We start from the raw sequence: 131,943 nt of genomic DNA, 5'->3' as shown, positions 1-131,943 counted from the left end.
TATACTATTGGAGAGGAGTGAAAAGACTGGGCCCTGCCTCCCATTTTGTTGTTAGGGAGGGAGAGGCAGGGTGAATGGGTTCAAATACCGGTCGTGTACAGAGCTGCAGGGGACAGGCAGGGAGACAGAGGTAGCAGGGGTCAGCCCTTGCGGGTGGACCAGAGAGATGTAGGAGGAGTGGGGTGGGTTTGGAATGGAGAGGTAACAGAGGTCAGTTCATGTGGGACTGGACCAGAAGGACATTGGGGAGTGGGAGAAGATCAGAAGTAAAGGGGCTGAGGTCAGTTCATGCAGCGTGGGACGGAGCAATGTAGGGAGGTGGTGGGGAAGAGGCAGGAGAGAAAGCAGAGGGCAGTTCATGTGGGGCTGGACCAGAGAAATGTCGGTTGCGTGTAGGGATTGCGCTGGAGAGAGGGCAAAGATTCATTCATCTGCAGCTGCGGCAGAGGGCAGTAGTGCAATGGGGGGAGACAGGGCACAGGAGAGAGCAGAGAGCAGTTCATGCGGGGTTGGACTGGAGAGCTGCAGGAGGGTGGGGGTGGAATTTTGAACTAGAGAGGTCAGAGATTGCTTCATGTGAGGTTGAACTAAAAAGTTCAATCAGAGTTGGAGAAAAAGGGGAGGAAGAGGGAGCAGGGGTTCCTTCATGTGGGGCTGGACCAGAGGGATGCCAGAGGAGTTGAGGGGAATGGAAAAGTAGAGGGAGCAGAGATTAGTTCATGCGAAGATGGAGCAAACAGGTGCAAAGGCTTAGAGACATAGGGAGCAAGAGAGGTCATCTCACAATGGACTGGGTACTGGGAAGGAGATTGAGCCCAGAGTTAGTTCATGTGGGACTGGACCAGAGAGGTAGAGGGGGATGGGGGGGATAAGGGGATGGGGATGGAGAGAGAGCAGAGGTCAGTTGATATGGGGTTGGACTAGAGAGATCTGGCGGGATGGTGGAGAGGGCTAGGGAATGCAGGCCAGTTCCCTGAGGATGGACCAGAGAGCCGGAGGGGAGGAAGGGTAGGGGGACGGAAAGGGAGAATAGTCAGTTTGTGTTTGGTCTTGTGGGCCTCCTTAATAACTTAGGGTTGTGCTAAATTTCCTTGAAAAACCTGTCCAGCAGATTCGTCTTTTCTTTGCTTCCAAGTGTTAGAACTACTGTGAACAGCAGAATTTGTTGGTAGACATGCTCAAGCCTGATATAACGAAATGATTTAAGAAAGGAGGTGGTTCAGTTTCTGTCTCTGTAAGACATGGAACAGCTGCTGGGACTGAGATTTTTTTAAGTTCTATGATGACCGGGAAGAGAAGAAAGAACACATTTTTTACCACTTTTCTTGTTTAACCACCTCTTTAGGAAGCCTAGGAGTTAGACTGTGAGGTTAGACCCAGGTGTCTCAGGGACCACGTGGCTCCCTACCATCCACTGGGGGAAATTTCCTTAAAGTTCAATCTGGCTTTTGAGAATGCTGACCTTTCAAATGCAACCTCAAGTGCCAGGATGTCTGACTGTCATTGGGCCAACCTCAAAACTTGATCTTAGAGCAGCTCTTCCCTCGAGGGACTCCTGCTGTCAAGGATAACTGTATTCCAGGGCTGCTCAACTTTATTTTATGTTTTTGTCACACCTTTGAATACTAGAATTTTGACAATATGCTAGAAGGAAGTAATACACTCAAAACAACAGTTTAACGAGAATTGCAACTTAGTCACTACTCTAGGCCAGTAGGCAGCCCACCATACACTTAGTCACCCTTCAGTTGGACTGGACCGGCTTGCTGTCCAGATGGTGTCAAGTTCCTGCACAGTGCAGAAGCTACCCCTTTTTGAGCTAGCTCCTCCATCACCATTAGTGAGAAGTATCTTACAGCAGGTTGCTCCTTTCTCCACTCCGTGTCTCATGACCTGCTTAGTTCATCGTCCTACATGCTGGAAGCCGCTGGAATGGCCACATCTTCAGTTGTAGCAAAAATAGTGCATCTGCATCAGCTGCAGCTGTGAAGCTGAGACAGACATCATCCTTGTGTGCCATGCTCGGACATATCGGACCCATTTGCTGACCCAAATCTCTGTCAGTAGCCCCCCAAATTCTCATGTGGGTTTGTGGACCCATTTCAAAAAACATCGCCATCAGCACTTGCTGTATCTGGAGCTAAAGTTACCCTCATTTCTAGCTTTTCCCTGCAGCCTCCCAGTCATCTGGTCTTCCAAGCCTCTCCTTAACCACCACCGTTTGCCTTTATCTTTCTGATGCAGTGGTTTAGAGGATTGATGTCATTTTCATTTTCTTTTTTGTCTTTGCCTTATATGTCACCCAGACTTTCCCTACAGTATTCACACTCATCCACCCCTTTCTTTTTCATTTCTGAAGCCACCACCTCAACTCAAATTCAGATTGCTGAAATGTCCTCCTAGCTGATTTCCCTGTCCTGTCTTTTCCCAAGACAATCTGCAGTACTGTCTTTGTCATGCCATTATTTTGCTCAGGGAAGAGACCTAGCCTTTCGATTCAGCCACCCCTGGTTCAAATCCCAGCTCTTCAACCCAGCAGCTGTGGTTTTGGGGGAAAGGATTCAACCCGCTCAAGCCTCAGTTTGCTCATCTAGAAAACAAAGGTGCAGAGAGGTCAAAGACAGCGAACAAAGGCTAGCGTAGAGCCTGATGCCTCTTTGCCACAGATGATGGCTGATCATTAATTAGCCTGTTTTTCTTTTTCCCCCTGACTTGGACACCGTGTCCTTAATACATGTCTATGTGTGTTTCCCTTCATATAAAGTTAGTTGCTATATATATATGTACTCATGTCTCTGTCATTGTCCCTACTGAAATATCGTCCCCCCATCTTATCCCAAATCTGTGTTCTTCTCCTTGTGAAACTCCTCCTCAGAGCTCCCTCCTTCCAGAAAACTTGTTTTCAAATAGAGGACTGCGTCCCAGCTGGAATTCTGGAAGACAGCAGTCTTGCAGATATGTCCCTTGCCACTAGGTGGGGTGCCAGGACAGAGAGGTTCTGAGGCAGTGCCACTAAATTACCTTGAATTCAGCAGTGGTTTAAGCTGGATCTTCCTAGTGCCCCAAGAGGGCTGTGGTCTCATTTAGCCTTGGAGGGCTGTGGTCTCATCTAGCCTTGGGGTGTGATGGAGATAATGCCACAGTGGGGAGAATCCTGGTGGGGCTGTGGACCCCTTGGAAAAAGTCACCAGGTGTGGGCACTGATGGAATGACAGGTCATTTGAATGGATACCCTATTAAGTCTAGTTATAAGTGAACAAAATGATACATTTGCATTTTTGAGTGTGAGCGATCAAGATTGCTTACCTGCTACATGGGCTCATTGAGACTCCCTAACTACTTTGAACACTTCTCAACAGAAGAGAGCAGGGTGCCTTTGATGTCATTATAGCCGGGCTTTGTGCCTGGTACGATGCTCCATCCATCCATCATCAGGTTTATTAACTTACTAAGTTTGTTGATCCTATAGCAAGGATTTATTAACTCATTAAAAATGTCTAGCATTCTGTGGCTCTTTTTCTTCCTGACCATTATCCCTTGTTATGAGTTGAATTGTGACCCCTAAAATTCATATGTTGGTGTCTTAACTGCTAGGACGTCAGAAGGTGAACTTATTTGGGGGTAGGGTCTTTGTGGAGGTAATCAAGTTAGAGTGAGTTTACAACAGTAGGCCTTAATCCAATACAACCAGTATTTCCTTATATCAAATAAATATATAAATAAATACTGGAAATATATACATATATGAATACTGGGAATATACATATATAAATAAACACTAGGAATATATAAATATTTCCAGTATTATAGTGCAAAATATATATATATTTACAGTATTTATTTCCTTATAAAAGGAGAAATTTGGACAGAGACACAGACACGTGTAGAGGGAAGATGATGTGAAGGGACACAGGGCAAAGACAGTCATCTTCATGCCAAGGAGAGAGGCCTGGAACACATCCTTTCTTCACAGCCCTCAGAAGGAACTCACCCTGCTGACATCTTGATCTTTGACTGCCAGCCTCCAGAACTGCAAGACCATGCAGTTGTGTTGTTTAACTCCTCAGTCCATGGGTACTTTGTTACAGAAGCCACAGGAAGCTCATACATCCTCTCTTTTACTGAAGAACTTTCTCTGTTCCCCTAAGTGTCTCAACCAGAAGTACACAGAGTAATGTTGATGAAACAAAAGCTGAACTTGGAATCTATGCTGCAGAACTCATGACTTCATGGACACTGGATGTGGCCTCTCCTGAGAGATCCATGAGCCCCTGGGTGTGTGCAGCATTGCTACCAGAAAGCTTTCTTCTCAACTTGGAGACTGAACTTGAACATGCACGTGAGTCCATCTCCTTGCGAGATGTTGGATGTGGGAAAATATTTGTGCAATCCCTCATACAAATAGATCCAGAAGGTAAACCAATGATTAAAACTGAGTCAGCAAACCATGGGAACGATGAATAAGCAGAGGCAGGGTGACAGAGCCTCCGGATGTCGTTGGTGGTGGGATTTTCATGTCTAACCTACTATATGTAGTCAAAGAGACATGTTTTCAGGGTGAACGGGGCTATCTGAAAGACAGATGCCAACCTCGTAAGAGGCATCGTGGGGTAGCAGTAAAATGTCTCTAAAGCTGAATTTCTGGGGTTCCACCACTGGCTCCGCTCCTACTAGTGACTAGTGCAAAATGAGTGACCTCTAGCAAGTTACCCAAAGCCCCAGTACCTCGTTTGTTTCATCTGTCAAGAGTGAGGGTGGTATTAATATAATCTACTTCAAGGGCAGTTGTGAGGATTAAATAAGCTACATGACAGTCATTCAATACATATTTGTTGAATGAATACACTAAGAATTTGTCTGCAATTTTCAACTCTGGGGTTAAGGAGTTACATCATTAATCCAAGTGCTGCAATTGAGGGATATACCCTTAGAACAGGAGTTTCTAACCTGGGGCACTTGGATTTCAGGTGTCCATGAATCGCCTGGAGGAGAATTCCTGAAATTTCCTTAAATTCCCTGAAATAATGCACATGTGGCAATTTTCATCAGATTTGTTCAAAGAGTTCACGAGCCAAGATTCACACCCACTGCTGTAGATTTGGACATCATTCTGGGGGGCATGGAGAAAAATATGCAAACCCATAGCATTGTGCCATAGCTCTGTGTGTGTGTGTGTGTGTGTGTGTGTGTGTGTGTGTGTGTGTGTGTGTGTTTGGTGGTGGGGGCTGGTTTAGAGATCCTCTGTCCATACAGACATTGGCTGAGTTCAGCCTGCTTCCTGGCCCTTCGGGATTTTTTTCAGTGAGGCAGCTCTAGCATTATTTTTATGCCATGCCTGAGGGCATGAGGCTGCTGCTTCCTTGCTGCTCTGGGGCCTGGGGATCTCTATGATGCTTTCTCTGTCACTATCTAGACATCCCCTGCAATCAATCGCTCCTTGGAGCCTCTGGGATCTAGCAACTTTACCAGCTGTCTGGATTTCCTGCTCTCTCTCCTCCCTCTCCTCCAACTTTTCTTTAGCTTGAAGATCAATCTTCTGGAAGGAAAAATGCCAACAAAAGAGGATTTATTTTCTTCCAAGAAATTGCTCTCACACTTCCTTACACTGACTAAAAGGCATTTTACTTATCTGTCTTCAGCATTTTCTTAAAGCCTCAATTCATTTTCAGCTTTAGCTTTCCCCAGATTAATTATTCGTTAGGATCCACACCATTTCGTATGTGCTTTTTATCCATCACTAGATCTGTCCCCTCCTTCTATCTTTTGCATTTATTCATTTATTCATTTATCCACTCACTCAGCAAATACTTAGCACCTATTCCGATCCAGGCCTTGCAGAGAAAAAAATAAAGTCCCTGGCCTCGTGGAATTTACATTTTAGTGAAGAAGACAGGAAACAAGCTCAAACAAATAAAGGGAGGTAAGGAGGCGGAAATGGATGGAGGGGGTGCTATTTTGGGGAGGGTGGTCAGGGAAGGCCTTGCCATGAAGCCCTGTAAGGATCTGGGAAAGAGTGCCCAGGCAGATGGAACAGCAAGTGCAAAGGCCCTGAAACAGCAACAGGCTTGGCACAAGTGAGGAACAGTGAAGAAGCATGTGTGGTGGCAGCAGGAGGCAGGCAGTGAGTCAGGCCTCACAAACCCCATAAGGTAAGGGTATGTTCTATGGGGGATGAGGAGTCATCACGGGGTTCTGAGCAGGAAAGAAACCCGAATAGCATTGCCACTGCACTCTCTTTCTCTCCAGTTTGGCCTACACGCTTTTGTTTTTTTCTTAATCTTTCTTGCTTAGAATTTTAACTGCCTATAATGCCCATCCGGACAATTGCTCAAGGCACCAGAGCTTCCTGCTATGGGTTCAGGCTCCCTAAAAGGCCCATATGGCTAGTGTGATGGTTAATTTTATGTGTCAACTGGACTGGGCCACGGAGTGCCCAGACATTTGGTCAGACGTCATTCCCGGTGTGTCTGTGAGGGTGTTTCTGGATGAGATTAGCATTTGAGTTAGGAGACTGGGTAAAGATTGCCCCCCATTATGTGGGTGGGCCTCATCCAGGTAGTTAAAGGCCTGAATAGAAAAAAAAGGCCAACTCTCCCCCAAGTAAGAGAGAATCCCTCCTGCTTGAAGGCCTTCAAACTGGGACATTGGCTTTTTCCTGCCTTTGGACTCAAACTGCAGCATCGGCTTCTCTTGAGTCTTGAACCTGCTGGGCTTTGGACTGGAACTACGTCATCAGCTCTCCTGGGTCTCAGGCCTTCGAACTCTGACTGGAACTACATTATCAGCTCTCCTGGATCTCCAGCTTGCCAACTCACCCTGCAGATCTGGAAACTTGCCAGCCTCCATAACAGTGTTAGTCAGTTCCTTATAACCAACCTGTATATATTTATATATAATATAGACATAGATTTATATTTATAATCTAAATATATATGTTTAAATATGTATATTTATATGTATTATGTTACTCCTTACAAATGTATCTATCTTTCCTATTGGCTGCTGCTCTGGAGAACCCTGACTAACACAGGCAGCAGAGGGCGATCTCTCACCAAACACTGGCTGTTTCCCACGTTCGTCCTGTTGGATAGTTGTTTTCTCTGAAGGGGTGAAAAATCTTCCTCATTCCTTTTTTTTCCAGACAAAAGAAGGTAATTTCAGAGAAAGAGAGAAGCATAAAGAGTTGTTGGCATATGTGATAGGAGAAGTTCAGTTCAGATCAGGCCTGAGACGACCTAGGCAATGCATTCTACATGAGGCAGACACCAAAGTTCTTCTGCTAGTGACTTCACCCAACACAGCATACTCTTCCTGGAAATCAAAGACCACGTTATAACCAGCAGTACAAGCTAAAGGGCAAAATTTTAGAAGTGGAACTTCTCTAACAGAAAAAAACAACAACAACAGTGGAACAGTTGGAAAGAAGGAGGAAAACTGACAGTGACAGAATGGCTATGTTTCCATTACGTATAATCTTGCATTCACGCACACATAAGAATACAAATGCAAAACAACACAAAACAAAAAGCAGAATGATACAATGGACTTTGGGGACTTGGGGGGATGAGTGGGAGGGGGTCAAGGGATAAAAGACAACAAATATGGTGCAGCGTATACTGCTTGGGTGATGGGTGCACCAGGTTCTCACAAATCTCCACTAAAGAACTTACTCATGTAACCAAATACCACCTGCACCCCAATAACTTATGGAAAAATAAAATTTAAAAAAAAAGAAATCTGTGTTTGCCCACGTATAATGAAGATATTTTCCTGTGTTTTCTTCTGTAAGTTTTATAGTTTTGTTTTCCATGTTTCGTGTCTATTTCATCTTAATTTTTTGGTGGGTGGCAAAATTTTCCTTCTGAACCCATATGGAGACTCATTTGTTCCAGCGTCACTTATTGAATAGTTTACCTTTTCCCAACTGATTTATAAATATATAAAAATTCTGCCATAAAAAAATCCATATATGAAAAAAAAAGAACACAAATGCAGAGAACAAGGTCAGGAAAGATGCATACCAAATTTTTAACAGTGATTTTCTCTGGAGAGGGGAAGGAGGTTGGACGTGGCTACAGTGAAGTGGATTTTTAAATTCTATTCTGGGTTTGAATTTGTCAGAACAAAATTGTATTCATATATAACATTTATACTTAAAACTGTTCTTAGATACAGCTTCACACATGCTAGGACACGCTAGGACGGCTATAATAAAAAAATAAGGAAAATAACAAGTGTTGGCAAGTATGTGGAATAACTGGAACCTGGATTTATTGCTGATGGGAATGTAAAATGGTGCGGCCACCTTGGGAAACAGTGTGGCAGTTCCTCAGACGGTTAAGCATAGAATTATGATATGACCTAGCAATCACACTTCAAGATATAGATGCAAAAGAATTGAAAACAGGGACTTGAAAAGATATTTATACACCAATGTGCATAGCAACATTATTCATTATAGCCAAAAGTAGAAACCCAAGTGCATCCCAACAGATGAGTGGATAAACAAGATATGGTCTAGCCATACAATGGAATATTATTGAGCCATGAAAAGGGATGAAACTCTCATACATGCTATAACGTGGATGTACTATTAAAAACTACGCTTCCTGATAAAAACCAGACACAGAGGACAAATATTATATGATTCCACTTATATGAGGTACCTAGAATAGGCCAATTTTAGAGACAGAAAGTAGAATAGAGGTCACTGGAGGCTCAGGTGAAGGGGAAAGAGGAGTTACTGTTGAATGGGCATGGAGTTTTTGTTGATAGTGACAATTTTGGGGTATAGATAGTGGTAAAAGTTACACAACATTGTAAATATATTTAATGCCACTGAATTAGCAACAAATTGTTACATTGAAAAAGATTGTGTTGTATATATTTTACTACAATAAAAAGCTGACAAAATACTTAAGAGAAAGGGGTGTTATACTATTATATCCAGTTGCACCCTTTCATAGAGGAGAGAACAGTGGATTCCAGGATCTAGAGAGGGGAAGCCTCAGTTTTATGGGTAGCGGGCTTGCATGAAGCAGCAAATGCTACAGAAGTTTCTCGCAGCTGGAATATAATGAGACATGAGAATCAGCTGTCATCAGGCTCACAGTAAACTCTGTGAGTGAATGGACTGGTTTTATCTTTGCTCATCATTGCAACCTTAGTTTCTAGCACGGTATCTGGTGCCTGTAGGCACTCGATAAACATTTATTGAATGAATGAATGTACGCATGAATATCTGTGACTTCCTAGTAATCTATTAAACAAAACTATCTGTCCCATCAGTTTGGGCTGCATTGTCAATCATTTGATGCATAATTAGAAGAACAAGCCCATAATGCAAATATTTGGTTGTCATTAGCATAGAGATAGTGTATTAGTTGGGCCAGGTTAATTGCTTCATCAAACAATTTCTGTATTTCAGTGAGCTGACTCAATAAAGGATTATTTTTCACTCATGTTCAAAGTCAGTGGGGGTGGGTTGGGGTGGAGGCTGGGCTCTGTTTTATTCAGGGTATTAGACATCCAGCTTCCTCTTGTCCAGTAGTTCCAGGGGCCCCTAGGCACTCAGAGATCTCCACTGGCATTTTTTTTTTTTTTGGCACCGGGCTGGCAGATGAATGAAAAGAGAGAACATGGAAGATCACGTGTGAGGTTTGAGTGGCCAGACCTGCAAGTGTTAAACATCTCTTCTTCCCACATCCCATTGGTCAGAAGCTAGTGGCATATAATCAAAAGGGATTCCAGGAAATGTGGTCTAACTGCAGGTAAAGCAGGAAAAGGAAACCGTGTTTGGTGAACATGCAGCATGGTCCATGTTGCAGGTAATGTTGGAAGCCATAGATGAGGGGGAGGGCTCCTAGGTAAACTGTGGTGAGCCTGTTAAGAGAATGTAACCCAGCCCCGAAATCCTAGGAGCTTCCGTGTTTAAGAAGTGGGAAGAGGAGGAGAGGCAAAGAAGGGGGATGGAAAATAAGGAAAGCAACTGCAGGAAACCCAAGAGGATGGAAGGGCACAGAAGCAAAGGGAGAGGAAGTGGTCACCTGGGTCAAGCTAGTGAAGGCTGGAGTTTGCCCTCTGGATTTAGCAACATAAGCTCATTGACTTTAGCAAGAGCAGTTTGTGTGGTGTGGTGGGAGTAGAAATAAGATTGCAGTGGCTTAGGATTGAAAAGTGGCTGAGGAAACAGAGGGCCACATGCAAAGACTTTTTGAGAAATGTGACCGTAAAAGGGTGGAAAGAGAGTTAGCATGGTAGCTAGTGGCCACGTGGGGGTGGCAGTGGGAGAATTTTCTTTTTTTAATGGGAAAGACTTGAGAATGTTTGATTGTTTAAATGAAAGAAAATACAGTAAGTAAGAGTGTGGTATACTACCAGGAACGAATAAATGGACTATTGGAACAGAAGAAATAGTCTTGAAACAGGCTTATGTGCATATGGCAATCTGGTTTATGGTAGGGGTGGTATTAATGATAGACCGTTTCTGAGACAGACAGGCATGCACCTATGTATGTGGTAATCTGTGTATATTGTATACTTTCCTTTTTCCAGAAAGGATTTAAAACAGCTTAAAAAGATGAATTCTATGCAATAGAGTAAGACAAGCGTTTAAAGAGGGAGAAAATGACGTGGGGACAATGAGGGGAAACATGCATTTAGGTTTTACAACTTTAAGTATCTCTTTGATGCTGACTGCTTTAAACGTTCGTGCTAAGCTGATGTTAAGTATTTTGATCAATTAGTGCTGTGATCTATTAGATTGATAATTCTTTATGTAACTTGCTCTGCAATGTCCCATTTAAGGCAGAGATTCATATTTATTCTGGACGTTGTTCTGAAAAATCATGCAGTTTCTACTCTTTGCTCCGTGTACTGTGCGACAGCCTTTGACCACAAGCAATAAAACCTGACATGAACGTTAGACGGCACTGACTGTTCTGGTAGCAGAAATAGCTTCTAAATCAGACAGCAAGCTTGGTTTCATTTTTATATAATCATATCTGTTCCTGACCCCAGATGGCACCCCATGAGCCATCTTCTGCTGTATTTACTCTGAACTCTTTCTCCTAAGCTGTTGGAAACCCCTAAGCCTTTGCTTATCCTTATGTCTACAATGTCCCTTTATTCCCTGTCTCCTCTCAGCAGACTCTTTACAAGATCTAGCTTATCTGTCTGTCACACGCTCGAGGGGATGCTTTCAGGATTCCTCCATGCTGGATTTGTACTCTTCTCTGTGCTTCCCCAGCCCTTGTTCTCTTCATCATGGCACGGAAGCCTCGCAGCAGAGAGATGGGATTTTCTTTTTCTTTTTGTAAATAAAGATGGGAGTCTTGCTCTGTCACCCAGCCTGGAGTGCAGTGGCGTGACCTTAGCTCACTGCAGCCTCAAACTCCTGGGCTCAAGCAATCCTCCCACCTCAGCCTCCTGAGTAGCTCAAACTACCGTCACATGTCACCACGCCTGGCTAAAGAAGGTGGGATTTCTATTTAAAAATACAACTGCCATATCAACAAGAATGATGGTTCCATGGGAGTGTACATTTGTTAAATTTTTCACTAAGTTGGACACTTAATATCTGGGTAATTTATTGTATGTATGTTATACCCCAATAAAGCACCATTAACCTAAAATTGTTTTAACAAAAGAAGAAAGAAGAAAAATCTCCTTAACTATCTGCAGTTGCTTTTGCTTTTCAGGCGAGTAACATGGTTGTCCCTGGGTAGATAGCTCTTTGTTTAGGAAGATACCTGGCTGCCTCTGGGTTGAAATGAGGGAGTCACAGAGAGAGCTGAATTGCTCCTCCACATAAAGGCAACAGAATCTGTGATTTCCTGATGTAGCTACTTTAATAGTAAAGGAAGAATGTTCCCTTAGTGCTGGTGTTCATGAACCCCATGCACCTGGAACTCTGGTGTGTGACACTTATAAAGGCTTGTCATATTCACTCTTTTGTTTGGTCCTTAGGGTTAGGGTAAATGTTGATATGGCTCCAGAGTCCTTCTGTCAAAGGATCCAGCCACGGCAGTCCTCTTAGTCTAGAGCAGGAATGCAAACCACAGGGAAGCTTTGAGTCTGGGGTTGGGAGACCTGTGCCAGGAAGTCCCTGAGTCCACAGGGCAGCAGAGGGATGGGCATGCCTAGGAAAGGGATTCAGACCTTCTGAATTGGGCGAATTGGGGTGCAATTCCCCCTAGGCTGGTGGAGTGGAAAACACAGGCTTAGGGACAGATCAAGCTGCGTTCAAGTCCTGGCATGGCTGCCTACTGGTTTGACCCTGAGCAAGATAGTTAACCCCTTAAAGTCTTGGGCTCTTTCTCTGTGAAATAGTCATAGGCTTTATTTCACAGGAGTGGGAGGAATGAAGGATGTTATACTATTCTGCTCCAGCTACCATGACAAAGCATCACAGACTGGGAGGCTTAAACCATAAAAATGCATCGTCTCCCAGATCTGGAGGCTGGAAGTTGGAGACCAAGGTGTGGGCAGGGTTGGTTCATTCTGAGGCCTCTGTACTTGGCTTGTAGATGGCCCACTTCTCCCTGCGTCCGCACATGGTTCTCCCTCTGCACAAGTCTGTGTCTGAATCTCCTTTTTTTACATGGACACCAGTCATATTGGATCAGGGACCACCCTAACGGCCTCATTCTATCTCAATTACCTATTTAAAGGCCCCATGTCTAAACGGTCACATTCTGAGGTACTAGGGCTTAGGAATTCAATATATGAATTTTGGGGGACACCAGATAGCCCCTAACAGGTGTTGTCCTGCTGTCACCTCCTCAGCTCCTATTCCAATTGTATTTTCTTAATGCTGTCCGCTTCCCTACGAGCCTGAGAGCTCCCTAAAGCCTGGATTTCTCCAGTTCTGAGTTGGATCCTTAGAACAAGTGAGGGAGCTGTGATTCCAGCTACCCCTACCTTTCTGCCATGGGAACCCCAGGAATGCCTTCCCACACTGAAGGCCTGTTTCAGTCTAGTTGCTGGTGCCTGAAAGCAGCTAAGTGCAAATGCATTAGCCCCTGAGGTGCACTTTCAGTCACGTGAACTTAGACTAAGTACATCTGCTCCCTACGGGTCAGCTTTCTCTCTTATAAAATAAAGGTTTTAGCTAGGACTGGCTATATAACTTGTGGGGCCTAGTGCAAAATAAAAATTCAGGGCCCCTTGTTTAAAAATTATTAAGCATTTCAAGTCAGTGGCAGTAGAGCATTAATTCAAGCGTGCAGAGCCCTTCTAAGTGTGGGACGCTGTGTGACTGCTTAGGCTGCACACTCCTGAGACTGGCCTTCGTTCTAATCTTGGACCTTCTCTTGAAACCGAGCAGGTGTATACTGTGTGATAATCTTGGGAAAAGTGCTTTAGAAACAGCCAAGTGCTGGACTTGAAGGTTGCAAGCTTCCCAAAGTCTACTGTCTTCCTCTTCCTGGCATCCGTTGGGCTCATTTGGACTTTTCTAATCAGTTTGCTTACCCAGAGCACTCCCTCTTCATCCCCCTCTCAAGATCTCCTCATTCAGCGCGCAGCATCCTTTCACTTGGCTATGGGGCTGGGTGCCCCAAAGGATCAGAGTCAAAGGGGACCATCCATCCCCTAGGGGTCAGACCCACATCTCTGCCAGCACCTCTGCCCTGGGGCTAGAGCTGTCTTGCTCATCTGGCAGCCTGGGAAATCCCAGCGTTCCCTAGCAACAAGACCCATCTGGAACTGTTGCTAGGGAAACCCTGGGATTTCCATAGCTACCGAGAACACACCAAGCATCTCTGCTCCCACAGCTGAATATATCTGGTGCCAGCAGAAGACGGGGGAAGGGAGGTGATCTGCTGCTGCCAGGGGGGGCAGAGCTGGTTTCTCTGAATCTCATTACCTGCACAAAGAGGGGTAAGCAGGTCACCAGGGACAGGACCACTCCTCCAGGCTGATGAGTGGACAGTCCTTCCTCACACAAAAACCTCCAAGAAATGGCTAGTCAATTTGGAACTGTATAGTCCGTTGGGGTCCCACAGTACCTGCTGCCCTGTGGGACAGAAATCCCCAGACTGTGTTGTATCTATATATCTGTGTGCCCTCCCACTCTCAGTGGCTGGGATCTTTCCAAAGCCAGTGACCAAGGTCTGTATCATGGGCTGCTGTGTCCTCAGTGCCCAGCACAGGGAACCTTCTCCTTGGTTGTCTGGGGAAATCTGTGTGTTCCTTCTCAGAATGTTTTTGTACGCATGAAATAAAATTGATAGGAATACAAAGAAAGCTATTTTATTGAAAGACAGTTATCAAAATATTTTTCTAAGCCACAATTGTGATGCCATAAAATGTATGTGCATCTTCATTAATGTGTTAAATAATAGAATTGAGGAAAGGTCTAATAACTGCTGTAATTTGGAAGTAGTGACAAGTATAAAGCATATTTGAAGAGCTGCTGCCACAGTTAATGTAATATGAAAATATCAGGGATTTCACTCGGTGACTGTTATAAGTACTGCTAATCTTCCTGTGGTTGATTGCCTGCATTCGTTATCCATGATGGTAATTTCAACTAGAGGTTAGTAAAAATTTTAAAAAAAAGTATTCTTTCACGATCTAATTGCATCGACTCCCTAAATTTTATGGAGGTTGTGAACTCTGGGTTTGGATATTGCCCAATGCGTGAATGAATAAATAAATTCATGCTCAGGGTCCTCGATCAAGTGAGTGGCTCAGCAAGAGAAAGGGAGGTCTTGTCACCCTCAGTCACCATGCTCCTTGTCCTCTCTTCCTTTAAGAGCTGAGGAGAATCTCAACAAATGATGTTGGGACAACTTGTTATCCACATGCAAAATAATGAAATTGGACCCTCACTTTACATCATATACTAAAATTAACTCAAATGGATGAAAGACCTAAACACAAGTGCCAAAACTGTAAACTGAAGAAAACAGAGGGGAGAAGCTTCATGACATTGGATGTGGCAATGCTTTCTTGGATACAATGACAAAAATACAGGCAACAAAAGAACAAATAGACAAATGAGACTACTTCTTTTTTTTTTTTGGAAACGGGATCTCACTCTGTTGCGTAGGCTGGAGTGCAGTGGTGCAATCATGGCTTACTGCAGCCTCGAACTCCTAGGCTCAAGTGGTACTCCTGCCTCAGCCTCCTGGGTAGTTGGGACTACTGGCACGCGCCAACACTCCTGGCTAAAACTTTTTAAAAATTCTTTTAAAAATAAAAACAGGGTCTCCCTATGTTGTCCAGGCTGGTCTTGAACTCCTGGGCTGAAGTGATTCCCTTGCTTGGCCTCCCAAAATGCTGGGATTATAGGCATGACCCACCACGCTGGCCTACATCAAAATTAAAAACTTCTGCACATCAAAGGAACAATCAACAATATTAAAAGGCAATCAATGGAATGGGAGAAAATATTTGCAATTCACACATCTGATAAGGGGTTACTATCAAGAATATATAAAGAACTTTTACAACCAAACAACAACAAGAAACAAGCGAGATTTAAAAATGGGCAAAAGGCTTGAATAGATGATACTTCAAAGAAGATATACAAATGACCAATAAGTATATGAAAAGATGTTCAACATCACCAGTTAGGGAAATGCAAATCAAAACTATTGTGAGATACCACCTCACACTCAGTGGGATGGCTAGTATCACAAAAACAGAAAACAAATGTTGGTGAGGATGTGGAGAAATTGGAACCCTTGTGCACCCTTATACACCATATGTGGGAATGTAAAATGGTGGAAGATAGAATGGATGTTCCTTGAAATATTCAACACAGAATTACCATATGATCTAGCAATCTCATTTCTGGGTATGTATCCAAAAGAACTGAAAGCAGATCGAAGAGATATTTGTGTACTCATGTTCACAGCAGCATTATTCATAATATCCAGCTGGTGGATCAAGACAAATTTCCATCAACGGATGAATAGATAAGCCAAATGTGGTCCATCCATACAATGGACTATTATTCAGTCTTAAAAAGGAACGACATTCTGACACATGCTACGCATGGATGACCCTAGAGAGCATTACGCTCAGTGAAGTAAGCCACTCACAAAAGGACAATTAGTGTAGGATTCCACTGATACAAGGTCCCTAGAATGGTCAAATCCATAGTGACAGACAGTAGAATGGTCAGTGCCGGGGGTAGGGGGAGGGAGAATGGGGAGTTAGTGTTTAATGGGGACAGAGGTTTAGTTTGACAAGTCTGTGGATGGATGGTGGTGATGGTTGCACAACACTGTGAATGTGCTTAATGTACCACTGAACTGTACACTTAAAAATCATGAAGATGGTACATTTTATATGATGTGTATTTTACCACAATTAAAAGTAAAAAGAGGTGAGGAAAGGAGCAGCAGCCTTGAAAATGCCTTGTCAGGAAAGAAGCTGCCCATGAATCCTAGCAGTGGCCTAGCAGGGAACCAATAGCCTCCCTGCTTGGTTCTGCAACCTGAGGACGAATGAGCTAGTATTTGGGACAAATGACCCCTACTCCCACACTGCCTTCTGGGCTATTGGAGAAAGATGCCTGCTACAAGACGCTGGACTGCAGGCCCTGGGGGATCTGCCAATAGCTCTCAGCTCTCAGCCCTGCCAGCCTTCTGCTTTCCAGCTCCTCATGTCCTACAGGCTGGCCTGAGACCCATGCAGACATAGTGGCTTCTTAGCCAACCACGTGGGGAAGCAAAGCCAGATAGGGAATTGCCCCACAATCTCGCAATAGAATCATCATAGGGCATGGGAGCTTGGTAAGCTTGAGCCTCTGGACAGGGTGAGCCTCACAGGCCACAGAAGCTCAAGGGCAGAGAGGCAGTATCCACAGGGACCCCAGCACAGCAAAAAGGAGTTTTGCTTGAGGGGGTGAAGGAACCTTGGGCTTCAGATTTTAGCTAAGCAGGGAGAGTGGCAGGAGCCCAGGCTGGACAGGAGGCCAATGTCCCCACCATGCAGGACCCCATGGGCCATGGAAAGGGGTCTGGACTTTATTCCAAGGAAAGTGGGGAGTCCCTAGAGGGTTCTCTTATTTTATTGTTTTTATTTATTTATTTATTTATTTATTTATTTATTTATTTATTTATTTTTTTAGACAGAGTTTTACTCTTGTTGCCCAGGCTGGAGTGCAATAGCGTGATCTTGGCTCACTGCAACCTCTGCCTCCCAGGTTCAGGCGATTCTCCTGCCTCAGCCTCCCAAGTAGCTGGGATTACAGGCATGTGCCATGATGCCCAGCTAATTTTTGTATTTTTAGTAGAGACGGCGTTTCTCCATGTTGGTCAGACTGGTCTCAAACTCCTGACCTCAGGTGATCTGCCCACATCGACCTCCCAAAGTGCTGGGATTACAGGCATGAGCCACCGTGCCCGGCCTATTTTATTGTGTTTTTAAAAAAATTCTGTGTTTTATGTCTTCAAATATGTTTAGCACATTCATTTTATAGTCACTATCTCATCATGCTATAACATAAGGCCCCCGAGCAATCCTTTGGCATCTGAAGGTCTGGTTTCTGATTGGGCCAGTAGTTTTAGGAGCTTCCACAGTAAAACGTCTTTGGTGAACTCATCATCATTGCTGTGCAGGGAACTGCTGGCAGTGGCAGTGGTGAGGAACTGCCCTCAGCTGACTTCCCTGGACCTAGAAATGAACAGTGGGAGCAGAAACGACAAAGGATACTTTGTGTTTCAGGCTAAGTGTAGATGAGCGACTTGTTTGTCAGCCCAGGTGCATCACTCTCTAGAAATTCCAGAGATCTCTGGGCAAAGATTTGATGCCACAGACAGATTTGTGATAATAGCTATAAGCCAATTGAGGGGTATGGACTCAGTGAAACATACCTCTGTGGACAGATTCTACATGTCCTAAATTATTTACCAAGATCTGGATGCAAAAACCCAGAATGTTTTTTCAGTCCAAACCAATCAACTCACAAAAGAAAAACAGGTCCAGAAGTGGGCAGTAGCCTGATCAGAGTTACACAGGAAATTCAGGACTATGACTCAGTTTTTCTACTTTCTATATACATGTTCTTTTCACTACAAGATGTCATTCTACTTCCAGTCATTTGTATCTCCCAATCTGTTCTGCCTCCAGTGTTCTATGGCTCTGTTATTGACATCAACAACTGCTGAATGGCCCAAACCGGAAATCTGGAAGTCATCATGACACATCCCTCTCCATCAGTCCCCACATCCTATCCATTGCCGGGTCCTACCTATTCCTCACGTCGATTCAGTTTTCTCCATCTCCACTGCCTTCATTCCAGTCAACTAACAAACATTTATTAAGGACCTACAATTCTGAGGCACCATTCTAGATATTAGGACACAGCAAGTGAAGAAGATGAAGTTCCTGCCCTCAAGGATTCTACATTCTGGGGGGTGTGTGTGTGTGAGAGAGAGAGAGAGAGAGGAAGAGAGTAAGAATGAGCAGTGATGGACAACTAAAAGGAAAAGGTAATTAAATGCATGACTAAAACCATTGAGTCATACAGTTTAAATGGATGGCGTATATGAGATGTAAATTATATCTCAATATAGCTGTTTAAAAGTGCCTATTACTTACTGGCTGGGTGTGGTAGTTTATGCCTGTAATCCCAGCACTTTGGGAGGCTGAGACAGGAGGACTGCTTGAGGCCAGGAATTTGAGGCCCCATCTGGGCAACACAGCGAGACCCCATCCCTATACAAAAGATAAATAAAATAAAAATGTCTATGATACATTTGTGCTTCTTTTTCTGTTAAACTCCTGTTTATTTATTTTGCCCATTTTTTTCTTTTTTTCTTTTTTTTTTTTTTTTTTTTTTTTGAGTACCAATAAGTCTTTATTTATTCATTGTATTTTCCCAGGGAAAGGAGAAGGGAAGGGAAGAGTCAGCTTGTGTTAAAAAATGATTAGAAAATGGGAAAGGAAGTACCCAGTACAGCAAAATCAACCATCAAATAAACACACCCCAGTGATGGGGTCACCAAAGCCCAAAGGGGCTCAGTCTCCTGCAGTTCAGGAATGAGGGAAAAGGATCAGGAAAAAAACAGACAGGTACAGGCTTTCCTACCCTCCCGCCCCATAAATTCAAGATTTTACACAAAGCTTTGGTTTCTAGCAGTAAACATGGAGTTACATTCGCTCGTCTCCTATTAAACAATCTTGTGGCCACTTTGACATAAAGTTTCTAGCACCTGCATAAAAGTTCCTGAGTGACTTGGATATACATTCATATTCCCTTTCTTGGCCTCCTGACCCCACTTTCTACATGGAAGGCCCCCAATTGCATCTCTTTACTTTAGGATTAGAAATTAAAATTAAGGAGGTTTGATCCATCCAAAATACAGTACTGTGTTTTTGTTTTGTTTTGTTTTGTTTTGTTTTTTTTGAGACAGAGTCTCGCCCCGTAACCAGGCTGGAGTGCGGTGGTGCGATCTCAGCTCACTGCAACCTCTGCCTCCCGGGCCCAAGCGATTCCCCTGCCTCAGCCTCCTGAATAGCTAGGACTAAAGGTATGCACCACCACACCCGGCTAATTTTTTCGTATTCCAGTAGAGACGGGGTTTCACCGTGCTGGCCAGGATGGTTCTGAACTCGTGACCTTGTGATCCGCCCACCTCAGCCTTCCAAAGTGCTGGGATTACAGGCGTGAGCCACCGCGCCTGGGCTACAGCAGTGTCTTAAGTGTTTGGCATGAATACATCAAGAAATGGTCGGCCCAGCGTGGTGGCTCACGCCTGCAATCCCAGCACTCTGGGAAGCCAAGGTGGGCAGATCACCTGAGGTCAGGAGTTCCAGACCAGCCTGGACAACATGGTGAAACCCCGTCTCCACTAAAAATACAAAAATTAGCCGGGTGTGGCGGGTGCCTGAAATCCCAGCTACTCAGGAGGCTGAGGCAGGAGAACCGCCCGAACCCAAGAGGCAGAGGCCGCAGTGAGCCGATCATGCCACTGCACTCCAGCCTGGGCGACACAGCGAGACTCCATCCCAAAAAAAAAAAAAAAAGAAAGAAAGAAATGGTAATGGTCTTGACTTAGGAGGTTGGGAACAAGGGATGGAGGGTTTTCCTAGCTTCAGTATTTTTGCATACATCATTTAAGAGTTGTGGAGACACTCCAAGCATGAAATGTGTATGTGTGTGGGTGTGTAAGTTTTCTTTTTGGGGGTGAACAGAAAAGAGGGCAGGGTAGAAGACAAGTTTTTAGGACAGAAGATCTGGTCTAATAGGTAATAGGGGAAGGGGAATACAAAAGAAAGGATGGTTCAAGATCCCCACTTTAAGAAGAGGGCCCCCCAAACTAATGTTTCAGATCTTTTTGCCTGGTGCAGAACCTTCTGTCAAAGATGCTTTGGCTATTTTTCTCTCAATACAAAAAGAAGTTTGTAAACAAAACCCCCAAAGAACACGGAGAAAGACCAATACATTATATTTACACAAACTAGGCCACCTAGCAATCAACTTAGTGAAGTCCTACAAAGCCCAGACAAATACAGTAACTTGGGGGGCAGCATTTAGGGGAGACAAGAACCCAGGATCAGACACACACCACCCAATGCGTTCTATTGCATTTGTCCCGTTTCAACACAGTGAGGTAGGTTTGCGGTGATCTCACAGCATGTAAACGAAACCCCCTTTTTCTCCTTTAGCTACCATGACACTATTAATCACTACTGTAGCAGGGCAGGACACAGGCTCCAGGCACCACAAAGCCCTCGCTTGTGTGTCTCCCTGGAACCCGAAAATTTTGAAAGGTTAAGGATCTCACCTTACTTCATATATCCATCCCTCGACAGCACAGGATTAAGTACAGGGGTATTGATCTTTAAACTTATCCTTAGCAACTCTAGTTTTACAAACACACACACACCCTGTGGCACGTGGTAGGCCTAACCTAATCTGGTGAAGAACAGATCTGGAGATGTAAAGCACGTCCTGTGCCATAGGATTAGACAACCCTCACCTAATCTTGGCTTGCTCTCTGGCCTTTTCACCGGGCCCAGCCTCTCCTAGCCTCTGTGTACCACCATTTCCTGTTTAGACTAATTCCCAATCTTCCAGTAGAAGGCAATCAAGTCATGGGGCCACCCAGTTAAAACCTAGTCTCCCATAAAACATTTTCAAGGCAGAGGGGGTTTCAAGAGGACACTATGGCAGAAAAGCCAGCTCTTATTGGCAAAAATGAGGTAGTTCAATAGGCTGTGCACTCCAAATAGTTGCTCTCCACGGTGGCAAAAACAACAAAAAGTAATTCCTGCTGCGCAGACCTGGAGCTGCTGCCGGCTATCCCTGAGATTGCTCATGTACCTGAGAACACAGTGCAGGAAATGAGGGCCTTAGATTAAAATATACAAAAATACAAAACCAGAATATTTATATTAAGGAAAAAAAGTTAAAATGCACAAGATACGTCATTCGCACACAGCTAGTGCAGTTGGCATCCTGGAGAAAGTGGGACCCAAGGTGCAGTATCCAAGGGAGCAAATAAATAAAATCACATTGGCCCAGAATGGGGCGGGGGTGAGCATAGAGCAGCAGGTCTGCAGCTGTTCCCCCAAACACCCTTTTTGCCATCATCATTACCCATTGCTTGGGACAGCTGCCAGCACCCTATCCCAAAAGTGGGTATGAGGATACAAGATGTGAAAAAAAACAATGCTTACTCCTGAGAGATCTCCTTCCACAGAATGTAGTGGCTTGGCTCCATGAATCTGGTCTTATACTTAATCATTTCACTCTGGCATGGGAATTATTATATATCCTTCTTTAAAAGGAAAACAACTTCCCTATCCAGGCCACTTTCAAAAGCTGGAAATTCTGGGGATGGAGACTCAAAGTATGCAGGTTGTAGGGTGATTCCCCCCTCCTGGTTGCCCCCAGAACCCTCACTTGCATTTGGACAGAGCATGGTTGGAGTTCCTTTGACTCACCCTTTCCCCCCACCTAGAGGGAAGAAAGGGTGATGGTGTGAACCCAAGCCTGAGATACATGGCAGTGCCAACTAGCCCCAATGCACCCTATTCCCACTTTCTCCACTCTGCCTGCTCCTCGAAACTTCCTGATAGCAAAAGAATAGCCCCCACCCATTGTGGCTCAATTCTGTGCCTCCGGGAGCAGGGTAGGGCTGTGGATTTCTTCTTCTTCCTCTCGAAAGTAGGTTGGCTTTCCCTGTGCACTAGGGCCCTGCTGGGCCTTCAGCGGACATGAGGCTACCATATGGCTGATGCTCTGGCAGAAGTGGCACTTCTTGGGCTGGGGTGGCAGCTTGCATTCCTTGGCATGATGATCTAGACCTCCACAGTTGTAGCACCTGTCTCCTTTTGATCTGCGCTTCTGCATGTTCTTTCCTTTTGGCCGCCTCTCACTCCCAATACAGAATACTCCACCAGGTCCGGTGACACGGATGGATTCCAGACCCTTGGCTGACTTCTTAAAGGTGAACTCCACTGCCTCACCCTCCTTCAAGCTGCGGAACCCTTCCATGTGCAGCTTACTCTGGTGCACAAAGACATCCACTGGGGGGTCGAGCGCGACCCCGGCGCGGGCGGTCATGGACAGGAAGCCGAACCCCATGCGCACGTTGAACCACTTACAGATGCCCGCACCGTGCAGCAGCTGAGGCTCGTCCGCCGCCCGGGCCGCGTCCTCCGGCGCCTCCTCGGGCGCCTCTTCTGCCGCCTTGGCGCAGCCACCTGCAAACTGCTGGTTGGACACGGAGCCCATGGTCGTCGGCTGAGCCCGTGGCCCCGGGCCCCTGGTCGGGCGGCTGCTGGCCCCGGAGAAGTCCGAAGGCAAAGGGTTGGTCCGGAGAAGAAGCTCTGCCCATTTTTTTTCTAGCAGGTTATTTATCATCTTCTTGTTAGTTATATGAGTTTCTTACATATTTTTTGTGTACTAATCCTTAGTTAAATATATTCATTTAAATATTTTTCTAAGTGTGAAATATACAAAAACCCTGCAAATACATACAGTTTAGCAGTGATTATGAAATCAGCACTCATATATTCACTACACAAGTCTAGATATAGAACATTATCAGCAATGCAGAAGCTCACCTATGTAAATTGTGGTCAAGTTTCTCCACGGTAAAGGGAGAATTTTGTAATAATCATCTTATTTTTTCCTTTTGTTGTACTACCTTGCAATACATTTATTAACAATATTGTTTAGTGTCACTTGAGTTTTAAACTTTTTATTCAGGTTTAATTTTCAATAGTTACTGACATAGATTTTGAGCCCATGGTTATATGAGTTTTGACAAATGTGAATACTTATGTATCCATCACCAAAATTAAGATGTAGAACTTTTCCATGACCTCAGAAAGTTCTCCATTTCATTTTATATTTAATCTTTCCTCATCCAAGGCACCCTCTATTCTGTTTGCCATCATTATAAATTAATTTTGCATATAATTAAAATCATATAGTATGTACTCTGTTGTGTCAGGATTCTTTCCCTCAACATAATGTTTTTGAGATTCATTCATTGTGTTGCATGAATCAGTATTTTATTCATTCTTATTGCTGGATTCCATTGTATGGATATATCACAATTTTTTAAACCATCTACCTGTTAACCTGTTAACAGACATTTGGGTTGTTTTCATGTTTGGCTGTTATTACCCTCCTATGAGCATCTTATACAAATATTTCTGTAGACCTATGGCTTCATTTATTTTGAGAAAAATACTTAGAAGTAGAATTTCTGGGAAAGGGCTAGTGTGTGCTTAACCATTTTAAAACTGCCTGTGTTTGGTCAGATTAAGAGGTCTGTATGAAGGAACTTATTATTGGAAAGTACTTTCAGGAACAACATCTGTGAGGAAGTGAAGGAAGTAGGGAGGAAGAAGTGGCAGAGAAAGCACTCACCTGTGACTCAGTCATGATGGAGACTTCATCCTATCCCATGGGCATCCTTGTGGCTGACATGTCCCTTCAGAGTTGTCTTAAATTGAGTCAAAGGGGCCCAGTCTTTATACTCTTGCACTTACAAGTCATTGGATGTAGATTTTTCCTAGGGAGATTACATAATCTTTGATTAGGTTATACCCTCCAATTAAAAAGAAAAGATTGTCATATTTGATAAAAAGAATGATTCAATTATATTTTTCTATAAAACCCTACTTTAAATATGAAGAAACAGATAAATCAGAAATAAAAGAATGCTAAATGATAGAACATGAATTAACTATACTAACATCAGATGAAATAGATTTCAGAGCAAGGAATATTATCAGGGATTAAAAATAGATATTTCATAATGACAAAGGAGCCAATCTACCCAGAAGACATACTAATTCTAAATGTGTATGCACCTAATAATAGAGCTTCAAAATAAATGAAGCAAAAAATTATTTATAGGAGAAATAGACAAATCCACAACTGTATTTAGAAATGTCAATATCTTTCTTTCAATAATCGATAGAACTAGTGCACAAACATCAATAAAAATATGGAAGACTTGAACAGCATTATCTGTGTTCATAACATAATCGACATCTACACAACATTCCATCCAACAACATCAATATACATACTCATGTCACATTTTTTAAAGGTGCACATAGAACATTTACCAAGATAGCCTATGTCCTGGGCCATAAAATAAGTCTAAGTAAATAAAAAGGATTGAAGTAATAAAGGTATGTTCTTGCTCAGTAGCAGAATTAAGTTAGAAGTCAACAACAGAATTATATTTGGGAAATTAAAAAATATTTGGAAATTTAAAATTATACTTCTAAATAATCCACACATCAAAGATAATTTGTCTCAAGGGAAATTTAAAAACTTTTGGAACTGAATTAAAATGAAACTGGATAAAGAAAATGTGGTATATATACACCATGGAATATTATGCAACCATAAAAGGAAGCAGATCATGTCCTTTGCAGGGACATGTATGGAGCTGAAGACCATTATCCTAGCAAACTAACACAGGAACAGAAAACCAAATACTGCATGTTCTCATTTATAAGTGGGAGCTATATGATGAGAACACATGAACACTAGAGAGAAACAACACACCCTGGGGCCTATTGGAGGCTGGAGAGTGGGAGGAGGGAGAGGAGCAGAAAAAACAACTATTGGGTACTAGGCTTAATATCTGGGTGATGAAATAATCTGTACAACAAACCACCATGATGCAACTTTACCTATGTAACAAACCTGCTCATGTACCTCAAACTTAAAATAAAAGTTAAAAAAAGAAAATGCAACACCTCAAAAATTGTGGCATGCAATTAAAGTAGTACTTAGAAGGACATCTAAGTGCTTATATTAGAAAACCTTATGAAACTAGAAAAAGAAGAGCAAATTAAAGTCAATATAGGGTAATAAACAGAAAAACCATGAAGAAAGCAATTATACTAAAAACTTGTTCCTTGAAAAGATAAATAAAATCAGTAAATTTCTAAACAGACAGCTCAGAACAAAATGAGAGAAGACACACATTACCAATATCAGCAATGAGATAGGTAACATAACCACAGATCCTAGAGCCATTAAAAAATAATGAAAATGTTGGCCCGGCACGGTAGCTCATGCCTGTAATCCCAACACCTTGGGAAGCCGAGGCTGGCGGATTGCCTGAGATCAGGAGCTCGGGACCAGTCTGGCCAATTTGGTGAAACCCCGTCTCTACTCAAAATAACAAAAAATTTAGCCGTGCATGGTGGTGTGTGCCTGTAATTCCACTCAGGAGGATGAGGCAGGGGAATTGCTTGAACCAGGGAGGTGGAGGTTGCAGTGAGCCGAGATCGCGCCCATGCACTCCAGCCTGGGCGACGGAGCAAGACTGTCTCAAAAAAAAAAAGAGAGAGAGAATATTATGAATAAGCTTGTGCCAAAAATTTCAACAACTTACCACAAGTAGGCAAATTTGAGACAGAAACAATAATTGGACAGAATTCAACATCCATTTATGATTTAAAAACTCTCAGCAAATTAGTAATAGTCAGAAATTACTGCAAGTTGATAAGGAGCATGTACAAAAAAAAAAAAACCTACAGATAACATCATTACTTACAGATGAAAGACTGAATGCTTTCCCCGTAAAATTAGGCAAGGATGATTGCTCTCAGATCTTTTCACTCTTATTCAACATAGTACTAGAAGCTCTAGACACTGTAAAAAAGCGGAGAATCCACAGATGGCAGAAAAGCACATGGAAAGATGTTCAACATCATTGCCCATTGGGAAATGCAAATCAAAACCTTAATGAAATATCACTATAATCTCTCATAACAGCTACAATAAAAAATAGTCACGGTACCAAATGTTGGCAAGGATGTGGAGAAATTGCATCACTCATATATTGATAGTGAATGTAAAATGGTACAGTCACTCTGAAAAGGAGTTTAACAGTTTCTAATAAAACTAAATATGCAATTAGCATATGAACATAAAATTAGGCTATTGGCCATTTATTACAATAAATAAAAACTTAAGGAGATTTGTCTTCAGTGTTCAACCTTGATGCAACCCTTATCTTGCATGTCTGGCTAATTGTGGACAGTTTTTATTTATCCGTAATTAATGGCCAATAGCCTAATTTTATGTTCATATGCAAATTGCGTATTTAGTTTTATTAGAAACTGTTAAACTCCTTTTCAGAGTGACTGTACCATTTTACATTCACATCCTTGCCAACATCTCAACCCAGGCCCAGAAGCCCTATCAAGGTGAGTGGCCCACTCAAGCTCCGACTCCTACCCTGTCCTGTCCTGGCTCTAACCCCCACCCCAGCCTGCACCCCTTCTCATGAAGCTTCTGTTCCCACCCCTCTTCCATCCTCTCCCCAAAAACCAATTCCCTTCTGTGATCTCCCTGCTGTCCTTCCAGGTTCCCAAGACAACCTGAAAGGGAAAAAGAACCCTGTGAGGGAGTTTCAGGAAAAAAGCTTCTCCCTAAAAGACCACCGCTTCAAGCAAACCTGAGGAAGGAAGTGGGCCAACACTATCTAGCCACTGTAACCAGCTGAATAAGGAACTCAATAAAAATCAGCCACAGCAGGACCAAGTAAGCCAGAAGACCTACCTCCACCATCTCCAGCATTTCCCTGTGCAGCCTGTAATTTCAGGGCAAGGCAAGAGACCTCAAATCTATCTGAGAAGTCCCCAAAGGTCTGACCCGCCCCCCACACCCCCCGCCGGAGAAATAGCCAACAAGGTCTAGAGTACATTTTGCGCCCCACAGGGTGATGAAAATAAAACGAACCTGTTGTAAAATGATGTGTGGGTCTGTATATTCTCAGATGGTGGGGAGGGAGGAAGGAAGGAAGAGGCAGTGGTGTGGGAAGGGAGGGAGGTGGGTATTCTGGGTTTGGGGCCAGAGTATATATATCAAGTATATCTCAATAAAACTATTTTTAGAAATTATATTCTGTGAAAGTTGTCAGAATCAAAATGGAGTCACTAACGTTAAAAAACCACTGACAAATACAGCTGCAAAAGGTTATGAAGGAAGGGTTATCATGTAAGAATGCCTGATAACAAAAGAGTCTGCAAAACCTACAGCCTTGTACAAAGGCCATTACCACCTTGTGCAAAAAATACTTCTGTGAGGGCATCCGCCTAGCAACTGCTTGTCCAACCTCGGCCTGGCATCACCCTTGTTATTGATCTTTGTAGTCAATGATAATTATTTCCTTCTTCTTCTTTTTTTTTTTTTTTGAGACGGATTCTCATTCTGTCACCCAGGTTGAAGTGCAGTGGCATGATCTCAGCTCACTACAACCTCTGCCTCCTGGGCTCAAGCCATCCTCCCGCCTCAGCCTCCAAGTAGCTGGGACCACAGGCCTGCACCACCACATCTGGCTAATATTTTGTACTTTTTGTAGAGATGGGATTTTGCCATGTTGGCCAGGCTGTTCTCGAACTCCTGAGCTCAGGCCATCTGCCCTCCTTGGCCTCCCAAAGTGCTAGGATTACAGGTGTGAACTGTCACGACTGGCCTAAGGATAATTATTTCAAAGGAATTATGTAAGTCTCCTCATTTTTTCCTTTTAAAACCTTTGTCTTCCTTTACCTCTCTGAATACACATCATTTACTATGGCACGTGTAATCCCATAGTGCAATGCTCTATTCCCAAATTTTCTTTTAGAGAGCCTCTCTCCATATAATTAGGTTGACAATTCCCTGAAGAGAAAAATAACTTTTGAAAAAATAAGGATAAAAGATTGGGGGAAGAGCATTTTATCACAGAAATTATATAGACATACTGGAGTATGGTGGTGATAAAAATCAAGATTGGCTTTTATTAATTTTATTGTTTTAAAATTATCTGTAGGGATTCAACTTCCACTTCTGGGAAGATGGAGTACTCTCCTATTTCTCCTGCTATGCACAACTAAATGCCCAGAATGTTATACACAAAACAAGCAGTAAGATGGGTCTGAATGGTAGAGAAAAGAGGGAGACTGGCTAGGGACCTTGGAATCCAAGGAACAACATAGCATAGCGGTGAGTTCCCTGTGTTTTCTTTTCTTTCTTTCTTTCTTTCTTTTTTTTTTTCGAGACGGAGTCTCGCTCTGTCACCCAGGTTGGAGTGCAGTGGCATGATCTTGGCTGACTGCAACCTCCCCCTCCAGGGTTCGAGCAATTCTTCTGCCTCAGCCTCCCGAGTAGCTGGGATTACAGGCGCACGCCACCACGCCCAGCTAATTTTTGTATATTTAGTAGAGACGGGGTTTCACCATGTTGGCCAGGCTGGTCTCAAACTCCTGACCTCGTGATCTGCCCACTTCGGCCTCCCAAAGTGCTGGGGTTCCCTGTGTTTTCTTTATGCCTTATATATCCCAGAAATGGAGCTAAATAAGCCAACAGGTACAGGGAGTTGAGGGGAGAAGCCTCAACGAAAGCCTTCTCTCTCTAACCAAAAAATAAAAACAGGAAAAGGGTAACCTAGCAAAACAGAAAACTTTTAGACACTAGCTGCTCTACTCTCACCAAATATCAACACATACAAAAAATCTATGGCCCCACTCACATCCACACCAGCAAAGGCTAAGAGGGGAGCCTGGATTGCCACCCTCACTAGGCTATATCAAGGGCTCCAAGTACCCCCTCACCAGCACTAGAGTGGTGTCAGAGGTGACTGAGTAGAGAGCTTGAGCTTTTATTCCCAGCATGTAGTAATGAAGCATTTCCCTCCCCACAGCATGTTGTTTATATAGCTCATGTGGGGAACTTGCACTTCCACTCAAAGATAAAAGTCGCCCTTTCCTCTCCTGACTTGGGTGTCATCAGAGGAGGTCTCATAAAAAGTGAGGACTTTCACCACTGTCCAGGAACAACGAGACCATCCCTACAACCTGTGGTGTCAGCAGAGGCCACATGGGGAAGAGTAATGAGAAACACTCACCCCTCCCAAACAAGGAGGTATCAGTAGAGCCCTAGTATGGGGCCAGAACTCCCACCTAAACCCAGCAGTATTGAGTGGGCTCCCACTTGGGTGTCAATGGAGGCCAAGTGAGGAACTTGATCTTCCATTTCCATATGTCAGCAATGAAGTGGTGCCCTATCTCTTTTGCTACAGTGATGTCTGAGAAAGCCAGCTAAAACACAAGGTTTAAATAAGATCCAGAATAATATGACATAACAACCAAAATATCAATAGCTCAATCAAAAACCATTCACATAACAGAAACAGGAAGATCTTGAACTGAATAAAAACTCAGTCAGTACACGTCAACACCAAGATGATGGACATTGAGAATTATCTGACAAAGATTTTAAATCAGCCATTATAAAAATGCTTCAACATGCAATTATAAACACATCTGAAACAATTGGAAAAAATAGAATATCTCAGCAAAGAAGTAGCACATATAAAGAAAAATCAATTGATGTTTTTAGAACTGAAAAAAGCAATAACTGAAATGAAAAACTTAATGGATGGGCTAAAAAGCAGAATGGAGATGACAGAGGAAAGAATCAGTGAACTGAAAGACAGAACAATAGAAATTTCTCAGTCTGAACAACAGGGAAAAATACATCAATATAAAAATGAGCAGAGCCTCAGAGACCTGAGGGACCATAACGAAAGATTGAACATTCATGTCACTAGAATACCAGAAAGAGAAGAGAAAGAGAATAGGGCTGAAGAGGTACTCAAAGAAATAATGGCTTAATGCTTTCCAAGTTTAGCAACACTCATAAACCTATAAATTCGAGAAGCTGAATGAATCCAAGGAGAATAAATCCAAGTCAAGATACGTCATAGTCAAACTTCTGAAAATTAGAGACAAAAAAAAATCTTGAAAGCAGCGAGAGAGAAATGACATCTCAGTTTAGAGGGAAAATAATTCAAATGACAGTGAGGTTTGCAACAGAAACCATGAAGCCCAGAAGAAAGAAGCACAACATCTCTCAAGAGCTGAAAGAAAAGAACAGTCAACACAACCCTACATATAGCAAAAATATCTTTCAGGAATGAAGGGAAAATCAAGATATTCCCAAATTAAGGAAAACTAATAGACTTTGTCACCAGGAGATTTACCCTAGAAGAATGGCTAGAGGAAGTTCCCTAAACAGAAAGGAAATGATAAAAAGGGTAATGGGGAATTGGAACATTGGGAAGGAAGAAAGAACATGGTAAACAAAATGTTGATAAATACAATAGACTTTCTTTCTTCTTTGAGTTTTCTAAGTTATGTTTGACAGTCGAGGCAAAAATTATAGAATGGCCTAATATGTCTTTAAATGTATGTATAAGAAATACTTAAGACAATCACATCATAAATGGAGAAGGGTAAAGGGATATGAAGGAAGGTGAGGTTTCTACACTTTACTTGAACTGGTAAGATGTTGACAACAGTAGAGTGAGATAAGCTAGGTATATATAATAACTAAAGCAACCACTAAAAAGGATATACAGTTGTAAGTTGGCACTCCCATTCTTACAAGAAAATGCTTGACAAACTGAAAACTTTTTCTTACACCCATCAGAGAACTGAGATTGCAGGGCAAACCACTGACTGAAAATGTGGAGCGACTGGTTCACACAAAGAGGAGCAGGTAAGATCTGCTTACCTGTAGCAGAAGCTGCTGGAGCCATAAACTGGTAAGAACATCTAAATGGTGATTTTGATGACTTTCTGAAAGCTGAGTGTGGGGTAATGTAAGTGATAAACTACCTGGGGCTGCAGTCTTAAGGGGCAAACATTACAGGCTTTATTTCCAGGAACCCCACCATATTCTCGCAGTGAAGATCTGAGAAAAGTTGGCCTTGTGGATCTGACACTGGGAGGCAAAGATAAATCATTGTAAAAGAAATGCCCAAGATTTTCCACCTTCACCTCTGAGGTTATATACCCCATTCTGGCTACAAGATAGGCTAACGGCACCTGAGACGCTGAAGCCAAAGCTGAGGAAGAAAGCAAACTCTGCAACAGTTGAGTTGGGCCTGGGCACAGTAAATCTGGAGATGACTCATACCTTCAGTGAACTCGTTCACAAAAACACAAATCAACCTCTTTTAGAATCTCAGGGTTCCTGAATACTGCTGAGGGCCCTGTCAAGAGCGAGGGCAGCTAAAAGAAAGTACATGGAGCAGAGGTGGGGCAGGCATTGATCTGGGTGGGTGTTAATCATGGGTAGATGAGATGATCAAGATGGCGCCCTTCCTCCTATAAGGCCCTCTTAGTCCATCACCCTGGGGCTCATTTTGGGTGACCCTATTCTCATTCAGAGGCTGTCAGCCTGAAGCATTTCCAACCAGAAGCTCCAAATCCCATTTTGATGGTGGAGAGTCTTCATTAAGATTCTTCCATGACCCAACTCCCCAGACTAGTGGTAGTTCACATGCTGGAGGAAAGGCCCTCCAACCAGCATCACTGGTGGCTCCCCATCCATGGAAGAAAATCAAGGTGAACTTGGGTTTAGCTATGACTTCTTAGACACAACACCAAAAGCATGACTCATGAAAGCAAAAATGGATAACTTAGATATTATTAAAATTAATAACTACTCTCTAAAAAACACTGTTAGGAAAATCCTGCCCATACCGGTGGTAGTTCATGTGCTGATGGGGAAAGCCCTTCATTCCTGGAGGCCCTCTGGCCACTATGTAATTAGTTCAGGCTCATCCCACGATACCTGTCTTCTCCACACTTAGAGTACCTCTGATCTCAGGAAGGAGAGAGACCCCCTTCCTTGCTCCATTAAGTACTCCAAGTCCCACTAGTGGGGGTCTACAGCAAGGGTTTTCTCTCAAGGAACAGGATCTGGAGGACACCTTGCAATGAGCAAAAAAGGAGAGAGGCCAATGCCCCAAAACCCCTCTTCCCACCAATGGCTCTCACCCAGATGAGGAGGAGGTAGCACTTTACTCCCATCACATGTGGACAACCTGGCACTGCCTCTAAGTTGATAGAGACCTCCTGGGCCTGGTCAGGGTGTTAGCCCAACAAGCCTTGTCAGAAGTCTCAGGAATCATACTGTCAGGTCACACTTCTCTGAGCTCCAGGGCTCTAGAGATCAGCAGGGGCTGTGGTGAGAGATGGAATGAACAAATCACTGGTCCAGGCAGCCTTCTCCTAAGCCTCCTCCTGTCTAGCCACCAGGTCTAGCTCTTTGAAAACGAAGACCCCTGAGGGTGGGAAGGTCATCTGTGTTGGAGATAAGGGGCAGAAGGAGCTGCCATTTCCCCCTTCCTCTTTGACTTGTATCATCTCCAACCCTTCTGGTACTGACCAATGTCCCTAGCCTCTTTCAGTCCTTTCCCCTCCAGCATTATCGATGCCCTCTTTGACCCATCCTGCTTGCTCTCTAGATGATAGAAACATATGAAGGCTCATTTTTACCATTCCATGTATTTTATGTATATTTGAAAAAAGTTACAGGAAACCTTTAAAAAGTAGTTCTTTAATCCTCCTGGAATTAATTTTTGTGTGTAATTCCAAGGAGGGTTCTAGTTACATTTTGTTTTCTACATGGATATTTAGTTGTTTCACTGTCATTTATTAAAAGTTATAGTTTTATTATTGCCCTATCTCTCCTGCTCTTTTTAAATATATAAATCAAAAGTCCATGTATTAAGTGGGTGTGTTTCAGGAATCTCTATTCAGCTCCATTGTTCTATTTGTTACACCTTGTACCCATACTACAAATTCTTTATCACTAGAGCTTTCTAGTCATTCTTACTATCTGGTGGAGGAACTCCTTTTATCTTCTTTTATCTCAAGAATGTCTTGGCCATGCTTAACCTATTGCATGTTGTGTTAATCTGTTCTCACATTGCTATAAAGAAATATTTGAGACTGGATAATTTATAAAGAAAAGAAGCTTAATTGGCTCACGGTTCTGCAGGCTGTACAGGAAACATGATGCTGGCATCTGCTCAGCTTCTGGGGAGGCCTCATGAAACAATCATGGCAGAAGGTGAAGCGGAAGCAGGTACGTCACATGGCCAGAGCAGGAATAAGAGAGAGGCAGGGGAGATGCCACACACTTTTAAACAACCAGATCTCATGAGAACTCACTCACTATCACGATAACAGCACCAAGGGGGTGGCGCTAAACCATTCATGAGAAATCCAGCCCCATGATCCAATCACTTCCCACCAGGCCCCACCTCCAACAATGGAGATTACAATTCAAAATGAGATTTGGGCGGGGACACATATAGAAACTATATCACATGTCAATTTAAATTTCAGAGTCATCTTGCAATATTTTACACACACATGTATGTAAGCACACACATTCACACATAAAGACTTTAATTTTTAAATTGGGATTGCAATCATCTGTACATTACTTCTGGAAATAATTAACATGTTTACAATATTGAATACTCACATCCATTTATTTTACATTTAAAGCCTTAATTAGTTCATTAATTTAATTTCCATGAAGTTCTTAGGCTTTCTTTGGTTAGATTCATTTTACAAGGTATATTTTGTTTATTCTCATTTTCATACTGTTACTGCAGAAACTTAATTTTTTTGTAAATTGATATTTGTCCTGCAACTTTTATATATATTTTATTAAATGAATAATTTACTCTTATTTTGAATTTTCTTTATACACAATCTAAAAACCATCTGTTAATTAGGCAAATTTTGTTTATTTTTTATCTCTAGCCCTTTTATTTCATCTGCTTAGCATTACTGCACTGGCTAGTACCTCTATTACAGTATTGAATAGAAATGGTGATAGCAAGAATCATTGTCTTTTACAATTTCAAAGTAAAAGTAACTTTCAACTTTTTGATGTTTGCTGTAGTTTTTTGGTAAATACTCTTTAAGTAGTTTGCTAACAGTTTTTCATTGTTAATAAACCTGTAGCTTTAGACTTAGAGAAAAATAGAAAACCTAGTATTGAGTGCCCTATGCTCCACACCGTTTCCTCTATTATTAACATTTTCCATTAGTATGGTACATTTGTTACAACTATTGAACCTATATTAACACATTGCTATTAACCAGAGCACATACTTTATTCAGATTTCCTTTGTTTTTACCTAATGCATTTTTTTTTCTGTTCCAGAGTTTCATGTAGGACCATCGTTTCACATTTACTCGTCATGTCTCCATAGGCTCCTCTTAGCTGTGGCAGGTCTTAGACTTTCCCTACGTTTGATGACTTTGATCTTCACAGTTTCGAGTAGCATTGGTCAGCTATTGTGCATAAAGCCCTTCTACTGGGATTTGTCTTATACTTCTGTCATGATTAGAATGAGAGTATGAACTTCCAGGGGGAAGATCTCAGAGGTAAAATGCCATTCTCTTCACATCATGTAAAAGGAACCTATTAGAAATATGATTTCTCATGGTTGATGTCAGCTTCGGTACACCACTTGTTCTGTAAAGGTACAGCAATCTACAAAGTATGATATTGCCAAAAGAATGGACACACATCAATGGAACAAAATAGAAATAGATCCATAAAAATATAGTTTACTGATTTTTTGACAAAGATGCAAAGATAATCCTATAGAGAAATGATAGTCTTTTCCACAAAGGGCACCTGAACAAATGGATCTCAATATGCAAAGAAATGAACCTAGATAAAACTTTATATCTTTCACAAAAAATAACCTCAAAGTATATTATATACTCAAATTTAAAATGCAATATTATAAAACTTCTTGAAGAAAATAGGGGAAGATCTACATGACCTGGGTTTTGGTGATAAATTTTTTAGATACAACATCAAAAGGGTGGTCTATGAAAGGCAAAATTGATAAGTTAGACTTTCTAAAAATAAAAAAGAAATCTCGAAAGCTCTTTGAAAGACATTGTTAGGAAAAAGAAAAGAGAAGCCACAGACTATGACCAAGTGTTTGCAAAACATATATCTGATAGAAGATCTGTATCCAAAATCTACAAAGGAGGCTTACAACTGAACAATAAGAAAACAAATTGATAAAAACTCAATCAATGGGCAGAAACTCTGAACAGACACATCGCCAAAGAAGATATACAGATGGGAAATAAGCATAAGACAAGACCATCAACATCATTCTTCGTTAGTGAATTGTGAATTAAATAACAATGAGATACACAGCTATTAGAATGTCTAACAATACCACTCGCTGGCAACACTAAGGAGCAACAGACACTCTTACTCATTGCTTCTGGGAATGCAAACTGGTACAGCCATTTTCAAAGATGGTTTGTCAGTTTTTTGTTTGTTTGTTTGTTTTCAACAAAGCTGAACACAGTCTTGCTATTCCTAGGTATGCATCCAACTAGTTTGCAAACTTGCTTCCACACAAAAAACTTGCACACAAGGGTGTATGGCAACTTATTTCATAATTACTAAAAACTGGAAACAACCAGGATGTTCTTCAGTAGGTGAACGGATAAACAAACTGTGGTCCAACAATAATAGAACATTATTCGTGAAAAAAAGAAATGAGCTATCAAGCAACAGAAACACATGAGCTTAGTGTTAAGTGAAAGAAGCACTATAGTGAAAAGCACTGCAGTCTAGTTGATAAGTCTGTTTCCCACAAGGATGGGGGTTAACAATTCTGGTTCTACTGTGCATATATATACATACACATACATATACGTATTTGTATGTATGTATATATCTACCCATGGATCAACTACTTTATTTATTTATTTTTATTTTTTATTTTATTTTTTTGAGATGGAGTCTCGCTCTGTTGCTCAGGCTGGAGTGCAGTCGCACGATCTCGGCTCACTGCAAGCTCCGCCTCCCAGGTTCACGCCATTCTCCTGCCTCAGCATCCCGAGTAGCTGGGACTACAGGCACCCGCCACCACGCCTGGCTAATTTTTTGTATTTTTAATAGAGACGGGGTTTCACCATGTTAGCTAGGATGGTCTCGATCTCCTGACCTCGCGATCCGCCCGCCTCGGCCTCCCAAAGTGCTGGGATTACAGGCGTGAGCCACCGCGCCCAGCTGGACGAACTACTTTTATAGATGAAGAATGGTAGAAGCCAGATCTCTCACTGTTGAAGTGGATACTTACAGAAAAACAAAGGAAGTAGGCTAGAAGCTCCTTGTGGTAAAGGAGTAGTGTTGGAGACATCAGTAAGAACTCCTGTTCAGCTTAATATACATACAGAAGGTTGCACACACACACAACTTACAGATAAGTGTATATGCACAGGTTAATAAACACATACATTTCCTTACTCTGTCAGATGAGACAGCTAGGAGCAACAACTCCCCAGGAACAATGAGCATACCTAGCACCCACATCTAGGATTCTAATACTCTTCTCCAATAAAAAGGAAGCAGAAATCCATGGAAAAGTGAATTCTTCTATGACTGGAACAGGAGATACACAAATGAGCCTGAAGCATTTTGTCATGACAGAAAGTAAGGCAAAGCAAAAAACATGTATAATGATGGAGGTATGTGAAAGGAACACCAGAGCCAACTGAAAGAGCTTCCAATGGACAAAGATGGAACAATTTGAGCAACAAAATAAAGTGGTATTGGATTATAACCCAAAACATATGATAAATAACCATGAGTTCATCCGAGGTAAATCCATGGGTGAATAAATACATAAATAGGGGAGAATAGACAAATCTCCGACTGAGAAAAATTCCAAATCATTTGTGTCAGTGCCACCCCTTCCCTACTCCTTAAATGTGGCATGCTCCTAATGATTTCCTTTTTAAAAGTATAATATGGAAAGGGGGGAAATAATAACCTTACAGAGGGAAAGCCTGACAAACACTATCTTAGCCAGATGATCAAAGTCAACATCAACAGTGATAAATCATGGTGGTAGAATATTGTGTGATGAGAATGGCAATTCATCTTTCTGCTCTTCCTGCCCCAAACCTTTACCCCAGTTTAATTATGAGAAAAAACTCAGACAAATCCCAATTGAGGGTCATTCCACAAATGGCCTGACCAGTACTCATCAAAACTGTTAAAATCATCAAAAATCAGGAAAGCCTGAGAAACTATCACAGCCAAGAGAATTCTAAGGAGACATGATGACTAAAATAATGTGGTATCCTATATGGGATCCTGGAACAATAAAAAGACACTGAGGATGAATATTGGCTTGGAAGTTGTGACAAATGCATCATATTCATGTATGATGTTAATAATACAGGAAACTGGGTGTGATGTATATGGATCCTCGCTGAACCCTCTTTGCAATTGCTGACGGTTTCCCACATGCTGTTCTTGTGATAGTGAGTGAGTTCTCATGAGATCTGATGGTTTAAAAGTGTGACATTTCCCCTCTCTCTTGCTCTCTCCTGCCGCCTTGTTAAGAAGGTGCTTACTTCTCTTTTGCCTTCAACCATGATTATAAGTTTCCTGAGGCTTCCCCAGCTATGTGGAACTGTGAGTCAATTAAACCTCCTTTCTTCATAAATTACCCAGTTTCAGGTAGTTCTTTATAGCAGTGTGAAAACGAAATAATACAGCTACAGATTGGGAGAAAATATTTGTAAATCCTGTGTCTGATAAAGGACTCATATCCTGAATAAAGAAGTTTTAACACTCAACAACATGAAAACAAGCAATCCAATAAAAATATGTTAATGATTTGAAGACACTTCACCAATGAAGATACACAGATCACAAAAAGAGCATATGAAAAGATGCTTACCATAATTATTCGATAAAAATGCAGATATAGACAACAGCAAGATTCCACTACACACCTATTAGAATTGCTAAAATCCAAAAACCTGAAAATACCAAATTCTGGAGGAGGATGTGGAATTCTCATTCATGGCTGGTAGGGAAGAAAAATGTTACAGTCATTCTACAAGTCCATTGGGACAGTTCTTATATAGTTAAACACGGACTTACCATTGGACCCTGCAATCATGCTCCCAGGTTTTACCTACATGAATTGAAAATTTCGCTTCACATATGCAAAATCACATACACAAATGTATATAGTAGCTTATACATAAATCACCAACCAAGATTTCCTTCAAGAGGTGAATGGATAAATGGTGGTTTATCCAGAAACTGAAAGTCAATTCAAAGCTCAAGCCACCCTCAAATGTTCCAGGACATGCAGTTTTGGAGGCCAGGTCTACCAAATAGTCAGGGAAAACAAATCACCATCTCAACTATTCCAAAGAATCCAAATGGATAGGCAATTTTTCAACACATTCTCCCAGGCTCCCTCTTCTGGATTCAAAAAACCAGATGATGACACCTGAATCCCCATGCAACACTTGAGCCAAGTTCACTCATATTGCAGCAAATACCCCAAATAGATAATTGCATATTCAACACTGCAGTGGATTAAATAAGCAAGAAGCCTATATCCAAGGAATACAAATATTATTATTTTCAAATTTTTAATGTTTGTGGATATATAGTAGGTGTATATATTTATGGGGTACATGAGATTTTGATACAGGCATACAATGTGTAATAATCACATCAGGATAAATAGGGTATCCATCACCTTAAGCACTTTTCTTTGTGTTACAAACAATCCAATTATACTCTTAGATATTTTAAAATGTACAATAAATTATTGTTGACTGTAGTCAAACTGTCGTGCTATCAAATACTAGATCTTATTAATTCTATCTAACTATATTTTTGTACCTGTTAACCATCCCCTCTCCTCCCACAACTACCCTCCCTAGGTTCTGATAACCATTGTTCTACTCTCTATCTCCATGAGTTCAATTGTTAATTTTTAGCTCCCACAAATAAATGAGAACATGCAATGTTTGTCTTTCTGTGCCTGGCTTATTTCACTTAACATAATCACCTCCAGTTCCATCCATATTGTTGCAAACGACAGGATCTCATTCTTTTTTATAGTTGAATAGTACTCCACCGTGTATATGTACCACATTTTCTTTATCCATTTTTTTGTTCATAGACACTTAGGTTGCTTCCAAATCTTGGCTATTATGAATAGTGCAGCAATAAACATGGGAATGCAGATATCTCTTTGATATACTGATTTCCTGTCTTTTGAGTATATACCCAGAAGTGGGACCACCAACAGTGTCGAAGTGTTCCATTTTTTCCACATCTTTGCCAGTATTTGTTACTGCCTGTCTTTTGGATAAAAGCCATTTTAACTGGGGTGAGATGAGTATGTCACTGTAGTTTTGACTTGCATTTCTCCGATGATCAATAATGTTGGCCACTTTTTCATATACCTGTTTGACATCTGTATGTCTTCTTTGGAGAAATGTCTATTCAGATCTTTTGCCCACTTTAAAATTGAAATATTAGATTTTTTTCTTATAGAGTTGTTTGAGCTCCTTATATATTCTGGTTACGAATCCCTTCTCAGATGAGTAGTTTGCAAATAGTTTCTCCCATTCTGTGGGTTGACCCTTGACTTTGGTGATTGTTTCCTTTGCTGCGCAGAAGCTTTTTAACTTGATGTGATTCCATTTGTCCATTTTTGCTTTGGTTGCCTGTGCTGGTGGGGTATTACTCAAGAAATCATTGCCCACTCCAATATCCTGGAGAGTTGTCCTACTGTTTTCTTTTAGTAGTTTCAAAGTTTGAGGTCTTAGATTTAAGTCTTTAATCCATTTAGATTTGATTTTTGTATATGGTGAGAGATAAGGGTCTAGTTTCATTCTTCTGCATATGGATATCCAGTTCTCCCAGCACCATTTATAGAAGAGATTATCCTTTCCCCGATGTATATTCTTGACACCTTTGCCAAAAACGAGTTCACTGTAGATGTATGGATTTGTTTCTGGGTTCTCTATTCTCTTCCATTGGTCTATGTGTCTGTCTTTATGGCAGTACCAAGCTGTTTTTGTTACTATTGCTTTGTAGTATAATTCAAAGTCAGGTAATGTGATTCCTCCAGTTTTGTTGTCTTTGCTCAGGATAGCTTTGCGTATTCTGGGTCTTTTGCGGTGCCATGTAAATTTTAGGATTTTTTTTCTATTCTGGAAAAGAATATCATGGGTATTTTGATAGGGATTATGTTGAATCTGTAGATTGCTTTAGGTAGTATGTATATTTTGACAATATTGATTCTTCCAATCCATGAACATGGAATATCTTTCCATATTTTTGTGTCCTCTTCAATTTCTTTCATTAATGTTTGATAATTTTCATTGTAGAGATCTTTCACTTATTTAGGTAAGCTAATTCCTAGGTATTTAATTTTATTTGTAGCGATGGTAAATGGGATTACTTTCTTGATTTGTTTTACAGATTGTTCACCATTGGCATATAGAAATGCTAATTTTTGTATGCTGATTTTGCATCCCGCAACTTAACTGAATGTTTTTCAGTTCTAATAATTTTTTTGGTGAAGTCTTTAGGTTTTTCCAAATACAAGAACATGTCATCTGCAAACAAGGATAATTTGACTTCTTCCTTTCCAGTTTGGATGTCCTTTATTTCTTTCCCTTGTCTGATTGCACTAGCTAGGAATTCCAGTACTATGTTAAATAACAATGATGAAAGTGGGCATCCTTGTCATATTCCAGATCTTAGAGGAAAGGCTTTCAGTTTTTCACCATTCAGTCTGATACTAGCTGTGCATCTGTCATATATGGCTTTTATTGTATTGAGGTATGTTCCTTCTATACTTAGTTTTTTGAGAGATTTTATCATGAAAGATGTTGAATTTTATTGAATGCTTTTTCAGCATTAATTAAAATGATCATATGGCTTTTGTCCATTCTGTTGATATGATGTATCACGTTGATTGATTTGTGTATGTTGAATCATACTGGCATCCCTGGGATAAATCCCACTTGGTCATGGTACCTAAGCTGCAATATAAAATCCCCTTTATTCTTCTCTCTGCTTTTCTCAAGCAGAAAGAGTCTCTCCCTGTAGCCACTACAGCTGGGAAATTGCTGGGTCACACCTGAAGCCAGCACATCTCTGAGTGTCATCCAAGGTCCACAGCAAGTACTGTCTGGGTACCCCTGTTGACTATTCAAGGCCCAAGGGATCTTTAGTCAGCAGGCAATGAATCCTACCAGGACTGGTTCCTTCCTTTCAAGGCAGTGGGTTCCCTTCTAGCCCAAGAGGTGTCTAGAAATGTCATCTGTTAGCTAGGGTCTGGAATGGGATCCTCAGGACTCTGCCTGGTGCCCTATCCTGCTGTGGCTGAACTGGTATCCAAGTTGCAAGGCAAAGTCCTCTTTACTCTTCCCTCTCCTGAGTTTCCTGTAGCTGCAAGCTGCACTACCTGCGGTTGAGGGAGGGGTGGTGCGAGCACCCGCTTGGCCACCCCAGTTAGTATCTCACTAGAGTGCATGCCCCCTAAGTCCACTGGCTCTGAGCTTAGCCCAGCACCAGGACTTGCCCAAGAATTGTAATCCTTGTGGCCTAGACTGCCTTTCATTTAGCACCACGGACCACTTTAGTCCACAGTGGTGAGGCTTGTGGAACTCAGGTTCTGACCACTGGTTAGGGCTGGTCTAAATGCTCCCTCTGTGGGTACCGGCTGAGTTATGCCTGGTGTTGCTTTCTGCTGTAACAGGGCAGTAGTGAGTTCCAACGCAAAGTCCCACAATCACTGCCCTCTCTCTCCCTTAAACACACAGATTCTCTTTCCGTGCCACACAGCAACTACTGGGAGATGGGGCAGGGATGGTGTTAGCAATTCAAGACTGTCTTTCCTACCATCTTCAGTGCCCCTTTCAGTGGTATGAAGTTAGAACCAGGTACTATGATCATTCACCTGATTTTTCATTCTCATTAAAGTGCTTCTTTGTGTGGATAGTTGTTCAATTTGATCTTCCTGCAGGGAGGACAATTGGTGGAGGCTTCTGTTTGGCCTTCTTGTTCTGCCTCCAAGCCAAAAGAATTATTTCACATTAGAAACAATTCAATTGTAATTCTGTACATACAAGATAGAGTAGAAAAAACATTTGGTCATTTCGATGAGTACAGAAAAAGCCTCTGAAAGAAATACTATGTGATTTCAAATTGACAACTTTCAGCAAACTAAGATGAAAAGGAACTTCCCTTTCCTAAAATTGGCAGCAACCATATTTAAATATGAACTTTTAGAAGAAGCATTCACATTCATGTCAGGCACAAGTCGTTGACATATGCTGTCATGGCTACTGTCCATAGCTGCAGTGGGTAGCAAAAATGCAAAAGAGTCAGAGCTATGGATATCAAAATGAAAAAGAGGTATGAAGATTGAAAAGAAACAGATAATATTTGTTGACAATATGATTATCTATCAAGAAAATTCAAAGGAAAAGACACATGGAATATTCAAATAAATAAGAGGCTTCAGAAACCAGGAAATAGTAGATCACTACAGCAAAATCAAGAGGCTTGCCACACAAAAGCAACTTAGAACATATAAAACAGAAAATATAGCATTCAAAAAAGCAATAAAATCCAAAATTAAACAGAAGCCTCACAAAAATATATAAGATCTTCACCGAGGCAACTGTATAAGTTTACTGATAGATTCTGGAAAAAATTTTCCAAATAAATGGAGGAGTGTCATAAATTCATTGATGGAAAACAGAATACTGCAAGGATGTCAATTCTGCTTAAATTATATACAGAGCTAGTGCCTTACCTGTAGCTGCCAAAATAACAATCAAGTTCAGGCTTCTGTGTTCTGTTCCCAAAATCAATTCTGGAGAAGTATAGAATGGAAAAAGAAAAAAAAAGGATTAGCAATAAAATCTAAACCACAAAACAGAGAAATCCCTGGGGAGACTAAGACTGCATTGAACTGCTACTTGTGTTTGGGGCATGGAGTAGTGGCAGAGAAGTTGGGGAGGTCTGTAGCCTGCGCTGACAGCACACTACAGAATGGGTAGAAGGAAAAATTTTAAACTCCCACCCCATATTATTGCCTAATATGAGCCAGCATCTCACAATGTGATGCCAGTAGCCCTGGGGTAATATCAGGACACCAGGAATCTTGGTGTGATTGAGACATGATGGCTCCAGAGTTCTGTTAATACCCACTTGACACCAACTTAGTAGGTGAGGCCTGGCCTTCCAAAAATGTAATTTAAATACAATATAAAGAATGAACTAGAAATGGAATAGCATGAGTGAATCATACATAGTATGAGTAGATATTGTTTAATGAAATAAGTATATGTAATATATGTACATATATATCTGTAAAGATATATAGTGTGAATACATAAAATTATTCATATATAACAAACTTATATACATACATGTTTATGTATCTAAACATAAGCATAGTCTACATATATGACATATAATGTACACATACAATTAGCAGAAATGTAAAATTTATTTCTTACTGTGTGAATGCGGATTAAAATACACACGTCACTAAACAGTACAATGAAATCTCAGAAAAATTCAAAATGCAGGACTCCTCAATTCTCTTGCTGCTGCTCAGCCTCTTCAGTGTAAAAATAAATGCTTTAGGACAAAAGGTTTGACAAGTCGACTTCTGGCTGGGGAGGAGCCCCCGTGGGAAGGTGTATGTCTTCTCCCACAGGCCACTACAATCGCAGGCACTGCAGCTCCCCAGGGAGAACCTGGCCTGGGACCCACAGCCATTCTCTGCAAGGGGTACAGCTGGGCGAATACTCAGAGGTGACAGAAACAGAGCATCCCCCACCCATCACTTCATCAAAGAGCCAGGAGCCAAGAGGAGAACCCTCCTGAGTAAGGATTGAGGGTCCACTCACCCCACATAGAGGGACCACAGAATCCAGTTCAGCCCCTCCTGTCAGCCCTGGAAGACCCTGACAATGTTGTCGCCCTGACCATATCCCTCCCTCCGCTGCCACCTCAGGGGACTGGGAGTCAGTGCTTTGGTCTGAGGGGAGCAGACACCATCCACACAAGATGGGATCCAGGCTCTGCCAGGCATCAAGGTCAGGACCTTGAGGATGACTGAGACTGCCCACCCCCTCGACCTCGACCCCCCACCCCCACCCCCATTTCCACCCCCACTCATAGCAGAATCCGCTATGACACCAGCAGTCAACCCAAGGAAGCCCCAGGCTTGGTGGCCGGATGTGACGCCTAGGGGGTCAGAGAAGCGAGGGTCTCGGTCTGAGGGGCGGCTTGAGATTGGCAGAGGGAAGTGGACCCAGGCTCTGTGAGAAGACAAGGTGAGAGGCTGAGGGAGGACTGAGGACGCCTCCACCCCAGATAGAGGACCCCAAATAATTCAGCGTCACCCCTGCTGCCAGCCCTGGACCACCTAGGGGAGTACTTCTCAGTCTGGGCCACCCCCCCGGCGCCCTGCCAACCCCCGCCGCTTATGCCACAGGGGACTCTGGAGTCAGAGCTTGGTGTGACCAAGGCAGGGGTGGTTAGGAGAGGGCAGGGCCCAGGTTCTGCCAGGTTTCAAGGTGAGGACCCTGAGAAACGACTGAGGGCCTCCCTCACCCCCAAGCCCACCGTCACCACCATGACCTACAGCCTCAGGATCCCCATCCCCATCCCCATCTTCACCCTCATCCTCGCCCCCACCCCTCCTCCATTCCCATTCCCATCCCCACCCCCACCCCGACAGAATCAGGTTTTGCCCCTGCTGTCAACGCAGGGAAGCCCCGGGTGCCCGGATGTGACGCCACTGATTTGCGCCTCAGGGATCAGAGGGAAGCGAGGGCCTGGTTTTGAGGGGTGGCTTAAGATCGGCGGAGGAAAGCAGGCCCAGGCTGTGTGTGAAGGAAAGGTGAGGCGTTGAGGGAGGACTAGGGACACCCCGTTGCAACCCAAGATAGAGGACCCTAAAAAATCCAGCACCACCGCTGCTGCCAATCCAGGACCACCCGGGGGCGGACTTCTCAGGCTAGGCCGCCCCCAACTCTCTGCCACTTAAGCCTCAGGGGACTCTGGAGTCAGAGGTTGGTGTGATCAGGGCAGGGCTGCCTAGGAGAGGGCAGCAGCCAGGCTCTGCCAGCCATCACGTTCAGGACCCTCAGAGAGGGTTGAGGGCTCCACAGAGCGGGGCTCTGTCCTTGCTGTCAGCCCTGGGAATTTCCGGGCATGGTGGCCAGGCATGTGGATCCCGGCATGGGCATCCAGGGCTGACGGAGGGAAGGGGCTTCATATCATGAGCACGGATTGCGGGGAGCAGAGGGAGGGCCCAGGCCCTGCTGGGAGACAAGGGAGGCCTGAGAGAGGCCTGAGGGCACCCAGGACCCCAGGACAGGGGGCCCACCCACCCCCTGTTTGAGACTGAGGTGCCTCCTCATTTGGCCTTGGGAATCTGAGGGATGAAGACTCAGGTCAGCAGGCTGGGGTGGGGCCCAAGCCTGCCGGGAGTCAAGGGCAGGAAGAAGAGGGAGGACTGACGGGAACTTGGAGTCCAGATCAGTGGGGACCTCGACCCTGGGAGGTCCCAGGCACAGTGGCCACATGTGGCCTGGACTCGCTGTGCCTTTGGGGTGTCAGGGAGGAGAGGACTGTGGTCTGGGGAGTGGGGCCTCAGGTCAGCAGAGAGAGGAGTCCCAGAGCTCTGAAGGTTGACTCAGAAGACCTTTCTTCCCAGACTTAGGAAACCTGCCCCTACTGTCAGTCCTGGGAGGCCTGGGCAGGACTGTGGGGAAGGGATGCTGTCCCACCACTTTCTCCCTGAGGGTATCAGGGACATGGTGGCCTTGGCATACAGTTCAGCAGGAGGGAAAGAGCCGGGCCCTGTCGGGACTCAATCTGAACACCTGGAAGACACCCAGACAGCGGAGGCCCCCCTGAAACTTGCACCTTCTGTCAGCTTTGGGAATCCCACGCAGGGGTGACCGTGTGGTGCCCCCTCACCTCTACCTCCCGGGTCTCAGTGAGGTGGGGGCCTTGGTCTGAGGGGCATCCTCCGCTCAGCAGAGGTAGCCACACCTGGTCAGCACCGGATAGAGTCCAGGGTCTTCCAGGAGTGAAGGGGAGGAAGTTTGGTAAGGACTGAAGGTAAGAAGTTACCTCCACATCATAAAGAAGAAGGGAACTTGCAGAGCCGCCCAGCTTCCCCTGTTCTCAGCCCTGGGAGGCCACAGGCAGGGATGGCATGTGGCATGCTCTCATTTCTGCCATGTGGTTGGAGGTGGGAGGTCTCAGGGAGGTGAGGACCTTGGTCCGAGTGACACTGACAGGCCAGTAGAGGGAGCCACACCTGGTCAGCAGAGGGAGGAGTCCCAGCATCTGCAGGACCCACGGTGTGCACCTTTCATGAGGACTGGAGGTACCCCCAGCCCAGAAAGAAGAGACCCCGCAGAGTCTGCTGTCCTTGTTCTTAGCTCTGGGGGGACCTGATCCAGGGTGGCCCTAAGTGGCAATCTCACTTGTGCCATGGGCAGGAAGTTGGAGAACCCTCAGGGAGATGTGGTCTTGGTGTAAAGGGGAGATGTCTGCTCATCTCAGGGGGCTGAGGGTTGAGGAACGGCAGGTCCCGGCAGGAGTAAAGATGAATAACCCACAGGAGAACTTTGGAACTTCCACCCCAGAACAGAAGGGGGCAGCCCCTGGTGTCAGCCCTGGACACCCCATGGAGGGGTGACGGGATGTGAGTCCTCCTCATGTCAGCTTTGGGATCTCAGGGAGGTGAGGACCTAGTTCTCAGTGGGTTACTCAGGCCAACACAGGGACCCCCATCTGATTAACAGACAGAGTGGGCCCAGGATCTGCTAAGACCCCAGGTGAGGAACCTGAGGGAGGATTAAGGGTACCACTGGACCAGAAGGCAGATGGAGGCCCCACAGAAATCTGCCTTGCCCCTGCTGTTTCCGCAGAGAGCATGGCCAGGGCTGTCAGTTGAGGCCTCCTCTCTTATACCAGGATCAGTGGTCTCAGGGAGGGGGAGGCCTTGGTTGGAGGGGCTGCATTTAGGTCAGAGGGAGGGTCCCAGGCTCAGCCAGGAGTCAAGGTGAGGACTAAGTGGACCCCACACGGCGAATGCACATGACCCAGCCCTGCCCTGCCTTTTCTGTCAGGCATGGGAAACTGCAGGGAACAGTGGGTGGATGGAATCCCCTCACTTCCTTTACTGGTGTCTCTTGGAGATAGGGATTTGATTTAAGGTGGTGGCCTCAGGTAAACAGGGAGAGTCCCAGGATCTGCAGGCATCAAGATGTGGACCAAGCAGGTTCCTCATCTCAGGACACATGGACCCAGCTGAATATGGCCATCTCTTACTGTCCTTGCCTGGAAGCCCTGAGCAGGTGTGGCCAGATGTGGGTCCCCTCATGTCCTTCTGTTCCATATCAGGGATATGAGCTCTTGATCTGAGAGTTTCTCAGGCCAGCAAAGGGGCAGGATTCAGGCCCTGCTAGGAGAAACGTGAAGGTCCTGAGTGAGCATAGAAGGGGCCATTTATGCAAAAGAGTGAGGGAACTGACAGAGTCCAGCCCACCCTCCTGACAGCACTTGGGGGACTGAGGCTGTGCTTGCAGCCTGCACCCTGAGGGCCCCTTGATTCCTCTTCCAGGAGCTCCAGGAACTTGGAGGTGAGGCTTTAGTCTGAGTCAGTGTCCTCAAGCCACAGAGCAGAGGAGACCCAGGCAGTGCCAGCAGTCAAGGTGAGGTGTTCACCCTGAATGTATACCAAGAGTCCCACCCACCCATAATGGATGGGACCCCAGAGCTCCCAGCCCCACCTGCCCTACCCTCAGCCTTGGGGCCTTGGCCTCTGCTGGCTGGCTGTAACCTGAGAAGCTGTGTCACTTCTTTCTTCAGATTCTCAGGGGACAGGCTGACCAGGAGGACAGGAGGCCCAGGAGGCCCCAGAGGAGCACTGAAGGAGAAAATCCGTAAGTAGGCCTTTGTTAGAGCCTCCTCCAAAGTCTGGTTCTTAGCTGAGGCCTCTCACACGCTCCCTCTCTCCCCAGGCCTGTGGATCCCCATTACCCAGCTCCTGCCCACACTCCCGCTTGCTGCCTTGACCAGAGTCATCATGCCTCTTGGACAGAGGAGTCAGCACTACATGCCTGAGGAAGGCCTTGAGGCCCAAGGAGAGGTCCCTGGCCCGGTGGGTGGGCAGGGTCCTGTGCCTGAGGAGGAGGAGGCTGCCTCTTCCTCCTCTAGTCTGATCATGGGCACCCTGGAGGAGTTGTGCGCTGCTGAGGCACTGAGTCCTCCCCAGAGTATGCAGGGAGCCTCCTCCTCCCCCACTACCATCGATAACACTCTACGGAACCAATCCGATGAGGGCTCCAGCAGCCAAGAAAAGGAGGAGCCAATCACCTTGCCCATCCCAAGTGTCATGGAGTCCTTCCTCCGAGAGGCACTCTGACAAGGTGTCTGATTTAGTTAGTGTCCTGCTCCACAAGTTTCGAATTAAGGAGTCAGTCACAAAGGCAGAAATGGTGGATAGTGTCATCAAAAATTACGAAGACTACTTCGCTTTCATTTTCAAGGAATCCTCCGAGTACATGCAGCTGATCTTTGGCATCGACGTGAAGGAAGTGGTCCCCACCGGCCATTCCTATGTCCTTGTCACCTCTCTGGGCCTCTCCTATGATGGCATGCTGGTTGATGACCCGAGCAAGCCCAAGACGGGCCTCCTAATAATTGTCCTGTGTGTGATCTTCACGGAGGGCAACTGCGCCCCAGAGGAGGTTATGTGGGAAGCCCTGAATGTGATAGAGGTGTATGCTGGGAGGGAGCACTTCATCTATGGGGAGCCCAGGAAGCTGCTCACCCGGGATTGGGTGCAGGAAAATTACCTGGAGTACTGGCAGGTGCCCGGAAGTGATCCTGCATGCTATGAGGAAGAGAGAGTTTCAGCAGGAGATGCAGCCAGGGCCAGTGGAGGGTGGGGGGTGGACTAGTGCACGTTCCAGGGCTACATCCAGCAGCTTCCCCACCCTGTGTGACATGAGGCCCATTCTTCACTCTAAAGAGAGCAGTTAGCGTTCTCACTAGTGAAAGGCACGGTGGGTGGAAGGGAACTCAGTGTATAATGTCTTTGTGTTCTGTTCTATTTGGATGAGTTTGCTATTTTGTAAAACATATTGGGAAGCCCTTCATCTGGTTTTGCGGTTTGGAACAAGATGCCATGGCATTGGAATAGGTGTTTCCTTGGAAAATGAAATACATTAGCAAAAAAATTGATGGGGTCATGAAACAGAGAAATAAAAGGAAAAGATAGGCTGCTCTGCCCATAGAGTAGCTATTCTTTTATTTACTTTCTTAATAAACTTGCTCTCACTTTACTCTATGGATTCACCTCGAATTCTTTCTTGCATGAGCTCCAAGAACCCTCTTTTGGAGTCTGCATTGGGACCCCATTCCAGTAACATCTTTCTGGTGAACCCTGAAGGGACAATACTGAGGAAACCCCCTGACCCAAAGGAAATAGACGGCAGCACTGACTGGCAGACTTTGGAGTCAGGAAAACTTTTCTTCTGGGCTATTGACAGCTTTTAACAATTCAGTAAAGTATACTTCTGTGAACAAAATTCAGAGCATATTTGTTTCTCTCTACCTAATTTCTCTAGAATTTGGAAACTGCTTGTGAATATTCTTAACTTATAGCAATATAGTTATTTGCATAAGTGCAATAAGAATCTGTTTTCTTTTGCAACAAGACACAATTGGAGAAACTGGTTATTTTACCAAGGCTTTGACTGGAATGGTGTTCTTTTCTTTAAGGGATCAAACTTGACTTATAGAGCCAATAAAAACCCCTTGGGAAAACTAGCCTCATAACTTGTCTACACAGTCCCTGTGCAGGGTTACTGACCTGTGGTAAGTAAAGAATGTCATTATCTGACAGGCCCAGGAGCCCCAAGTTATCTTGGGACCTCAAGAGGAGAGGATTTTACCCAACTCAGAGGTATTTGATGGCACCCACCCCTGGCTGGACTCAGCTTTAAAAAGGTCTTATCTGAGATTCCTTCTATGGAACAGAGCTCCATCAAAGCCATTTATTTTTATTTTTTATTTTTATTTATTTATTTATTTATTTTCGAGACCGAGTTTCGCTCTTGCTGCCCAGGCTGGAGTGCAGGAGGGTGATCTTGGCTCACTGCAACCTCTGCCTCCTGGGTTCAAGCGATTCTCTTGCCTCAGCCTCCTGAGTAGCTGGGATTACAGGCACCCACCACTACGCCCGGCTAATTTTATTTATATATATATATATATATATGTATATATATATATATATACATATATATATACATGTATATATATACATATATATATACATGTATATATATACATATATATGTATATATATATACATGTATACATGTATATATATACATATATACATGTATATATATACATATATACATGTATATATATACATATATATACATGTATATATATGTGTGTGTGTGTGTATATATACATATGTGTATATATATATATTTTTTTTTTCTTTTAGTAGAGATGGGGTTTCAACATGTTGGCCTGGCTGGTCTTGAACTCCTGACCTCAGGTGATCCGCCCACCTCAGCCTCCCAAAGTGCTGGGATTACAGGCGTCAGCCACCATGCCCGGCCCATCAAAGCCAGTTTTAAAAGAGCTTATGTGAGGCTGGGCGTGGTGGCTCATGCCTGCAGTCCCAGCACTTTGGGAGGCCGAGGCAGGAGGACTGCTTGAGCCCAGGAGTTCGAGACCAGACTGGGCAACATTGGGAGACTGCCTCTATTAAAACATAAAATAAAAATAAAAATATAAAGAGCGTATGTGAAAAATAATTATTCTTGCTGCACTTTATACAAATGATCAGGCCAAGTATCATAAAACAAACCAGTCTTACCATGATTTGTCTTTAGTAAAAATGGGAGACTGGAGAGAGAAAAAATATGATATTGCAAAAACTATGGTGCATCTGTTATTAGATTCTAGTTTCATTCGTTGTTTTAAAGTTTTTTTCTGCAATTTAGACTCACTTTTCTTATTCCTGTGAACCAATCAGTGATCCCTGCCTGCTATTTAGAAGAAGCAAGAGGGATGGGTAATGTAAAAATCTGGATCAATATTCTAGTTCTGGGCACATATTGAAATCAGATAGTGACCCCATATCAGCCTGGTTCTAACAGTTGCCCAGTTCAAGGAAAGCCTTCTTACTTAGTTTACCTTGGGATAATTTTACTTATTTTGCTTTACTGTTGTGGAATACACTGGTGTTGTACTCTTGGTGCAGGAGTGCAGGATAAGCTTACTCAATGTTTTCTTAAACTGAACACTTATTAATCTTCCAGATAACACGTTTTGTCAGAACTCAGAGTTGTGTATGACCCTCACCAAACTGACGCTTTCTGACTGAGCTCCTCTCTGCCCTGAATTCAAAAGATTCTCATAATTAGGCAGTAATATCATCACCCCTATTCAGCCTGAAGAAGTTACAGAAGATGGATCTTCATCCCTCTACAACCCTTAGGAATAAAGGTTCTCAGATAAAAGGGAGGAGGGAAATGTCAGAGGTGTTTGAACCAGAGCAACTCCATCTTGAATAGGGTCTGGGTAAAATAGGGCTGAGACCTACTGGGCTACATTCCCAGGAGGTAAGGCATTCTTAGTCACAGGATGAGACAGTATGTCGGCACAAGATACAGGTCATAAAGACCTTGCTGATAAAACGGGTTGCAGTAAAGAAGCCAGCCAAAACCCACCAAAGCCAAGATGGCAATGAGAGTGACCTCTGGTCATCCTCACTGCTCATTATAAGCATTAGCATGCTAAAAGACACTCCCACCGGCACCACGACAGTTTACAGATGCCATGGCAACGTTTGGAAGTTACCCTATATGGCTGAAAAAGGGGAGGAGCCCTCAGTTCCAAGAATTCCCCACCTTTTTCCTGGAAAACTCATGAATAGTCCACCCCTTGTTTAGCATATAATCAAGAAATAACCATAAAAATGGGCAACCAGCCGGGCGCCATGGCTCACGCCTGTAATCCCAGCACTTTGGGAGGCCAAAGGGGGTGGATCACGAGGTCAGGAGATCGACAGCATCCTGGCTACCACAGTGAAACTCTTTCTCTACTAAAAATACAAAAACTTTGCCGGGCATGGTGGCAGGCACCTGCAGTCCAGCTACTTGGGAGAATGGGGCAGGAGAATGGCATGAACCAGGGAGGCGGAGCTTGCAGTGAGCCGAGATCATGCCACTGCACTGCAGCCTGGGCGACAGAGTGAGACTCTGTCTCAAAAAAAAAATAGAAATAAAAATAAAAATAAAAAGGCAACCAGCAGCCCTCAGGGCTATGGAGTAGCCATTCTTTTATTTCTTTACTTTCTTAATAAACTTGCTCTCACTTTACTCTAAAAAATAGAAATAAAAGGAAAAGACAGTTAATTCTCAGCTTTTTATTCGTGTGCTGTTCTATAAAATTAAGCCATATCTGTGTACCTGGATTTTCTTGGCTTATTCAAGGATGTAGGAGAAATTATATCTTAAATGGAAGTCCTGGTCACTGGCTCATTCTTTCTCAAACACTCACTGAGCATCTGCTCTTTGGAAAGCACTGTGTTATTGGAGATACTGGCATAAGTCAGACCCACCCCTACCCGAAGGGTGGTAGAGTCTAGGAGCTATAGTCATAAAATTAAGTTGGTGAGATTTCCTCTAAGACCTAGAGGAAAAGTAAGAGAGGGCAGAATGTGTGGTGCTCCCGGTGAGAGTGGTGGAGTGTAAATGCCCTGAGCCAGGGCCTTTTGGGCTTTGGGAAACTGCAGTTCCTTCGGAGGAAGCTGATTCTAATGAAGCTGGTGGGTCCAGGGTCAGATTCTCAGGGAGAGAAAAGCCTGGAATGGAAAACTGCTCTGAGCAGTTCATTATGGTTGGTGGATGAACATAGACGAGTTTCCACCTGGGGCAGGAATGGAAGGCATCCTGTGCTCTTATCCCAGTGCGGTTGAATACAGCCCAAGAGCTAGGTGATGGATACTCATCATCTGCAAGGGTTTCCTGGGAGGTAAGGGTGAATCTCTCAGGAAGGGAGGCCCAGAAGCCACTGGCAAGGTACTCTTCTGCCTTAGTGGGAGAGCTAGAGCTGACTCTAGTCAAATGGCATTCTAATTAGGTTATCTCAAGTGTAATTTGGCCATTCCTAAGCATGGGCTAGATTTTGCGTGGTGATTATATGAATGAAAATAGTGGTTGAGATGGAAAAGCAGCTGAGAGGGAGGAAAAGAGTTGGTCCTGGACTCACATTCCAGGAACACTGAGCTGCATCCAGCTGAAGAAGACTCCTCCACACACAAATTAAACAATAGATCCTCTAGGAGGGAAATTCTACTGTGTCTTGTCTATGAAGCAACACTTTGGGCTGAGTTGGTATTCTATTCTCTGTACTGTTGTGCTACGTACTCTGAGGTTTCCTAGATAACAATAACAACAGCAACAACAAAATTCCCAGAGGCAACTATGGTAGGATCTGAGTTCCAAATAGTAACACAAATAACTGCCAAACATTAACGATCTAATATATGCCAGGCCCTGAGCCAACTGCTTTACTTACATTGCACACACTCCAAAAGTCCTATAAGACAGACTTTATCAAACCTGCTTCACAGATGAAGAACCTGATGCTCATGCGGCTTGATGATTTCCCCATAATTACATGGCTAATAAGCAACACGGTTGGGATTGCATCCCTGCTAGATTAGGATGGGCCCCAATCCAATATGACTGGTGTCCTTATAAGAAGAGGACATTAGGACACAGACACACACAGAGGAAAGACCATGTGAAGACACAGGAAGAGAATGGCCATCTACAAGTCAAGGAGACAGGCCTCAGGACAACTCAACCCTGCCCACACCTTGAGCCTGAACTTGTAGCCTCCGGGACTGGGAAAATACATTTCTGACGCTTAAGCTCCCCCAGTCTGTGGTACCTTGTTATGATAGCCAAAGCAAACTAATACACATGGTCCGAATTCATCTGAGTGTATGTCATTCCTTCTTGTCCCAACCTGAAGCAGACCTTCGTCTTGCTATTTACTTCTCAGGAATCCACGTCTCTCAGGCAACCAAAAGAAGGACCCTGTGGTCAAGCTACAAAAAGTATGCCTAAAGAAGTGCTATGGACTGAAATGTGCTCCCCTCCAAAAAAAAAAAATGTATATGTTGAAGCTCTAAGTCCCAATGTGATGGTCTGGAGATGGGGCCTTTGGGAGGTAATTAGGGTTAGATGAGCTCCTGAGAGCGTAGGCCCTCATGATTGGATTAATGTCTGTATTCGTTCATTCTTGCGTTGCTATAAAGAAATACCTGAGACTGGGTAATTTATAAAAAAAATAGGTTTAATTGGCTTACGGTTTGCAGGATGTACAGGAAGCGTGGCAGCATCTGCTTCTGGAGAGGCCTTAGGGAGCTTTTACTTATGGCAGTAGGCAAAGAAGGAGCAGGCTCTTCACTTGGTGAAAGCAGGAGCAAGAGAGATGGGGGGGCATTGCCACACACTATTATATGACCGTATGTCGTGAGAAATCACTCACTATCATGAGCACCGTACCAAGGTGATGGTACTAAACTATTAATGAGAAATCTGCCCCCATGATCCAATCACCTCCCACCAGGCCCCACCTCCAGCACTGCGGATTACAATTCAGCGTGAGATTCGGTGGGGACACTGATCCAGACCATATCAGTGTCCTTATAGGAAGAAATGCCAGAGAGCTTGCACATTTTTCTCTTTCTCTCTCTGCCATGTGAGGACTCACAGAGAAGGTGGGCATCCATAAGCCAGAAAGAAGACCCTCACCAGACTCCCACCATACTGGCATTCTGACTTTTGGCTTCCCAGCCTCCAGAACTGGGAGAAAATAAGCATCTGTTGTGTAAGACCCCCAGTCTATAGCATTTTGTTACAGCAGCATGAAATGACTAAGACAAGAAGGAAGGTGACAATGAGAACCAACACAATTTAGGAATCGTCTGTGGTTCCTTGAGAGCCAACTCTGTCCAGGTGCCAGCATTTCTGTGCATTCCCAGCACTTTCCCGAATTATAGCACCCTTCCACAATGGTCTTGCCCCATGTGCCTGCCTGTCCAATTCTGGAATCGAGCTTGCTGCTAAGCTCTTCATGGTTGCATCCTTTAAAGGCTGTGCCCTACTTCCAGTGGGACAGCCAAGAGTCACCTGCCCTTCTCCTAACATAGAACAGTTCTACTTTCTGGAGAAGTCCCCTGACTGTCCCTGTTCCTCACACTGGGGCCCCTCTAATAGCAAAAATACATTTGACTTTGAATAGCGACCTTTAGACATCTGATCATCCTGTTGGATGCCTTCAACACATTCTTAAAATGTTTTCCAAGTCAGCTGGTGAGTAGCGTCTGATTTTGACTTATAATATATCAGTTCCTGGGATACAACCCTGAAGTTAGAAAGTGTTTGAAACCATCCTATATTTACAGTAGGACTTTAATAAGCTGTCTCATTGGAAACTGGCCACAGAGCACATACATAGATGGTCAAAAGCCAAAGCCTCTTGTATTAGCTCAGGCTGCCATAACAAAGTACCATAACAAAGTACCACTGGGTGGCTTAAAAAAATAGGTAGATGTTTCTCACATTTCTGGAGGCTGGGAAGTTTGAGATCAAGGTTCTAGCAGGTTTGATGCCTGGTGAGGGTCTCTTCCTGGCTTGTAGACAGCTACCTTCTCTGTGTGTCTGCACATGGCAGAAGGAGAGAATGCGAGCAAGCTCTCTGATGTCTCTTATAAGAGCGGTAATCCCATCACGAAGGTTCCACCTTTATGACCTCATCTAACTCTAATTACTTCCAAAGGCCTCATCTACAGATACATCACACTGGGTCTTAGGGTTTCAACCTACGAGTTTTGGTGGGGGTGGGGGCACAGTTCAGTTCACAGCATCTCCTTCATAAGTGATAGATGAGGAAGGACTGTCAAAATCACTGTGGGGCAAATATCTACTGAAGCTGAATTCCTAAAACCCTAAAGTTCTCCTAGGAGACGAAAAGTGGTTCCTCGGTAGGCATGCTAGCTCTGATTAGAAATGGAAAAAAAATCAGAAATGAAAAAAAGAACTCTCTTGGCACTACTTCTGGTCTGTGGATCTGCCCCACAGGAAAGACATAGCTTTCCATGTGTCTAATGGCATGTGAACAGACGTTCAGGTAACAGGAGGGTAGCAGAGACCCACAGGTTGAGGTTTTACCCATGAATTAAAAGAATGAGAAATTCTCAGCCTACTAAGGTTTCAGACATTATTGCAAATGACAGTGCAGAAAAGTGTTAGTAAGTGAAGATAGTTAGTATATCTAACTATACTAGTAAGTGAAGAAGTTAGTATATCACACGAGGTGCTGAGGTATACTGGATCCTTAGAAAACTACATGTGGTCCTGTATTTGAAAGCATCTGTCATACAGTACACACTTAAAAAAAGTTGGAGAACGTAAAGAAAATCTGGTTTTCTCCGAAACTCCTCCCAGCAATGAAGAGGGCTGTTGCCATAGCAAATAATAATAGTTCCTTTTTGTTGAGCACCTACTATGCAACAGTTTATGGGAGAGACTATAGTGCTCACCCACATCTCATCTTCCTCTCTTTCCTGGATACATGGGAACAGTACAGTCCACTTGTAGTTAGGAAGGGTCATGTGACAACCCCTTACCACTGAAACATGAGCAGAAGCATTGTTTGTCACATCTAGACATCTGAGAGCCAGTGTGCCATTTCCATGCTTTCTCCCTCCATCTAATAGTAAACATGGCAGCCTCATGTTGAGGTGGTGGAATCCCAAGGTGGAAGCTGCCTGGATACCTGGGTCACGGGAGAGTGGAGAGGCCCTGTCAAACCACATCAGGACTCATGTGCACATTAAATAAACTTGTGTTTTGTCATGTCACTCAAATTCCAGGGTTTGCCAATTGCATCAGCTAGCAGTTACTTCAGTTACTTTAACTGACTAATAATACACAGCTACTATTTTTGCTGTTAGGCTTATTTAGATATTGTAATTTAAAAGATAATAGTGCCTATATTCTTGTTGCAAAAGAAATCTAAAATACAGATAATTCACAATTCTTCTCTGTATAAAGTTCCTCCACAATTCAGCCCGCACCTCAGAGGTCACCACAATCAGCAACCTGCTGTGTACTATTTTATTGTATATTTTTATTCTTTTCTGTTTTAGTTTGTTTTTGAATGCATTTATTTCACAAATATGTTCATTAGGTGCTATAAAAATGTTTGTATCACCTTTTGTGTTTGTATAAATTAAATCAACAATAATTTCGGTCAAAATTAGTAGTCCCAAGAATTTTTCTCCTTTATACAGGGTGCATATCCGGGGACCTTCAAAAAGCTCATGAAAAAAATTGAATTAAAAGATAAAAATAAAAAATATGAACCAATTTCTGAACATAAACTATATCAAGTTCAAGACACTTTTGTAAGTGACGATACCAGATATTTAGTCCATTCCTAAAGAACTGAGAGTCCTGGGAATTTAACCACGTCAGTGCAGTCCTTTTACATTATTAACTGAAGAAAACTGAGTGTCCTTTGACAACTTCTCAAGATTTGGACTGTGGGCTTTTGCGTTAACGCTGAAATGAGTTAAGACTTTGGGGGACTGTTGGGAAGGCAGGATTGGTTTTGAAAGGTGAAGACATGAGATTTGGGAGGGGCCACATGTGGAATGATATTGTTTGGCTCTGTGTCCCCACACAAATCTCATCTTGTAGCTCCCAATATTCCCACATGTTGTGGGAGGGACCCAGTGGGAGATAATTGAATCATGGGGTTGGGTCTTTCCCATACTGTTCTCGTGATAGTGAATAAGTCTCAAGAGATCTGATGGTTTTAAAAACGGCAGTTTCCCTGTACAAGCTCTCTCTCTCTTTGTCTGCCACCATCCATGTAAGACGTGACTTGCTCCTCCTTGCCTTCCACCATGATTGTGAGGCCTACCCAGCCACGTGGAACTGCAAGTCCAATAAACATCTTTCTTTTGTAACATTCCCAGTCTCTGGTATGCTTTATCGGCTGTGTGAAAAGGAATAAATACAGAGGGGTTCCCCTACTTCATTTGAAGGTTTATTAACTAACAATAATCAGTATAGTGTGGAATTGTCCTAAATTTAGAAACACATAAAAAGAAGAGAGTAAAGTCCAGGAATGGATCCACATGTATATGCATATATATATAAGTCAAATATTGATAAAGATACAAATGAAGATTGGAGGAGAGAAATGATAGTGTATTCAACTGGGTCTAGAACAATTGGATATCTATATGCAAAACTCAATTTCAATCCGTAATTGCTTTCTTTCTGTCTATCTATCTAGCTAGCTAGCTACCTACCTACATATCTATCTATATAAAAAGGGAGGGAGAGAAAGAAAGATAAAGGTTTCATAAGGAATTATCTCATGTGATTATGAGGTCTTGTATATCCCAAATCTGTGAGGCAGGCCAGCAGGCTAGAAACTCACACAACATTTTTATGTTAGTCTTGCGGTAGAATTCCTTTTCCAGGAAACCTCGGTCTTTTCTCTTAACACCTTCAACTAACTGGATGAGGCCCATCCACATTATGGAGATTAAACTGCTTCCCTTAAAGTCAACTGATGGTAAATGTCAATCACAACTACAAAATACCTTCACAACAACATCTAGACTACTGTTTGACCACACGGCTGAGCACTATAGCCTAGACAAGTTGACACATAATACTAACCATCGCACATATCTTACACCATACAAAAATGTAACTCAAAATGAACCACAGACTTAAATGTCAAAATTATGGGTTTTTTTTTTTTTTTGTAGGAGAAAACAAAAAAAAATTGTGTTACCTGAGGTTATGTCTTAGTAAGCTCAGGCTGCCCTAACAAAATGCCGTGGACTGAGTAGCTGAAACAAAACAAATTTATTTTTTTTCACAGTTTTGAAGTATGGAAGTCCCAGATCAAGGACTGGCAGGGTTGGTTTCTGGTGACGGCCTTATTCCTGGCTTGTAGATAGCCCTTTCTCAATATATCCGTTCTTGGCCTTTCCTCTGTGCATGTGCAGAGAGAGAGAGAGAGAGAGAGCTAGTGCAGGCACACAAGTAATTTCTTCTGTCTCTTCTAACTGCTTATAACCACACTAATCCTATGGGATCAAGGCCCCACCCTTATGACCTCTTTTAATATTAATTACTTCCTTAGAGGCCTCATCTCCAAATGCAGACACCCCGGGGCTGAGGGCTTCAAAGTATGAATTTGGTGGAGGACATAAGCATTAGCAAAGAATGCACACATAGATTAATAAAACAGAATAGAGCTCAGAAATAGACCTGCACGCATATAGTCAGGTGATTCACAACAAAGGCAATAATGGTGAAAGTACAGTTTTTCCAGCAAAAGGTGCCTGAACAATTAGACATCTACAGGCAAATTATAATAACCTAGACACATCCTTACATATTCCAGAAAAATTAACTCGATACAAATCACAGACCTAATGCAAAATGCAAAAACCATACAACCCTCTATAAGAAAACATAAGAGAAAATTCACATAACTTTGAGTTCAGTGGTGAGTTTTTAAATTCAACACCAAAAGCATGATCAATGAAAGAAAAATTTACCAAGTAGATTTTATTAAAATAAACATCATGTGCTCTTCAAAGGACAATGTTAAGAGAATGAAAACAGAAGCCACAGACTAGCAGAAAACATCTGTGGTACACATATGTGATAAAGAACATGTCTCTACAACATACACGAATTCTTAAAGTTCAACGACAGAAAAAACATGAAAATAGGCAAAGATCTGAACACACTCCTCACAAAAGAAGATATACACATGGCAAATAAGCATAATAAAAGTACTGAGAATCCGTTCTCATTAGATAACTGTGTACTAAAATGAGATACCACTACACACCTATTAGAATGTCCAAAATCCATAAAAAAGCAAAAAAAAAAAAAAAAAAAAAAAAAAAAAGAAAAGAAAACCAAGATCAATTGCCAGGGAAGATGTGGAGCAACAGAAACTCTCATTCATTGCTGGTGGAAATGCAACATGGTACAGCCACTTTGGAAGACAATTTGGCGTTTTCTTAAAAAACTGAACATAGACTTGGCATAAGATTCAGCAGTCATAATCAATTTACCCAATTGACGTGAAAACTTGTGTCTACATAAAAATTTGTATACGATTGTATACAAAAGATTATTTCATAATCACCAAAAATAGAAGCATCCAAAATGTATTTCATTTGGTGAATGGATATATATATACACACGCACTATGGTACAACCAGACAATGATACTACTACTCCTCAATGAAAAGGAATAAGTTCTGAGCCACACAAAGTTATACATGACTCTTCAGTTCATTATGCCAGGTGAAAGAAACCAGTCTAAAAAGGCTACATAGTATACGAGTCTATTTATATGACATTCAGGAAAAGGCAAAATTATAAAGATGAAAAACCTATCAGTGGTAGCCAAGGGGGTTATCTGCCAGGGACAAGGGATTTATCAGGGCAGTCAAACTAGTATGGTAATACTGTAATGGTGGATGCATGCTTGCTTTCATCTGAATATTTGTGTTCCCACAAAATTCATCTGCTGAATTACCAAGGTGATGGTATTAGGCAGAAGGTGGGGTATTTGGAGAATGACTAGATCATGAGAGCAGAGTCCTCATGAATGGGATCAGTGTTTTTATAAAATAGACCCCACAGAGATCCCTTGCCCCTTCTTCCATGTGAGGACATAGGGGAAAGGCAACTGTCTATGAACTAGGGAGCAGGTCTCCATCAGACATGAAATCTGCCAGCACCTTGATCTTGGACTTCCCAACCACCAGAATGTGAGAAATAAAGTTGTGTTGTTTATAAGCCACCCAGTCTACACTATTTTTGTTACGGAAGTCCAAAGGGACTAAGACAACCGCACGAGGCATTTGTCAAAACCCATAGATCTTTACAGCACAAAGAGTGAAGCTTAATGTACGCAAAGTCTAAAAGTAACTTAAGAAGTTGGAGAATCATGGGACAGAATGTAGAATGTTACACACACACACACAAACCTAGCTGTATTATACATGTATGAAACTACCACAGTGAAGCAAGTGGGGGGAAAGTTACCATATTTGGGTACTCCATCAAAGAAATATATTTTTTATAAAGTATAAGTCGGCCAGATAAACATGTAAAATAGTTGAACATTTGATAATCATTTATATAATTTTTCAGATATGAAAACTATTGGGATTCTGTTTAATAAAACGTCCTTATCTTTTAAAAATGCATATTGAATCATTTTGAGATGAAATGGTCTAATGCCTTAGATTCGCTCCACGTTATTCCAGAAGCTGATGTGCAGGTAGGCGAGTGTCTAACTGGAACCAGATTTGCTGTGTATTTAAAGTTGTTCATGCTGGGTATCTAGTATCCTGGGTTCATTACATTAGTTTCTATTATTCTGTATGTGTGAAGGCTTTCCCTAATAAAACTTTTTTATAATAAATATGCCATTAAAAGTGAAATCCTAAATGAAACTGACCACTTTGTAGAAATAAAATAAACCAGTAACCAAACTGATCCAAAAAGAAAAAGAAAACTTTAATTAAACTATAAAAACTGAAACTGTACAATATTCAAAGCTCAAGCCACCTTCAAACATTCCAGGTTAGGCAGTATTGGAGGCCAATTCTACCAAATGATCAGGGAAAACTAACCACCATCTTATCTCATCTCTTCTAGAACATACAAAATATTTACAATTGTTCAATTCATTCTTCCAGACTAGCCCTCCTGGATTCAAAAACCAGATGAGGACCACATCCCACCCTTGATGGAAAAAAAAAGCACACATTAAGTAAGCTCCCTTACATAGCAGCAAATATCCTACGTAAATTACTAGCATATTAAATAAATAAACAGGCTCTGCCCAAGGAAATAACATACGGTTTAACATTAGGAAAAAAAAAACGGTTTCATTGTAATTCCTCACATACAAAATGGAGGAGAAAAAAATTTGATCGTGTCAACGGGTACAGAAAAAGCTTTTTAAAGAAATTTAATATGAGTTCATGGTAAAAAAAAAAAAGTATTTAACCTACATTCAAAGAGAAACTGCATTTCCTAAAATCAACAGCAAACATACTTAAATGCGAAACGTTCGAATAATTATCATTCACGTCAGGAACGAGAAGTAGATGTAGGCTATTATCTCTACGTTTGAAATCAGGATTGAGACACAAAGAGCTATAAGTACCAAAATGAGTAAGTGGTATGAATACTGGAAGAATATGTAATGTTTAGTGATAATACCATTATCGATCTTGAAAATTCAAAGGAAAAGGTATGTGGAATATTCAAGTGCATCGGCCTTCAGAACGAGGTGTGCAACAGATTACTACAGCAAAATCAAAATCTTCACCTCACGAAAGCAATAAATAACTACAACAATTAATAGACAATATGCCATTTGCAATAGCAACAAAATTCATGAATTGCCTGAAAAGAAGTCTAATAAAAATGTATAAGGTCTTTATAGAGACAACTGTCGAAGTATACTGACATATTCAGGTAAAAAAAAGCTTGAAATACATAGAGGAGTATAATATATTCATTCATAGGGAGCACAACACTGTAAAAATGTAAACTCAGCTTAAATTATTTACAATTTAGTGCCTTACCTGTAGCCGCCGCCATTACAACAAATTTGGGCTGCTGTGCTCTGCTTCCCAAATCAAACCTGGAAAATTACAGAATGGAAACAGTAAATAAAAAACCAGTATCAGCAACAAAATCTACGCAACAAAACAGGGAAAGCCCAGGGTGAGACTCAAGACTGTGTTGAGCTGGTACTTGTGTTTGACACTTGCAGTGTTGGTTGGAGGGGGTTAGCAGCAGGGATGTTGGGGAGGTTTGTAGCCGGCCTACACGGTAGATGACAGAATGGGTAGAATAAAAGTTTGAAATTTTCCACTTCACTTCTTTGCACAATCTGAGGCAGCCCCTGAAAACACGATGCCAAGAGCCCTAGGTAATAGCAGGACACCAGGAAAATTGGGTTGGTTAAGGCAGTATGACTCCAGAGTTCTGCTAATAACAACCTGAAACCACCATAGTGGGAGAGGAATTACATTTTTTAAAAAAAACTTCTTTCAACAGAACACAAAGACTGAAATAGGAGGTCACTACAACCGCGGGAGCTGCCGCCCCGCCCCGCAGGGAGCACCTGGCCTGGGACCCGCAGGCATTCTCTACAAGGGGTGCGGCTGTGCAAATGCTCACAGGTGACAGAAACAGAGCATCTCCTGCCCATCACTTCATCCAACAGCCAGAGGTGACGAAGACGACCCTCCTGAGTGAGGACTGAGGGTCCACACCGCCCCCCCACCCCACACACCATAGAGGGACCACAGAATCCAGCTCAGCCCCTCTTGTCAGCCCTGGTAAACGCAGGCAATGATGTCACCCAGACCACACCCCTTCCCCCAATGCCACTTCAGGGGGACTCAGAGTCAGAGACTTGGTCTGAGGGGAGCAGAAGCAATCTGCAGAGGATGGCGGTCCAGGCTCAGCCAGGCATCAACTTCAGGACCCTGAGGGATGACCGAAGGCCCCGCCCACCCCCAACTCCCCCGACCCCACCAGGATCTACAGCCTCAGGATCCCCGTCCCAATCCTTACCCCTTGTCCCATCACCATCTTCATGCTTACCTCCACCCCCATCCGATCCCCATCCAGGCAGAATCCAGTTCCACCCCTGCCCGGAACCCAGGGTAGTACCGTTGCCAGGATGTGACGCCACTGACTTGCGCATTGGAGGTCAGAAGACCGCGAGATTCTCGCCCTGAGCAACGAGCAACGGCCTGACGTCGGCGGAGGGAAGCCGGCCCAGGCTCGGTGAGGAGGCAAGGTAAGACGCTGAGGGAGGACTGAGGCGGGCCTCACCTCAGACAGAGGGCCTCAAATAATCCAGTGCTGCCTCTGCTGCCGGGCATGGGCCACCCCGAAGGGGAAGACTTCCAGGCTGGGTCGCCACTACCTCACCCCGCCGACCCCCCGCCGCTTTAACCGCAGGGAACTCTGGGGACAGAGCTTAATGTGGCCAGGGCAGGGCTGGTTAGAAGAGGTCAGGGCCCACGCTGTGGCAGGAATCAAGGTCAGGACCCCGAGAGGGAACTGAGGGCAGCCTAACCACCACCCTCACCACCATTCCCGTCCCCCAACACCAACCCCACCCCCATCCCCCATTCCCCATTCCCATCCCCACCCCCACCCCTATCCTGGCAGAATCCGGGCTTTGCCCCTGGTATCAAGTCACGGAAGCTCCGGGAATGGCGGCCAGGCACGTGAGTCCTGAGGTTCACATCTACGGCTAAGGGAGGGAAGGGGTTCGGTATCGCGAGTATGGCCGTTGGGAGGCAGCGAAAGGGCCCAGGCCCTCCTGGAAGACAATGGAGTCCTGAGGGGACCCAGCATGCCAGGACAGGGGGCCCACTGTATCCCTGTCTCAAACTGAGGCACCTTTTCATTCGGCTACGGGAATCCTAGGGATGCAGACCCACTTCAGCAGGGGGTTGGGGCCCAGCCCTGCGAGGAGTCATGGGGAGGAAGAAGAGGGAGGACTGAGGGGACCTTGGAGTCCAGATCAGTGGCAACCTTGGGCTGGGGGATGCTGGGCACAGTGGCCAAATGTGCTCTGTGCTCATTGCGCCTTCAGGGTGACAAGAGAGTTGAGGGCTGTGGTCTGAAGAGTGGGACTTCAGGTCAGCAGAGGGAGGAATCCCAGGATCTGCAGGGCCCAAGGTGTACCCCCAAGGGGCCCCTATCTGGTGGACAGATGCAGTGGTCCTAGGATCTGCCAAGCATCCAGGTGAAGAGCCTGAGGGAGGATTGAGGGTACCCCTGGGACAGAATGCGGACTGGGGGCCCCATAAAAATCTGCCCTGCCCCTGCGGTTACCTCAGAGAGCCTGGGCAGGGCTGTCAGCTGAGGTCCCTCCATTATCCTGGGATAATTGATGTCAGGGAAGGGGAAGCCTTGGTCTGAGGGGGCTGCACTCAGGGCAGTAGAGGGAGGCTCTCAGACCCTACTAGGAGTGGAGGTGAGGACCAAGCAGTCTCCTCACCCAGGGTACATGGACTTCAATAAATTTGGACATTTCTCGTTGTCCTTTCCGGGAGGACCTGGGAATGTATGGCCAGATGTGGGTCCCCTCATGTTTTTCTGTACCATATCAGGTATGTGAGTTCTTGACATGAGAGATTCTCAGGCCAGCAGAAGGGAGGGATTAGGCCCTATAAGGAGAAAGGTGAGGGCCCTGAGTGAGCACAGAGGGGATCCTCCACCCCAGTAGAGTGGGGACCTCACAGAGTCTGGCCAACCCTCCTGACAGTTCTGGGAATCCGTGGCTGCGTTTGCTGTCTGCACGTTGGGGGCCCGTGGATTCCTCTCCCAGGAATCAGGAGCTCCAGGAACAAGGCAGTGAGGACTTGGTCTGAGGCAGTGTCCTCAGGTCACAGAGTAGAGGGGGCTCAGATAGTGCCAACGGTAAAGGTTTGCCTTGGATTCAAACCAAGGGCCCCACCTGCCCCAGAACACATGGACTCCAGAGCGCCTGGCCTCACCCTCAATACTTTCAGTCCTGCAGCCTCAGCATGCACTGGCCAGCTGTACCCTGAGGTGCCCTCTCACTTCCTCCTTCAGGTTCTGAGGGGACAGGCTGACGTGGAGGACCAGAGGCCCCCGGAGGAGCACTGAAGGAGAAGATCTGTAAGTAAGCCTTTCTTAGAGCCTCCAAGGTTCAGTTCAGTACTCAGCTGAGGTCTCTCACATGCTCCCTCTCTCCCCAGGCCTGTGGGTCTCCATTGCCCAGCTCCTGCCCACACTCCCACCTGCTGCCCTGACGAGAGTCATCATGCCTCTTGAGCAGAGGAGTCAGCACTGCAAGCCTGAAGAAGGCCTTGAGGCCCGAGGAGAGGCCCGAGGAGAGGCCGTGGGCCTGGTGGGTGCGCAGGCTCCTGCTACTGAGGAGCAGGAGGCTGCCTCCTCCTCTTCTACTCTAGTTGAAGTCACCCTGGGGGAGGTGCCTGCTGCCGAGTCACCAGATCCTCCCCAGAGTCCTCAGGGAGCCTCCAGCCTCCCCACTACCATGAACTACCCTCTCTCGAGCCAATCCTATGAGGGCTCCAGCAACCAAGAAGAGGAGGGGCCAAGCACCTTCCCTGACCTGGAGTCCGAGTTCCAAGCAGCACTCAGTAGGAAGGTGGCTGAGTTGGTTCATTTTCTGCTCCTCAAGTATCGAGCCAGGGAGCCGGTCACAAAGGCAGAAATGCTGGGGACTGTCGTCGGAAATTGGCAGTACTTCTTTCCTGTGATCTTCAGCAAGGCTTCCAATTCCTTGGAGCTGGTCTTTGGCATCGAGCTGATGGAAGTGGACGCCATCGGCCACTTGTACATCTTTGCCACCTGCCTGGGCCTCTCCTACGATGGCCTGCTGGGTGACAATCAGATCATGCCCAAGACAGGCTTCCTGATAATCGTCCTGGCCATAATCGCAAGAGAGGGCGACTGTGCCCCTGAGGAGAAAATCTGGGAGGAGCTGAGTGTGTTAGAGGTGTTTGAGGGGAGGGAAGAGAGTATCTTGGGGGATCCCAAGAAGCTGCTCACCCAACATTTCGTGCAGGAAAACTACCTGGAGTACCGGCAGGTCCCCGGCAGTGATCCTACATGCTATGAGTTCCTGTGGGGTCCAAGGGCGCTCGTTGAAACCAGCTATGTGAAAGTCCTGCACCATATGCTAAAGATCAGTGGAGCACCTCGCATTTCCTACCCACCCCTGCATGAGTGGGTTTTGAGAGAGGGGGAAGAGTGAGTCTGAGCACGAGTTGCAGCCGGGGCCAGTGGGAGCGGGTCTGGGCCAGTGCACCTTCCGGGGCCCCATCCGTTAGTTTCCACTGCCTCCTGTGACGTGAGGCCCATTCTTCACTCTTTGAAGCGAGCAGTTAGCATTCTTAGTAGTGGGTTTCTATTCTGTTGGATGACTTTGTGATTGTTCTTTGTTTCCTGTTGGAGTTGTTCAAATGTTCCTTTTAACGGATGGTTGAATGAGCGTCAGCACCCAGGTTTATGAATGACAGTAGTCACACATAGTGCTGTTTATATAGTTTAGGAGTAAGAGTCTTGTTTTTTATTCAGATTGGGAAATCCATTCCATTTTGTGAATTGTGACATAATAATAGCAGTGGAAAAAGTATTTGCTTAAAATTGTGAGCAAATTAGCAATAGCATACATGAGGTAACTCAAGAAATCAAAAGATAGCTGATTCTTGCCTTGTACCTCAATCTATTCTGTAAAATTAAACAAATATGCAAACCAGGATTTCCTTGACTTCTTTGAGAATGCAAGCGAAATTAAATCTGAATAAATAATTCTTCCTCTTCACTGGCTCGTTTCTTTTCCGTTCACTCAGCATCTGCTCTGTGGGAGGCCCTGGGTTAGTAGTGGGGATGCTAAGGTAAGCCAGACTCACGCCTACCCATAGGGCTGTAGAGCCTAGGACCTGCAGTCATATAATTAAGGTGGTGAGAAGTCCTGTAAGATGTAGAGGAAATGTAAGAGAGGGGTGAGGGTGTGGCGCTCCGGGTGAGAGTAGTGGAGTGTCAGTGCCCTGAGCTGGGGCATTTTGGGCTTTGGGAAACTTCAGTTCCTTCTGAAGGAGCTGACTCTAATGAAGCTGGGTGGGCCCAGAGCCAGATTCTCAGAGTGTGGGAGAAAAGCCTGGAATGGAAAGCAACTCTGAGCAGTTTCTTTCGAATGGGGGATGAACAGAGAGGAATCTCTACCTCAGGCAGGAATGGAAGGTGTCATCTGCTTTTGTCCCACTGCTATTGAACGCAGTCCAAGATCTAGGTGATGGACATCCATCATCTGCAAGGGTTTCCTGAGCGATAAGGCTGAATTTCCCAGGAAGGGTGGCCCAGAAGCCCCTGGCCAGGTGCTTTTCTGCCGGGCAGGGAGAGGCAGAGGTGACTCCATTAAAAAGGCATTCTAACGAGGTTATCTCAAGTGCAATTTGGCCAACTGTAAGCACGGGCTAGATTTTGGATGGTAACAAAATGGATGAAAATGGTGGTTTGGGTGGGAAAGCAGCTGGGAGAGAGAGAAGCAGTTGGTCTTTTGACGCAGATTGTAGGAGCTCTGAGCTGCACCTGGCTGGGCAAAACTCCTGCACACCCAAATTTTGAAGTGCATTCTCTGAGAGGAAATACTTAACTGAATTTTATGGAAGAAGCTTCTGTTTGGGGCTAATTATTCCATGTCCTATTGAGCTGTGTATTCTCTGGTAAGTCCTGGAGAACAACGACAGCAACAACAAAATCCCGGAGTGTTAGGGCCTCGGGTTAAAAAATATTGGAAATAACAGCCATCCGCCCTTTGTTAAACTTCTAATTTATACCGGGCCCGGAGTCAGGTGCTTCACCTGCGTTGCATACACTCCGACTGTCCTACTAGACAGTCCTTATCACATCTGCTTACAGATGAAGAATCCAAGGCTCACAGGGTGTGTGAATTGGGATATAAAAACAGGGTATTTCCTGGGTATTTCCCAGGATCACGTGGCTAGTGAGGAACAGGGCAGAACCTGACCCCTGTTCTGAATTCCTTTAGAGCCCATGCTGTTCCCACTTTTCCCAGCCCGAGGCTGACCTCCTGACAGGTGCTTCATTTTCTTCTCAGCACTACGCCACGTCTCTCAGGTGACAAAAAGAAGGACCTCGAGGCCAGCGTAATAAAGCAGGCCTGGAGAACGCGACAATGAGAATCAAACACCATTTGGGGCTGGTGTGCGCTGGGTTCCCTGAGAGCTGACACTGGCAAGATGTGTTCATTTCTGTCCAGCCCCAGCACTTTCAGAATTACAGCACATTTCCCCGGGTCACTTCCATGTGTCCTGTCTGACTCCGGAACCTATAGGGCCTGCTGATCAGCTCCTCACTGGTCCCCACAGAACAGCCCAGAATCCCCTGCTCACCTCCTGACAGGGAGCATTCCTTCTCACAGTAGAAGTCCTCTGGCTGTCCCGTCTCTCACCCAGGAAGCCATATGATATCAACAATCCTTTTGATATAAAAATTCACATGGGGACAGTGATGTTTAGACACCTGGTTACCACTCCGGTTGTCTTCAACACACTCTCTAATTGTTTTCTGAAAGGGCTGAGTGCTCTGTTTCGCCATATTATCTAACGGTTCTTGTGTGATGTCACCCTGAAGTTAGAGGGATTTGGAACCACCTTGATACCTGAAATCAGACTTTCACAGGGCGTCCTTTTGGAATTCGCCTCTGAATACATGCACAGATAAATGGTCAAAGAGCAAACCATCCCTCATGAGTACTAGATGAGAAAAACCTTGGGAAATCCCAGTGGAACAAACATCTACTTACTGAGGCTGAATTCCTAAATTTCTGGAGTCCTCCAGAAGTCTAAAAACGATTCCTTGAAAACATGTCAACTCTAATGAAAGAGGAATAATTAAGCAGCCTTCTGTTTCTTGTCTGTTTACCTGCTCCACGGGAAAATACTGGCCTTTATTGTGCCTACAGGCACTCGAGAGGTGTTCAGGCTTGTGGAGGGTAGCAGAAATTCACAGGTTAACATTTTGACCGGGAATCGAATGGAGGAAAAGTGCTCAGCCTACTAAGGATTAAAGGGTATTGCAAAGGGAAGCCTTCTCGCCGAGACTTTCAAGATTCTTGGGCAGTTAGTTGTGATCGTATATTTGAAAACATCAGTTACATATTTGACACTGGAAAAAGTTGGAGAATGTCACGGCAAATTTGGCCTTCTCAGAAACTCCTCCTAGAAATGAGAAGGGTAGTGTAATACCAAAGAATCACCGTTGTTTTTGTTGAGCACCTACTATGTAACAGTTTATGGGGGAGGGTATAGTACTCACACACATTTTGTCTCTGTCTCCTTCCTGGACACATGGGAACAGTAAAGTCCTTGCAGTTAGGATGGGTCATGTGACATTTCCTTTATACCAATATAGGAGCAGAAGCATTGTTTGTCACATCCAGGCATGTGGGAGCCAGTGTGCCATTTCCACGCTTTCTCTCCGCTTTCACTAGCAAACATGGCAGCTTCATCTTGAGCTGGTGGAATCACAAGGTGGAAGCAGCTTGGATTCCTGGGTCCCGTGAGAGTGGAGAGCCCCTGGCAAACTGCATCAGAACTTATTTGCACATAAAATAAACTTGTGTTGTGGCAAGCCATTCATGGTTGTTCTGTTGCAATGGCTAGCAGTTACTTAAACTGACATGGCTAGTATTTCTGTTTGTCAGGTTTAATTTTTTTTATTTAAAATGTAGTATTGTACATATTCTTATTGCAAAAATTATAGAAATGTAGATAATTCACAATTTTCCTCTTTACAAATCTCCTCCACATTTAACAACGGCCACCACCCCCACCGCCCCCTCAGAGGTCACCACAATTAACGGTGTTGTATATTATTTTACTGCTGACTCTAGGCTTCTCACTGACAGATAAACTATAACAATATATTGTTTTTATTTAATATATAAGAACAATGATATACATATCGATATTCTTTTATCACTTTATAAAATGGATGTAGGATCTTTCCACAACGGTAGATAGATAGATAGATAGATAGATAGATAGATGATAGATAGATAGATAGATCTTTCTCACTTTTGAAACCACTTTCTATAATTCTAAAGTAGACATGCACCACAATTAATTAAACTCTTTCTTCCTAATGGACATATAAGTTGTTTCCCATTTGCTGTATGGTAACTACAATAAAATCAACATCTCTGAATATGAATTTTTAGGCAAACATGGTTTTCTTATAAGAAGGATATATTAACATGGACATTGGGTTAAAGTGAAAGGGTGAAAATAGTTTAACATTTAAAATATTTCTAAAATGTTATTACAAAAATGCTATACCAATTCAAATTCTCATAAAAATCACAATTGATTTAAAATTCTGAAATGTGGACAGGACATTTCTTCTCTGCTTTGAGAAGGATTTGGTCAGACTGAAGAGGAGCCAGGTAAAGAGAGCAGACAGGAGACCCTCAGCCCGTGAGGGACGATCCAGGGAGGATCCTGGGGAGAGCCGTTGCTAGCGTCCATGAGAGAGACCACATGCGAAACCAAGTCCACAGAGCCCCAGGCAGGCTGGCACTCCGAGCTCTAAATCCAGACTTCAGGCCGGTGGGGTCAGGGGCCTGAGGGAGAGAAGGGGGAAGGGAGGAGGGAGGACAGGACAATGAATAGGAATAGAGTTGGGAAATCCCGGCAACATCATCACCAGCTGGAGGGGGCCCTGTGATCTGAGTGTTGGCTGAATGCACCAGGGCTGTGCTGGTCAATCTTCCCGCCCTCAGAATCCCCTTCCCTCTCTCAGGAAGAGCTTGGCTGACTCCCTGCGTCATTCTGGGCCAGCTACCTCTCTTGAACACTCCAGTGGTCCTTTGTACCTTCACCAGCGTCCCAGATGTGGGAACTGTCTTCATGCCTGCTGGGGGCTGGTGTTTTATCCCCCGGGGACCTTCTATAGAGGCTGGGCTATGTGAGTGGGTTGCTGACTGATGACCAACTGCCGAGACAGGCCAGGAATGCCCATGAGCAGTTGAAAGGGGCAGTGGGGCTGCATGGAGGAGAAATGGGAGGAAGAGTGCCCTGGGACTAGTCAGCTCAGACTCTGCAGATGAAGGATTGGCTGTGGACGTGCCTTGAAAATGTTCCAGTTGGCGACTGTGTCTCAGATAGCCTTCTGTGGCTTCTGAACCCTTGGCACAGAACGGGACAGGTGTCCTAGGGCAGTGACCGCTGGCGTATGTTGCCAGCTGACAGTGTCTGGGGTAGGGGGCTGGACCAAGGTGTGTACGTGAGCAGGTTGTATGGCAAGGCAGTGCAGGTGGCAGCTTTCCTTGTTAAACTGATGGGGACGTGTGGGGTCCAATACAGGAAGCATCCTGTTGGGAGCATCCTCACCTCCATGACAGTGTTTGGGCCTGGGGAGAAGGCGTCTGCAGTGACCCTCTCCGTGGTAGTTTCCACAGGGTTTCTGAACTCAAGTGAGCACAGGTAAAGGAACTGTGGGTTTCTTCATGTAGGCAGGAGGCCCAGGAAGGGCAGACTCCATAATTTGAATCAAAGAATTCCCATGCCTGGTGATTTCATTCATTTCATGCACTTATTGATTCCTACAGAAAACTTTTATTCAATATATGCTGAGGAAACACCAAGTCAACAAAACAATAGAAAGTGGCAAGGCCCTTAATTCAGTCTGTAGGGAGTCGGGGGAGATGGTGAGGAGGTGTGAATCGCCCATCTGAGCCAGGGAAGCCAGGAAGGCAGAGCCAGACTTGGGGAGTGGCAGTGTGCAAGAAAAGGAGCGACAGCCTGTGTCCAGGCCAGAAAGCTCTCCTTCTATGACACTATCGATCTGGTTTTCTTCCTGGATGCTGCCTGTGTGTGAAAGCAACTGCTGCTCTCTGTGCCTACCTGCCTCTGTTAGTAGGGAAAATGGTCATGGTCAGCGGATGCTCACTTCTGCTCACCTTGGATCACTTCTACTGAAGGGATGGTTTGACAGCAAGAAGACAGGAAGAAACTTTTGGGGAGGATGAATATATTTTTCACCTTCACTGTGGTTGTGGTTTCATGGGACTAAACATTTCTCAAAACTCTTTGATTTGTTTCTCAGTACTTAGGAGAAAAAGTAAGCAGAAAACCAGGAAGGATATAGATGACCTGAAAAGCACCATTAACTACTCTGACTAAATAAAACAATAAGAAAAGCACCGCATTCAACAATAGCAGAATAAACAATCCTCTCAAGTGTGCATGAAATATCTCCCAAGATAGATGGTATTCTGGGCCATCAAACAAAGCTTACAAATTGAAAAGAATAGAAATAATAGATAGCCTCTTCTTAGGCCATAATATAATTAAACTCAAAACCAAACACCAAGATATCTGAAAAATGCCCAAATATTGGAAATTTTAAAATATGCTCCTATATAACCTATGGGTCAAAGAGGGAGTCTCAGGAGAATTTTAAAAATACATTAAGTTGAATGAAAGTAAAAATGTACATACAAAAAGTGGGATTCTGCTAAAGTGTGTCCTTAAGGGAAATATATAGCATATTTTAAATGTTTATATTGGAAAATGAAATCTAAAATCAATAACCAAAAGTTTCACCCTAGGAAACCAAAGAACGAAGAGCAAGTTGAATTAGAGAAATTGTAGAGGATGCCCCCCTCCCTTCCCACACTCCTACCTCTTTCCCCTTACTCCCTACCCCTACCATTTGAGACACACAGACACACACATCATTTTGCAACATGTTCACTTTATTTTCATCACCATGGGGCACACCCTTTGGGGTGTAAAATGTACTTTACACCCTGTTGGCTATTTATCTGGGGTTAGACCTCTGGAGACTTTTCAGATAGACTTGAAGTCTCTGGCCTTGCCCGGGAATTACTGGCTGCCTGAAGAGAGACTGTAGAAGGTGGTGGTCTCCTTGCCCTTGTGGTCCCGCTATGGCTCATTTTGATTGAGTTCCTCGTTCGGCTGGTCAGAGTGGCTGGATAGTGTTGGCCCACTCCATTCCTCAGGTTTTTTTGAAGCGGTGGTCTTTTAGGGAGAGGCTTTTGTTCCTGGAACTTCCTTGATGGGTCCCTTTTCCCTTCCGGGTTGTCTTGGGAACCTGGAAGGAAACAGGGAGATCACAGGAGGGCACTGGTTTGGGGAAGAGGATGGAGGAGGGGTGAGAACAGGGGCTTCATAGAGAAATGGTGCAGGCTGGGGTGGGGGTTGTGCCAGGGGAGGACAGGGTAGGAGTCAGAGCTTGGGTGGGCCGTTCACTTTGATAGGGCTTCTGGGCCAGGGTTGAGAGGATGCCTTCCACTTCCTCGCCTCTTTGGTGTTGGTGGGTGGTTGTTGGACAATGGGCTGGAGGCTCGTGGTTTCCTGGACATCTTCACCAGACCAGTGTCTCTCAACAGTCTACTCCAGTCCACCTGGTCTCCCCGAGCGTCCCCCAGGACAGTGAAGGCAGGCCAGCAGGCTAGAAACTCACACGACATTATTATGTTAGTCTTGTGGGAGAATTCCTTTTCCAAGAAACCTTGGTCTTTTCTCTTAACACCTTCAACTAATTGGATGAGGCCTATCCACATTATGGAAGTTAAACTGCTTTACTTAAAGTCAACTGATTGTAAATGTTGATCACATCTACAAAATACCTTCACAGCAACATCTAGACTACTGTTTGACCACACAGCTGAGCAGTATAGCCTAGACAAGTTGACACATAATACTAGCCACTGCAAATATCTTGCACCGTACAGAAATGTAACTCAAAATGAACTACAGACTTTAAATGTCAAAATTACTTTTTTTTTTTTCTAGGAGGAAACAAAAAAAAAAATTGTGTCACCTGAAGTTATGTCTTAAGTCAGCTCAGGCTGCCGTAACAAAATGCCATTGACTGAGTAGCTAAAACAACAGAAATTTATTTTATTTTTTTCACAGTTTTGAAGTCTGGAAGTCCTAGATCAAGGACTGGCGGGGTTGGCTTCTGGTGATGGCCTTATTCGTGGCTTGTAGATGGCCCTTTATTAATCTGTCCATTCTTGGCCTTTCCTCTGTGCATGTGCAGAGAGAGAGAGAAAGAAAGAGAGAGAGAGAGAGAGAGAGAGAGAGAAAGGTCATGTAGGCACAAAAGTACTTTCTTCTGTCTCTTCTCCCTTCTTATAACCAAACTAATTCTATGGGACCAAGGTCCCACCCTTATGGCCTCTTTTAACATTAATCACTTCCCTAGAAGCCTCATCTCCAAATACAGACACCCTGGGGCTGAGGGCTTCAAAATATGAATTTGGTGGAGGACATAAGCATTAGCAAAGAATAGACACACAGATTAATAAAACAGAATAGAGCTCAGAAATAGACCTGCACGCATATAGTCAGGTGATTCACAACAAAGGCAATAATGGTGAAAGTACAGGTTTGCCAACAAAAGGTGCCTGAACAATTAGACACCTATACACAAATTATAATAACCTGGACATATCCTTACATATTCCATGAAAACTAACTCAAGATACATCATAGGTCTAATGAAAAATGCAAAAACAATACAACCTCTATAAGAAAACATAAGAGAAAATCCACATAACTTTGAGTTTGGTGATGAGTTTTTAAATTCAACACCAAAAGCATGATCAAGGAAAGAAAAATTTGCCAAGTTGATTTTATTAAAATAAAAATCTTATGCTCTTCAAAGGACAATGTTAAGAGAATGAAAACAGAAGCCACAGGCTAGCAGAAAACATCTGCGGTACACATATGTGATAAAGAACTTGTCTCTACAATATATGCGAATTCCTAAAGCTCAATGATAGAAAAAATGAAAATAGTCAAAGATCTGAACACACACTACACAAAAGAAGACATACACATGGCAAATAAGCATAATAAAAGTACTGAGCACCTTTGGCATTGGATAATTGTGTACTAAAATGGGATACCACTACACACCTATCAGAATGTCCAAAATCCATAGAAAACCAAAACAAAGAATACAAGACCAAGAACAACTGCCAGTGAAGATGTGGAGCAACAGAAACTCTCCTTCATTGCTGGTAGAAATGCAAAATGGCACAGCCACTTTGGAAGGCAGTTTGGCGTTTTCTTAAAAAAATGAAAATAGACTTAGCACAAGATTCAGCAGCCATACTCAATCAATTTACCCAATTGATTTGAAAACTTATGTCTACATAAAAATTTGTATATGAATGTATACAATAGCTTATTTCATAATCACCAAAAATAGAAGCATCCAAAATGTATTTCATTTGGTGAATGGATATATATATATATATATATATATATATATATATATATATCCAGACATTGATACTACTACTCCTCAATGAAAAGGAATAAGTTCCAAGCCACACAAAGTTATACATGACTCTTCAGTTCATTATGCTAAGTGAAAGAAACCAGTCTAAAAAGGCTACATAGTATAAGATTCTATTTATATGACATTCTGGAAAATGCAAAATTATAAAGATGAAAAACCTATCAGTGGTGGCCATGGGGTTTATCCGACAAGCACAAGGGAATTTATCAGGGCAGTGAAACTGGTATGCATAATACTGCAATGGTGGTTCCATGCTTGCTTTGGTCTGAATATTTGTGTTGCCACAAAATTCATCTGCTGAATTACCAAGGTGATGGTATTAGGCAGAAGGTGGGGTATTTGGAGAATGACTAGATCATGAGAGCAGAGTCCTCATGAATGGGATTAGTGTTTTTATAAAACAGACTCCACGGAGATCCCTTATCCCTTCTTGCATGTGAGGATCTAGGGAAAAGGCAGCTGTCTATGAACTAGGGAGCAGGACTCCACCAGACATGAAATCTGCCAGCACCTTGATCTTGGACTTCCCAACCTCCAGAATGTGAGAAATAAAGTTGCGTTGTCTATAAGCCACCCAGTCTACACTATTTTTGTTATGGGAGCCCAAACGGACTAAGACAATGGCACGAGGCATTTGTCAAAACCCATAGATCTTTACAGCACAAAGAGTGAAGCTTAACGTACGTGAAGTTTAAAAGTAACTTAAGAGGTTGGAGAATCACGGGACGGCAGGTAGAATGTTCCACACACACACACACACCTAGCTGTATAATAGATATATGAAAGCACCACAATGAAGCAAGTGGGGGGAAAAGTTAACACATTTTGTACTCCATCAAAGAAATATATATTTTATAAAGTTTAAGTTGGCCAGATAAGTGTGTAAAATAGTTGAACATTTGATAATCATTTATTTAATTTTTTAGATATGAAAACTATCGGCTTTTTGTTTTAAAAAAATCCTTATCTTTTAAAAATGCGTATTAAGTTATTTAGAGATGAAATGGTCTAATGCCTTAGATTTACTCCACGTTATTCCAGCAGCTGATATGCAGGTAGGCGAGTGTTTAACTGGAACCAGATTTGCTGTGTATTTAAAGATGTTCATGCTCGGTATCAAGTATCCTGGGTTCATTATATTCGTTCCTGTTATTCTGTATGTGTGAAGGCTTTCCCTAATAAAACTTTTTTTTATCATAAATATGCCATTAAAAGTGAAATTCTAAATGAAACTGACCACTTTGTAGAAATAAAATAAATCAGTAACCAAACTGATCCAAAGAGGAAAAGAAAACTTTAACTATACAACAGAAACTGTACAATATTCAAAGCTCAAGCCACCCTCAAACATTCCAGGTTAGACAGCTTTGGAGGCCAATTTTACCAAATGATCAGGGAAAACTAACCACCACCTTATATCAACTCTTCCAGAACATACAAAAGACTGACAATTGTTCAGTTCATTCTCCCAGGCTAGCCCTCCTGGATTTAAAAACCAGATGAGGACCACATACCTCCCCTGATGGAAAAAGAACACATCAAGTAAGCTCTCTTACACAGCAGTAAATATCCTACATAAATTAGTAGTACATTAAACGAATAAACAGGCTCTGCCCAAGGAAATAAAATATGATTTAACATTAGAAAAAACATCTGTTTCATTGTGATTCCTTACATACAAAATGGAAGAGAAAAAAATTTGATCCTGCCAACGGGTACAGAAAAAGCTTTTTAAATAAATTTAATATGAATTCATGGTAAAAAAAGAAAATATTTAGGCAACCTATACTGAAAGAGAACTTCCATTTCCTAAAATCAACAGCAAACATACTTAAATGTCAAATGTTCGAAGAATTATCATTCAAGTCAGGAACGAGAAGTAGATGTAGCCTATTATCTCTACATTTGAAATCAGGATTGAGACACAAAGAGCTGTAAGTACCGAAATGAGTGAGTGGTATGAACACTGGAAAAACATGTAATGTTTAGTGATAATACCATTATCGATCTTGAAAATTCAAAGGAAAAGGTATGCGGAATATTCAAGTGCATCGGCCTTCAGAACGAGGTGTGCAACAGATTACAACAGCAAAATCAAAATCTTCACCTCACGAAAGCAATAACTAACTACAACAATTGATAGGCAATATGCCATTTGCAATAGCAACAAAATCCAAGAATTACCTGAATAGAAGTCTAATAAAAATGTATAAGTTGTTTATAGAGGCAACTACCGAAGTATACTGACATATTCAGGAAAAAAGAGCTTGAAATCCATAGAGGAGTATAACATATTCATTCACGGGGAACACAACAGTGTAAAAATGTAAACTCAGCTTAAATTATTTACAATTTAGTGCCTTACCTGTAGCCGCCGTCATTACAAGCAAATTTGGGCTGCTGTGCTCTGCTTCCCAAATCAACCCTGTAAATTTATAGAATGGAAACAGAAAGTAAAAAACCAGTATCAGCAAGAAAATCTACACAACAAAACAGGGAAAGCCCAGAGTGAGACTGGAGACTGTGTTGAGCTGGTACTTGTGTGTGACACTTGCAGTGCCTGTTGGAGGGGGTTAGCGGCAGAGATGTTGGGGAGGTTTGTCGCCTGCCTAGACGGCAGATGAAAGAATGGGTAGGATAAAAGTTTTAAATTTTCCACTTCACTTCATTGCACAATCTGAGGCAGCCCCTGAAAACACGATGCCAAGAGCCCTAGGTAATAGCAGGACACCAGGAAAATTGGGTTTGTTAAGGCAGCATGGCTCCAGAGTTCTCCTAATAACGACCTGAAACCAACATAGTGGGAGAGGAATTATGTTTTTTAAAAAAATTCTTTCAACAGAACACAAAGACTGGAATGGAAGTAGACTAGGATATCAGAGTGAATCATGCATACTAAGGGTAGGTGTTAGTTCATAGAAATAAATATATATATTGCTACCTACATATATACTTAGAAGATATGTAAACCGTATTTCTTCAATTCAGAGAATAAATCATTTAGGACCAAAGGTTTGCCAAGTGTAGCTCTGGCTGGGGAGGAGCCCCCGTGGGAAGGTGTGCGTCTTCTCCCAGAGGTCACTATCATCGCGGGAGCTCCTGCCCTGCAGGGAGCACCTGGCCTGGCACCCGCAGCCATTCTCTACAAGGGGTGCAGATGCACAGATGCGCAGATGCTCAGAGGTGACAGAAACAGAGCATCTCCCACCCATTCCTTCATCAAACAGCCAGGAGTGAGGAAGAGGACTCTCCTGAGTGAGGACTGAGGATCCACCCTCACCCACATAGTGGGACCACAGAATCCAGCTCAGCCCCTCTTGTCAGCCCTGGTACACACTGGCAATGATCTCACCCCGAGCACACCCCTCCCCCCCAATGCCACTTCGGGCCGACTCAGAGTCAGGGTCTGAGGGGAGCAGACACAATCGGCAGAGGATGGCGGTCCAGACTCAGCCTGGCATCCAAGTCAGGACCTTGAGGGATGACCAAAGGCCCCTCCCACCCGCAACTCCCCCGACCCCACCAGGACCTACAGCCTCAGGATCCCCGTCCCAATCCCTACCCCTACACCAACACCATCTTCATGCTTACCCCCACCCCCATCCAGATCCCCATCCAGGCAGAATCCGGTTCCACCCTTGCCGTGAACCCAGGGAAGTCACGAGGCCCGGATGTGACGCCACTGACTTGCGCATTGGGGGGTCAGAGGACAGCGAGATTCTCGCCCTGAGCAACGGCCTGACGTCGGCGGAGGCAAGCAGGCGCAGGCTCCGTGAGGAGGCAAGGTAAGACGCCGAGGGAGGACTGAGGCGGGCCTCGCCCCAGACAGAGGGCCCCCAATAATCCAGCGCTGCCTCTGCTGCCGGGCCTGGACCACCCTGCAGGGGAAGACTTCTCAGGCTGAGTCGCCACCACCTCACCCCGCCACCCCCCGCCGCTTTAACCGCAGGGAACTCTGGCGTAAGAGCTTTGTGTGACCAGGGCAGGGCTGGTTAGAAGTGCTCAGGGCCCAGACTCAGCCAGGAATCAAGGGCAGGACCCCAAGAGGGGACTGAGGGCAACCCACCCCCTACCCTCACTACCAATCCCATCCCCCAACACCAACCCCATCCCCATCCCTCAAACACCAACCCCACCCCCAAACCCCATTCCCATCTCCTCCCCCACCACCATCCTGGCAGAATCCGGGCTTTGCCCCTGGTATCAACCCACGGAAGCTCCGGGAATGGTGGCCAAGCACGCAGATCCTGACGTTCACATGTACGGCTAAGGGAGGGAAGGGGTTGGGTCTCGTGAGTATGGCCTTTGGGATGCAGAGGAAGGGCCCAGGCCCTCCTGGAAGACAGTGGAGTCCTTAGGGGACCCAGCATGCCAGGACAGGGGGCCCACTGTACCCCTGTCTCAAACTGAGCCACCTTTTCATTCAGCCGCGGGAATCCTAGGGATGCAGACCCACTTCAGCAGGGGGTTGGGGCCCAGCCCTGCGAGGAGTCAAGGGGAGGAAGAAGAGGGAGGACTGAGGGGACCCTGGAGTCCAGATCAGTGGCAACCTTGGGCTGGGGGATCCTGGGCACAGTGGCCGAATGTGCCCCGTGCTCATTGCACCTTCAGGGTGACAGAGAGTTGAGGGCTGTGGTCTGAGGGCTGGGACTTCAGGTCAGCAGAGGGAGGAATCCCAGGATCTGCCGGACCCAAGGTGTGCCCCCTTCATGAGGACTGGGGATACCCCCGGCCCAGAAAGAAGGGATGCCACAGAGTCTGGCCGTCCCTTGTTCTTAGCTCTGGGGGAACCTGATCAGGGATGGCCCTAAGTGACAATCTCATTTGTACCACAGGCAGGAGGTTGGGGAACCCTCAGGGAGATAAGGTGTTGGTGTAAAGAGGAGCTGTCTGCTCATTTCAGGGGGTTGGGGGTTGAGAAAGGGCAGTCCCTGGCAGGAGTAAAGATGAGTAACCCACAGGAGGCCATCATAACGTTCACCCTAGAACCAAAGGGGTCAGCCCTGGACAACGCACGTGGGGGTAACAGGATGTGGCCCCTCCTCACTTCTGTTTCCAGATCTCAGGGAGTTGATGACCTTGTTTTCAGAAGGTGACTCAGGTCAACACAGGGGCCCCCATCTGGTCGACAGATGCAGTGGTTCTAGGATCTGCCAAGCATCCAGGTGGAGAGCCTGAGGTAGGATTGAGGGTACCCCTGGGCCAGAATGCAGACAGGGGGCCCCATAGAAATCTGCCCTGCCCCTGCGGTTACTTCAGAGACCCTGGGCAGGGCTGTCAGCTGAAGTCCCTCCATTATCCTGGGATCTTTGATGTCAGGGAAGGGGAGGCCTTGGTCTGAAGGGGCTGGAGTCAGGTCAGTAGAGGGAGGGTCTCAGGCCCTGCCAGGAGTGGACGTGAGGACCAAGCGGACTCGTCACCCAGGACACCTGGACTCCAATGAATTTGGACATCTCTCGTTGTCCTTCGCGGGAGGACCTGGTCATGTATGGCCAGATGTGGGTCCCCTCATCTCCTTCTGTACCATATCAGGGATGTGAGTTCTTGACATGAGAGATTCTCAAGCCAGCAAAAGGGTGGGATTAGGCCCTACAAGGAGAAAGGTGAGGGCCCTGAGTGAGCACAGAGGGGACCCTCCACCCAAGTAGAGTGGGGACCTCACGGAGTCTGGCCAACCCTGCTGAGACTTCTGGGAATCCGTGGCTGTGCTTGCAGTCTGCACACTGAAGGCCCGTGCATTCCTCTCCCAGGAATCAGGAGCTCCAGGAACCAGGCAGTGAGGCCTTGGTCTCAGTCAGTGTCCTCAGGTCACAGAGCAGAGGGGACGCAGACAGTGCCAACACTGAAGGTTTGCCTGGAATGCACACCAAGGGCCCCACCCGCCCAGAACAAATGGGACTCCAGAGGGCCTGGCCTCACCCTCCCTATTCTCAGTCCTACAGCCTCAGCATGTGCTGGCCGGCTGTACCCTGAGGTGCCCTCCCACTTCCTCCTTCAGGTTCTGAGGGGGACAGGCTGACAAGTAGGACCCGAGGCACTGGAGGAGCATTGAAGGAGAAGATCTGTAAGTAAGCCTTTGTCAGAGCCTCCAAGGTTCAGTTCAGTTCTCACCTAAGGCCTCACACACGCTCCTTCTCTCCCCAGGCCTGTGGGTCTTCATTGCCCAGCTCCTGCCCGCACTCCTGCCTGCTGCCCTGACCAGAGTCATCATGCCTCTTGAGCAGAGGAGTCAGCACTGCAAGCCTGAAGAAGGCCTTGAGGCCCGAGGAGAGGCCCGGGGCCTGGTGGGTGCGCAGGCTCCTGCTACTGAGGAGCAGCAGATCGCTTCTTCCTCTTCTACTCTAGTGGAAGTTACCCTGGGGGAGGTGCCTGCTGCCGACTCACCGAGTCCTCCCCACAGTCCTCAGGGAGCCTCCAGCTTCTCGACTACCATCAACTACACTCTTTGGAGACAATCCGATGAGGGCTCCAGCAACCAAGAAGAGGAGGGGCCAAGAATGTTTCCTGACCTGGAGTCCGAGTTCCAAGCAGCAATCAGTAGGAAGATGGTTGAGTTGGTTCATTTTCTGCTCCTCAAGTATCGAGCCAGGGAGCCGGTCACAAAGGCAGAGATGCTGGAGAGTGTCATCAGAAATTTCCAGGACTTCTTTCCTGTGATCTTCAGCAAAGCCTCCGAGTACTTGCAGCTGGTCTTTGGCATCGAGGTGGTGGAAGTGGTCCCCATCAGCCACTTGTACATCCTTGTCACCTGCCTGGGCCTCTCCTACGATGGCCTGCTGGGCGACAATCAGATCATGCCCAAGACAGGCCTCCTGATAATCGTCCTGGCCATAATCGCAATAGAGGGCGACTGTGCCCCTGAGGAGAAAATCTGGGAGGAGCTGAGTATGTTGGAGGTGTTTGAGGGGGGGGAGGACAGTGTCTTCGAACATCCCAGGAAGCTGCTCATGCAAGATCTGGTGCAGGAAAACTACCTGGAGTACCGGCAGGTGCCCGGCAGTGATCCTGCATGCTACGAGTTCCTGTGGGGTCCAAGGGCCCTCATTGAAACCAGCTATGTGAAAGTCCTGCACCATACACTAAAGATGGGTGGAGAACCTCACATTTCCTACCCACCCCTGCATGAATGGGCTTTGAGAGAGGGAGAAGAGTGAGTCTCAGCACGTGTTGCAGCCAGGGCCAGTGGGAGGGGGTCTGGGCCAGTGCACCTTCCAGGGCCCCATCGATTAGCTTCCACTGCCTCGTGTGATATGAGGCCCATTCTTGCCTCTTTGAAGAGAGCAGTCAGCATTCTTAGCAGTGAGTTTCTGTTCTGTTGGGTGACTTTGAGATTTATCTTTGTTTCCTGTTGGAATTGTTCAAATGTCCCTTTTAACAAATGGTTGGATGAACTTCAACATCCAAGTTTATGAATGACAGTAGTCACACATAGTGCTGTTTATATAGTTTAGGGGTAAGAGTCCTGTTTTTTATTCAGATTGGGAAATCCATTCCATTTTGTGAGTTGTCACATAATAACAGCAGTGGAATATGTATTTGCTTATATTGTGAACGAATTAGCAGTAAAATACATGATACAAGGAACTCAAATTAAAAGATAGTTAATTCTTGCCTTATACCTCAGTCTATTATGTAAAATTAAAAATATGTGTATGTTTTTGCTTCTTTGAGAATGCAAAAGAAATTAAATCTGAATAAATAATTCTTCCTGTTCACTGGCTCATTTCTTTACCATTCACTCAGCATCTGCTCTGTGGAAGGCCCTGGTAGTAGTGGGGATTCTAAGGTAAGTCAGACTCACGTCTACCCATAGGGTCATAGAGTCTAGGAGCTGCAGTCATGTAATTAAGGTGGCGAGAAGTCCTCTAGGATGTAGTGGAAATGTAAGACAGGGGTGAGGGTGTGGGGCTCCAGGTGAGAGTGGTGAGTATAAATGCCCTGAGCTGGGGCAATTTGGGATCTGGGAACCTGCAGTTCCTTCTGAAGGAGCTGATTCTAATGATGCCCGGTGGGTCCAGGGCCAGATTCTCAGAGGGTGAGAGAAAAGCCTGGAATGGAATGCTACCCTGAGCAGTTTCTTTAGGATGGGGATGAAGAGAGAGGAATCTCCACCTGGGGCTGGAATGGAAGGTGTCCTGTGTTTTTGCCCAATGCTGTTGAACACAGCCCAAGATCTAGGTGATGGACACCCATCATCTGCAAGGGTTTCCTGAGCGATAAGGCTGAATTTCCCAGGAAGGGTGACCCAGAAGCCACTGGCCAGGTGCTTTTCTGCCAGGCAGGGAGAGCCAGAGCTGACTCCATTAAAAAGGCATTCTAACTAGGTTATCTCAAGTGCAATTTGACCAATTGTAAGCACGGGCTAGATTTTGGATGGTAACAAAGTGGATGAATATAGTGGTTTGGATGGGAAAGCAGCTGGGAGAGAGGGAAGGAGTTGGTGTTTGACTCACATTCTAGGAGCTTTGAGCTGCACCTGGCTGGGCAAAACTCCCGCACAACCAAATTTTGAAGTGCATTCTCTAAGAGGAAATACTTAACTGAATTTTACGGGTGAAGCTTCCTTTTTTGGCTAATTATTCCATGTCCTATTGAGCTGTATGTTCTCTGATAAGTCCTGGAGAACAACGACAACAACAACAAAATCCCAGTGTTAGGGCCTGGGGTTAAAGCGTATTAGAAATAACAGCCATCCACCATTTGTGAAACTTCTAATTTACACCAGGCCCGGAGCCAGGTGCTTCACCTGCATTGCATACACTCCGACTGTCCTACTAGACAGGCCTTACACATCTGCTTACAGATGAAGAATCCAGGGCTTACAGACCTTGTGAATTGGGATATAAGAACAGGGTATTTCCTGGGTATTTCTCAGTATCACGTGGCTAGTAAGGAACAGGGCTGGAACCAGACCCCTGGTATGAATTCCTTTAGAGCCCATGCTGTCCCCACTTCTCCGAGCCCGAGGCTGACCTCCTGATAGCGACTTCATTTTTCTTCTCAGCACTGCACCATGTCTCTCAGGTGACAAAAAGAAGAACCTTGAGGCCAGCCTAATGAAGCAGGCCTGGAGAACGCGACAGAATCAAACACCATTTGGGGCTGGTGTGCGCTAGGTTCCTTGAGAGCTAACTCTGCCCAGTTGTGGGCATTTCTCTGCAGCCCCAGCACTTTGAGAATTACAGCACATTTCCCCGGGTCACTTCCATGTGTCCTGTCTGACTCTGGAACCTATAGGGCCTGCTGATCAGCTCCTCACTGATCCTCACAGAACAGCCCAGAATCCCCTGCTCACCTCCTGACAGGGAGCATTCCTTCTCATAGTAGAAGTCCTCTGGCTGTTCCGTCTCTCACCCAGGAAGCCATATGATATCAAAAACCCTTTTGATATAAAAACTCACACGGGGACAGTGACGCTTAGACACTTGGTTACCACTCTGGTTGTCTTCAACACACTCTCTAATCGTTTTCTGAATGGGCTGAGGAGTCTGATTCGCCATATTATCTAAGGGTTCTTGTGTGATGTCACCCTGAAGTTAGAGGGATTTGGAACCACCTTGATACTTGAAATCGGACTTTCACAGGGCGTCCTTTTGGAATTCGCCTCTGAATACATGCACAGATAAATGATCAAAGAGCAAACCGTCTCTCATGAGTATTAGATGAGAAAAACCTTGGGAAATCCCAGTGGAACAAACATCTACTTACTGAGGCTGAATTCCTAAATTTCTGGAGTCCTCCAGGAGTTTAAAAACTATACCTTGAAAACACGTCAACTCTAATGAAAGAGGAATAATTAAGCAGCCTTCTGTTTCTTGTCTGTTTACCTGCTCCACAGGAAAATACTGGCCTTCAGTGTGCCTACCTCGACAGTTGTACAGGCGTGTGGAGGGTAGCAGAAATTCACAGGTTAACATTTTGACTGGGAATCAAATGGAGGAACAATTCTCAGCCTACTAAGGATTTAAAGGATATTACAAAGGAAAGCCTTCCTGCTGAGACTTTCAAGATTCTTGAACAGTTAGTTGTGATCGTATGTTTGAAAACATCAGTCACATATTTGACACTGGAAAACGCTGGAGAACTTCAAGGTAAATTTGGCCTTCTCAGAAACTCCTCCTAGAAATGAGAAGGGTAGTATAATACCAAATGATCATAGTTGCTTTTTGTTGAGCACCCACTATGTAACAGTTTATGGGGAAGGGTATAGTACTCACCCACATTTTGTCTTTGTCTCCTTCCTGGACACATGGGAACAGTAAAGTCCTTGCAGTTAGGATCATGTGACTTTTCCTTTACACCAATACAGGAGCAGAAGCATTGTTTGTCACATCCAGGCATTTGAGAGCCAGTGTGCCATTTCCATGCTTTCTCTCCGCTTTCAACAGCAAACATGGCAGCTTCATCTTGAGATGACGGAATCAAAAGGTGGAAGCAGCTTGGATCCCTGGGTCATGTGAGAGTGGAGAGCCCCTGCCAAACCGCATCAGAACTTATTTGCACATAAAATAAACTTCTGTTGTGTCAAGCCATTCATGGTTGTTCTGTTGCATCAGCTAGCAATTACTTAAACTGACACGGCTAGTATTTCTGTTGTCAGTATTAAATATTTTTTATTTAAAATGTAGTTTGGTATATATTCTTATTTCAAAAATGATAGAAATGTAGATAATTCACAATTTTTTTTTTACAAAGCTCCTCCACAGTTAACAACACCCCCCGCCCCCCCGCAGAGGTCACCACAATTAACAATGTTGTGTATTATTTTACTGCTGACTCTAGGCTTTTCACTGACAAACTATAACAATATATTATTTTTATTCAATATACAAGAACAATGACATACATACTGATCTGCTTTTATCACTTTATAAAATGGATGTAGGATATTTCGACAACAGTATAGATAGATGATAGATAGATAGATAGATAGATAGATAGATAGATAGAGACAGGTAGATCCTTCTCACTTTTGAAACCACTTTCTATAATTCTAAAGTAGACATGCACCAAAATTAATTAAACTCTTTCTTCCTAATGGACATATAAGTTGTTTCCCATTTGCTATATGATAAATAGAATAAAATAAACATCTCTGCCTATGAATTTTAGGCAAACATGGTTTTCTTGTAAGAAGGATATATTAACATGGACATTGGGTTAAAGTGAAAGGGTGAAAATAGTTTAACATTTAAAATATTTCTAAAATGTTATTACAAAAATGCTATACCAATTCAAATTCTCATAAAAATCACAATTGATTTAAAATTCTGAAGTGTGGACAGGATATTTCTTCTCTGCTTTGAGAAGGATTTGGTGAGACTGAAGAGGAACCAGGGAAGGAGAGCAGACAGGAGACCCTCAGCCTGTGAGGGAGGATCCAGGGAGGATCCAGGAGAGAGCCATTGCTAGTGTCAATGACAGAGAGCACATGCAAAACCAAGTCCACTGAGACCCAGGCAGGCTGGCACTCCGAGCTCTAAATCCAGACTTCAGGCCGGCGGGGTCAGGAGCCTGAGGGAGAGAAGGGGGAAGGGAGGGGGCAGGACAGGACAATGAACAGGAATAGGCTTGGGAAATCCTGGCACCATCATCACCAGCTGGAGGAGGCCCTGTGATCTGAGTGGGTAAGCCTGTTGGCTGAATGCACCAGGGCTGTGCTGGTCAACCTTCCCGCCCTCAGAATCCCCTTCCCTCTCTCCGGAATAGTTTGGCTGGCTCCCTGCATCATTCTGGGCCAGCTACCTCTCTTGAACCCTCCAGTGGTCCTTTGCACCTACGCCAGCATCCCAGATCTGGGAGATGCCTTCATGCATGCTGGGGGCTGGTGTTTTATCCCCTGGGGGCCCTCCATAGAGGCTGGGCTATGTGAGTGGGTTGCTGACTGATGACCAACTGCCGAGACAGGCCAGGAATGCCCATGAGCAGTTGAAAGGGGCAGTGGGGCTGCATGGAGGAGAAATGGGAGGAAGAGTGCCCTGGGACTAGTCAGCTCAGACTCTGCAGATGAAGGATTGGCTGTGGACGTGCCTTGAAAATGTTCCAGTTGGCGACTGTGTCTCAGATAGCCTTCTGTGGCTTCTGAACCCTTGGCACAGAACGGGACAGGTGTCCTAGGGCAGTGACCGCTGGCGTATGTTGCCAGCTGACAGTGTCTGGGGTAGGGGGCTGGACCAAGGTGTGTACGTGAGCAGGTTGTATGGCAAGGCAGTGCAGGTGGCAGCTTTCCTTGTTAAACTGATGGGGACGTGTGGGGTCCAATACAGGAAGCATCCTGTTGGGAGCATCCTCACCTCCATGACAGTGTTTGGGCCTGGGGAGAAGGCGTCTGCAGTGACCCTCTCCGTGGTAGTTTCCACAGGGTTTCTGAACTCAAGTGAGCACAGGTGAAGGAACTGTGGGTTTCTTCATGTAGGCAGGAGGCCCAGGAAGGGCAGACTCCATAATTTGAATCAAAGAATTCCCATGCCTGGTGATTTCATTCATTTCATGCACTTATTGATTCCTACAGAAAACTTTTATTCAATATATGCTGAGGAAACACCAAGTCAACAAAACAATAGAAAGTGGCAAGGCCCTTAATTCAGTCTGTAGGGAGTCGGGGGAGATGGTGAGGAGGTGTGAATCGCCCATCTGAGCCAGGGAAGCCAGGAAGGCAGAGCCAGACTTGGGGAGTGGCAGTGTGCAAGAAAAGGAGCGACAGCCTGTGTCCAGGCCAGAAAGCTCTCCTTCTATGACACTATCGATCTGGTTTTCTTCCTGGATGCTGCCTGTGTGTGAAAGCAACTGCTGCTCTCTGTGCCTACCTGCCTCTGTTAGTAGGGAAAATGGTCATGGTCAGCGGATGCTCACTTCTGCTCACCTTGGATCACTTCTACTGAAGGGATGGTTTGACAGCAAGAAGACAGGAAGAAACTTTTGGGGAGGATGAATATATTTTTCACCTTCACTGTGGTTGTGGTTTCATGGGACTAAACATTTCTCAAAACTCTTTGATTTGTTTCTCAGTACTTAGGAGAAAAAGTAAGCAGAAAACCAGGAAGGATATAGATGACCTGAAAAGCACCATTAACTACTCTGACTAAATAAAACAATAAGAAAAGCACCGCATTCAACAATAGCAGAATAAACAATCCTCTCAAGTGTGCATGAAATATCTCCCAAGATAGATGGTATTCTGGGCCATCAAACAAAGCTTACAAATTGAAAAGAATAGAAATAATAGATAGCCTCTTCTTAGGCCATAATATAATTAAACTCAAAACCAAACACCAAGATATCTGAAAAATGCCCAAATATTGGAAATTTTAAAATATGCTCCTATATAACCTATGGGTCAAAGAGGGAGTCTCAGGAGAATTTTAAAAATACATTAAGTTGAATGAAAGTAAAAATGTACATACAAAAAGTGGGATTCTGCTAAAGTGTGTCCTTGAGGGAAATATACAGCATATTTTAAATGTTTATATTAGAAAATGAAATCTAAAATCAATAACCAAAAGTTTCACCCTAGGAAACCAAAGAACGAAGAGCAAGTTGAATTAGAGAAATTGTAGAGGATGCCCCCCTCCCTTCCCACACTCCTACCTCTTTCCCCTTACTCCCTACCCCTACCATTTGAGACACACAGACACACACATCATTTTGCAACATGTTCACTTTATTTTCCTCACCATGGGGCACACCCTTTGGGGTGTAAAATGTACTTTACACCCTGTTGGCTATTTATCTGGGGTTAGACCTCTGGAGACTTTTCAGATAGACTTGAAGTCTCTGGCCTTGCCCGGGAATTACTGGCTGCCCGAAGAGAGACTGTAGAAGGTGGTGGTCTCCTTGCCCTTGTGGTCCCGCTATGGCTCATTTTGATTGAGTTCCTCGTTCGGCTGGTCAGAGTGGCTGGATAGTGTTGGCCCACTCCATTCCTCAGGTTTTTTTGAAGCGGTGGTCTTTTAGGGAGAGGCTTTTGTTCCTGGAACTTCCTTGATGGGTCCCTTTTCCCTTCCGGGTTGTCTTGGGAACCTGGAAGGAAACAGGGAGATCACAGGAGGGCACTGGTTTGGGGAAGAGGATGGAGGAGGGGTGAGAACAGGGGCTTCATAGAGAAATGGTGCAGGCTGGGGTGGGGGTTGTGCCAGGGGAGGACAGGGTAGGAGTCAGAGCTTGGGTGGGCCGTTCACTTTGATAGGGCTTCTGGGCCAGGGTTGAGAGGATGCCTTCCACTTCCTCGCCTCTTTGGTGTTGGTGGGTGGTTGTTGGACAATGGGCTGGAGGCTCGTGGTTTCCTGGACATCTTCACCAGACCAGTGTCTCTCAACAGTCTACTCCAGTCCACCTGGTCTCCCCGAGCGTCCCCCAGGACAGTGAAGGCAGGCCAGCAGGCTAGAAACTCACACGACATTATTATGTTAGTCTTGTGGGAGAATTCCTTTTCCAAGAAACCTTGGTCTTTTCTCTTAACACCTTCAACTAATTGGATGAGGCCTATCCACATTATGGAAGTTAAACTGCTTTACTTAAAGTCAACTGATGGTAAATGTTGATCACATCTACAAAATACCTTCACAGCAACATCTAGACTACTGTTTGACCACACAGCTGAGCAGTATAGCCTAGACAAGTTGACACATAATACTAGCCACTGCAAATATCTTGCACCGTACAGAAATGTAACTCAAAATGAACTACAGACTTTAAATGTCAAAATTACTTTTTTTTTTTTCTAGGAGGAAACAAAAAAAAATTGTGTCACCTGAAGTTATGTCTTAAGTCAGCTCAGGCTGCCGTAACAAAATGCCATTGACTGAGTAGCTAAAACAACAGAAATTTATTTTATTTTTTTCACAGTTTTGAAGTCTGGAAGTCCTAGATCAAGGACTGGCGGGGTTGGCTTCTGGTGATGGCCTTATTCGTGGCTTGTAGATGGCCCTTTATTAATCTGTCCATTCTTGGCCTTTCCTCTGTGCATGTGCAGAGAGAGAGAGAAAGAAAGAGAGAGAGAGAGAGAGAGAGAGAGAGAAAGGTCATGTAGGCACAAAAGTACTTTCTTCTGTCTCTTCTCCCTTCTTATAACCAAACTAATTCTATGGGATCAAGGTCCCACCCTTATGGCCTCTTTTAACATTAATCACTTCCCTAGAAGCCTCATCTCCAAATACAGACACCCTGGGGCTGAGGGCTTCAAAATATGAATTTGGTGGAGGACATAAGCATTAGCAAAGAATAGACACACAGATTAATAAAACAGAATAGAGCTCAGAAATAGACCTGCACGCATATAGTCAGGTGATTCACAACAAAGGCAATAATGGTGAAAGTACAGGTTTGCCAACAAAAGGTGCCTGAACAATTAGACACCTATACACAAATTATAATAACCTGGACATATCCTTACATATTCCATGAAAACTAACTCAAGATACATCATAGGTCTAATGAAAAATGCAAAAACAATACAACCTCTATAAGAAAACATAAGAGAAAATCCACATAACTTTGAGTTTGGTGATGAGTTTTTAAATTCAACACCAAAAGCATGATCAAGGAAAGAAAAATTTGCCAAGTTGATTTTATTAAAATAAAAATCTTATGCTCTTCAAAGGACAATGTTAAGAGAATGAAAACAGAAGCCACAGGCTAGCAGAAAACATCTGCGGTACACATATGTGATAAAGAACTTGTCTCTACAATATATGCGAATTCCTAAAGCTCAATGATAGAAAAAATGAAAATAGTCAAAGATCTGAACACACACTACACAAAAGAAGACATACACATGGCAAATAAGCATAATAAAAGTACTGAGCACCTTTGGCATTGGATAATTGTGTACTAAAATGGGATACCACTACACACCTATCAGAATGTCCAAAATCCATAGAAAACCAAAACAAAGAATACAAGACCAAGAACAACTGCCAGTGAAGATGTGGAGCAACAGAAACTCTCCTTCATTGCTGGTAGAAATGCAAAATGGCACAGCCACTTTGGAAGGCAGTTTGGCGTTTTCTTAAAAAAATGAAAATAGACTTAGCACAAGATTCAGCAGCCATACTCAATCAATTTACCCAATTGATTTGAAAACTTATGTCTACATAAAAATTTGTATATGAATGTATACAATAGCTTATTTCATAATCACCAAAAATAGAAGCATCCAAAATGTATTTCATTTGGTGAATGGATATATATATATATATATATATATATATATATATATATCCAGACATTGATACTACTACTCCTCAATGAAAAGGAATAAGTTCCAAGCCACACAAAGTTATACATGACTCTTCAGTTCATTATGCTAAGTGAAAGAAACCAGTCTAAAAAGGCTACATAGTATAAGATTCTATTTATATGACATTCTGGAAAATGCAAAATTATAAAGATGAAAAACCTATCAGTGGTGGCCATGGGGTTTATCCGACAAGCACAAGGGAATTTATCAGGGCAGTGAAACTGGTATGCATAATACTGCAATGGTGGTTCCATGCTTGCTTTGGTCTGAATATTTGTGTTGCCACAAAATTCATCTGCTGAATTACCAAGGTGATGGTATTAGGCAGAAGGTGGGGTATTTGGAGAATGACTAGATCATGAGAGCAGAGTCCTCATGAATGGGATTAGTGTTTTTATAAAACAGACTCCACGGAGATCCCTTATCCCTTCTTGCATGTGAGGATCTAGGGAAAAGGCAGCTGTCTATGAACTAGGGAGCAGGACTCCACCAGACATGAAATCTGCCAGCACCTTGATCTTGGACTTCCCAACCTCCAGAATGTGAGAAATAAAGTTGCGTTGTCTATAAGCCACCCAGTCTACACTATTTTTGTTATGGGAGCCCAAACGGACTAAGACAATGGCACGAGGCATTTGTCAAAACCCATAGATCTTTACAGCACAAAGAGTGAAGCTTAACGTACGTGAAGTTTAAAAGTAACTTAAGAGGTTGGAGAATCACGGGACGGCAGGTAGAATGTTCCACACACACACACACACCTAGCTGTATAATAGATATATGAAAGCACCACAATGAAGCAAGTGGGGGGAAAAGTTAACACATTTTGTACTCCATCAAAGAAATATATATTTTATAAAGTTTAAGTTGGCCAGATAAGTGTGTAAAATAGTTGAACATTTGATAATCATTTATTTAATTTTTTAGATATGAAAACTATCGGCTTTTTGTTTTAAAAAAATCCTTATCTTTTAAAAATGCGTATTAAGTTATTTAGAGATGAAATGGTCTAATGCCTTAGATTTACTCCACGTTATTCCAGCAGCTGATATGCAGGTAGGCGAGTGTTTAACTGGAACCAGATTTGCTGTGTATTTAAAGATGTTCATGCTCGGTATCAAGTATCCTGGGTTCATTATATTCGTTCCTGTTATTCTGTATGTGTGAAGGCTTTCCCTAATAAAACTTTTTTTTATCATAAATATGCCATTAAAAGTGAAATTCTAAATGAAACTGACCACTTTGTAGAAATAAAATAAATCAGTAACCAAACTGATCCAAAGAGGAAAAGAAAACTTTAACTATACAACAGAAACTGTACAATATTCAAAGCTCAAGCCACCCTCAAACATTCCAGGTTAGACAGCTTTGGAGGCCAATTTTACCAAATGATCAGGGAAAACTAACCACCACCTTATATCAACTCTTCCAGAACATACAAAAGACTGACAATTGTTCAGTTCATTCTCCCAGGCTAGCCCTCCTGGATTTAAAAACCAGATGAGGACCACATACCTCCCCTGATGGAAAAAGAACACATCAAGTAAGCTCTCTTACACAGCAGTAAATATCCTACATAAATTAGTAGTACATTAAACGAATAAACAGGCTCTGCCCAAGGAAATAAAATATGATTTAACATTAGAAAAAACATCTGTTTCATTGTGATTCCTTACATACAAAATGGAAGAGAAAAAAATTTGATCCTGCCAACGGGTACAGAAAAAGCTTTTTAAATAAATTTAATATGAATTCATGGTAAAAAAAGAAAATATTTAGGCAACCTATACTGAAAGAGAACTTCCATTTCCTAAAATCAACAGCAAACATACTTAAATGTCAAATGTTCGAAGAATTATCATTCAAGTCAGGAACGAGAAGTAGATGTAGCCTATTATCTCTACATTTGAAATCAGGATTGAGACACAAAGAGCTGTAAGTACCGAAATGAGTGAGTGGTATGAACACTGGAAAAACATGTAATGTTTAGTGATAATACCATTATCGATCTTGAAAATTCAAAGGAAAAGGTATGCGGAATATTCAAGTGCATCGGCCTTCAGAACGAGGTGTGCAACAGATTACAACAGCAAAATCAAAATCTTCACCTCACGAAAGCAATAACTAACTACAACAATTGATAGGCAATATGCCATTTGCAATAGCAACAAAATCCAAGAATTACCTGAATAGAAGTCTAATAAAAATGTATAAGTTGTTTATAGAGGCAACTACCGAAGTATACTGACATATTCAGGAAAAAAGAGCTTGAAATCCATAGAGGAGTATAACATATTCATTCACGGGGAACACAACAGTGTAAAAATGTAAACTCAGCTTAAATTATTTACAATTTAGTGCCTTACCTGTAGCCGCCGTCATTACAAGCAAATTTGGGCTGCTGTGCTCTGCTTCCCAAATCAACCCTGTAAATTTATAGAATGGAAACAGAAAGTAAAAAACCAGTATCAGCAAGAAAATCTACACAACAAAACAGGGAAAGCCCAGAGTGAGACTGGAGACTGTGTTGAGCTGGTACTTGTGTGTGACACTTGCAGTGCCTGTTGGAGGGGGTTAGCGGCAGAGATGTTGGGGAGGTTTGTCGCCTGCCTAGACGGCAGATGAAAGAATGGGTAGGATAAAAGTTTTAAATTTTCCACTTCACTTCATTGCACAATCTGAGGCAGCCCCTGAAAACACGATGCCAAGAGCCCTAGGTAATAGCAGGACACCAGGAAAATTGGGTTTGTTAAGGCAGCATGGCTCCAGAGTTCTCCTAATAACGACCTGAAACCAACATAGTGGGAGAGGAATTATGTTTTTTAAAAAAATTCTTTCAACAGAACACAAAGACTGGAATGGAAGTAGACTAGGATATCAGAGTGAATCATGCATACTAAGGGTAGGTGTTAGTTCATAGAAATAAATATATATATTGCTACCTACATATATACTTAGAAGATATGTAAACCGTATTTCTTCAATTCAGAGAATAAATCATTTAGGACCAAAGGTTTGCCAAGTGTAGCTCTGGCTGGGGAGGAGCCCCCGTGGGAAGGTGTGCGTCTTCTCCCAGAGGTCACTATCATCGCGGGAGCTCCTGCCCTGCAGGGAGCACCTGGCCTGGCACCCGCAGCCATTCTCTACAAGGGGTGCAGATGCACAGATGCGCAGATGCTCAGAGGTGACAGAAACAGAGCATCTCCCACCCATTCCTTCATCAAACAGCCAGGAGTGAGGAAGAGGACTCTCCTGAGTGAGGACTGAGGATCCACCCTCACCCACATAGTGGGACCACAGAATCCAGCTCAGCCCCTCTTGTCAGCCCTGGTACACACTGGCAATGATCTCACCCCGAGCACACCCCTCCCCCCCAATGCCACTTCGGGCCGACTCAGAGTCAGGGTCTGAGGGGAGCAGACACAATCGGCAGAGGATGGCGGTCCAGACTCAGCCTGGCATCCAAGTCAGGACCTTGAGGGATGACCAAAGGCCCCTCCCACCCGCAACTCCCCCGACCCCACCAGGACCTACAGCCTCAGGATCCCCGTCCCAATCCCTACCCCTACACCAACACCATCTTCATGCTTACCCCCACCCCCATCCAGATCCCCATCCAGGCAGAATCCGGTTCCACCCTTGCCGTGAACCCAGGGAAGTCACGAGGCCCGGATGTGACGCCACTGACTTGCGCATTGGGGGGTCAGAGGACAGCGAGATTCTCGCCCTGAGCAACGGCCTGACGTCGGCGGAGGCAAGCAGGCGCAGGCTCCGTGAGGAGGCAAGGTAAGACGCCGAGGGAGGACTGAGGCGGGCCTCGCCCCAGACAGAGGGCCCCCAATAATCCAGCGCTGCCTCTGCTGCCGGGCCTGGACCACCCTGCAGGGGAAGACTTCTCAGGCTGAGTCGCCACCACCTCACCCCGCCACCCCCCGCCGCTTTAACCGCAGGGAACTCTGGCGTAAGAGCTTTGTGTGACCAGGGCAGGGCTGGTTAGAAGTGCTCAGGGCCCAGACTCAGCCAGGAATCAAGGGCAGGACCCCAAGAGGGGACTGAGGGCAACCCACCCCCTACCCTCACTACCATTCCCATCCCCCAACACCAACCCCACTCCCATCCCCCAACACCAAACCCACCACCATCGCTCAAACATCAACGGCACCCCCAAACCCCGATTCCCATCCCCACCCATCCTGGCAGAATCCGAGCTTTGCCCCTGCAATCAACCCACGGAAGCTCCGGGAATGGCGGCCAGGCACGCAGATCCTGACGTTCACATCTATGGCTCAGGGAGGGAAGGGGGTCGGTATCGTGAGTACGGCCTTTGGGAAGCAGAGGATGGGCCCAAGCCCCTCCTGGAAGATAATGGAGTCCGGAGGGCTCCCAGCATGCCAGGACAGGGGCCAAAAGTACCCCTGTCTCAAACTGAGCCACCTTTTCATTCGGCCGCAGGAATCCTAGGGATACAGACCCACTTCAGCAGGGAGTTGGGGCCCAGCCCTGCGAGGAGTCATGGGGAGGAAGAAGAGGGAGGACTGAGGGGACCTTGGAGTCCAGATCAGTGGCAACCTTGGGCTGGGGGATGCTGGGCACAGTGGCCGAATGTGCCCCGTGCTCATTGCGCCTTCAGGGTGACAGAGTTGTGGGCTGTGGTCTGAGGGCTGGGACTTCAGGTCAGCAGAGGGAGGAATCCCAGGATCTGCCGGACCCAAGGTGTGCCCCCTTCATGAGGACTGGGGTTACCCCCGGCCCAGAAAGAAGGGATGCCACAGAGTCTGGCTGTCCCTTATTCTTAGCTCTAGGGGAACCCGATCAGGGATGGCTCTAATTGGCAATCTCATTTGTACCACAGGCAGGAGGTTGGGGAACCCTCAGGGAGATAAGGTGTTGGTGTAAAGAGGAGCTGTCTGCTCATTTCAGGGGGTTGGGGGTTGAGGAAGGGCAGTCCCCGGCAGGAGTAAAGATGAGTAACCCACAGGAGGCCATCATAACGTTCACCCTAGAACCAAAGGGGTCAGCCCTGGACACCCACCTGGGAGTGACAGGATGTGGCTCCTCCTCACTTCTGTTTCCAGATCTCAGGGAGTTGAGGACCTTTTCTTCAGAGGGTGACTCAGGTCAACACAGGGGCCCCCATGTAGTCGACAGACACAGTGGTCCTAAGATCTACCAAGCATCCAGGTGAGAAGCCTGAGGTAGGATTGAGGGTACCCCTGGGCCAGAACGCTGACAGAGGGCCCCACAGAAATCTGCCCTGCCCCTGCTATTCCCTCAGAGAGCCTGGGCAAGGCTACCTGCTGAGGTCCCTCCATTATCCTGGGATCTTTGATGTCAGGGAAAGGGAGGCCTTGGTCTGAAGGGGCTGGAGTCAGGTCAGTAGAGGGAGGGTCTCAGGCCCTAGCAGGAGTAGCGGTGAGACCAAGCAGGCTCGTCACCCAGGACACCTGGACTCCAGTGAATTTGGACATCTCTTGTTGTCCTTCGTGGAAGGATCTGGTTATGTATGGCCAGATGTTGGTCCCCTCATGTCCTTCTGTACCGTATCAGGGATGTGAATTCTTGCCATGAGAGTTTCTTTGGCCAGCAAAAGGGCGGTATTAGGCCCTACAAGGAGAAAGGTGAGGGCCCTGAGTGAGCACAGAAGGGACCCTCCACCCCAGTAGAGTGGGGACCTCACAGAGTCTGGCCAACCCTCCTGACAATTTTGGGAATCTGTGGCTGTACTTGCAGTCTGCACCCTGAGGCCCATGGATTCCTCTCCCAGGAATCAGGAGTTCCAAGAACAAGGCAGTGAGGCCTTGGTCTGAGGCAGTGTCCTGAGGTCACAGAGCAGAGGGGGTGCAGACAGTGCCAACACTGAAGGTTTGCCTTGAATGCACACCAAGGGCCGCACCGGCCCCAGAACACATGGGACTCCAGAGCGCCTGGCCTCACCCTCCCTACTGTCATTCCTTCAGCCTCAGCATGTGCTGGCCGGCTGTACCCTGAGGCGCCCTCTCACTTGTTCCTTCAGGTTCTGAGGAGACAGGCCGACAAGGAGGACTGGAGGCCCCGGAGCAGCACTAGCTCCTGCCCACATTCCTACCTGCTGCCCTGACCAGAGTCATCATGCCACTTGAGCAGAGGAGTCAGCACTGCAAGCCTGAGGAAGGCCTTGAGGCCCAAGGAGAGGCCCTGGGCTTGGTGGGTGCGCAGGCTCCTGCTACTGAGGAGCAGGAGACTGCCTCCTCCTCCTCTACTCTAGTGGAAGTCACCCTGGGGGAGGTGCCTGCTGCCGAGTCACCAAGTCCTCCCCACAGTCCTCAGGGAGCCTCCACCCTCCCCACTACCATCAACTATACTCTCTGGAGTCAATCCGATGAGGGCTCCAGCAACGAAGAACAGGAGGGGCCAAGCACCTTTCCTGACCTGGAGACCAGCTTCCAAGTAGCACTCAGTAGGAAGATGGCTGAGTTGGTTCATTTTCTGCTCCTCAAGTATCGAGCCAGGGAGCCATTCACAAAGGCAGAAATGCTGGGGAGTGTCATCAGAAATTTCCAGGACTTCTTTCCTGTGATCTTCAGCAAAGCCTCCGAGTACTTGCAGCTGGTCTTTGGCATCGAGGTGGTGGAAGTGGTCCGCATCGGCCACTTGTACACCCTTGTCACCTGCCTGGGCCTCTCCTACGATGGCCTGCTGGGCGACAATCAGATCGTGCCCAAGACAGGCCTCCTGATAATTGTCCTGGCCATAATCGCAAAAGAGGGCGACTGTGCCCCTGAGGAGAAAATCTGGGAGGAGCTGAGTGTGTTGGAGGCATCTGATGGGAGGGAGGACAGTGTCTTTGCGCATCCCAGGAAGCTGCTCACCCAAGATTTGGTGCAGGAAAACTACCTGGAGTACCGGCAGGTCCCCGGCAGTGATCCTGCATGCTACGAGTTCCTGTGGGGTCCAAGGGCCCTCGTTGAAACCAGCTATGTGAAAGTCCTGCACCATTTGCTAAAGATTAGTGGAGGACCTCACATTTCCTACCCACCCCTGCATGAATGGGCTTTTAGAGAGGGGGAAGAGTGAGTCTGAGCACGAGTTGCAGCCACGGCCAGTGGGAGGGAGTCTGAGCCAGTGCACCTTCCAGGGCCCCATCCATTAGTTTCCAGTGCCTCGTGTGACATGAGGCCCATTCTTCACTCTTTGAAGAGAGCAGTCAGTATTGTTAGTAGTGAGTTTCTGTTCTGTTGGATGACTTTGAGATTTATCTTTGTTTCCTGTTGGAATTGTTCAAATGTTCCTTTTAACGGATGGTTGAATGAACTTCAGCATCCAAGTTTATGAATGACAGTAGTCACACATAGTGCTGTTTATATAGTTTAGGAGTAAGAGTGTTGTTTTTTATTCAGATTGGGAAATCCATTCCATTTTGTGAATTGTGACATAATAACAGCAGTGGAAAAAGTATGTGCTTAGAATTGTGAAAGAATTAGCAGTAAAATACATGAGATAAAGACCTCAAGAAGTTAAAAGATACTTAATTCTTGCCTTATACCTCACTCTATTCTGTAAATTTGAAAAAAAAAAACATGGATACCTGGATATCCTTGGCTTCTTTGAGAATTTAAGAGAAATTAAATCTGAATAAATAATTCTTCCTGTTCACTGGCTCATTTATTTTCCATTCACTCAGCATCTGCTCTGTGGAAGGCTCTGCGTTAGTAGTGCGGATGCTAAGGTAAGCAAGACTCACGCCTACCCGTAGGGTTGTAGAGCCTAGGACCTGCAGTCATATAATTAAGGTGACAAGAAGTCCTGTAAGATGTAGAGGAAATATAAGAGAAGGGTGAGGGTGTGGGGTTCTAGGAGAGAGTTGTGGAGTGTAAATGCCCTGAGCTGGGGCATTTTGGACTTTGGGAACCTGCAGTTCCTTCTGAAGGAGCTGACTCTGATGAAGCTGGGTGGTTCCAGGGCCCACAGATTCTCAGTGAATGAGAGAAAAGCCTGGAATGGAAAGCAACTCTGAGTAGTTTATTTCGGATGGGGGATGAACAGAGAGGAATCTCCATCTGGGCTGGAATGGAAGGTGTCCTGTGCTTTTGTCCCACTGCTATTGAACACAACCCAAGATCTAGGTGATGGACACCCATCATCTGCAAGGGTTTCCTGAGCGATAAGGCTGAATTTCCTGGAAGGGTGACCCAGAAGCCCCTGGCCAGGTGCTTTTCTGCCGCGCAAGGAGAGCCAGAGCTGACTCTATTAAAAAGGCATTCTAACTAGGTTATCTCAAGTGCAATTTGACCAATTGTAGGCATGGGCCAGATTTTGGATGGTAACAAAATGGATGAAAATAGTGGTTTGGGTGGGAAAGCAGCTGGGAGAGATGGAAGGAATTGGTCTTTGACACACATTCTAGGCGTTTTGAGTTGCACCTGGCTGGGCAAAACTCCCGCACACACAAAGTTTGAAGTGCATTCTCTAAGAGGAAATACTTAACTGAATTTTACAGGTGAAGCTTCCTTTTTGGTCTAATTATCCCATGTCCTATTGAGCTGTATATTCTCTGATGACTCCTGGAGAACAACGACAACAACAACAAAGTCCCAGAGTGTTAATGCCTAGGCTTTAAAAATATTAGAAATAACAGCCATCGGCCATTTGTTAAACTTCTAATTTCCACCAGGCCCGGAGTTTCTGTTGCTCCACATCTTCACTGGCAATTGGTCTTGGTTTTGTTTTGCTTTTTTATGGGTTTTAGACATTCTAATAGGTGTGTAGTGGTATCTCACTTTAGTACACAATTATCTAATGCCAAAGGACACTCAGCATTTTATTATGCTTATTTGCCCTGTGTGTATCTTCTTTTGTGTAGATTGTGTTCAGATCTTTGACTATTTTCATTTTTTCTATCATTGAGCTTTAAGAATTCATATATATTGTAGAGACAAGTTCTTTATCACATATGTGTACCACAGATGTTTTCTGCTAGACTGTGGCTTGTTTTCATTCTCTTAACATTGTCTTTTGAAGAGCATAAAATTTTTATTTTAATAAAATCAACTTGGCAAATTTTTCTTTCCTTGATCATGCTTTTGGTGTTGAATTTAAAAACTCATCACCAAACTCAAAGTTATGTGGATTTTCTCTTACGTTTTCTTTTAGAGGTTGTATAGTTCTTGTATTTTTCATCAGGTCTATGATGTATTGAGTTAATTTTCGTGCAATATGTAAGGATATGTCTAGGTTATTATAATTTGTGTATAGGTGTCTAATTGTTCAGGCACCTTTTGTTGGAAAACCTGTACTTTCACCATTATTGCCTTTGTTGTGAATCACCTGACTATATGTGTGCAGGTCTATTTCTGAGCTCTATTCTGTTTTATTAATCTATGTGTCTATTCTTTGCTAATGCTTATGTCCTCCACCAAATTCATATTTTGAAGCCCTCAGCCCCAGGGTGTCAGTATTTGGAGATGAGGCTTCTAAGGTAGTAATTAATGTTAAAAGAGGCCATAAGGGTGGGAGCTTGATCCCACAGAATTAGTGTGATTATAAGAAGGGAGAAGAAACAGAAGAAAGTACTTTTGTGCCTGCATGACCTCTCTCTCTCTCTCTCTCTTTCTTTCTCTCTCTCTCTTCCTCTCTCTCTCTCTGCACGTGCACAGAGGAAAGGCCAAGAATGGACAAATTAATAAAGGGCCATCTACAAGCCAGGAATAAGGCCATCACCAGAAGACAACCCCGCCAGTCCTTGATCTGGGATTTCCACACTTCAAAACTGAAAAAAGATAAATTTCTGTTGTTTCAGCTACTCAGTCAATGGCATTTTGTTATGGCAGCCTAAGCTAAGACATAACCTCAGGTAACACAATTTTTTTTTGTTTTGTCCTAGAAAAAAAAAGCAATGTAATTGTGACATATAAAGTCTGTGGTTCATTTTGAGTTACATTTTTGTATGGTGCAAGATATGTGCAATGGCTAGTATTATGTGTCAACTTGTCTAGGCTATACTGCTCAGCTGTGTGGTCAAACAGTAGTCTAGATGTTGCTGTGAAGGTATTTTGTAGATGTGATCAACATTTACAATCAGTTGACTTTAAGTAAAGCAGTTTAACTTCCATAATGTGGATGGGCCTTATCCAATTAGTTGAAGGTGTTAAGAGAAAAGACCAAGGTTTCCTGGAAAAGGAATTCTACCACAAGACTAACATAAAAATGCGCTGTGAGTTTCTAGCCTGCAGACCTGCCTTCACTGTCCTGGGGGAGGCATGGAGAGACCAGGTGGACTGGAGTAGACTGTTGAGAGACACTGGTCTGGTGAAGATGTCCAGGAAACCACGAGCCTCCAGCCCATTGTCCAACAACCACCCACCAACACCAAAGAGGCGAGGAAGTGGAAGGCATCCTCTCAACCCTGGCCCAGAAGCCCTATCAAAGTGAACGGCCCACCCAAGCTCTGACTCCTACCCTGTCCTCCCCTGGCACAACCCCCACCCCAGCCTGCACCATTTCTCTATGAAGCCCCTGTTCTCACCCCTCCTCCATCCTCTTCCCCAAACCAGTGCCCTTCTTTGATCTCCCGGTTGGTTTTCCAGGTTGCCAAGACAACCCGGAAGGGAACAGGGACCCGTCAAGGAAGTTCCAGGAACAAAAGGCTCTCCCTAAAAGACCACCGCTTCAAAAAAACCTCAGGAATGGAGTGGGCCAACACTATCCAGCCACTCCGACCAGCCAAATGAGGAACTCAATCAAAATGAGCCACAGTAGGACCACAAGGGCAAGGAGACCACCACCTTCTACAGTCTCTCTTTGGGCAGCCAGTAATTCCCGGGCAAGGCCAGAAACCTCAAGGCTACCTGAAAAGTCTCCAGAGGTCTAACCCCAGATAAGTAGCCAACAGGGTGTAGAGTACATTTTACACCCCAAAGGGTATGCCCTATGGTGACGAAAATAAAATGAACATGTTGCAAAATGATGTGTGTGTCTGTATGTCTCAAATGGTAGGGGTAGGGAGTAAGGGGGAAGAGGTGGGAGTGTGAGAAGGGAGGGAGGTGGGATCTTCTACAATTTCTTTAAATTCAACTTGCTCTTCGTTCTTTGGTTTCCTAGGGTGAAACTTTTGGTTATTGATTTTAGATTTCATTTTCTAATATAAACATTTAAAATATGCTATACATTTCCCTCAAGGACACACTTTAGCAGAATCCCACTTATTGTATGTACATTTTTATTTTCATTCAACTTAGTGTATTTTTAAAATTCTCCTGAGACTCCCTCTTTGACCCATAGGTTACATAGGAGCATATTTTAAAATTTCCAATATTTGGGCATTTTTCAGATATCTTGGTGTTTGGTTTTGAGTTTAATTATATTATGGCCTAAGAAGAGGCTTTCTATTATTTCTATTCTTTTCAATTTGTAAGCTTTGTTTGATGGCCCAGAATACCGTCTATCTTGGGAGATATTTCATGCACACTTGAGAGGATTGTTTATTCTGCTATTGTTGAATGTGGTGCTTTTCTTATTGTTTTATTTAGTCAGAGTAGTTAATGGTGCTTTTCAGGTCATCTATATCCTTCCTGGTTTTCTGCTTACTTTTTCTCCTAAGTACTGAGAAACAAATCAAAGAGTTTTGAGAAATGTTTAGTCCCATGAAACCACAACCACAGTGAAGGTGAAAAATATATTCATCATCCCCAAAAGTTTCTTCCTGTCTGCTTGCTGTCAAACCATCTCTTCAGTAGAAGTGATCCAAGGTGAACAGAAGTGAGCATCCGCTGACCATGACCATTTTCCCTGTTAACAAAGGCAGGTAGGCACAGAGAGCAGCAGTTGCTTTCACACACAGGCAGCATCCAGGAGGAAAACCAGACCAATAGTGTCATAGAAGGAGAGCTTTCTGGCCTGGACACAGGCTGTCGCTCCTTTTCTTGCACACTGCCACTCCCCAAGTCTGGCTCTGCCTTCCTGGCTTCCCTGGCTCAGATGGGCGATTCACACCTCCTCACCATCTCCCCCGACTCCCTACAGACTGAATTAAGGGCCTTGCCACTTTCTATTGTTTTGTTGACTTGGTGTTTCCTCAGCATATATTGAATAAAAGTTTTCTGTAGGAATCAATAAGTGCGTGGAATGAATGAAATCACCAGGCATGGGAATTCTTTGATTCAAATTATGGAGTCTGCCCCTCCTGGGCCTCCTGCCTACATGAAGAAACCCACAGTTCTTTCACTTGTGCTCACTTGAGTTCAGAAATTCCATGGCAACTACCACGGAGAGGGTCACTGCAGACACCTTCTCCCCAGGCTCACACACTTATCATGGAGGTGAGGATGCTCCCAACAGGATGGTGCATGACGCTTCCTCTATTGGACCAAACACATCCCCATCAATTTAACAGGGAAGGGTGCCAACTCCACTGCCTTGCCATCCAACCTGCTCACATACACAGCTTTGGCCAACCCTCTACCCCAGACCCTGTCTGGTGGCAACACAGGCCTGTGATCAGTGCCCCAGTACACCTGTCTCCTCATGTGCCGAGAGCTCAGAAGCCTCACGAGTCCATCTGAGACATGGTCACCACCTGGATCATTTTCATTGCATGTCCACAGCCAATCCTTCATCTACAGAGTAGGAGCTTACTAGTCTCAGGGCACTCTTCCTCCAACTTCCCCTCCATGCAGCCGTGCTGCCACCTTTTACACCTCATAAATATTCCTGGCCTGTCTTGGTTGTTGCTCATCAATCAGCAACCCATTCACATAGTCCAGGCTCTATGAGGGTCCACAGGAGATAAAACAGGAGCCCGCAGCAGGCTTGAAGACAACTCCCTGCCCTGGGACGCTGGCAAAAGTGCACACGACCACTGGAGTGGTCAAGAGAGGGAGCTTGCCCGGAATGATGCAGGGAGCCAGCCATACTCTTCGTGAGAGAGGGAAGGGGATTCTGAGGGAGGGTTGGGTCTCCAGCACATCGCTGGTGCATTCCATCAACAGGCCTGCCCATTCAGATCACACGGCCCCCTCCAGCTAGTGATGATGGTGCTGGAATTTCCCGAGCCTATTCCTTTTCATTGTCCTGCCCTCACCCCTCTCTTCGCCCTTCTCTCCCTCAGGTCCCTGCCTCCACCGAGCTGAACTCTGGATTCAGACCTCTGAATGCCAGCCTGCCTTGGGCTCTGTGGACTTGGTTTCATACATGGTCTCTCTCATGGACTCTGGCCATTGCTCTCCCCTTGTATTTGTTCATTTTCATACTGCTATGAAGAAATACCTGAGACTGGGTAATTTATAATAATTAAAAAAAAGAGGTTTAATGGACTGACAGTTCTACATGGCTGGGAAGGCCTCACAATCATGGCAGAAGGGGAAGGAGGAGCAAAGATATGTCTCACATGGCAGCAGGCAAGAGAGCATGTGCAGGGGAACTGCCCTTTGTGAAAACATCAGATCTCCTAAGACTTATTTACTACGGCGAGAACAGCATGGGAAAAACTTATCCCTGTGATTCAATTACCTCCCACCTGATCCCTCCCATGACACGTGGAGGTTATGGGAGCTACAATTCAAGATGGGATTTGGGTGGGGAAACAATCAAACCATATCAGTGCTGGATCCTCCCGATTACCCTCATGGGCTGAGGGTGTCCTGTCTGCTCTCCTTCCTTGGCTCCTGTTCATTCTGACCAATTCCTTCTCAAAGCACAAGAGAAATGTCCTGTCCCCATTTCAGAATGTTAAACCATGCCTAGAGAAATGTTACTCAGGATGTCACTGTATAAATCCAACTTCATATGGGTGAGGGATTAAGTTAGTGTGTACTTAACCTAATTAGAGAAAGCAAAGACACAAAATAACAGTGAAACAATATTTCTTCACTAAATTTTATTCATAATTTTCACCAAAAATGAGAAGATTGATAACACAAAATCTTTCTGTGAGTGTAGGATATTCACATCTATTAATTTGTGAGAAAATTAATTGGTACAGTATTTTTGGAATAAAATTTTGACAATACTTCTAAAAAGTTAAACTATTCACACCATTTCCACTTTAACCCAATGTCCATGTTACTATATCTTTCTTATTGGAAAGCATGCATATCTGTCCAAAAACGTATGTTTATTTCAGTTCTATTAATCATAGCAACAAATGGGAATGAACGTATGTGTTTATCAGGAAAGGAAAGGTTTAATTAACTATGGCACACACCTACTTTAGAATTCTAGGGAATACTTACAAAAGTGATGTCGATTGTAGGTATAGTTGTGGGAAGACCTTGCGTTCATCTTATTACGTGGCAAAGGCATGTGACATATCAATACATGCATCACTACCTGTGGGTGTTAAAACACTATATATTTTCATAAAACATCCATGTCTAAAAAAATCCTAGACTGAGCTTTAAAATGCTGCCCACGGATCTCATCCTCCACACTCTTCTTCATCAAATCACCACCAACTCTTACCCTTCTCCCTCCCTCTCAACTAAGGGAGCAACGTCAGCAACCTCAGAAGTCAGGTCAATAGAGATTCTCTCCATCAGTTCACAGTCCCTCACTTCCTAAAACTCTTCTGTGTCTTTCCACCTCACCATCTCCCTCACGCCCCCCATAGACTGAGTTAAGGGCACTGCTGCTTTCTTGTGTTTTTTTGACTTGGTGTTTCCTCAGCATATATTGAATAAAAGTTTTCTATAGGAATCAATAAGTGCATGAAATGAATGAAAGTACCAGGCATGGGAATTCTTTGGTTCAAATTATGGAGTCGGTCTGGCCTGGGCCTCCGACCTGCATGAAGAAACCCACAGTTCCTTCACCTGTGCTCACTTGAGCTCAGAAAAACCCGTGGAAACTACCAACGAGAGGGTCACTACAGATGCCTTATCCCCAGGCCCAAACACCGTCATGGAGGTGAGGATGCTCCCAACAGGATGGTGCATGATGTTTCCTTTATTGGACCCCACACATCCCCATCAGTTTAACAAGGAAGGCTGCCAACTCCAACGCCTTGCCGTACAACCTGCTCATGTACACACCTTGGGCCAGCCCTGTACGCCAGACAGTGTCTGTTGGCAACATAGGCCAGCGATCACTGCCCTACGACACCAGTCCTCTTGTGTGCCAAGAGGTCAGAAGCCACAGAAGTCCATCTGACACACAGTCACCACCTGGTTCATTTTCAAGGCACGTCCACAGCCAATCCTTCATCTGCAGAGTCTGAGCTGACTAGTCCCAGGGCACTCTTCCTCCCATTTCTCCTCCATGCAGCCCCACTGCCCCTTTCAACTGCTCATGGGCATTCCTGGCCTGTCTCGGCAGTTGGTCATCAGTCAGCAACCCACTCACATAGCCCAGCCTCTATGGAGGGCCCCCAGGGGATAAAACACCAGCCCCCAGCATGCATGAAGGCATCTCCCAGATCTGGGATGCTGGCGAAGGTGCAAAGGACCACTGGAGGGTTCAAGAGAGGTAGCTGGCCCAGAATGATGCAGGGAGCCAGCCAAACTATTCCGGAGAGAGGGAAGGGGATTCTGAGGGCGGGAAGGTTGACCAGCACAGCCCTGGTGCATTCAGCCAACAGGCTTACCCACTCAGATCACAGGGCCTCCTCCAGCTGGTGATGATGGTGCCAGGATTTCCCAAGCCTATTCCTGTTCATTGTCCTGTCCTGCCCCCTCCCTTCCCCCTTCTCTCCCTCAGGCTCCTGACCCCGCCGGCCTGAAGTCTGGATTTAGAGCTCGGAGTGCCGGCCTGCCTGGGTCTCAGTGGACTTGGTTTTGCATGTGCTCTCTGTCATTGACACTAGCAATGGCTCTCTCCTGGATCCTCCCTGGATCCTCCCTCACAGGCTGAGGGTCTCCTGTCTGCTCTCCTTCCCTGGTTCCTCTTCAGTCTCACCAAATCCTTCTCAAAGCAGAGAAGAAATATCCTGTCCACACTTCAGAATTTTAAATCAATTGTGATTTTTATGAGAATTTGAATTGGTACAGCATTTTTGTAATAACATTTTAGAAATATTTTAAATGTTAAACTATTTTCACCCTTTCACTTTAACCCAATGTCCATGTTAATATATCCTTCTTACAAGAAAACCATGTTTGCCTAAAATTCATAGGCAGAGATGTTTATTTTATTCTATTTATCATATAGCAAATGGGAAACAACTTATATGTCCATTAGGAAGAAAGAGTTTAATTAATTTTGGTGCATGTCTACTTTAGAATTATAGAAAGTGGTTTCAAAAGTGAGAAGGATCTACCTGTCTCTATCTATCTATCTATCTATCTATCTATCTATCTATCTATCATCTATCTATACTGTTGTCGAAATATCCTACATCCATTTTATAAAGTGATAAAAGCAGATCAGTATGTATGTCATTGTTCTTGTATATTGAATAAAAATAATATATTGTTATAGTTTGTCAGTGAAAAGCCTAGAGTCAGCAGTAAAATAATACACAACATTGTTAATTGTGGTGACCTCTGCGGGGGGGCGGGGGGTGTTGTTAACTGTGGAGGAGCTTTGTAAAAAAAAAATTGTGAATTATCTACATTTCTATCATTTTTGAAATAAGAATATATACCAAACTACATTTTAAATAAAAAATATTTAATACTGACAACAGAAATACTAGCCGTGTCAGTTTAAGTAATTGCTAGCTGATGCAACAGAACAACCATGAATGGCTTGACACAACAGAAGTTTATTTTATGTGCAAATAAGTTCTGATGCGGTTTGGCAGGGGCTCTCCACTCTCACATGACCCAGGGATCCAAGCTGCTTCCACCTTTTGATTCCGTCATCTCAAGATGAAGCTGCCATGTTTGCTGTTGAAAGCGGAGAGAAAGCATGGAAATGGCACACTGGCTCTCAAATGCCTGGATGTGACAAACAATGCTTCTGCTCCTGTATTGGTGTAAAGGAAAAGTCACATGATCCTAACTGCAAGGACTTTACTGTTCCCATGTGTCCAGGAAGGAGACAAAGACAAAATGTGGGTGAGTACTATACCCTTCCCCATAAACTGTTACATAGTGGGTGCTCAACAAAAAGCAACTATGATCATTTGGTATTATACTACCCTTCTCATTTCTAGGAGGAGTTTCTGAGAAGGCCAAATTTACCTTGAAGTTCTCCAGCGTTTTCCAGTGTCAAATATGTGACTGATGTTTTCAAACATACGATCACAACTAACTGTTCAAGAATCTTGAAAGTCTCAGCAGGAAGGCTTTCCTTTGTAATATCCTTTAAATCCTTAGTAGGCTGAGAATTGTTCCTCCATTTGATTCCCAGTCAAAATGTTAACCTGTGAATTTCTGCTACCCTCCACACGCCTGTACAACTGTCGAGGTAGGCACACTGAAGGCCAGTATTTTCCTGTGGAGCAGGTAAACAGACAAGAAACAGAAGGCTGCTTAATTATTCCTCTTTCATTAGAGTTGACGTGTTTTCAAGGTATAGTTTTTAAACTCCTGGAGGACTCCAGAAATTTAGGAATTCAGCCTCAGTAAGTAGATGTTTGTTCCACTGGGATTTCCCAAGGTTTTTCTCATCTAATACTCATGAGAGACGGTTTGCTCTTTGATCATTTATCTGTGCATGTATTCAGAGGCGAATTCCAAAAGGACGCCCTGTGAAAGTCCGATTTCAAGTATCAAGGTGGTTCCAAATCCCTCTAACTTCAGGGTGATATCACACAAGAACCCTTAGATAATATGGCGAATCAGACTCCTCAGCCCATTCAGAAAACGATTAGAGAGTGTGTTGAAGACAACCAGAGTGGTAACCAAGTGTCTAAGCGTCACTGTCCCCGTGTGAGTTTTTATATCAAAAGGGTTTTTGATATCATATGGCTTCCTGGGTGAGAGACGGAACAGCCAGAGGACTTCTACTATGAGAAGGAATGCTCCCTGTCAGGAGGTGAGCAGGGGATTCTGGGCTGTTCTGTGAGGATCAGTGAGGAGCTGATCAGCAGGCCCTATAGGTTCCAGAGTCAGACAGGACACATGGAAGTGACCCGGGGAAATGTGCTGTAATTCTCAAAGTGCTGGGGCTGCAGAGAAATGCCCACAACTGGGCAGAGTTAGCTCTCAAGGAACCTAGCGCACACCAGCCCCAAATGGTGTTTGATTCTCACTGTCGCGTTCTCCAGGCCTGCTTCATTAGGCTGGCCTCAAGGTTCTTCTTTTTGTCACCTGAGAGACATGGTGCAGTGCTGAGAAGAAAAATGAAGTCGCTATCAGGAGGTCAGCCTCGGGCTCGGAGAAGTGGGGACAGCATGGGCTCTAAAGGAATTCATACCAGGGGTCTGGTTCCAGCCCTGTTCCTTACTAGCCACGTGATACTGAGAAATACCCAGGAAATACCCTGTTCTTATATCCCAATTCACAAGGTCTGTAAGCCCTGGATTCTTCATCTGTAAGCAGATGTGTAAGGCCTGTCTAGTAGGACAGTCGGAGTGTATGCAATGCAGGTGAAGCACCTGGCTCCGGGCCTGGTGTAAATTAGAAGTTTCACAAATGGTGGATGGCTGTTATTTCTAATACGCTTTAACCCCAGGCCCTAACACTGGGATTTTGTTGTTGTTGTCGTTGTTCTCCAGGACTTATCAGAGAACATACAGCTCAATAGGACATGGAATAATTAGCCAAAAAAGGAAGCTTCACCCGTAAAATTCAGTTAAGTATTTCCTCTTAGAGAATGCACTTCAAAATTTGGTTGTGCGGGAGTTTTGCCCAGCCAGGTGCAGCTCAAAGCTCCTAGAATGTGAGTCAAACACCAACTCCTTCCCTCTCTCCCAGCTGCTTTCCCATCCAAACCACTATATTCATCCACTTTGTTACCATCCAAAATCTAGCCCGTGCTTACAATTGGTCAAATTGCACTTGAGATAACCTAGTTAGAATGCCTTTTTAATGGAGTCAGCTCTGGCTCTCCCTGCCTGGCAGAAAAGCACCTGGCCAGTGGCTTCTGGGTCACCCTTCCTGGGAAATTCAGCCTTATCGCTCAGGAAACCCTTGCAGATGATGGGTGTCCATCACCTAGATCTTGGGCTGTGTTCAACAGCATTGGGCAAAAACACAGGACACCTTCCATTCCAGCCCCAGGTGGAGATTCCTCTCTCTTCATCCCCATCCTAAAGAAACTGCTCAGGGTAGCATTCCATTCCAGGCTTTTCTCTCACCCTCTGAGAATCTGGCCCTGGACCCACCGGGCATCATTAGAATCAGCTCCTTCAGAAGGAACTGCAGGTTCCCAGATCCCAAATTGCCCCAGCTCAGGGCATTTATACTCACCACTCTCACCTGGAGCCCCACACCCTCACCCCTGTCTTACATTTCCACTACATCCTAGAGGACTTCTCGCCACCTTAATTACATGACTGCAGCTCCTAGACTCTATGACCCTATGGGTAGACGTGAGTCTGACTTACCTTAGAATCCCCACTACTACCAGGGCCTTCCACAGAGCAGATGCTGAGTGAATGGTAAAGAAATGAGCCAGTGAACAGGAAGAATTATTTATTCAGATTTAATTTCTTTTGCATTCTCAAAGAAGCAAAAACATACACATATTTTTAATTTTACATAATAGACTGAGGTATAAGGCAAGAATTAACTATCTTTTAATTTGAGTTCCTTGTATCATGTATTTTACTGCTAATTCGTTCACAATATAAGCAAATACATATTCCACTGCTGTTATTATGTGACAACTCACAAAATGGAATGGATTTCCCAATCTGAATAAAAAACAGGACTCTTACCCCTAAACTATATAAACAGCACTATGTGTGACTACTGTCATTCATAAACTTGGATGTTGAAGTTCATCCAACCATTTGTTAAAAGGGACATTTGAACAATTCCAACAGGAAACAAAGATAAATCTCAAAGTCACCCAACAGAACAGAAACTCACTGCTAAGAATGCTGACTGCTCTCTTCAAAGAGGCAAGAATGGGCCTCATATCACACGAGGCAGTGGAAGCTAATCGATGGGGCCCTGGAAGGTGCACTGGCCCAGACCCCCTCCCACTGGCCCTGGCTGCAACACGTGCTGAGACTCACTCTTCTCCCTCTCTCAAAGCCCATTCATGCAGGGGTGGGTAGGAAATGTGAGGTTCTCCACCCATCTTTAGTGTATGGTGCAGGACTTTCACATAGCTGGTTTCAATGAGGGCCCTTGGACCCCACAGGAACTCGTAGCATGCAGGATCACTGCCGGGCACCTGCCGGTACTCCAGGTAGTTTTCCTGCACCAGATCTTGCATGAGCAGCTTCCTGGGATGTTCGAAGACACTGTCCTCCCCCCCCTCAAACACCTCCAACATACTCAGCTCCTCCCAGATTTTCTCCTCAGGGGCACAGTCGCCCTCTATTGCGATTATGGCCAGGACGATTATCAGGAGGCCTGTCTTGGGCATGATCTGATTGTCGCCCAGCAGGCCATCGTAGGAGAGGCCCAGGCAGGTGACAAGGATGTACAAGTGGCTGATGGGGACCACTTCCACCACCTCGATGCCAAAGACCAGCTGCAAGTACTCGGAGGCTTTGCTGAAGATCACAGGAAAGAAGTCCTGGAAATTTCTGATGACACTCTCCAGCATCTCTGCCTTTGTGACCGGCTCCCTGGCTCGATACTTGAGGAGCAGAAAATGAACCAACTCAACCATCTTCCTACTGATTGCTGCTTGGAACTCGGACTCCAGGTCAGGAAACATTCTTGGCCCCTCCTCTTCTTGGTTGCTGGAGCCCTCATCGGATTGTCTCCAAAGAGTGTAGTTGATGGTAGTCGAGAAGCTGGAGGCTCCCTGAGGACTGTGGGGAGGACTCGGTGAGTCGGCAGCAGGCACCTCCCCCAGGGTAACTTCCACTAGAGTAGAAGAGGAAGAAGCGATCTGCTGCTCCTCAGTAGCAGGAGCCTGCGCACCCACCAGGCCCCGGGCCTCTCCTCGGGCCTCAAGGCCTTCTTCAGGCTTGCAGTGCTGACTCCTCTGCTCAAGAGGCATGATGACTCTGGTCAGGGCAGCAGGCAGGAGTGCGGGCAGGAGCTGGGCAATGAAGACCCACAGGCCTGGGGAGAGAAGGAGCGTGTGTGAGGCCTTAGGTGAGAACTGAACTGAACCTTGGAGGCTCTGACAAAGGCTTACTTACAGATCTTCTCCTTCAATGCTCCTCCAGTGCCTCGGGTCCTACTTGTCAGCCTGTCCCCCTCAGAACCTGAAGGAGGAAGTGGGAGGGCACCTCAGGGTACAGCCGGCCAGCACATGCTGAGGCTGTAGGACTGAGAATAGGGAGGGTGAGGCCAGGCCCTCTGGAGTCCCATTTGTTCTGGGCGGGTGGGGCCCTTGGTGTGCATTCCAGGCAAACCTTCAGTGTTGGCACTGTCTGCGTCCCCTCTGCTCTGTGACCTGAGGACACTGACTGAGACCAAGGCCTCACTGCCTGGTTCCTGGAGCTCCTGATTCCTGGGAGAGGAATGCACGGGCCTTCAGTGTGCAGACTGCAAGCACAGCCACGGATTCCCAGAAGTCTCAGCAGGGTTGGCCAGACTCCGTGAGGTCCCCACTCTACTTGGGTGGAGGGTCCCCTCTGTGCTCACTCAGGGCCCTCACCTTTCTCCTTGTAGGGCCTAATCCCACCCTTTTGCTGGCTTGAGAATCTCTCATGTCAAGAACTCACATCCCTGATATGGTACAGAAGGAGATGAGGGGACCCACATCTGGCCATACATGACCAGGTCCTCCCGCGAAGGACAACGAGAGATGTCCAAATTCATTGGAGTCCAGGTGTCCTGGGTGACGAGTCCGCTTGGTCCTCACGTCCACTCCTGGCAGGGCCTGAGACCCTCCCTCTACTGACCTGACTCCAGCCCCTTCAGACCAAGGCCTCCCCTTCCCTGACATCAAAGATCCCAGGATAATGGAGGGACTTCAGCTGACAGCCCTGCCCAGGGTCTCTGAAGTAACCGCAGGGGCAGGGCAGATTTCTATGGGGCCCCCTGTCTGCATTCTGGCCCAGGGGTACCCTCAATCCTACCTCAGGCTCTCCACCTGGATGCTTGGCAGATCCTAGAACCACTGCATCTGTCGACCAGATGGGGGCCCCTGTGTTGACCTGAGTCACCTTCTGAAAACAAGGTCATCAACTCCCTGAGATCTGGAAACAGAAGTGAGGAGGGGCCACATCCTGTTACCCCCACGTGCGTTGTCCAGGGCTGACCCCTTTGGTTCTAGGGTGAACGTTATGATGGCCTCCTGTGGGTTACTCATCTTTACTCCTGCCAGGGACTGCCCTTTCTCAACCCCCAACCCCCTGAAATGAGCAGACAGCTCCTCTTTACACCAACACCTTATCTCCCTGAGGGTTCCCCAACCTCCTGCCTGTGGTACAAATGAGATTGTCACTTAGGGCCATCCCTGATCAGGTTCCCCCAGAGCTAAGAACAAGGGACGGCCAGACTCTGTGGCATCCCTTCTTTCTGGGCCGGGGGTATCCCCAGTCCTCATGAAGGGGGCACACCTTGGGTCCGGCAGATCCTGGGATTCCTCCCTCTGCTGACCTGAAGTCCCAGCCCTCAGACCACAGCCCTCAACTCTCTGTCACCCTGAAGGTGCAATGAGCACGGGGCACATTCGGCCACTGTGCCCAGGATCCCCCAGCCCAAGGTTGCCACTGATCTGGACTCCAGGGTCCCCTCAGTCCTCCCTCTTCTTCCTCCCCTTGACTCCTCGCAGGGCTGGGCCCCAACCCCCTGCTGAAGTGGGTCTGCATCCCTAGGATTCCCGCGGCTGAATGAAAAGGTGGCTCAGTTTGAGACAGGGGTACAGTGGGCCCCCTGTCCTGGCATGCTGGGTCCCCTAAGGACTCCACTGTCTTCCAGGAGGGCCTGGGCCCTTCCTCTGCATCCCAAAGGCCATACTCACGAGACCCAACCCCTTCCCTCCCTTAGCCGTACATGTGAACGTCAGGATCTGCGTGCTTGGCCACCATTCCCGGAGCTTCCGTGGGTTGATACCAGGGGCAAAGCCCGGATTCTGCCAGGATGGTGGTGGGGGAGGAGATGGGAATGGGGTTTGGGGGTGGGGTTGGTGTTTGAGGGATGGGGATGGGGTTGGTGTTGGGGGATGGGATTGGTAGTGAGGGTAGGGGGTGGGTTGCCCTCAGTCCCCTCTTGGGGTCCTGCCCTTGATTCCTGGCTGAGTCTGGGCCCTGAGCACTTCTAACCAGCCCTGCCCTGGTCACACAAAGCTCTTACGCCAGAGTTCCCTGCGGTTAAAGCGGCGGGGGGTGGCGGGGTGAGGTGGTGGCGACTCAGCCTGAGAAGTCTTCCCCTGCAGGGTGGTCCAGGCCCGGCAGCAGAGGCAGCGCTGGATTATTGGGGGCCCTCTGTCTGGGGCGAGGCCCGCCTCAGTCCTCCCTCGGCGTCTTACCTTGCCTCCTCACGGAGCCTGCGCCTGCTTGCCTCCGCCGACGTCAGGCCGTTGCTCAGGGCGAGAATCTCGCTGTCCTCTGACCCCCCAATGCGCAAGTCAGTGGCGTCACATCCGGGCCTCGTGACTTCCCTGGGTTCACGGCAAGGGTGGAACCGGATTCTGCCTGGATGGGGATCTGGATGGGGGTGGGGGTAAGCATGAAGATGGTGTTGGTGTAGGGGTAGGGATTGGGACGGGGATCCTGAGGCTGTAGGTCCTGGTGGGGTCGGGGGAGTTGCGGGTGGGAGGGGCCTTTGGTCATCCCTCAAGGTCCTGACTTGGATGCCAGGCTGAGTCTGGACCGCCATCCTCTGCCGATTGTGTCTGCTCCCCTCAGACCCTGACTCTGAGTCGGCCCGAAGTGGCATTGGGGGGGAGGGGTGTGCTCGGGGTGAGATCATTGCCAGTGTGTACCAGGGCTGACAAGAGGGGCTGAGCTGGATTCTGTGGTCCCACTATGTGGGTGAGGGTGGATCCTCAGTCCTCACTCAGGAGAGTCCTCTTCCTCACTCCTGGCTGTTTGATGAAGGAATGGGTGGGAGATGCTCTGTTTCTGTCACCTCTGAGCATCTGCGCATCTGTGCATCTGCACCCCTTGTAGAGAATGGCTGCGGGTGCCAGGCCAGGTGCTCCCTGCAGGGCAGGAGCTCCCGCGATGATAGTGACCTCTGGGAGAAGACGCACACCTTCCCACGGGGGCTCCTCCCCAGCCAGAGCTACACTTGGCAAACCTTTGGTCCTAAATGATTTATTCTCTGAATTGAAGAAATACGGTTTACATATCTTCTAAGTATATATGTAGGTAGCAATATATATATTTATTTCTATGAACTAACACCTACCCTTAGTATGCATGATTCACTCTGATATCCTAGTCTACTTCCATTCCAGTCTTTGTGTTCTGTTGAAAGAATTTTTTTAAAAAACATAATTCCTCTCCCACTATGTTGGTTTCAGGTCGTTATTAGGAGAACTCTGGAGCCATGCTGCCTTAACAAACCCAATTTTCCTGGTGTCCTGCTATTACCTAGGGCTCTTGGCATCGTGTTTTCAGGGGCTGCCTCAGATTGTGCAATGAAGTGAAGTGGAAAATTTAAAACTTTTATCCTACCCATTCTTTCATCTGCCGTCTAGGCAGGCGACAAACCTCCCCAACATCTCTGCCGCTAACCCCCTCCAACAGGCACTGCAAGTGTCACACACAAGTACCAGCTCAACACAGTCTCCAGTCTCACTCTGGGCTTTCCCTGTTTTGTTGTGTAGATTTTCTTGCTGATACTGGTTTTTTACTTTCTGTTTCCATTCTATAAATTTACAGGGTTGATTTGGGAAGCAGAGCACAGCAGCCCAAATTTGCTTGTAATGACGGCGGCTACAGGTAAGGCACTAAATTGTAAATAATTTAAGCTGAGTTTACATTTTTACACTGTTGTGTTCCCCGTGAATGAATATGTTATACTCCTCTATGGATTTCAAGCTCTTTTTTCCTGAATATGTCAGTATACTTCGGTAGTTGCCTCTATAAACAACTTATACATTTTTATTAGACTTCTATTCAGGTAATTCTTGGATTTTGTTGCTATTGCAAATGGCATATTGCCTATCAATTGTTGTAGTTAGTTATTGCTTTCGTGAGGTGAAGATTTTGATTTTGCTGTTGTAATCTGTTGCACACCTCGTTCTGAAGGCCGATGCACTTGAATATTCCGCATACCTTTTCCTTTGAATTTTCAAGATCGATAATGGTATTATCACTAAACATTACATGTTTTTCCAGTGTTCATACCACTCACTCATTTCGGTACTTACAGCTCTTTGTGTCTCAATCCTGATTTCAAATGTAGAGATAATAGGCTACATCTACTTCTCGTTCCTGACTTGAATGATAATTCTTCGAACATTTGACATTTAAGTATGTTTGCTGTTGATTTTAGGAAATGGAAGTTCTCTTTCAGTATAGGTTGCCTAAATATTTTCTTTTTTTACCATGAATTCATATTAAATTTATTTAAAAAGCTTTTTCTGTACCCGTTGGCAGGATCAAATTTTTTTCTCTTCCATTTTGTATGTAAGGAATCACAATGAAACAGATGTTTTTTCTAATGTTAAATCATATTTTATTTCCTTGGGCAGAGCCTGTTTATTCGTTTAATGTACTACTAATTTATGTAGGATATTTACTGCTGTGTAAGAGAGCTTACTTGATGTGTTCTTTTTCCATCAGGGGAGGTATGTGGTCCTCATCTGGTTTTTAAATCCAGGAGGGCTAGCCTGGGAGAATGAACTGAACAATTGTCAGTCTTTTGTATGTTCTGGAAGAGTTGATATAAGGTGGTGGTTAGTTTTCCCTGATCATTTGGTAAAATTGGCCTCCAAAGCTGTCTAACCTGGAATGTTTGAGGGTGGCTTGAGCTTTGAATATTGTACAGTTTCTGTTGTATAGTTAAAGTTTTCTTTTCCTCTTTGGATCAGTTTGGTTACTGATTTATTTTATTTCTACAAAGTGGTCAGTTTCATTTAGAATTTCACTTTTAATGGCATATTTATGATAAAAAAAAGTTTTATTAGGGAAAGCCTTCACACATACAGAATAACAGGAACGAATATAATGAACCCAGGATACTTGATACCGAGCATGAACATCTTTAAATACACAGCAAATCTGGTTCCAGTTAAACACTCGCCTACCTGCATATCAGCTGCTGGAATAACGTGGAGTAAATCTAAGGCATTAGACCATTTCATCTCTAAATAACTTAATACGCATTTTTAAAAGATAAGGATTTTTTTAAAACAAAAAGCCGATAGTTTTCATATCTAAAAAATTAAATAAATGATTATCAAATGTTCAACTATTTTACACACTTATCTGGCCAACTTAAACTTTATAAAATATATATTTCTTTGATGGAGTACAAAATGTGTTAACTTTTCCCCCCACTTGCTTCATTGTGGTGCTTTCATATATCTATTATACAGCTAGGTGTGTGTGTGTGTGTGGAACATTCTACCTGCCGTCCCGTGATTCTCCAACCTCTTAAGTTACTTTTAAACTTCACGTACGTTAAGCTTCACTCTTTGTGCTGTAAAGATCTATGGGTTTTGACAAATGCCTCGTGCCATTGTCTTAGTCCGTTTGGGCTCCCATAACAAAAATAGTGTAGACTGGGTGGCTTATAGACAACGCAACTTTATTTCTCACATTCTGGAGGTTGGGAAGTCCAAGATCAAGGTGCTGGCAGATTTCATGTCTGGTGGAGTCCTGCTCCCTAGTTCATAGACAGCTGCCTTTTCCCTAGATCCTCACATGCAAGAAGGGATAAGGGATCTCCGTGGAGTCTGTTTTATAAAAACACTAATCCCATTCATGAGGACTCTGCTCTCATGATCTAGTCATTCTCCAAATACCCCACCTTCTGCCTAATACCATCACCTTGGTAATTCAGCAGATGAATTTTGTGGCAACACAAATATTCAGACCAAAGCAAGCATGGAACCACCATTGCAGTATTATGCATACCAGTTTCACTGCCCTGATAAATTCCCTTGTGCTTGTCGGATAAACCCCATGGCCACCACTGATAGGTTTTTCATCTTTATAATTTTGCATTTTCCAGAATGTCATATAAATAGAATCTTATACTATGTAGCCTTTTTAGACTGGTTTCTTTCACTTAGCATAATGAACTGAAGAGTCATGTATAACTTTGTGTGGCTTGGAACTTATTCCTTTTCATTGAGGAGTAGTAGTATCAATGTCTGGATATATATATATATATATATATATATATATATATATATCCATTCACCAAATGAAATACATTTTGGATGCTTCTATTTTTGGTGATTATGAAATAAGCTATTGTATACATTCATATACAAATTTTTATGTAGACATAAGTTTTCAAATCAATTGGGTAAATTGATTGAGTATGGCTGCTGAATCTTGTGCTAAGTCTATTTTCATTTTTTTAAGAAAACGCCAAACTGCCTTCCAAAGTGGCTGTGCCATTTTGCATTTCTACCAGCAATGAAGGAGAGTTTCTGTTGCTCCACATCTTCACTGGCAGTTGTTCTTGGTCTTGTATTCTTTGTTTTGGTTTTCTATGGATTTTGGACATTCTGATAGGTGTGTAGTGGTATCCCATTTTAGTACACAATTATCCAATGCCAAAGGTGCTCAGTACTTTTATTATGCTTATTTGCCATGTGTATGTCTTCTTTTGTGTAGTGTGTGTTCAGATCTTTGACTATTTTCATTTTTTCTATCATTGAGCTTTAGGAATTCGCATATATTGTAGAGACAAGTTCTTTATCACATATGTGTACCGCAGATGTTTTCTGCTAGCCTGTGGCTTCTGTTTTCATTCTCTTAACATTGTCCTTTGAAGAGCATAAGATTTTTATTTTAATAAAATCAACTTGGCAAATTTTTCTTTCCTTGATCATGCTTTTGGTGTTGAATTTAAAAACTCATCACCAAACTCAAAGTTATGTGGATTTTCTCTTATGTTTTCTTATAGAGGTTGTATTGTTTTTGCATTTTTCATTAGACCTATGATGTATCTTGAGTTAGTTTTCATGGAATATGTAAGGATATGTCCAGGTTATTATAATTTGTGTATAGGTGTCTAATTGTTCAGGCACCTTTTGTTGGCAAACCTGTACTTTCACCATTATTGCCTTTGTTGTGAATCACCTGACTATATGCGTGCAGGTCTATTTCTGAGCTCTATTCTGTTTTATTAATCTGTGTGTCTATTCTTTGCTAATGCTTATGTCCTCCACCAAATTCATATTTTGAAGCCCTCAGCCCCAGGGTGTCTGTATTTGGAGATGAGGCTTCTAGGGAAGTGATTAATGTTAAAAGAGGCCATAAGGGTGGGACCTTGGTCCCATAGAATTAGTTTGGTTATAAGAAGGGAGAAGAGACAGAAGAAAGTACTTTTGTGCCTACATGACCTTTCTCTCTCTCTCTCTCTCTCTCTCTCTCTTTCTTTCTCTCTCTCTCTGCACATGCACAGAGGAAAGGCCAAGAATGGACAGATTAATAAAGGGCCATCTACAAGCCACGAATAAGGCCATCACCAGAAGCCAACCCCGCCAGTCCTTGATCTAGGACTTCCAGACTTCAAAACTGTGAAAAAAATAAAATAAATTTCTGTTGTTTTAGCTACTCAGTCAATGGCATTTTGTTACGGCAGCCTGAGCTGACTTAAGACATAACTTCAGGTGACACAATTTTTTTTTTTGTTTCCTCCTAGAAAAAAAAAAAAGTAATTTTGACATTTAAAGTCTGTAGTTCATTTTGAGTTACATTTCTGTACGGTGCAAGATATTTGCAGTGGCTAGTATTATGTGTCAACTTGTCTAGGCTATACTGCTCAGCTGTGTGGTCAAACAGTAGTCTAGATGTTGCTGTGAAGGTATTTTGTAGATGTGATCAACATTTACAATCAGTTGACTTTAAGTAAAGCAGTTTAACTTCCATAATGTGGATAGGCCTCATCCAATTAGTTGAAGGTGTTAAGAGAAAAGACCAAGGTTTCTTGGAAAAGGAATTCTCCCACAAGACTAACATAATAATGTCGTGTGAGTTTCTAGCCTGCTGGCCTGCCTTCACTGTCCTGGGGGACGCTCGGGGAGACCAGGTGGACTGGAGTAGACTGTTGAGAGACACTGGTCTGGTGAAGATGTCCAGGAAACCACGAGCCTCCAGCCCATTGTCCAACAACCACCCACCAACACCAAAGAGGCGAGGAAGTGGAAGGCATCCTCTCAACCCTGGCCCAGAAGCCCTATCAAAGTGAACGGCCCACCCAAGCTCTGACTCCTACCCTGTCCTCCCCTGGCACAACCCCCACCCCAGCCTGCACCATTTCTCTATGAAGCCCCTGTTCTCACCCCTCCTCCATCCTCTTCCCCAAACCAGTGCCCTCCTGTGATCTCCCTGTTTCCTTCCAGGTTCCCAAGACAACCCGGAAGGGAAAAGGGACCCATCAAGGAAGTTCCAGGAACAAAAGCCTCTCCCTAAAAGACCACCGCTTCAAAAAAACCTGAGGAATGGAGTGGGCCAACACTATCCAGCCACTCTGACCAGCCGAACGAGGAACTCAATCAAAATGAGCCATAGCGGGACCACAAGGGCAAGGAGACCACCACCTTCTACAGTCTCTCTTCGGGCAGCCAGTAATTCCCGGGCAAGGCCAGAGACTTCAAGTCTATCTGAAAAGTCTCCAGAGGTCTAACCCCAGATAAATAGCCAACAGGGTGTAAAGTACATTTTACACCCCAAAGGGTGTGCCCCATGGTGAGGAAAATAAAGTGAACATGTTGCAAAATGATGTGTGTGTCTGTGTGTCTCAAATGGTAGGGGTAGGGAGTAAGGGGAAAGAGGTAGGAGTGTGGGAAGGGAGGGGGGCATCCTCTACAATTTCTCTAATTCAACTTGCTCTTCGTTCTTTGGTTTCCTAGGGTGAAACTTTTGGTTATTGATTTTAGATTTCATTTTCTAATATAAACATTTAAAATATGCTGTATATTTCCCTCAAGGACACACTTTAGCAGAATCCCACTTTTTGTATGTACATTTTTACTTTCATTCAACTTAATGTATTTTTAAAATTCTCCTGAGACTCCCTCTTTGACCCATAGGTTATATAGGAGCATATTTTAAAATTTCCAATATTTGGGCATTTTTCAGATATCTTGGTGTTTGGTTTTGAGTTTAATTATATTATGGCCTAAGAAGAGGCTATCTATTATTTCTATTCTTTTCAATTTGTAAGCTTTGTTTGATGGCCCAGAATACCATCTATCTTGGGAGATATTTCATGCACACTTGAGAGGATTGTTTATTCTGCTATTGTTGAATGCGGTGCTTTTCTTATTGTTTTATTTAGTCAGAGTAGTTAATGGTGCTTTTCAGGTCATCTATATCCTTCCTGGTTTTCTGCTTACTTTTTCTCCTAAGTACTGAGAAACAAATCAAAGAGTTTTGAGAAATGTTTAGTCCCATGAAACCACAACCACAGTGAAGGTGAAAAATATATTCATCCTCCCCAAAAGTTTCTTCCTGTCTTCTTGCTGTCAAACCATCCCTTCAGTAGAAGTGATCCAAGGTGAGCAGAAGTGAGCATCCGCTGACCATGACCATTTTCCCTACTAACAGAGGCAGGTAGGCACAGAGAGCAGCAGTTGCTTTCACACACAGGCAGCATCCAGGAAGAAAACCAGATCGATAGTGTCATAGAAGGAGAGCTTTCTGGCCTGGACACAGGCTGTCGCTCCTTTTCTTGCACACTGCCACTCCCCAAGTCTGGCTCTGCCTTCCTGGCTTCCCTGGCTCAGATGGGCGATTCACACCTCCTCACCATCTCCCCCGACTCCCTACAGACTGAATTAAGGGCCTTGCCACTTTCTATTGTTTTGTTGACTTGGTGTTTCCTCAGCATATATTGAATAAAAGTTTTCTGTAGGAATCAATAAGTGCATGAAATGAATGAAATCACCAGGCATGGGAATTCTTTGATTCAAATTATGGAGTCTGCCCTTCCTGGGCCTCCTGCCTACATGAAGAAACCCACAGTTCCTTCACCTGTGCTCACTTGAGTTCAGAAACCCTGTGGAAACTACCACGGAGAGGGTCACTGCAGACGCCTTCTCCCCAGGCCCAAACACTGTCATGGAGGTGAGGATGCTCCCAACAGGATGCTTCCTGTATTGGACCCCACACGTCCCCATCAGTTTAACAAGGAAAGCTGCCACCTGCACTGCCTTGCCATACAACCTGCTCACGTACACACCTTGGTCCAGCCCCCTACCCCAGACACTGTCAGCTGGCAACATACGCCAGCGGTCACTGCCCTAGGACACCTGTCCCGTTCTGTGCCAAGGGTTCAGAAGCCACAGAAGGCTATCTGAGACACAGTCGCCAACTGGAACATTTTCAAGGCACGTCCACAGCCAATCCTTCATCTGCAGAGTCTGAGCTGACTAGTCCCAGGGCACTCTTCCTCCCATTTCTCCTCCATGCAGCCCCACTGCCCCTTTCAACTGCTCATGGGCATTCCTGGCCTGTCTCGGCAGTTGGTCATCAGTCAGCAACCCACTCACATAGCCCAGCCTCTATAGAAGGTCCCCGGGGGATAAAACACCAGCCCCCAGCAGGCATGAAGACAGTTCCCACATCTGGGACGCTGGTGAAGGTACAAAGGACCACTGGAGTGTTCAAGAGAGGTAGCTGGCCCAGAATGACGCAGGGAGTCAGCCAAGCTCTTCCTGAGAGAGGGAAGGGGATTCTGAGGGCGGGAAGATTGACCAGCACAGCCCTGGTGCATTCAGCCAACACTCAGATCACAGGGCCCCCTCCAGCTGGTGATGATGTTGCCGGGATTTCCCAACTCTATTCCTATTCATTGTCCTGTCCTCCCTCCTCCCTTCCCCCTTCTCTCCCTCAGGCCCCTGACCCCACCGGCCTGAAGTCTGGATTTAGAGCTCGGAGTGCCAGCCTGCCTGGGGCTCTGTGGACTTGGTTTCGCATGTGGTCTCTCTCATGGACGCTAGCAACGGCTCTCCCCAGGATCCTCCCTGGATCGTCCCTCACGGGCTGAGGGTCTCCTGTCTGCTCTCTTTACCTGGCTCCTCTTCAGTCTGACCAAATCCTTCTCAAAGCAGAGAAGAAATGTCCTGTCCACATTTCAGAATTTTAAATCAATTGTGATTTTTATGAGAATTTGAATTGGTATAGCATTTTTGTAATAACATTTTAGAAATATTTTAAATGTTAAACTATTTTCACCCTTTCACTTTAACCCAATGTCCATGTTAATATATCCTTCTTATAAGAAAACCATGTTTGCCTAAAAATTCATATTCAGAGATGTTGATTTTATTGTAGTTACCATACAGCAAATGGGAAACAACTTATATGTCCATTAGGAAGAAAGAGTTTAATTAATTGTGGTGCATGTCTACTTTAGAATTATAGAAAGTGGTTTCAAAAGTGAGAAAGATCGATCTATCTATCTATCTATCTATCTATCTATCTATCTATCTATCTACCGTTGTGGAAAGATCCTACATCCATTTTATAAAGTGATAAAAGAATATCAATATGTATATCATTGTTCTTGTATATTAAATAAAAACAATATATTGTTATAGTTTATCTGTCAGTGAGAAGCCTAGAGTCAGCAGTAAAATAATATACAACACCGTTAATTGTGGTGACCTCTGAGGGGGCGGTGGGGGTGGTGGCCGTTGTTAAATGTGGAGGAGATTTGTAAAGGGGAAAATTGTGAATTATCTACATTTCTATAATTTTTGCAATAAGAATATGTACAATACTACATTTTAAATAAAAAAAAATTAAACCTGACAAACAGAAATACTAGCCATGTCAGTTTAAGTAACTGCTAGCCATTGCAACAGAACAACCATGAATGGCTTGCCACAACACAAGTTTATTTTATGTGCAAATAAGTTCTGATGCAGTTTGCCAGGGGCTCTCCACTCTCACGGGACCCAGGAATCCAAGCTGCTTCCACCTTGTGATTCCACCAGCTCAAGATGAAGCTGCCATGTTTGCTAGTGAAAGCGGAGAGAAAGCGTGGAAATGGCACACTGGCTCCCACATGCCTGGATGTGACAAACAATGCTTCTGCTCCTATATTGGTATAAAGGAAATGTCACATGACCCATCCTAACTGCAAGGACTTTACTGTTCCCATGTGTCCAGGAAGGAGACAGAGACAAAATGTGTGTGAGTACTATACCCTCCCGCATAAACTGTTACATAGTAGGTGCTCAACAAAAACAACGGTGATTCTTTGGTATTACACTACCCTTCTCATTTCTAGGAGGAGTTTCTGAGAAGGCCAAATTTGCCGTGACATTCTCCAACTTTTTCCAGTGTCAAATATGTAACTGATGTTTTCAAATATACGATCACAACTAACTGCCCAAGAATCTTGAAAGTCTCGGCGAGAAGGCTTCCCTTTGCAATACCCTTTAATCCTTAGTAGGCTGAGCACTTTTCCTCCATTCGATTCCCGGTCAAAATGTTAACCTGTGAATTTCTGCTACCCTCCACAAGCCTGAACACTTCTCGAGTGCCTGTAGGCACAATAAAGGCCAGTATTTTCCCGTGGAGCAGGTAAACAGACAAGAAACAGAAGGCTGCTTAATTATTCCTCTTTCATTAGAGTTGACATGTTTTCAAGGAATCGTTTTTAGACTCCTGGAGGACTCCAGAAATTTAGGAATTCAGCCTCAGTAAGTAGATGTTTGTTCCACTGGGATTTCCCAAGGTTTTTCTCATCTAGTACTCATGAGGGATGGTTTGCTCTTTGACCATTTATCTGTGCATGTATTCAGAGGTGAATTCCAAAAGGACGCCCTGTGAAAGTCTGATTTCAGGTATCAAGGTGGTTCCAAATTCCTCTAACTTCAGGGTGACATCACACAAGAACCGTTAGATAATATGGCGAAACAGAGCACTCAGCCCTTTCAGAAAACAATTAGAGAGTGTGTTGAAGACAACCGGAGTGGTAACCAGGTGTCTAAACATCACTGTCCTCATGTGAATTTTTATATCAAAAGGATTGTTGATATCATATGGCTTCCTGGGTGAGAGACGGGACAGCCAGAGGACTTCTACTGTGAGAAGGAATGCTCCCTGTCAGGAGGTGAGCAGGGGATTCTGGGCTGTTCTGTGGGGACCAGTGAGGAGCTGATCAGCAGGCCCTATAGGTTCCAGAGTCAGACAGGACACATGGAAGTGACCCGGGGAAATGTGCTGTAATTCTGAAAGTGCTGGGGCTGGACAGAAATGAACACATCTTGCCAGTGTCAGCTCTCAGGGAACCCAGCGCACACCAGCCCCAAATGGTGTTTGATTCTCATTGTCGCGTTCTCCAGGCCTGCTTTATTACGCTGGCCTCGAGGTCCTTCTTTTTGTCACCTGAGAGACATGGCGCAGTGCTGAGAAGAAAATGAAGCACCTGTCAGGAGGTCAGCCTCGGGCTGGGAGAAGTGGGAACAGCATGGGCTCTAAAGGAATTCAGAACAGGGGTCAGGTTCTGCCCTGTTCCTCACTAGCCACGTGATCCTGGGAAATACCCAGGAAATACCCTGTTTTTATATCCCAATTCACACACCCTGTGAGCCTTGGATTCTTCATCTGTAAGCAGATGTGATAAGGACTGTCTAGTAGGACAGTCGGAGTGTATGCAACGCAGGTGAAGCACCTGACTCCGGGCCTGGTATAAATTAGAAGTCTAACAAATGGCGGATGGCTGTTATTTCCAATATTTTTTAACCCGAGGCCCTAACACTCCGGGATTTTGTTGTTGCTGTCGTTGTTCTCCAGGACTTACCAGAGAATACACAGCTCAATAGGACATGGAATAATTAGCCCCAAACAGAGGCTTCTTCCATAAAATTCAGTTAAGTATTTCCTCTCAGAGAATGCACTTCAAAATTTGGGTGTGCAGGAGTTTTGCCCAGCCAGGTGCAGCTCAGAGCTCCTACAATCTGCGTCAAAAGACCAACTGCTTCTCTCTCTCCCAGCTGCTTTCCCACCCAAACCACCATTTTCATCCATTTTGTTACCATCCAAAATGTAGCCCGTGCTTACAGTTGGTCAAATTGCACTTGAGATAACCTAGTTGGAATGCCTTTTTAATGGAGTCACCTCTGCCTCTCCCTGCCCGGCAGAAAAGCACCTGGCCAGGGGCTTCTGGGCCACCCTTCCTGGGAAATTCAGCCTTATCGCTCAGGAAACCCTTGCAGATGATGGGTGTCCATCACCTAGATCTTGGGCTGTGTTCAACAGCAGTGGGACAAAAGCAGACGACACCTTCCATTCCTGCCTGAGGTAGAGATTCCTCTCTGTTCATCCCCCATTCGAAAGAAACTGCTCAGAGTTGCTTTCCATTCCACGCTTTTCTCCCACACTCTGAGAATCTGGCTCTGGGCCCACCCAGTTTCATTAGAGTCAGCTCCTTCAGAAGGAACTGAAGTTTCCCAAAGCCCAAAATGCCCCAGCTCAGGGCACTGACACTCCACTACTCTCACCCGGAGCGCCACACCCTCACCCCTCTCTTACATTTCCTCTACATCTTACAGGACTTCTCACCACCTTAATTATATGACTGCAGGTCCTAGGCTCTACAGCCCTATGGGTAGGCGTGAGTCTGGCTTACCTTAGCATCCCCACTACTAACCCAGGGCCTCCCACAGAGCAGATGCTGAGTGAACGGAAAAGAAACGAGCCAGTGAAGAGGAAGAATTATTTATTCAGATTTAATTTCGCTTGCATTCTCAAAGAAGTCAAGGAAATCCTGGTTTGCATATTTGTTTAATTTTACAGAATAGATTGAGGTACAAGGCAAGAATCAGCTATCTTTTGATTTCTTGAGTTACCTCATGTATGCTATTGCTAATTCGCTCACAATTTTAAGCAAATACTTTTTCCACTGCTATTATTATGTCACAATTCACAAAATGGAATGGATTTCCCAATCTGAATAAAAAACAAGACTCTTACTCCTAAACTATATAAACAGCACTATGTGTGACTACTGTCATTCACAAACCTGGGTGCTGACGCTCATTCAACCATCCGTTAAAAGGAACATTTGAACAACTCCAACAGGAAACAAAGATCAATCTCAAAGTCATCCAACAGAATAGAAACCCACTACTAAGAATGCTGACTGCTCGCTTCAAAGAGTGAAGAATGGGCCTCACGTCACAGGAGGCAGTGGAAACTAACGGATGGGGCCCCGGAAGGTGCACTGGCCCAGACCCCCTCCCACTGGCCCCGGCTGCAACTCGTGCTCACTCACTCTTCCCCCTCTCTCAAAACCCACTCACGCAGGAGTGTGTAGGAAATGGGAGGTCCTCCACTGATCTTTACCATATGGTGCAGGACTTTCACATAGCTGGTTTCAATGAGGGCCCTTGGACCCCACAGGAACTCATAGCATGCAGGATCACTGCCGGGGACCTGCCGGTACTCCAGGTAGTTTTCCTGCACGAAATATTGGGTGAGCAGCTTCTTGGTATCCCCGAAGATACTGTCTTCCCTCCCCTCAAACACCTCTAACACACTCAGCTCCTCCCAGATTTTCTCCTCAGGGGCACAGTCGCCCTCTTTTGCGATTATGGCCAGGATGATTATCAGGAAGCCTGTCTTGGGCATGATCTGATTGTCACCCAGCAGGCCATCGTAGGAGAGGCCCAGGCAGGTGGCAAATATGTACACGTGGCTGATGGGGTCCACTTCCATCAGCTCGATGCCAAAGACCAGCTGCAAGGAATCGGAAGCTTTGCTGAAGATCACAAGAAAGAAGTACTGCCAATTTCCGACGACAGTCCCCAGCATTTCTGCCTTTGTGACCAGCTCCCTGGCTCGATACTTGAGGAGCAGAAAATGAACCAACTCTGCCACCTTACTACTGAGTGCTGCTTGGAACTCGGACTCCAGGTCAGGGAAGGTGCTTGGCCCCTCCTCTTCTTGGTTGCTGGAGCCCTCATAGGATTGGCTCGAGAGAGGGTAGTTCATGGTAGTGGGGAGGCTGGAGGCTCCCTGAGGACTCTGGGGAGGATCTGGTGACTCGGCAGCAGGCACCTCCCCCAGAGTGACTTCAACTAGAGTAGAAGAGGAGGAGGCAGCCTCCTGCTCCTCAGTAGCAGGAGCCTGCACACCCACCAGGCCCCGGGCCTCTCCTCGGGCCTCAAGGCCTTCTTCAGGCTTGCAGTGCTGACTCCTCTGCTCAAGAGGCATGATGACTCTCGTCAGGGCAGCAGGTGGGAGTGTGGGCAGGAGCTGGGCAATGGAGACCCACAGGCCTGGGGAGAGAGGGAGCATGTGAGAGACCTCAGCTGAGTACTGAACTGAACCTTGGAGGCTCTAAGAAAGGCTTACTTACAGATCTTCTCCTTCAGTGCTCCTCCGGGGGCCTCTGGTCCTCCACGTCAGCCTGTCCCCTCAGAACCTGAAGGAGGAAGTGAGAGGGCACCTCAGGGTACAGCTGGCCAGTGCATGCTGAGGCTGCAGGACTGAAAGTATTGAGGGTGAGGCCAGGCGCTCTGGAGTCCATGTGTTCTGGGGCAGGTGGGGCCCTTGGTTTGAATCCAAGGCAAACCTTTACCGTTGGCACTATCTGAGCCCCCTCTACTCTGTGACCTGAGGACACTGCCTCAGACCAAGTCCTCACTGCCTTGTTCCTGGAGCTCCTGATTCCTGGGAGAGGAATCCACGGGCCCCCAACGTGCAGACAGCAAACGCAGCCACGGATTCCCAGAACTGTCAGGAGGGTTGGCCAGACTCTGTGAGGTCCCCACTCTACTGGGGTGGAGGATCCCCTCTGTGCTCACTCAGGGCCCTCACCTTTCTCCTTATAGGGCCTAATCCCTCCCTTCTGCTGGCCTGAGAATCTCTCATGTCAAGAACTCACATACCTGATATGGTACAGAAAAACATGAGGGGACCCACATCTGGCCATACATTCCCAGGTCCTCCCGGAAAGGACAACGAGAAATGTCCAAATTTATTGAAGTCCATGTACCCTGGGTGAGGAGACTGCTTGGTCCTCACCTCCACTCCTAGTAGGGTCTGAGAGCCTCCCTCTACTGCCCTGAGTGCAGCCCCCTCAGACCAAGGCTTCCCCTTCCCTGACATCAATTATCCCAGGATAATGGAGGGACCTCAGCTGACAGCCCTGCCCAGGCTCTCTGAGGTAACCGCAGGGGCAGGGCAGATTTTTATGGGGCCCCCAGTCCGCATTCTGTCCCAGGGGTACCCTCAATCCTCCCTCAGGCTCTTCACCTGGATGCTTGGCAGATCCTAGGACCACTGCATCTGTCCACCAGATAGGGGCCCCTTGGGGGTACACCTTGGGCCCTGCAGATCCTGGGATTCCTCCCTCTGCTGACCTGAAGTCCCACTCTTCAGACCACAGCCCTCAACTCTCTTGTCACCCTGAAGGCGCAATGAGCACAGAGCACATTTGGCCACTGTGCCCAGCATCCCCCAGCCCAAGGTTGCCACTGATCTGGACTCCAAGGTCCCCTCAGTCCTCCCTCTTCTTCCTCCCCATGACTCCTCGCAGGGCTGGGCCCCAACCCCCTGCTGAAGTGGGTCTGCATCCCTAGGATTCCCGTAGCCGAATGAAAAGGTGCCTCAGTTTGAGACAGGGATACAGTGGGCCCCCTGTCCTGGCATGCTGGGTCCCCTCAGGACTCCATTGTCTTCCAGGAGGGCCTGGGCCCTTTCGCTGCCTCCCAACGGCCATACTCGCGATACCGAACCCCTTCCCTCCCTTAGCCGTAGATGTGAACCTCAGGACTCACGTGCCTGGCCGCCATTCCCGGAGCTTCCGTGACTTGATACCAGGGGCAAAGCCCGGATTCTGCCAGGATAGGGGTGGGGGTGGGGATGGGAATGGGGAATGGGGGATGGGGGTGGGGTTGGTGTTGGGGGACGGGAATGGTGGTGAGGGTGGTGGTTAGGCTGCCCTCAGTTCCCTCTCGGGGTCCTGACCTTGATTCCTGCCACAGCGTGGGCCCTGACCTCTTCTAACCAGCCCTGCCCTGGCCACATTAAGCTCTGTCCCCAGAGTTCCCTGCGGTTAAAGCGGCGGGGGGTCGGCGGGGTGAGGTAGTGGCGACCCAGCCTGGAAGTCTTCCCCTTCGGGGTGGCCCATGCCCGGCAGCAGAGGCAGCACTGGATTATTTGAGGCCCTCTGTCTGAGGTGAGGCCCGCCTCAGTCCTCCCTCAGCGTCTTACCTTGCCTCCTCACCGAGCCTGGGCCGGCTTCCCTCCGCCGACGTCAGGCCGTTGCTCGTTGCTCAGGGCGAGAATCTCGCGGTCTTCTGACCTCCAATGCGCAAGTCAGTGGCGTCACATCCTGGCAACGGTACTACCCTGGGTTCCGGGCAGGGGTGGAACTGGATTCTGCCTGGATGGGGATCGGATGGGGGTGGAGGTAAGCATGAAGATGGTGATGGGACAAGGGGTAAGGATT

At 45.0% G+C, this 131,943-nt stretch overlaps 10 protein-coding genes across 17 annotated transcripts; 5 read left to right on the top strand and 5 right to left on the bottom strand.

Moving 5' to 3' along the window:
• Nucleotides 1-18,722: 18,722 nt before the first annotated feature.
• LOC100976812 (protein lin-28 homolog A) lies at nucleotides 18,723-22,791 on the bottom strand. Its single transcript, XM_008965900.4, has one exon. It carries the CDS (start codon nucleotides 22,700-22,702, stop codon nucleotides 22,073-22,075), a length of 630 nt encoding a protein of 209 aa, XP_008964148.1. The 5' UTR covers nucleotides 22,703-22,791; the 3' UTR covers nucleotides 18,723-22,072.
• A 41,352-nt stretch (nucleotides 22,792-64,143) lies between these two features.
• On the top strand, nucleotides 64,144-67,616 carry LOC117977609 (melanoma-associated antigen 3). Its single transcript, XM_034949843.3, has 2 exons — nucleotides 64,144-64,156; nucleotides 66,096-67,616. Exon 2 carries the CDS (start codon nucleotides 66,161-66,163, stop codon nucleotides 67,115-67,117), a length of 957 nt encoding a protein of 318 aa, XP_034805734.1. The 5' UTR covers nucleotides 64,144-64,156; nucleotides 66,096-66,160; the 3' UTR covers nucleotides 67,118-67,616.
• Nucleotides 67,617-73,822: 6,206 nt separating this feature from the next.
• Nucleotides 73,823-74,476, bottom strand: LOC117977714 (chondrosarcoma-associated gene 2/3 protein-like). Of its 2 annotated transcripts, none has more exons than XM_034950316.3 (2): nucleotides 74,163-74,476; nucleotides 73,823-74,004 (listed from the first exon to the last, which is right to left on the bottom strand). In XM_034950316.3, the coding sequence occupies exons 1-2, from the start codon at nucleotides 74,474-74,476 to the stop codon at nucleotides 73,935-73,937; spliced, it is 384 nt and encodes a 127-aa protein (XP_034806207.1). In that variant the 3' UTR covers nucleotides 73,823-73,934. The 2 variants fall into 2 exon arrangements, with proteins under 2 accessions (XP_034806207.1, XP_063457605.1); XM_063601535.1 differs by having other exon boundaries at nucleotides 74,214-74,476.
• Nucleotides 74,477-82,421: 7,945 nt separating this feature from the next.
• Nucleotides 82,422-83,381, top strand: MAGEA2B (MAGE family member A2B). Its single transcript, XM_034950313.3, has one exon. The coding sequence runs from the start codon at nucleotides 82,437-82,439 to the stop codon at nucleotides 83,379-83,381; it is 945 nt and encodes a 314-aa protein (XP_034806204.2). The 5' UTR covers nucleotides 82,422-82,436.
• Nucleotides 83,382-89,919: 6,538 nt separating this feature from the next.
• LOC117977697 (chondrosarcoma-associated gene 2/3 protein) lies at nucleotides 89,920-94,846 on the bottom strand. 3 transcript variants are annotated; one of them, XM_063601551.1, is made up of 3 exons: nucleotides 94,831-94,846; nucleotides 90,456-90,606; nucleotides 89,920-90,246 (listed from the first exon to the last, which is right to left on the bottom strand). In XM_063601551.1, the coding sequence occupies exons 1-3, from the start codon at nucleotides 94,844-94,846 to the stop codon at nucleotides 90,177-90,179; spliced, it is 237 nt and encodes a 78-aa protein (XP_063457621.1). In that variant the 3' UTR covers nucleotides 89,920-90,176. The 3 variants fall into 3 exon arrangements, with proteins under 3 accessions (XP_063457621.1, XP_034806108.1, XP_063457620.1); XM_034950217.3 differs by lacking the exon at nucleotides 94,831-94,846 and having other exon boundaries at nucleotides 90,405-90,718; XM_063601550.1 differs by lacking the exon at nucleotides 94,831-94,846 and having other exon boundaries at nucleotides 90,456-90,718.
• Nucleotides 94,847-96,146: 1,300 nt separating this feature from the next.
• LOC100989838 (melanoma-associated antigen 12) lies at nucleotides 96,147-100,095 on the top strand. 4 transcript variants are annotated; one of them, XM_055106634.1, is made up of 4 exons: nucleotides 96,189-96,250; nucleotides 96,665-96,766; nucleotides 97,540-97,645; nucleotides 98,478-100,094. In XM_055106634.1, exon 4 carries the CDS (start codon nucleotides 98,573-98,575, stop codon nucleotides 99,515-99,517), a length of 945 nt encoding a protein of 314 aa, XP_054962609.1. In that variant the 5' UTR covers nucleotides 96,189-96,250; nucleotides 96,665-96,766; nucleotides 97,540-97,645; nucleotides 98,478-98,572; the 3' UTR covers nucleotides 99,518-100,094. The 4 variants fall into 4 exon arrangements, with proteins under 4 accessions (XP_034805795.1, XP_034805794.1, XP_054962609.1 ...); XM_034949904.3 differs by lacking the exon at nucleotides 96,665-96,766 and having other exon boundaries at nucleotides 96,147-96,250; nucleotides 98,478-100,092; XM_034949902.3 differs by lacking the exons at nucleotides 96,189-96,250; nucleotides 96,665-96,766 and adding an exon at nucleotides 96,253-96,425 and having other exon boundaries at nucleotides 98,478-100,095.
• A 2,458-nt stretch (nucleotides 100,096-102,553) lies between these two features.
• LOC117977620 (chondrosarcoma-associated gene 2/3 protein) lies at nucleotides 102,554-103,096 on the top strand. Of its 2 annotated transcripts, none has more exons than XM_034949906.1 (2): nucleotides 102,554-102,816; nucleotides 103,027-103,096. In XM_034949906.1, the coding sequence occupies exons 1-2, from the start codon at nucleotides 102,554-102,556 to the stop codon at nucleotides 103,094-103,096; spliced, it is 333 nt and encodes a 110-aa protein (XP_034805797.1). The 2 variants fall into 2 exon arrangements, with proteins under 2 accessions (XP_034805797.1, XP_034805796.1); XM_034949905.1 differs by having other exon boundaries at nucleotides 102,554-102,867.
• Nucleotides 103,097-111,937: 8,841 nt separating this feature from the next.
• LOC100988708 (melanoma-associated antigen 2) lies at nucleotides 111,938-113,896 on the bottom strand. Its single transcript, XM_055106633.2, has 3 exons — nucleotides 113,805-113,896; nucleotides 113,589-113,654; nucleotides 111,938-113,508 (listed from the first exon to the last, which is right to left on the bottom strand). The coding sequence occupies exon 3, from the start codon at nucleotides 113,441-113,443 to the stop codon at nucleotides 112,499-112,501; it is 945 nt and encodes a 314-aa protein (XP_054962608.1). The 5' UTR covers nucleotides 113,444-113,508; nucleotides 113,589-113,654; nucleotides 113,805-113,896; the 3' UTR covers nucleotides 111,938-112,498.
• A 2,157-nt stretch (nucleotides 113,897-116,053) lies between these two features.
• Nucleotides 116,054-122,194, top strand: LOC100989262 (chondrosarcoma-associated gene 2/3 protein). The gene is made up of 3 exons (XM_063601985.1): nucleotides 116,054-117,287; nucleotides 120,934-121,664; nucleotides 121,874-122,194. Exons 2-3 carry the CDS (start codon nucleotides 121,402-121,404, stop codon nucleotides 121,941-121,943), a joined length of 333 nt encoding a protein of 110 aa, XP_063458055.1. The 5' UTR covers nucleotides 116,054-117,287; nucleotides 120,934-121,401; the 3' UTR covers nucleotides 121,944-122,194.
• A 6,562-nt stretch (nucleotides 122,195-128,756) lies between these two features.
• LOC100978819 (melanoma-associated antigen 6) lies at nucleotides 128,757-131,718 on the bottom strand. The gene is made up of 2 exons (XM_034949863.3): nucleotides 131,706-131,718; nucleotides 128,757-129,766 (listed from the first exon to the last, which is right to left on the bottom strand). Exon 2 carries the CDS (start codon nucleotides 129,699-129,701, stop codon nucleotides 128,757-128,759), a length of 945 nt encoding a protein of 314 aa, XP_034805754.1. The 5' UTR covers nucleotides 129,702-129,766; nucleotides 131,706-131,718.
• Nucleotides 131,719-131,943: the final 225 nt, after the last annotated feature.

The sequence above is a fragment of the Pan paniscus genome, chromosome X (genome assembly GCF_029289425.2).
Source record: "Pan paniscus chromosome X, NHGRI_mPanPan1-v2.0_pri, whole genome shotgun sequence".
Taxonomy (NCBI): domain Eukaryota; kingdom Metazoa; phylum Chordata; class Mammalia; order Primates; family Hominidae; genus Pan; species Pan paniscus.
Note: the sequence above shows the minus strand (reverse complement) of the source record. Positions and strands in the feature narration are given on the sequence as shown.

Coding starts and splice junctions, on each gene's coding strand:
- LOC100976812 (XM_008965900.4), bottom strand. CDS start 22,702: ATGGGCTCCGTGTCCAACCAGCAGTTTGCAGGTGGCTGCGCCAAGGCG.
- LOC117977609 (XM_034949843.3), top strand. CDS start 66,161: ATGCCTCTTGAGCAGAGGAGTCAGCACTGCAAGCCTGAAGAAGGCCTT.
- LOC117977714 (XM_034950316.3), bottom strand. CDS start 74,476: ATGTGGATAGGCCTCATCCAATTAGTTGAAGGTGTTAAGAGAAAAGAC. Junction 74,005..74,162: donor GGCCCAGAAGCCCTATCAAA/GTGAACGGCCCA, acceptor GTTTCCTTCCAG/GTTCCCAAGACAACCCGGAA.
- MAGEA2B (XM_034950313.3), top strand. CDS start 82,437: ATGCCTCTTGAGCAGAGGAGTCAGCACTGCAAGCCTGAAGAAGGCCTT.
- LOC117977697 (XM_034950217.3), bottom strand. CDS start 90,718: ATGTGGATAGGCCTCATCCAATTAGTTGAAGGTGTTAAGAGAAAAGAC. Junction 90,247..90,404: donor GGCCCAGAAGCCCTATCAAA/GTGAACGGCCCA, acceptor GTTTCCTTCCAG/GTTCCCAAGACAACCCGGAA.
- LOC100989838 (XM_034949903.3), top strand. CDS start 98,573: ATGCCACTTGAGCAGAGGAGTCAGCACTGCAAGCCTGAGGAAGGCCTT.
- LOC117977620 (XM_034949905.1), top strand. CDS start 102,554: ATGTGGATGGGCCTTATCCAATTAGTTGAAGGTGTTAAGAGAAAAGAC. Junction 102,868..103,026: donor GGCCCAGAAGCCCTATCAAA/GTGAACGGCCCA, acceptor TTGGTTTTCCAG/GTTGCCAAGACAACCCGGAA.
- LOC100988708 (XM_055106633.2), bottom strand. CDS start 113,443: ATGCCTCTTGAGCAGAGGAGTCAGCACTGCAAGCCTGAAGAAGGCCTT.
- LOC100989262 (XM_063601985.1), top strand. CDS start 121,402: ATGTGGATAGGCCTCATCCAATTAGTTGAAGGTGTTAAGAGAAAAGAC. Junction 121,665..121,873: donor CACCCACCAACACCAAAGAG/GCGAGGAAGTGG, acceptor GTTTCCTTCCAG/GTTCCCAAGACAACCCGGAA.
- LOC100978819 (XM_034949863.3), bottom strand. CDS start 129,701: ATGCCTCTTGAGCAGAGGAGTCAGCACTGCAAGCCTGAAGAAGGCCTT.